This window comes from Coptis chinensis, chromosome 7 (assembly GCF_015680905.1).
Source record: "Coptis chinensis isolate HL-2020 chromosome 7, ASM1568090v1, whole genome shotgun sequence".
Taxonomy (NCBI): domain Eukaryota; kingdom Viridiplantae; phylum Streptophyta; class Magnoliopsida; order Ranunculales; family Ranunculaceae; genus Coptis; species Coptis chinensis.
The window spans coordinates 40,516,711-40,660,889 of NC_141462.1; the positions used below are offsets into that span (position 1 = coordinate 40,516,711).

Sequence of the window (144,179 nt, forward strand, 5' to 3'; positions counted from 1 at the left end):
CCTGGAACTCGAGTTGGACCTGAGCGCGACCCGCGCCTTACCAAGGCAAAACTCGAGCGCCCCCCCCACTCTGAAATGCCTGGAACTCGAGTTGGACTTGAGCGCGACCCGCGCCCTACCTAGCCTAATTTTGAACGCGACCCGCGCCCTCTTCTGGAAAAGCCCAATTTTCACTGGTTAGTTCAAACTTCCATTACTTCAAGTTATTCAGTGTTTCTAACTTGTTACACACACTGAGCTTGCGTATACAAGACGCTATTCATAAGCGAAGCAATGATGCATTTAGGTACTTCTTTCTTCCACTCCTCGCATCTCCTGTTAGAGGTTTATACTAGCATATCAGGATTGTTTTGAGTGTTGTCGTGATTAGTTAAGATTGGTCTTAGCCTTGCATGAGATTAAGGTCAGGCAGAAGAAAAACACCTAACGTAATAAACCGGCAATGTCAACAAACACGCTTTTCTAGTATACCACTCACTATACCTCTAGCTAATATACCACACACTCCACCTAAAATAATGGCTGAAGAAAGAGAGTCTCCTCTCTCTGACTTTTACAAAGCCTTGAACGATAGCCCAAAATCTTGCATCGTTCTATCAGACCCAGTGGGGGATTTCCGAATCCCCCCAAATATATTTAATTTGTTGCCCGTTTTTCATGGGTTAGACCATGAAAAACCTTATCAGCACATGCGTAAGATTGACCAAGTCCTTACTACATTCCAGTATCCTATGGTTGGTGCTGAACAAATTAAATTGAGGGTGTTTCTTTTCACTTTAGCCGATAAGGCGGCGTCTTGGTTAACTGCCCAAGCGCCTAATTTTGTGGACTCGTGAGCCAAACTTGTTCAACTATTTATGGAACATTTTTACCCACCACTGAAGACAGATGAAATGCTTTCCAAGATTCATTTCTTTCGATAGAATCCTCATGAATCATTTTCAGAGGCTTGGAATCGTTTCACCGATCTTCTTATAGAGTGTCCACACCATAACCTCACGAAAGACACATTAGTTTGTGCCTTTTTCAAAGGACTGTTGCACCACCACAAAGAGGTGCTTGACATAATGAATGGAGGTAGTTTCCTTAGTAAAGGAGCCTCAGAGGCTTATAAATTTTTAGAAGATCAAACAAAGCGTAATAATAACTGGGGGGGTAGTGACGATATCTCCCGTTCCGCTAGTTTTTCTACAACAGTTAAGGTTGCCGGCATGTTTGAGACTAAACTCAATCTTGAACTAAAAACTTTAATCGAATCTCTCACTAAAAAGGTAGAGGCTATTTCCGTTCAACAAAAGCATATCCCCGTCATGAATATCAACTTAAATCCATGTAATTTCTGTTTGAGTCTTGAGCATGCATCTCGACTCCTATTGTCCCCTCGCATAAACAACAAACATCACAACAAGATAACGTTTGCTCAATTAATAGTTATCATATTCCTAACGCCCCTTGGAGACAACATCCCAACTTCAGTTGGAGAAATAATCAACAAGTAACACCTCCAGGATTTAATAACCAAAATGTCAGGCAAGCAAACAACTATAATCAAGCTCCACCACGACAAGGACAAGGTCAGGGTAATTATAATAATTATAATACTAATAGAGGTATCGTTCCCGTAAATAATAACTATCATAACCCACCCATTAATAATCAACGTGACATGGTTCCTGTCACACAACCTATAGCTAACACTCCTCCACAACGGGATCGTTTCGACGCCTTTATGCAAACCCAACAACAGATTTTATAAGCTATCCAACTTTCCTTACAGTAGTTAGCACAAGAGAAAGTACAACACAAAAATATGTTTCCAGGTCAAGCGATACCTAATCCTAAAATAACAAACACAGCCTTTGAGGTAAACGGTAATACTAGTACGGAAAATGCAAATGTAGGTGAGTTAAATGCCATCACCACTCTCCATTCTAGCAAAGTGGTTGATAACGCCATAAATATGCCTTTAGTTACCCCACCAGTAGCTAGTCCCTACACCGGATATTGAACTAGATACCGAAATAGAAACTGAAGATCCTACCACTGTAGAGGTACCAGTTAAACCACAGCTTAAGAAACAGAAAGCCAAGGTTAGACATCTTGTTGATCCATACGCTAAATATAGAGAGAAACCACCGTTTCCCCAGAGATTAGCAATGCTAAACAATGATACAAATTTTGAGGAGATTACGGAAGTTTTTAAAAATCTAATGATAAACCTACCTTTTCTCGAAGCGATTAAAAAATTACCTCACCATGCTAAGTTTCTCAAAGAGTTGTGCACTACTAGGCGTAAGACAAATATTCCTAAAGACGCCTTGTTAACTAAACAATTTCCAACTTTATCATAACATAATGGAATCGTTAAGTAAAAGGACCATGGTCGTCCTACTGTACAATGCACCTTAGGAGATTCTCACACAACGACTGCTTTACTAGACCTGGGGGCGAGTGTTAACTTACTCCCGTATTATCTATACAAACAAATAGGTCTACAAGAGATGCAACCTACTAAAATGACGTTGCAATTAGCAGATCGATCTATTAAATACCCTAAGGGTGTGGTTGAAAATGTGCTTGTTAAGGTCCAGGATTTCTACTATCCTATGGATTTTGTTATCCTCGATACAGAAGTCGCTAACAACTCTGTTCCGATCATTTTAGGGCGTCCTTTCTTGGCAACTGCCAATACGCTCATAAACTGCCACGATGGTTCGATGTCCTTGTCTTTTGGCCATCTTTCTGTTGAAGTAAATATTTTTAAAATGATGAATCAGTTACCAGATTCGTCTGTAGATGAGGAGGTTAGCATGATCGAGAGCTTAGCTCAAGATTATTTTAATAACACGTTTCTAGAAAACCAGATACATAAATTCCTTTCTTTTGAAAGTCCAGATTTTGCCGATGACTCCTACTTAGAGGAAGTCAACACCATCTTCGAGTCTACACCTATCGTAGACCCTTCTGTTGCTCCATCTACTGAGTTTGAAGACCTGCTGCCTAAGCAAGTATTCATTACTCAAGATGAGGACCTTCCAGAAGCATTTATCGACATTTCTTCCACCCCGGTGCTTAAACTTCTTCTTTCTGAATTAAAATATATTCAACTTGATCCGGATGGTAGTCATCCGATAATTATATCGTCTTTGTTATCTAAGAAGGAAGATGCACGTTTGATTAGGGTGATTAGGGAACATCGTTCTGCGATTGGTTAGTCCCTAGCCGACATTAAGGGAATTGGCCCTAATGTTTGCACTCATCGTATCCATTTGGAGGATAACGCAAAAACTTCTTGCAAACCTCAGCGTCGCTTGAACCCTACCATGAAAGAGGTAGTTAGGGAAGAAGTCTTACGGTTACTCGATGCTGGTATCATATACCCAATCTCTGATAGCGAATGGGTAAGTCCCATTCATGTAGTTCCTAAAAAATCAGGGATTACCATGGTACGTAATGCCAAGGGTGAATATGTTTCCACGCATGGTCTTATGAAATGGAGAATCTGTATCGATTATAGAAGATTAAATGCCATGACACGAAAGGATCATTTTCCTTTGCCCTTTATAGATCAGATGCTCGAACTTCTAGCTGGTCATGCTTTTTACTATTTTTTGGATGGCTACTCTGGCTATTTTCAAATTATTATTGATATTGATGACCAAGAAAAAACTACCTTCACATGTCCTTTTGGAATATACGCCTATAAATGAATGCCTTTTGGCTTTTGTAACGCTCCTGGTACCTTCCAGCGGTGTATGCTTCATATATTTAGTGACATGGTAGAACACTTCATGGATGATTTTTCTATCTATGGAGACTCTTTCACTGACTGCCTATCTAACCTATCTAAGGTTTTGACACGGTGTGAAGAGTCTGGTTTTAAATTGGGAAAAATGTCATTTCATGGTGAAAAAAGGAATAGTGCTAGGGCACATTATATCTAGTGATGGCATCGAAGTAGATAAGGCCAAACTAGATAAGATAGTGACTCTACCTATACCACGGACTGTCCGTGATATTAGAGCCTTTCTAGGCCATGCAGGTTTTTATAGGCGCTTTATCAAAGATTTTTCAAAAATAGCTAGGCCTTTAACTAATATGCTTTTAAAGGATGCCATCTTTGATTTTAATTTTATCTGTAAACAGGCTTTTGAAACTTTAAAAGCTACCTTAACCTTTGCACCCATTATACAGCCTCCCGATTGGTCTAAACCTTTCGAACTCATGTGTGATGCTAGTGATTATGCTGTTGGTGCTATCTTGGGATAGAAACTAGATAATAAGTCCAATGTTATTTATTATGCTAATAACACTCTAAACGATGCTCAAAGGAATTATACAACTACTGAAAAAGAATTCTTAGTTGTCGTTTGTGCTTTAGATAAGTTTCGTCCTTCTTTGGTTGGTTCTAAGACTCTAGTTTACACGGACCATGCAGCCCTTAGATACCTTCTCGCAAAGAAGGATGCTAAGCAGAGATGAATCCGATGGATTCTTCTCCTGCAAGAGTTCACATTAGAAAGAAAGGACAAAAGAGGGGTCGAAAATGTTGTTGCTAACCACTTATCTAGACTTACAAATGACGATGATAGTGATTTTGAGTCCATATCGGACTCTTTTCTTGATGAGCATCTGTATGCTATTTTTTCTGCACCATGGTATCCTGACATTGTGAATTATTTAGCGTCTGATATTATTCTTGATGATTGGTCAAGAAATGAACGTAAGAAGTTCTTGGCCAGAGTTAAGCTATACTACTGGGATGAGCCCTACCTCTTTAAGTATTGTGCGGATCAGATTATTCGTCGTTGTATTCCCCAGAGGGAATATAATGAGGTTCTCTCATTCTGCCATGACAAAGAGTGTGGTGGCCATTTTAGTGGTATAAAAACAACTTCTAAAATTCTTCAATGTGGGTTTTATTGGCCTACTTTTTTTAAAGATGCCCAAGTGCATTGTAAGACGTGTGTTCATTGCCAACAACTTGGGCGAATCACGAAGCGGTAATATGATGCCATTAAATCCAATCATTGTGGTAGAAGTTTTTGACGTATGGGGCATTTATTTCATAGGGTCCTTTTCCTGTTTCCCACGGTTTCATTTATATCTTAGTTGTCGTGGACTACGTGTCTAAATGGATAGAGGTCATGGCTTGTCGTAACAATGACCATAAGACAGTGGTGTTTTTTGTTAAAGAGTACATTTTCTGTCGTTTTGGCATTCCTAAAGCCATCATTAGTGATGGTGGAACACATTTTTGCAACAGAGTTATTGCGTCCTTAGTAAAAAAAGTATGGAGTTACACATAAGATAGCAACTCCGCATCATCTACAAACTAGCGGACAAGTAGAAGTTTTTAATAGGGAAATCAAAAAAATCTAAGAAACAACTGTAAATCCTGATAGGAAAGATTGGTCGGCGTCGCCTAACTCCGATGCCTTATGGGCGTATAGGACTGCTTTCAAAACTCCTATAAGTATGTCGCCCTTTAGACTTGTATTTGGGAAACCTTGTCATTTGCCCGTTGAATTAGAGCACCGTGCTATGTGGGATATACAAAGCCTTAACTTCAATTTTGATGAGGCGGGTGTCAAGCGCAAGTTGCAATTGAATGAGCTTGAAAAAATCCGTAGCAATTCTTATGATCTCGCAAAGGATTATAAAGCTAACATGAAACGTGTTCATGATAAGCAAATCTTGCATAAAGAGTTTGTGGAAGGTCAAAAGGTCTTACTTTACAACTCCCGTCTACATATTTTCCCCGAGAAATTAAAAACTCGTTGGTCTGGTCTTTTTCTGGTTACTAAAGTCGGGGCATCACCTTGGTAAATCCCAAGGACAATAGTACCTTTCAAGTCAATGGCCAAAGGTTAAAACATTTCCACGAGTTAATATCCCCTAATGTGGAGAAAGTCCTTTTACAGGACCCTGTCTATGAGGACTGACCTTTGTTATTTGTGTACTTCTTTTCACTTCCATATAGTGATAAGTGCATCATTCAGGTAATCGGGCCCTCCCTATGGAGTGTGTGGTTGTAAGTACCGGATCCTAAGTCTACGTTTAACATAATTCACGTATTCCACTCTAGCATGTTTTCTCGGTTTTTTAGTAATGTTCCTTTATGGTGTGAATTGTGTATTTATTGCTTTATTGTTTTTCTTATATTAAATTTTATTCATAAAAAGAAAAAAATATCAAATCCATAAAAATAGTAATCTAGGAAGTTTTGGGAATCTGACTTTAAAAGACCCACGTTTAAAACAAATTTCCTAATCTTCGTTGCCAAAAATTTGTTTAGGGGTGGGGTGTTGGTTTTCCGTCCTTGATTGCTAAACTTTCCATTTTTGTTACTTAGGCCGTTTACTCGTATTTTGATTCGGGTTGACATTATCTATGAATTTAGATTTCATTCATTCACATAACTTACGTCACACACGCACTTTGAGGTGTTTTCCATCTTCTTATATGTCACCCACGGTTAGAATAGAGTATTTTATGGATCATTGGATTGAAAATTCTCTCCTGATCGTTTCCATATCTCATTCGCAAAAATCGGACCAGTAACAAATCGGCAATTTTAGTTTGAAGTTGCGCGAAAAAATCAGAAAATTTCGGAAATCGAATTGAGCTTGGGCCCAAATCTCACACGCACGTGCCACGCACGTACGTCCCCTTCCTCCAAACAAAACAGTCGCGAGTTTTGTTTCCACTTCCACCATTAACAACTCAAAACCCTAACATAAAAAAATAAAAAATAAAAAAATAAAATAAAAAATAAAAAAAAACGAAAACCTAGATACTACCACGCCAATTAGGATTCCCCCACTCCAAAACCTTCCCCACAACATCCCCACCACCATCTCCAACAATTTCAACCACCAAAACAGTAAAAATTTTGAAAAAAAAAACTCGAACCACCACGCCACCGCCCAAACTTTAAGTGAGTTTGATTCAAACTTCATCCCCACATTGCATTTAAACCCTCAAATCGTTTCAAAACTTTAATGGCGCTAAGACGAAGAATTTTGGCGAAACAAGCTTTTACGGCCGACTGCTTCGCACCGTTTTACAGTGACGAGATGATTAGGAGGGATTGAAATAGGTTGTGGTATTCAATAGATGATTTCTACCACTCCGATTTGGTGGAACAATTCTATAAGAATAGGGAGTTGGATGGGAATAGAATTTCTGTTAAGGTGGCTGGGACGAGGAGAGAAGTATCTAGGGAGTTATTGGATGAGATTTTAGGCATTCCGCCTAGACGCCATCTTGAAGCCACATTGCAAGAATCCCAATTTGGTGGGATCGAGCCCTTGATGAAAGAGACGGTTCTGGAGGGAAACTACTATGCGAGCTCGCATTGTGTTCGCCAGTCGTCTCTACGAACCAACTAGCTAGCTGTAGCTCAGTGGATAGGTAGGAATGTCACTGGAAAAGAGAAGGTCAGTGACATCAGTCTGAACTGTCTTCACGTTCTATGGATACTCTAGGAGCGAAAGTATGAATTTGTATTCTCGAGTTTTTGATTAATATGATTAGGAGAGTTGGGAAGAGTATTACACCTCTCCCTGTTTTGATAACAAAGATCATGATGAGTTTGAGAGCAACTCCGAAAACTGAGCGTACTATGATTAAGTTGCATATGAATGTCATAGTGTATACAGACTGTGTTCAGAAGGTTTGGAGGTTACCTGGAGAGAGGGTAGTGGAAGAGATTGAGTCGGATGATGAGGAGGACACGACATGTTTTGATGTCGATGCCTTGGAGAGATGTAATTCTGATTTAGAACGCATGTCAGTGATTCATCGTGGCATGCGTTCTCTTAATACTATTTGTGAAGATCTCCGGATTCGGCATACTACCATACATATAACTATGAGAGTCGTGCCCAGTGTGACGATGAGCGTTGGGAAGAGATGAAGGCAGAGATGGAAGCACAACACAAGTTCCAAGAAGAAATGCTTGAACGCTTCCCACCCCACGGGGGTTCTTCTGAGGAGGAAGCATCTGTGAGGCATGAGTGTCGTTGCCGAAGGACGGATGGCTCAGGCCCATCGGGAGCTCAAGACCCATCTTCATCTCATGTTCCATCGTCAAACAGTAGCGGATGGTTTAGGGAATTTATTGATTGTTGTTGTTTTTTTTATTGTTTTTATTAGTTCGAATGTTAAGTTGTTGAATTTAGTAGTTAAATTTTGAATTCGGTAGTTAATTGTATTTTAATTTGAATTTGAATTTAATTTGGTTCTTTTCAAATTATGCATTGATTTTATTGTTAATCCCACCTTCCCGAATTATTTGGGGGTGGTATTATTTCTTCTAGCATGATTTTTATATGATCTACAATTTTAGAAGTAGTTTTGCGGTAATTGTTGGGAATATTGCCGATATTGGCATGCCTATGATTAGATGTTGTGATAGAATGAAATTTCAAAGAGTTAAGAAGTTACTATTCCAAATTCAATCTAAAAGATACTAGGTTTGTTATAGAATAATGAATATGGGTTGTTTCCATTTTAAGTTTTGAAAATATTTTGTTTCCGGCAATTGCCTTAAAGCTTTTTGGCAACTTACTAATCCGTTTTAGAAACCAAAACCCTATATATACTTCCTTCATTCTACAATCACAACCCACACTACAAACCTTGCACTCTCACTTTTTATCTCTTTTCTTCTTCACTTCAGCACCCAGACTACCCGAAGCGCACCCTGCGCCTTAGTGGAGCGCACCCTGCGCCTCAATGGAGCGCACCCTACACTTGACCTATCTGTTACTCAACTTAGACCAAAGCGCACCCTACGCCCTCACAAGAACAAATCCGAGCGCACCCCGCGCTCAAAACACTGGAACTTGCCCAAGCCACGAACGCACCCTGCGCCCATCCCAGGCTAAAAGTGAGCGCACCCTGCGCCCAAGTGCCTGGACCTCGACCATAGCCAGAGCGCACCCCGCGCTCTGACCTCCGTAGGCACGAAAAATTCCGATTTTTGTGAGTTGTTCCAAGATCGTTTGCAGCTGTTCTAGAGAGTAGTTTTGTGATGACATCTCCTACAGTCATACCTGAGCAGTCGTTCGAAGACTTGTTGGGAAGCGAGACTTATGGAGGTTAGTTCCGCGATAAGATCTTGCAGTTAGGATGGCAACATCTACTGGTAAGTGACGACAACTCATATTCACCTTAGCTTACTGCATTTTTCTACAATAATATTACTTTCTATTGTAACCAAGATAGAGAACAAAAAATTTCCCTTGCAATTGAAGACACGACAATGGAATTCAATAAGTCTTTGGTAGCGTTAGTTTCGGGATTACCCTTGCCTGATCCTATGCACACGTGGGGATATATGACTGATAATGCATACCTCTATGACTATACATATTTTCATGACTATTATGGGGGAGGGGTATTTCGTATAATTGACCAAGGGCGATATAACATAGCCCTTGGTAGCATGTCCCTGAATGTAAGCACCACCATGTTATTCATCATGATGAATATTTTAGGGGAGTGGCAGTTTACTTCTGCAAATAATATCGCTGGTAACATTTTTCTTGCTTTAGCTGAGGGATGTCGGCGATATGACATTCCCAAAGTATTAGTGGCTAGTCTAAAGAGAGCCCAAAGCATGAAGCATAAGTATCTTCTTATGCCTGTTTTGGTTTGCCGCATCATGTGCGGTTGTTTACCTGAATTTTGTACCCAGTTCACGGATTGGAAAAGGGTTGAAGTCATGAGACCCACCAATTGGGTGGTTCGTTCATTTCGAGTTATAACTTGGCTGGGTTGGCAGATGCAACCTCATTTGGTTGCTCCTTACACCCCATCAGACCAAGTGACACTCGACAGGTTAGCACGGGTTGATGACACACGGCGACGGGCTTGGCAAGTTATCATGGCATGGCAGGACGCGAAGAAACCTCATTTCTTTGAAGAGAATGAGGATGATGCTTAAACGCGGGAGATAAGGTAAGTTTTTAGTTTCAGTTAGTGTCTTCTTATGTCCCAAGCAATTTAATTCTTGTTAACCCCATAACGGGTGGAACTCCTATAGAGTTGCGTCTATTTTTCTTTTTCTATACTAGTATGTTTTAACCTTGTTTTGCAGATATTCCTAAATTTCACGCGTTTCCATGGTATTTTTCTACCCTTTTTATTTTAATACTTTGAGGACAAAGCATGCTTCTTGTTTGGGGGTGGCATAGAAACACATGTAATTAAGGCCTCTATTAGAATATAGATAGTACAATATGCACTTGTTTTCTAGATAAAAATTCAAAATTTTCAAAAATATAAATAAAAAGTTTATGTTATACACTTAGGAATATTGATATTCTTTTCTTTCTCTATGCTCTCAATAATCTAGAAGTCTCACGTAGCAGTTGCATTAGAATAGTTTTTAGAAACTTAGGTTAATATGTATATAATAATCTTTGCATCTTTCTATAATATATTGCATGAATATCTATGATTGTTTGGCAGTAAGTTTCTAAAATCTAGGCTAGAGTACTTATTCTACAAATCCTGTGAGAATATAGCCTAAAGCCTTATATGAGTGAAACATTTGAGAAATGACACAAGGGAGAAGTAAAATCCGGATAGAGAAATCACACGTCCACTTGCTTGATCACTATACCATATCCTAAGAGAGAATTTAGGCCCTCTTTGGATCGATATAGCTATAAATTCAAACCTATGAATTATTTTCCGCTAGTCACCCCTTTGAGCTTTTTTTTAGCCTTTTATAAACCGCAAATCATTTACCCTATTACAAAAACAAAACAAAATAAAAAATCAACCTACCCATTATAAAATGAGTCTAAGAATAGGATGAGTGAAGAAAAGAGAAAGAAAAAACATATGTGTAAACAAAAATTAGTTAGTTGCTTCAGAAAATAAAAAGAAAATAAGTTTCCATCCAAAGAAAAGAAAATAGAAATAGAAACAAAATAAAAACTCCAAAAATAGAATAAAATGAGTCAAAAAGCCGAAATAAAAAAACTAAGGATGGAAACAAAATGTAGAAGCAAAAGAACAAGGGTTTCTCTAGTTATGTAATACGAAGACCCTATTATCTCAGACTTGTCTTTTTTGAATATCCATTTCCTTCCTTCTTAAACCATCTCTTAATCCCCGCAACGCCTAATAAAAACCTCTAGCTCAATTAGGAATAGGTTAGTGTGATAGTAAGTGGCACATGTGTTTGATCGAATCCAACTTTCTTGTGTGTCATTGAGATTGTAAGGTAAAGTGTGCCCACTGTGCACTGGAGTAGCGAAACTTGAGCGGAAAAATCAGAGTGGTTTTTGTCTTTACATTTATGTGAGGACCTACTTAAGGACGCTATTCCGAGTTTTCATAAACGGACCTGCTAGTGCATTTCATAGTATTACTCATTGTATATATGTTTATTCGTAGATGATTGATTATTATACATATATTAGCTTAGGTTTCAACTTGATTATTCTGTATTCATTGCTAGTGAGATGTATAGATAATTGAGACATAAAGAAGGAAATAATAGTTTTATTTCTTAGTCGTTGTAGTATAAATGAAGTTTGTGAGTACCTTCACTGGAAAACTCTCACGAGACTATAACTCATCCACTAGGGAATTCCTAGTGGTTTAAGGCCTTGTTGCATATGGTCAATGCAATCGCACTCGGCGAAACGAGAATAGTTAGAACTCCATTTTTGTCACTTATTATAATTTCTCATATTTGCCTAAGGACAAGCAAAATGCTGTTTCGGGGTGGTTTGATAAAAGCCCAAAACTATAGTTTTAACCCCTTAAGAATAATACTTTTAGACCAATTATGCGAGTAATAAATAAGAGTTAATACTAATTACGTGTTTTTATATATTTCAGGCATTGGAGTCAATTATGTGCAGAAATATGTCACTTTAGCGAGATAAAGGAGTAAGGGTTGGTTGCTAAGAAGTTCTGTGATTAAAGGCCAAGATTTAAGGAGAAAACCCCATTTTAAAGCCCGGTCAAAGCTGAAAAGTCAAAGTCAACGCGGGCAGAAACAACGCAAAAAAGTCAGCAGAACTTCCGAAGACCGTATCTTTGGACTCAAACCTCGGAATTGGGCTTACCTTACGTCAAAACGACCGACTCGGAAAGAGCTTTCCAATGGTTTAAGTCTTGACCCAATCAGAGGAGAAAAAGTGGACAAAAAAATCTGCTGAAGTAAAATCTAGCTGAGAAGGCCTCTATGGACTGAAGAAATTGGGTTTTGGGCTCGATTTTTCGGCCCAAAACATGGCTCCTCAGCCCATGCACGAAAAAGTGGATCTTGTATCCTCCATTTCAAGACATAAGACTTAGCTCTTAAGCAAATGTAATTTTTAGGTAGCCATTAGCCAATAATTTTAGATCTAGTTTTAGACTCCATTAATTAGTTTCAATAGCTTGTTTTAGATCTAGTTTTTACCTTTCAATTAATTAGTTTTAGAACAAAAGTAGATTATTATTTAGAATCACTATTAGTTTTATAATAAAGTATTAGTTTTCATCTCAATTTAGTTATTTGATTAAATTCTTATTTAGTTTTAATTGTTTTAAATTCATAAATTAGGTTGTCTTCATTTGATAATTAGTTAAATTATAATTATAGTTCAAATTAGTAAATTTACAATCTTTATATCATGTCTTGCTTAAATTCGTATAGAAATGAAAGTTTAATAACTTAGTTTCAATAGCTTGTTTTAGATCTAGTTTTTACCTTTCAATTAATTAGTTTTAGAACAAAAGTAGATTATTATTTAGAATCACTATTAGTTTTATAATAAAGTATTAGTTTTCATCTCAATTTAGTTATTTGATTAAATTCTTATTTAGTTTTAATTGTTTTAAATTCATAAATTAGGTTGTCTTCATTTGATAATTAGTTAAATTATAATTATAGTTCAAATTAGTAAATTTACAATCTTTATATCATGTCTTGCTTAAATTCGTATAGAAATGAAAGTTTAATAACTTAAAGCTAAACCTCCATTAGAGGGGTTTGAGGAAGCCTTGATGAAAACTTGATTTTGTTAGTTTAGAAATCGTCATGATAATCTATTTAATTTTAGAAAGTAATTAGTTCACCATGAGAATGGGTTTGATTGCTTCACATGCTAGTTATTATTTGGTAGAGATTGTCATGAATAATTAGGGATTAGAAATACCATTTTGTTATGCGAAACCATTAAAATTTGGATCACTTAATTTAATCTTAAGCTAGTTAATTAAGTCGAGTTAAGGTGGAATCAATCCCCCCTAATTCCTTATCATATAGTCAAATTAGAAATTCCGTAGTTTGAATTATCGTATCTTGTTAGTATAATTCACATCGTAGTATAATTTCCATCATACTCTCATTAACTTTGGATAGACCCATAATCTTAGAAAACATTGAATTCTAAAGAACTAGGAGTGGAACGAATTCTCTACTCCAACTCTATTGCGATAGCATCAAGAGTAGAAAACTTTGATAAGTAGAACAGAAAATAGCTTTAGTTTTACTTGCGTTTGAGTCTCGTTACTTATTCGTAGGTAAAACTATCATTTTACATTTATTAGAATGTTAAGGTCCATTTTGACTTGTAAATGAAGTGTCTATTTTTTTATTATCTAGTAATTGCAGATTTAGTGTGTAGATGTAGACTAATTCCAGAAAATGGTGACTATTTCAATTCAATTAAACTGTTTAGATGGACCACTCAAAATCACTAATGGTTGTGGCTTTGATGGGCATTACTTTTTTTTTTAAGCAAGTAGAGGTTGTAGGAAACTTATTCCAAAAATATACTTATTGTTAAGTAAACAAGAAATCAAATTGATATGAACAAACCTTTAATATCAACAAACAAACAAACATTTTAGTTCAACAAATGAACCTAATTTACCAACGATCCGAGCCTAGTGATGATCACTATGTCCTTAAGACAAATTTTTCCCCTCACAGTGCTTGAAGGTTTATGGGAAACTGTCTCCCAAGATAGAACGGATTTCCTTCTATAGAAAACTAACACTTCAATTCTATAGAATTAGCGAACACAACATAGTATTTGACTATAAACAGAGAGAGAAGAGAAATATCAGAACTCTGTGTGATCTCGTGTGTCTTTCTCTCCAAATTCATCCACTATTTATAGGTGAGTGGTGCCTCTTCGAAACAACACAGTGACTCTTGGGAAAAAGTAAACAACTCTTTGAAAAATCACATGTTTCGAAAAGACACACCATTTCGGCATAAAGTACTGTTTCGAACCAGTGCTATTTCGAAAGGTCACACCTTTTCGGCATGATGCATTGTTTCGAACCAGTGCACATTTCGAAAGGTCACACATTTTCGGCATAATGCACTGTTTCGAACTAGTGCATTCTTTTGAAAAGGTTTTTCTCACTTTTCGTACTGTTTCAAGAGAAACCCATTTCATCTCAAGTGGGGTAACTTGGGAGACAAATTACTCATTCATATCTCAATGCATTTGTGCAAACCAAATCCATTTTTCTAACAATCCCCCACATGAATGAAAATTTGGCTTCTTCTATCATAAAAATCTAATTTCTGTTCTTTTACAAATGAAAAGACACCGCATCAGGTCAAGTAGCATGGGAGGCCTTGAACTTGCCTTAGTGAAAGACGATCGGATTTAATTGGACAATCAGTAGACTTCAATTAATGTCTTTGAACTGTCAGCCGTTTGTATAAATCTAGACAATCATCTTCTCGCAATACCTTCTCGAATACTGTTGGTTCTCACATTTGTGTTCATTTTGGCCTTGAACACTTCTTGGTTTCAGAGAGTGCTTTTGAGACATTTGCCTTAAAATTCTCATAGAAGCGGCCCCACTTCACACTCACATAGGTGATTTCTATAAAGAGTATCCTGCAATACTCCACTTGGATAACATAACTTTCCAAGATATAGTAAATCATTAAAAGCTTGACTTATCCTGGTTCTCGTGGCAGATATGCACTGTCTTATATAGGAATAGGTTAGAGTATAATATTACTCTCCAATGCTAACTGAGTCACAAACATAATTCAGTTGGCCCATTGAACCTAGATCTTGGGATCTCTAGTCAACTAGGTTGGTTTTTCCATTATGAGGACTCTTGGTTGATTATCTCAAAAGCTTTAAGCCCATTCCTCTCGATAATCTTTCCACTTGCTCTCTTGTTAAACCTTTTGTAAGCGGATCCGCAATGTTATCTTTTGACCTTACATAGTCGATTGAGATAACTCCATTTGAGAGCAATTGTTTAACGGTGTTATGTCTACGACGTATATGTCGAGACTTCCCGTTATACATGTTACTCTGTGCTCTACCAATAGCAAATTGGCTGTCACAATGTATACACACTACTGCTGGCACAAGTTCAGCTTATTTTGGAATATCTTCTAAGAAATTTCAAAGTCACTCAGCTTCTTCTTCTCCAGCCTCGTCCAACACTATGAATTATGATTCTATAGTGGACCTTGCTATACACGTTTGCTATGAGGATTTCTTTGAAACTTATGCATCTCTCCTAGAGCAAAACACCACATTTGATGTCTTTTGAGTAATGCTTCAACAAATTTCCAATTTTGAATTGATTAATTCAAGGAGATACATAATCCCCCACATTTTCGAATTTCTCATGACAAAGTCAATAAATTGGAAAACCATTTAGATATATGTTTTTCAAGTAAGGCGTCTTGTTAAAGAATGTCACATATCATTCATATAGTGTAGAAAACACTTCTAAGATCTCAATTTTGCTTAGAAGTATGCTTACAAAACAATATCTTAAGCAATCTTCTTTATTGGCACTCTTTGGCGCAATAGTAAAACACATGCATCTTACAAATAATAAAATAATTTTAGAACCCTTTTAGCACCCGCCATTCCTAACATCTGGAATGAGATAAGGATTCTCAGAATCTTAGATCATAATCCCCCCCAAGTGTGGCATTACCACCACCTTGTTTGCTTTCAAGAAGTCCATTCCAAGAATGACTTGAAAATGGTCTAAGCTAGCTATCATCAGGTCCACCTTTCCCCGCCAGTTGTTCATTTTAATGTCAACTTCTTTCCAAAGTGAGCCCTTTCACCGGTTCGGCTTCTTGGTTCAAGCCTCTCATAAAGCCTTTACATTCTGCGAGTTTCAATCCAATAACCTCGGATACATACTCAGAAATTAACATATGAGTTGAACCAGTATCCACCATTGCTAGTAGACACCCGTAGTTGTTGAGTTCCAACTCTACGAACATATATGGTCGTCATCGGGGACCAAAATGTTCATATCATTCAACGAACTAGTAGGTCTAGCAAATGAAATAGGAACAGCATGAATAGGATAACCTGGTGGTGTTGTCATTTCTATTCTGAAATAGAAAGACACTTTGTTATTCTTTAAAACCAAAAAAAGAAAGCATAAACAAATTATGTTCAGTAAAGAATATACACTCACAAACTAATATGTGAACTTGCTTCTGTTTGAGAGAGAAAGAATGGGCATCTAAAGTACCTTCTTTTTAGTAAGCAACAAATAGTGCATGAGATGTCCTTTTCAGAAGGTTCAAAATTAGAAGGTGTGAAAAGTACCTTGTTGTTTCTAATTTCCTTTACTGGTTATCAAACCATGAGATTTTATCGTTCTCAGTAAGAGACAAAGACCATGTTTTTTCTTTTTTAACTCTCTAGCACCAACAGTTGCCTTGTAAAGGTTTCAACCGTCTCTTAAAAGAAGTTTGACCCAGAGTCAAGAAGACTTCAAGTCTTGAACCGTACCTTACTAACAGGTGGCTCTCTTCCATATTTCAAATAGAAAACACAAATATTGAATGGAATAATTTCCATCCCATCTGTTGCCGCTCTTGTTCAAAGTCCAGGTAGAAATGGCGCTAAGCACCAACTTCTCTTCCACTCACAAAGCTTGATACGTTGGCATCATCATTCTAAGGAATTTAATATTTGCACAAGTAAAACTTTGTCTTCTTAATGCGTGTTACTGAAACAATGCATTTGCATACATCCATGCTAGTGAACATGACTGTTGTTTAAGTCTTAATCTAATGACACATATACATCATTATTTAGATCAAACAAATTAGATGAATGTATTGCATGCAAGCAGCGGTCACAACCCATCCATAACCAAGTAACCAGGCAAATAGTTTTGTCTGTTGGACATGTATAAAAACATTGAAACGGTGCCTTCCTCACTTTTGACACTTAACTAATTAGTTGTTTCCAAAAGAAAGCAATTGATATCCAGGAAAACTGCACATGGTCCCAATTAAAACATACCTGATTTTTGGAACAATACATTTCCGTGTGTTACTTCAACATGCTGCAAATCCAATATCTACGGTGAGAAAACTTTCTGCCACATTACAATCTTTTCCGCTAACGCCTTTTACCAATAAAGCAAAAACGAAATCCGCTTCAAAATTGTTAGTGCATTTGAACTTAACAATAAATATAAACCGGAAAGGAGAGATCTGGCTTAAGTTTATAGGAAACTTATTCTAAAAATATACTTATTGTTAAGTAAACAAGAAATCAAATTGATATGAACAAACCTTTAATATAAACAAACAAACAAACTTTTTAGTTCAACGAATGAACCTAATTTACCAATGATTAAATCCGAGCCTAGTGATGATCACTATGTCCTTAAGACAGATTTTCCCCTTCACGGTGCTAGAAGGTTGATGGAAAACTATCTCCCAAGATAGAACGGATTTCCTTCTATAGAAAGCTAGCACTTCAATTCTATAGAATCAGCGAACACAACATAGTATTTGACTAAGAACAGAGGGAGAAGAGAAAGATCAGAACTCTGTGTGATCTCGTGTGTCTTTCTCTCTAAATTTATCCACTATTTATAGGTGAGTGGTGCCTCTTCAAAACAACACAATGACTCTTGGGAAAAAGTAAACAACTCTTTGAAAAGTCACATGTTTCGAAAAGACACACCATTTCGGCATAAAGCATTGTTTCAAACCAGTGCCTATTTCGAAAGGTCACACCTTTTCGGCATGATACACTGTTTTGAACCAGTGCACATTTCGAAAGGTCGCACCTTTTTGTCATAATGCACTGTTTCAAACTAGTGCATCCTTTTGAAAAGGTTTTTCTCACTTTACATACTGTTTCAAGAGAAACCCATTTCATCTCAAGTGGGGTAACTTGGGAGACAAATTACTCATTCATATATCAATGTATTTGTGCAGAACAAATCTACTTTTCTAACAGAGGTTTGGCAAACATCAACCTTTATCAAGTAAATTAGGCTCTCAAGTACATTTTTCCTTGCACATCCTCCTTATAATTTTAGCGAGGGTGTCATCAACTGGAGGCAAGAAATACATTACATAATCATCAAAAGAGTTACACAGCCTAGACAAGTAGTCAGCTACTTGATTGGTTTCCCTGTAAACATGTTTGAAATCAACGAATTCAAATTGTTATTTCAAGGAGTTTATGAAGCAATAGTGCTTAGGCAGTAGTACCAAGGGGGCTCATCCTTGCCATTGATGGCACCAACAGCACACAGAGTCTGACCCAATAGTAATTCTTTTAGCGCCAATTCTCAATGCACCCTTCATACCAGCTTCAATCGCCAGTAGTTCCTGTGACATGACCGGCCAGCAGGTGAACTTCCCCGTAGGCAATCTTAACTTCTCCTGTTACATCCTTGATAGCACCACCAAACCATTAGTGTCTTCGCTTTCTACGAGAACCATCGATATTTACCATGAACTCACCTGGTAGAGTTTTGAGCCAAGTACACCAGTTAGGGGCTTTGCGAGTGAAGGAAACTTGAATGCCAATCCTTTTGATAAGTATTTTAGCTGCCACAGTCTCAGGTACTTCTCTTAACACTGTTTGCAGGTACATTTTCATCTCCTTCATGAGCTTACTGCATACATGGTCCTCAGAGTGTATTTTTTGCTGGAACCTCCTCGAGTTTCTTTCTATCCATATGGCATAAAAAGTACCGCAAACAATGGCTTTGATAATTTCAGCTTCCATTGTAGTGGATCTGCTTAACCTCATTATGTTGTACCTTTCTAGAGTAGAAGGTTGAAAATAATTACTCAGACCCATCCATCCCTTCATTTTAGACCAGATTTTTTTTGTATAGTGGTAATAAAAAAAGAGATGTTTTGAATGCTCCCTTGAAGAGTTACAAAAGCAGCAACTGGAATGATTTAACACCTTTTTTTTCACTAGTCTGTCTTGAGTGGGAAGACAATTTGCAAATAATTCCCAACCTATAAAGGAATGCTTAGGTAAAACCAACTTACCCCAGATAAGTCTGTGCCATTTGACCTTGTTTCGTATCTGTTTGAGCGCCATGTAAGCTTATTTTCCAGTGAATCTTCCCGAGATAGTTTGAGTCCAGATGACTTGGTCTTGTGGTAGAAGAGGGTTCAACTCTGTACCCACAATCTTTCTTTTGAGCTCACTTTCAGGCAAAGAAGATATAGAGTGGTTCCATCTCCCATCAAGGATGAGGTCACTTACCAGGGCATCAACTGGGATTTGTAAAGGTTGTACTACTTCAGGCCATTGAAGAAGTGGTGTGTCATGGCACCAAGGATCATGTCATACATATGTTTGCTCTCCCTTAGCTATATGATGCCTTACAAATCTTTATGCGACTTCTCGATGCTTTAAGACATTCTTCCAAACCCATGAACAGTCGGTACGGGTTTTCATAGTCCAAAAATGTTGATTTCGCACATGATGTTCAACTGACCACTTAACCCATAGAAAGTCTTCGTAGCTTGCAATCTTGAATACAAGGCCACAGTAGGCAGCCTTATTCCATGTCTTGGGATCAGCAATGCCCAAACCACCTTGATTCTTGCCAAGTCTTAGAGTGGAGTGACTTGCATGATGCATTTTTGGAGTCATATCTGGACCAGACCAAAGGAATCTATTGTAGATTTTTTCTATGTCATTCAAAGTTCTTTTGGGTAGAATAAAGGTTCTAGCCCAATAAACATGAAAAGAGGATAAGACAGATTGAATCAACTAAAGACGGCCAGCATGAGTGAGAGACTTGTTCTTCCAATTTGATATCCTCTTGGTGATCATTTCTATCAAAGGTAAGCATTCTTTGATACCCATTCTTGTAGCTAAAAGCAGGAGGGATGCCTAAGTAAGTAACTGGAGGTTGCACAAGCTTAACTTCTATGATATCAACTAGGTCTTGTGCTTCATGTCGACTCATACTTTCAGCAAGCAAAGTAGTTTTCTGACTATTCAACTTTAGACCCGTATAGGCAAAGAACTCTATTAGAGTGTTCTTAATAGTTTGAATAGTCATAGTATCACCTTTACAGAACAACAAAATGTCATCGACAAAGCTTATGTGAGTAATATTTGGCTTTTTGCATTTGGAATGGTAAGAAAAGTCCTTTGTTGACACATTTCGATTCAACATGCCTCCAAGTATCTCCATGACTAAGATAAAAAGATAGGGAGAAATGGGGTTGCCTTGTCGAAGCCCTCTATGACCAGCAAAATAACCTTGAGGTGTGCCATTGACTAAAATGGAGAAATATGGTGTAGTGTAGCACATTTTGGTCCACTCAATGAACTTATTTGGGAACCTAAACTTTGCCATTACCATATCAATAGATTGCCAACTAACCATATCAAAATCTTTGGTGATATCTATTTTGATAGAGCATCTTTTACTACCATGGGCTCTAGTATAGACCCTCACCAATTCATGAGCAAGAAGGAGATTATCCTGTATGGATCTGTCCGGAATGAATGTTGATTGCTGCAAAGAAATAAGATTAGGCATGAAGGGTTTCATTCTATTGGTGAGTAGTTTGGAAACACACTTATAGATAACATTGCAGCATGCAATAGGCATGAACTCTTCAACTCTTGATGGGGATGCACATTTGGAAATGAGACACAGATGAGTAGAATTAACTCCTCGATGCACTAAATTCAAAGAGAAGATAGAAAGAATAGCTTGGACAAACTCATCTTTAACCCATTACCAATTCTTTTTGAAGAAGAAGGCATTATAACCATCAGGGCCTGGAGCACTACTATCCTCCATATCAAACAATACTTGTTGAATCTCTGCCTCATTAAAGTCTTGTACCATATAATCCGCTTTAGATGCAGTAAGAACCCTCGGGAAGTGAAGACTCTCAAGAAAAGCAGGGTCACAGTAAGCTAAAGAAGGTTACCCCAATAGGCCTTTGTAGTAATCAAGAAATGCCTCTGATACTTCTTCTTGTCCTTCCCTTCTAACACCAGCAGAGTCATTCAAAGCCCAAATAAGATTTCTGCTCTTTCTCTCTTTGATCATCTTGTGGCAGAATTTATTGCATTTGTCCCCATACTTCATCCAATCACATCTGGTTCTATGCCTGAGGTCCTCACCTTCCATAATAATAAGTTGACAAAGAGTATTCCTGGCTTCCTTTTCTCTATGGCATAGGAGTATATCCGTTGGGTTACTCTGCTGGTCTTTCTAAATATATTTAAGCTCTTTCCTTGCAGCCTCTGTCTGCTTGGTTATGTCTGAGCAAAAGAATTTTGCCCAACTTCTCAGTTTGTTCTTCAAAAGTTTTAGCTTTTGAGTCAAGATGAACATAGAACTGCCATACACTTGCAGATTCTAGCAAGACATGAAAGTTGCCAAGAAATCAGGGTGAAGAATCCAAAAGTTACTGAACATGTAAGGGGAACTAGCAACGACTTTATTCAAAATAGTAATGACAAGGGGAGAGTGATCAGAAGTACCAAAAGGCATGAATTCAACAAATGAGTAAGAGAATGTAGAGCTCCAATGGAAATTGACTAAGCAGCGATCAATTTTAGACCATTTTCTCACAAAGTTGGTCCATGTAAAGAAAGCTCCAGTTGCTTTAAGATCATAAAGCTCAGATGTGACAAGACAGTCAGAGAAAGGAGTAGTCTCCTTAGGATGCACTGCTTCTCCTCCAATGTGTTCAAAAGAATATAGCACATTGTTAAAGTCCCCTGCTACACACCACTCCCCTTGTATGCCATTGTGAATGTTGCATATATCATTCCATAGACCAAGCCTAGCAGCATTCAATGTGAATAATATAACACCATTTGTTGAAATATATGACATTTGTTGCCGTAGTTGGTATTATATTACTGATCTATAACACCATGAAGACTTCAAAGCTTAATTAAGCTATATGTACAGAACGAATAATATAAAAACTTATATTATTGATAAAGACTATGATCAGATCATTTTTGATATTTTTATGTCAAATACTGATATTGAAATAAGTTCTAGGATACTCTTGCATGCCATTTCAAATCACTTCGATTTAATAAGTGGAACATTACGTTCTTTAGATACTATTTCGCCAACAATTGGTTGGAGATTTTGTGAATTTTGGCTGGGTGGAAAGTTTAAAGTGAGTGTAGATGTGTGGGTTTCTACCTACGACCTGATGTTGAGGTTGAGGGGGAATGGCTGCACTCTTGCTTGGGATAAGAGTTGCCTACATATCAAGTTTCTTGGGTGAACTTGAATCAAGCCTTACATAGTTCATCTCTCTCTACCTATAGATGTTTGGTCTGACTTTCCTTATTTGCTTTAGGTCGTTGTCAAGTGTAGATCCATATTTTGTGCTCTCTTGATAATTCGTCATTAATTACTCCTGCTGTTACAAAGCAAATGTCTCTTTCATTGGTGCGTTAACTAAGCTTCAGGATCGTGGTAGATCATTTGTTTCCATGTATGGCTATATTTGATATTTGGGACGACCTGAGTTTGGGTCGTGGTTACGTCCTAGTGGCGTGGTACGACCTAGTGATATACGAGCTGTGAAGATACGACCTGATGTGTGGACACATGTGTTGTAGTGATTGGTTTGAGAACGGAGGGTACTTACACAACCCCCTTTATTTTATTTTTTTGGATAGCGCTGATGTGAAAAGAAAAGATAAAATAAAGCTCTTTACACGTGTCATACAGCTGGTTTATTTGAAAGAAATGAACAGTTTTGGAAAATGTGCGGGAACTATTTGGATTTTATCTATGGGGCCAACTCACGACGGGTTTTGTGGGCAAGGTAAGTTAGTTATGATTGTGTTTTGTAGGGAAGGTAAAATGTTTTGGTTGTTTCGAGATTTGTGCGGCTAAAGGGTTATTATGTCTGAAGATCATTCGTCTCCTAATTTTATCAAAGCAAAGGAAGAAAAGCAGAAAGAGAAAAACAAAAAATGTCCAACCTTTCGTCTCCAAGTGCGTTTCTTTTTTATAGAAAAAATTAGATCTTTTTGTTTCCTTTTTGTTTTTGTGTTGTCATGTCGATTACTAGTGGTTGTGTGAGTGGGGAAGTGGCATTGAATTAGTCGAAGGAGACAATTGTGAGTGATGGAGATGGTGGTGTTAGGGCGCGTAGTGGAGATGAGGCGTCATCGTCTTTCTCATTGGAGATGATGGCTGAGGAGGCAATACCTACGTCGGTAGGTAATACTGTTGATTTGATGGGGGAGTTTGGTTTGGAGAACTCCGACCTGGAAATATATTACCTGAGTGGAGAGAGGAACGTATTTGGCTTGGATTACGTTCCTCGGGATGGGGGTGTTATGGTTTGTTATGGACAATTGAAGGCTGGGCTAAGGTTACCGTTCTCACGTCTTGCTGTGGAGTTTTTGAATTTTTATGGGGAAGCCCCTTGTCATTTCGTGGGGAATAGTTGGAGAGTTTTACATGTGTTAGATTTGTTGAATGAGCGGGATTATAACATCTGTTTATCGAATGTGCTTAAGCATTTTTTTGGTGAAGAGGTCGTTTACTATGAATTTTAGTTTGCAGGTGTTGAAGGGTAAATCTCCCGTGATTGTGGGTGTAAGTAAGGAGGATTAGGGGTGTAGGCCTTTACTGGTCGCGGGTAATTATTATCCTTCTCACTAGGAGTTGGCGAATCGTACTATAAAATGGGATGGTAGGTCGTTATGTGATAAATCATAGTATATGTAGGTTAGTTGATATTACAATGTTCTGATAATTTTATTTCATTTTGCAGAAGTTGCGATTCGTGGACGTACGAACACCGGAGCTATAAAAGAGTTTGCTTGTTTGAGTTGGGAGGAGAAACGATCTATTTTGGGAGAGATTGCACATTACTTCAATAAGCGTGGAGGTGAGAAGATCAACCGGAAAAAGGTTGAGCAAAAGAAGAGGGCCCGAAAGTTAATCTTTGAGATCTCTGATTCTAGCTCGAACACTGAGATGGAAAAAGTAGATCAAATGAGGGGGTCTGTTTCTGGGTCAAGGACTATCGGAGGAGGCTCTGGTAGCCGTCCTATGTCTAGACGACCTGCGGAGGGGGGTGAAAATGATAGGGGAGGACGTGGAGGTGGGAGTGCTGGGGGAGGTGGTGATGCTCCCGCTCCATTTCGTAGGCCTCATTTGAAAAGGCGAACTAAAGGTGTCGAGCCTAAGGGGGCTAAGAGGACGCGACCTGAGTCTGAGGAATGACCTGTTATGGGGGAATGTCGTACTTCATCAAGTCGGGCTCCTTTGAAAAGGATGAATCTGAAGGAGCTGGCAGTTGATGTCGGTGTTGCTGATGCTAGGGGCAAGAAGAAGGCTAGTGACATGGCTGGTGATGAGGGTCTGACAGTACGTTCCAAGGTGATGAGGCTGGTAAGTCTAACGTTCTGGATATGACGGTCACCTATTAAGATCCAGTGAGTGGGCTAACGCGGTTGGTAAAGAATAAAGACTGTAGTTTCAAGTCTTCACTGGTTGCGAATGGACTGCTGGAGAGTATTGTCGTCCTTGATAGGGACAGGAACACGCTGGAGACTAAAAAGAATCTGGAGGCAAATCTAAAAGACATGGATCGCTCGATCAATTTTGTAAGTATCTTTCCGATCTGAGCTTTGTTTTGTGTTTTGTGTTATTGATTTTTTACTTATTTTGTTGGTTTGTCAGGTTTTGGCTATGTATAGGAAGTTGAGAGAGATGGCGGTTATTTTTGACTTGTACAATGAGTTGGAGGTTGCCAAGGAGGCTTATGACAAATTGGTAGCTGTGCAAAAAGTTGAACGAGCTAAAGTGGTGGGGCTGAGGGCTTAGGTCGGTGATTTCACTGGGAAGGTGGCCTTATTACAGCCATCTCTTGACTCTTCAAGGGTGGAGGTAGCACATTGGATTGTTGAGAGCAAACAATCGCAGGCCATTGCTGAATGAGCTCAGAAGGAGTACAACGACCTGGTTGATCTGGTAAAGAGTGGTGATGTCTACGTTCTAGTGGATGATTATATGGAGCTAGAACGTAAGTACAAAACCTTGAAAAGGTCTGTTGAAAGTGGGGCTGCAGTAGTAACTGTAGAAAGTACTATTGTAGATGCTAGTAGACGATCTGATCTACCTACCGACTTGAGTGCTACCCCAGCTGCTGAACCGATTGAGGATGCTGCTACTGAAGTGATTACTACAAGTGGAGATCCGGCTGGTGGCTTTGTTGGTGAAGAGGGCAGCAATCTAGACCCCTTGAATGTGGAGAATATGTCTCGTGTCAACTAATTTGTTCTTCTTATGATATGTTTGATGTGGGTGAATTTATTGAACTATTTTTGTTGTTGATACTAATAACTTCAAATTTTTATGGGGATACTGAGGTCATTTTCCCAGGATAACTTGGGGGCCTCTAGTGTCTAACCGACTTTGTAGTACGTAAAGCAGTTGATTTACTTACTTGTTTTGAAATGAGATTATCTGTGAATTTGGTATACATGTGATTGCTTCCCTTGCATCTTGTTTTGTTATTTGACGACCTGTTATGCATAGCAGTAATTTCGACGACTTGTTGCATTTTGGTAGATCGTCTGATGCTTGTAGGTCGTAAGTATTTGCGCACAACCTGATATATGCGCCTAGTTGACACCTAGGTTTCTTCGTGTCCTTAGGTGTGTGTAGATTAATTGAGTGGTTCCTTTTGGGAGAACTTCTTATTGATTTTTTATTGATAATTAGCCTTTGAGTAGTAATTATAGTTGAGTCAAACTTAACCCTTTCAAAGGCCTTAAGTTGACTTGTGGTCCTTTTGGAGGTACCTTAGATTGGATTTGACTGATAATTAACCTTTGCATGGCAATTATAGTTGAATCGTGCTTAACCCTGGGGTTGGTGTTAAGTTGATTTGTGATCCTTTTATGGGACCTTGGATTGGATTTGATTAATAATTAGCATTTGCGTGGTACTCATGTAATGCAAAGAGAACACTTATACGTGAAATGTTATGAAATTTTATTCATATTGATTGATACATCTGGAGAAAAATTACTGGTAAAAGCGCTTGAGTAGAGTTGTATTCTAAGGTCAGGGAAGCACATCACCGAGCTGAGTTTTTATCCAGTAAGCTCCATTTCCAATGACTCTATGAAATATATATGGGCCTTCCCAAGTTGGGTCAAGCTTGGCTGGTGCTAAGGTCCTTTTGAGAACTAGGTCGTCAGCTTGGAAAGATCTTGGGACGACCTTCTTGTTGTAAGATCGTTGGATGGTTTGGTGGTACTGAGCTAGGGATATTGCAATAGTTTCCCTACACTTTTCTAGGAGGTCGACTTCTTTGGATAAGATGTTGTCGTTTTCTCCTGATTCGACGATGTCAGAACGTGTAGTTGTGATTGTAAGTTCTGATGGTATTACTGCTTCTGTTCCGAAGCAAAGTATGAAAGGAGACTCGTTGGTACTAGCTCGGGCTGTTGTTCTGTATGCCCCTAAAATGTTCTCGAGTTGTTATGGCCATTGGCTTTTCTTACTCTCCAACTTCTTTTGGAGATTCTCTTTGATGGATTTGTTTGTGGCATCTGCCTGGCCATTGCTTTGCGTGTATCTAGGTGTAAAAAATGCTTGAATGATGCGCCACTTTTATAGGAATGCCTTGACTTGTGTGCCGGCAAATTGGGTTCCGTTGTCCATGATGAGGGTGTGGGGTAGACCAAATCTTGACTTGATATTGGTCCATATAAAGTTGATGATGTGGACTTACTTGACTTGAACAAGTGGGATTGCCTCAACCCATTTGGTAAAGTAATCTGTGGCTGCAAGGACGTATTTGAGTCATGTTTTCTTTTGTGGGATAAATGGTCCCATGATGTCTAGCCCCCACATATAAAAAGGCCACGGGCTAGCTATGTTGATCAACTCCCGTGCTGGACTTAGATGGTTGTGACCAAATGTTTGACATTGGTGGCATTTGATAACATACTTCTTTGCCTCAATATGCATGCCTGGCCAATAATACCCTTGGGCGATTGCTTTACGAGCAAGAGATCTTGCTCCTGCATGGTTGCCACATTTGCCTTTGTGAATTTTGTCGAAGATGAATTAGCCTTCGCGTGGAGTTATGCACCTTAGGTGGGGTCCTCCTACATATTTACAGAATAATGGTGTATCTAGGAGCGCAAAATTGTATGGCACGAGCATTCCTTGCCTCTGCTGGGAGCTCGTCATGTAAGATAAATTTTAGAAATGGGCCTATCTAAGATTGGGTGATCACTTTTTTGGATGAGGGCTGGAAGTCTGTGAGGCTGTTGACACTTTCATGTTGGTAGGCTCTCTAGGATGTCAATGTAAACTATTTTGGGACATGCGTCTTGGGTTTTTAGGCTATGAAAGCCAAGCTGTCTGCATGTCTATTATCTTCTCGGGGAAGTGTTCCAAGGAGAATGTTGAAAACGAGCTGATGATGTCATTGACGACCTAAGCATACTTGGCTAAGTTTGCTCTATTTATCACATACTCTTTGGTGATCTGTTTGACGATTAGTTGTGAGTCACTGTAAGCTTTGAGCTTTCAGACTTGTAATTGTTGTGTCATGTAGAGGCCTATGATTAATATTAACGGTTCATATTCCGCTTCGTTGTTGGATGTTGCAAAATCGATCTTTATTGACTTTTGTAGCTGGGTTCCTTCTGGTGAAGTTAACACAGCCCCCAGTCTACTACTGCTATTGTTGCAAGCTCTATCTACGTAGAGGTGCCTTGTATCTAGGGTGGTTGGCTGATGAAGTGAAGTAATGAGCTCGGGTTCCCAGTTGATATCTTCGACGGGGAAGTCAGCAAGAAAATCGGCAACGACCTGACCTTTGCGAGACGTAATGGGAAAAAATTTGATGTGATGTTCTCCGAGTTCTTCAGCCCATTTGCCCATGCGAGCTGTTTTGTTGGTGGAACTCAAGACCTGCTTGATGGGTATGTTAAGACATTGATGTCGTGAGCCTAGAAGTATGGTTGAAACTTGCGAGAAGAGTATAACAAAGATAACATTGTTTTCTCAATTGGAGAGTAATTCTTTTCTGAATCTGCCAATGTCTTGCTGGTGAAATAGACTAGTTTTTCGATTCCCTCGATCGCTTTCGCGAAAGAGGACCGAGCTGATGAAAAAATTGGTAGTCGCAAGGTAAAGCCCCAGTGTTTCTCCTTCATTTGGTTTAGATAGGATGGGCGGAGTTAATAGGTAAGCTTTCAGGTAGTTGAAAGCTTTGTGGCATTCGTCTGTCCATGTGAATGTTACGCTTTTCCTTAGTATTTCCAGGAACGGTCTACATTTGTCAGATACACGTGAGATGAATCGGTTGAGGGCTGAAACCATGCCAAATAGCTTGTGTATTTGTTATTTGGAAGTTGGTTTTGGCAATTCAAGGAAAGCTCGTATTTGTTCTGAATTTGCTTTAATGCGTCCTTGTGAGACGAGGTATCCTAAGAATTTCCCTGAGGCTACCCCAAATACACATTTTGCTGGGTTGAGCTTCATCTTGTTGTGGCGCAATCTTCAAAAGGTTTCTTGTAGGTGATAAATGTGGTCGCCCGCAATGGTGCTTTTGACTACCACGTCGTCTATGTAGACTTCTATAGTGTCACCCAGCATGTCTTTGAACATTTTTGTGGCAAGTCTCTGGTAGGTCACGCCGGCGTTCTTCAAGCCGAATGGTAAGACGTTGTAGCAGAACATTCCTTGTTCAGTTATGAATGACGTCTTTTCCTGGTCCTCTTCTACAAGTGGTATCTGATTGTATCCGCTATATGCGTCCATAAATGATAAAATTTCATGATCGCAAGTTTGGTCTACCAGTATGTCAATCCTAGGTAGGGAGAAGCTGTCTTTTGGGCAATACTTGTTAACGTTTGTGAAGTCAATGCAGAGTCGTACCTTGCCATTTTTCTTAGGAATGGCTACAATGTTAGCTAACTAGGTGGGGTATTCTGCCTCTCTGATGAATCCAACCTTTTTGAGCTCTTTTCTATCTCTTCATTGATGGCTTTTTGAAATTTAAGTGCTAGTTTCCTAGGTCGTTGTTTGATAGGCTTTATAGTTGGATCTACATTTAATTTGTGGCAAGCAACCTGAGGGTCGATTCCTAGCATATCGATATACGACCAAGCAAACACATCTTTATTGAGAGATAAAAAAAAATTAATAAGTTGCTCCTTGAGCTTGGGGTCTAAATCAGCCACCTACATAAACAAATTTTGGGTCATCATCTGTGCCCAAATTGACTTTCTCTCCTGGCTCGACTTGTGCTTATTTTTCCTTTGAGTTTGTCTATTGTTGATGCTGGAGGGCTGGAAGCTTGAGGATTTTGCAGTTTTGGGATGTCGTGTGCTTGCTTTAGTTGGAACAATGAGTCCAAGTCGGCTTGTTTCTTCCTATTGTGGACGAATTCTGCTACGAATGTTTCGGCCAGCTTGTCGAAGTTATGGATTGAATTAGGTGCTAGCGTATAGAACCAGTCTAATGCTCTGTCCTTTAGGCTGGCTGGAAAAAATCTGCATCTAAAGTAGTCGAAGGAAGGTATTTGTAAGCGTCGGGATCTGGATCCGAACCGAGCTAGGTCTTGACACGGACCGACAGCACCATCGTTACATTGGAAACTTTGGTTGGATGAAATAATTGGGAGGCTGCTTGTCCCGGATTTCAGTGGTGAATGGTGACGCTCTGTAAGATTGGAGCATCTTTTGGACTATCTGTGTTGCGCTGGCCTTTTCGCTTGATTTTTCCAAGCGCTGGGCGAAGTCGTCAAGGTGTTGATTTGTGGTGGTTGTAAGTGCTGCGACACCGTTGTTATCAATGGCGTCGGGATCCATGTTGTTGGTGTTAGATGTTGTTTGTTCGCGAAGATTTTGATTCTCTTGTTGAAGGGCTATAAAAGAATCTTGGAGAGTCTTCATTTGATCTGCTAAAGCTTTGAGTTGTCCTTTCATGGTGGTTTCCATGTATGGTTGTATTTGATATTTGGGACGATCTGAATTTGGGTCGTGGTTACGTCCTGGTGGCGTAGTACAACATGGTGATATACGAGTTGTGAAGATACGACCTGATGTGTGGACACGTGTGCTGTAATGATTGGTTTGAGAACGGAGGGTACTTACAGTGAGTTAGGTTGATTCTTGTTGCATTGGTTCCTAAGGTACCGAGAGAAATATATTGCTGGTTCGATCAATACGCTGAATTCATGAGCATAAGTTGGCCGGTTAATGTCTTAGTCCCGGAAACAAATGGTCTTTCATCAGTATTTCTAGGTTTGACTGCTGGTTGCACTGTACCGAACAATTAAACAAAAGTCAATTGCAGCCTAATTATACAACTACACAGTACATATATACTATACCATAATAAACCTTTTACCCTAAAAATAAAAAAAATAAATAATAATAGGGCCCATAATAATATTATGAACATAATCGAAACATGGCCCTAAAACATTTAGTCCCGTTCGGCGTTCACTCTCTTGAACGGGGATTATTCAAATATATATATAAATGTATATCATTCCAATTATACAAATTTTTTCCTTTGGATGGATGGTTTACATCTTCATTTTTCATGCATCCTAAGATGACCACGAACATACAAAATTTAAATCACATTAACACACGTTACACGCACGTACAATATACTATTAGCTAAGAAGTGCGTATGGTACGTACTATTCAATACATCAAGGCTTGCAAGGTTCTCCATTACAGTCACACATGGTTGAGCCAAGGGCATGATAGTTAGCATAATGACTAGGTGCTGAAGAATGCCGAACTCCTTTTGGCAGACAGTTCTCAACCACTCGACCTCCAAAATGAACTTTTTGCTTGCTATTTGATTCTTCTGGGTTCATGGTTGCATAATCCTGAGACGACTCTGATCTTAAGAGTCTCGTTGCTTCTGCCACCTTAGTCGACGAACTGAACCCGACCAATGCATTATCTGCAGGAGACAAGAATAAAAAGAGCAAGAACAAGGACATGTAGGTAACTGTTTTAGCATACATTTTTGTTTGGATTGGTTTGTCTTTTGGGATGTTGTTTGTTGGTTTGTTTTTAAGAGGTGCTGGGATCTTGGAGAGTTAAGAGTATTTATACAGGAGGTTTTGAGAAGCTTATTTGGATTAAAGTTGGAGAAGGCTATAAATGGGCTCGTGAGTTGAGATGAAATGCAGATGAGCCCAGCTCATAGCTAGTGAGCAAGCGTACTTAAGTTGTTGGGTGGATGGATTTAGTTGTGGGAGGGAGAGCCTTTTGACTATGCAACTGAGAGCATGCCCGTGCTCTTGACTCTACATTTCTTGCTCGTCAAAACATACTTTTCTACCAAACTAAGACTGCTGTATTTTTTTTTTTGGTTCTGTTTTTTTTCGTCACCACATCAACTTGATTCCAAGAGGCCAAGACCAACCTGTTCCACTCTACCAACTGATCAATGGACTTGTGGTTAATTAAGACTATCATGTATGACACATTTTATTGTGGCAAAATGAGCATATATATTGTGATTAATTTATATGCTTTTAATGCTTTTGAGTGCAGAGAAAGTTTTGAATGGAGAAGAATGTGTATGAACTAAATTTCTATGCAATCAACCCCAACCCAATTCACTGTTGTTGTAAGCATGTTAAATCTAACGGACCCAAATTAAAGCCAACATTGTTATTTTGTTACGGTAGATTTATTCATGTTTCTTAATTAGGGTCTAGTGTAAGTCCTTTACGTAAGAGCATTAATAAACTAATAAAGCCATTATTGTTCTAGGGTACCCGTTGTTCTAACTTCTAAGAAATTTACTTAAGCTGGGATTACAAAGCGCTCTAGGACACTTGGAAGCATTGTGTCACGTGGTAAAAATATCCAACTGATTGATCGTACATTTAACTGTTTTGCCTGACATTCCATCTGCATCAAAAAAAATTCTCCAATCAGATCGCCACGGCTTAGATTTTTAGGTACCAATAAGATCGTATTTAGATTCTGCCACGTCGTAAGATCCTCGTACATGGAGGTCTATGAGGGAATCTCAAGATGCATACACGCGTTAGATCTAGATCTGCCACGACTTTCATATTTTATGGTTTTGTAGTAGATGCTCAAGGGGAACAACAATATTGAGTTTTAATTTTGGTTTTAGTTAGGATCGGCATATAATTATGGCTCAAGTACAGTTTTTATTCAAATAATACTTCTGCCTTCCAATTTATGATTTTGGACAAAAATGTCTCTATTTTGTTGGACCGTTTTTCTCTTTTCTTTCTTTATTCATTTCCTTCCACCAATTTTTGGAAATCAGATTTAATTATAGAGAATGAGCGATTCAGATATTAGCAACAAATTTATATGCAAAGGGGTGTATGCATGTTTTAATACACATGCACAATACTATTTGCATGTATGTTATACACATGCATAATGGTGTGTGTATGTGTGATATATACATGCATAGTAGTGTTTGCATGCGTGTTACACACATGCATAATAATGTTTGCATGTCTGTTATACAAATTCATAATGGTGTGTGCATGTTGGTATACACATGCATAGTGGTGTTTGTATGTATATCGGACTACTACTCAGTGCCGGCCCTAACATTTTCGTGGCCCAAAGCGCTGCACTAAAATGTGACCCTATATGCAGTAAAAAAAAAACAAGACAAAACAAAATACTTATATTATTCAACTTTCATCTGCCAATATAATCCGAGAGGGGGGCAAAAAAAAACCTATAACTTAAAAATCATTCTTCTCGCATTTTTAGATGCGAATTCACTAATTACACTTGAATAGTCAGCCTTTTCAACAATAACTTTTTCAATAGATAACATCGCTAATCCATTCAATCTTTCTTGTGACATGGTCGAGCGAAGATAAAACTTGATCAACTTTAACTTGGAAAAACTTTTTTCACCAGAAGCAAATGTAACAAGTATAGTCAATAATATCCTATAAGCAACCCAAGCATTCGGAAAACAATGATCTCTTAATCTCAAATAATTCACCACATCAATCGCCTTCTTTGTCTCCTTCAGCAAAATTTCTCTTAAGATTCTTAATTCTGAAAATAAATCTTCTCCATCAATATCATAAATATCTTCGTGTTTTAGAAACACTTCAAGGTGTTTACAAGAAACCTTCAAATAAACTGTTAGCATCTACAGAGTTTAACTTTTCCACATTAAATAAAAACCCAAATAATCCTTCATATACTTGGAATTGTTCAAACCTGCTTCTCAATAAGGAAAAAGCTTGGTCCAAAATAAATACTGTTGAAGTATGTAGTGTCGGTCTCACACATTCTATAAGTGTGAGATCGTACCTTATTTAGCTTATTGCTATTTAGGTTATTCCATCTCTAGTATAAATATATGTATTGTAGGTTAGGGTAAATATACTCTAAACCCTACCTTCTTCTTGTGCCTCCATCCTTTCTTCTTCTTCTACACACTCAATCCCTTTAACCTAACAAGCTAACCACCATATGTATCTCCTAGCATAAATAACATGGTATTGGAGCCGACTCTGTTTAGAGAATGCTAGGAGAGAGATCCTCAGTTTCAAGGTTCCAGTTTTAATATTAGTTGGTGTCTTAGTATTGTTTCGCTTCTGCAATCTCTTGGTATTGATAAAGAGGAGACGTCTGTCTCGCAGTTTTGCAGTTTCGTATTCCTTTTCATCAAGTGAGTTTTTCTTCTCTTTACAATGACTGATGTTGTTCCAAAATCTGATGAATTCGATAATCGTCCCTTTTTTCTCTGTTGGTATGACCTCTGTCAAATTGGAGGGTATTGCCAATTACCTTCAATGGGCAGAGGCAGTTATTGTTTATCTTACTGGAAAAGGTAAGGAAAATCATCTAACAGATCCCCCAGATGATAAAGGAAAGACAACCTGGACAAAAGATGACGCCTTGGTTAAGAATTTCCTGTGGAATACTATGGAGAAATATGTTTGTAATATCGTATGTTTTTAAAACCTCGAAGGAGATTTGGGAGTATCTACAAGAATCATACTCTCAATCTCAGAATACTTCTCGTATCTTTCAGTTGTATGAGAACATCTTTGATCTCACTCAAGGAGATATGTCTATCTCTGAATATTACAATTCTCTTTGTAGCAAGTGGGAAGAACTGAATATATATCACCCACTTACTACAGACATAAATCAGTTGAAGAAACAAAGAGAGGAATTTCGAGTCTCCAAATTCCTATCTGGGCTACGTCCCGAGTTTGCTAATGTGAAAGCCCAAGTTCAAGCTGAATCTAATCTCCCTACTCTGTCTGAGGCTTACTCTCGTTTGTCTCGTATTACTGCACCTCCTCCAAGGCACAATGATAGTGCGGCTTTATTGATCCCTCCAAGCAGTAATAACAACCCCTCTTCTGGTCGTGGTAATGGCAGTAGAGGAGGTAGAGGGGGTCATGGTCGTGGTATTGGCAGTTTTGAGCCTTGTGAGCATTGTGGGCGCACAAATCATAGTGCTGATTTTTGTTGGGATATAACAGGACGCCCACCTTTGCACAAAGCCAACAATGCCACAGTAGTTTATCAGAAAGTGACTGATTTTCAACGAGTTCAAGAAGACTTTGCAGCCCTGATGAAGCGGATACAAGTTATTCCCAGTTCATCGAGTTTGTCCGACTACCCTACTGCGACCCTAGCCGATTCAGGTAAAACATGTCTTCATACAAGTGGTAACAACTCTTGGGTTATTGACTCAGGAGCTTCTGATCATGTGACAGGTAATCCCCAGTTGTTTTCTAGTCTTGCGTATACTCACACACCATCATATGTCACATTAGCAAATGGGGCTAAGGCTAGTATTCTTGGTCGGGGTACTATTCAATTAACTCGTAATATATCACTTGTCTCAGTCTTGCTTATTCGAAATTTCCCCTTTAATCTATTGTCTGTTTATCATCTCACCCAATCTCTTCACTGTAATGTCATGTTTTCTTCCACTCATGTTGTGTTTCAGGATCTACAGACAAAGACACTAGTTGGTGGGGGGTATGAGCACGGGGGCATCTATTACTTTCAAGATGATTATGGGCACTCTCACCAGAAGCAGGCTCTTATAGTCTCAGTCTCTCCTGTTCAGTGGCATAGACGTCTTGGTCATCTTCCTCTGGCTAGTTTGCGAAGTTTAGTTCCCAGTATTTCTTCTAGTATTCAGTCTTTAGGTTGTGAGGTTTGTGAGTTAGCTAAACATCGCCGTGCTACTTACAAAAATAGGTTAAATAAGTGTTCTAGTGCTCCTTTTCAGTTAGTCCATTCAGATGTCTGGGGTCCTTGTAGAACCACTAGACTTTTTGGAGCCAAATATTTTATTACATTTATAGATGATTTTTCTCGTGTTTGTTGGGTCTATATTATGGAAAATCGTTCGCAAGTATTCTCTATTTTTCAAAAATTCTATGCTGAGATTACTAATCGGTATTCTGCACACATGCATATTTTTCGAACTGATAATGCCAAAGACTATACCTCTACAATATTCCAGAGTTTTTTAGATGACCATGGCATTACACATCAAATCTCCTGTGTGGATGCACCTCAACAAAATGGAGTTGCTGAGAGAAAGAACAGACCCATTCTTGAAGTCGCCCGATGCTTAATGTTTCAAACAAATCTCCCAAAGTTTTATTGGGCAGAGGCAGTCCTTACTGCCACATACTTGATTAATCGTATGCCCTCTTCAGTATTAGGAGGCAAAACACCACACTCTGTTCTTTTTCCTGGTCAATCTTCTTTCCATCTTCCCCCTCGGATTTTTGGTTGTGTTTGCTTTGTTCATAATCTTAAGCTAGGTCATGATAAGTTAGACTCTCGTGCTATTAAGTGTGTTTTCCTTGGGTATTCACGTACACAGAAAGGGTACAAATGTTATAGTCCTCATCTGTGCAAATCATTTGTCTGTGCTGATGTTACCTTTTTTGAAGATGTCCCGTTTTACTCTTCAGAAGGGAAGATGTCCTCTGAACCATTTGAGGATTGTGTTATGCCATCTGGTGGTGCTGGATATGATCTTGGTGAAAATGAGGGAGCGAGTGAAGAAGGAGCGCTACCTGCGCCCACTGATAGCCTTCTAGAGCGCGACCTGCGCTCCCTTGATGGTCAAGTTCCAGGCGATCGAGCGAGACCTGCGCCCACTGATAGCCTTCCAGGAGCGCGGGCGAACCCAGCACCTTCAATTGCCATTCCAGAGTTTGAGGCCGAAAGTTCAACTGCTCCGCTGCCCTCACCTCTTCCCACTGTGTCTGTGGATCCTATTGCCATTCCATCTGACCTTGATGTTCCGATTGCACTCCGAAAACTTGAGCGTCCACCTGCCAGTATGCGTCTTCTTAGTAAGTATGCTCAGTATTATATTTCTAAGTATGTTTCCACTGATCATTTACCACCATCTGTCAAGTCTTTTGCTACGTCCTTGTTGTCTGTCTATGTCCCATCTAACTACAGGGATGCACTATCTCATCCTGGCTAGAAGCAAGCAATGGACAAGGAGTTGAGTACCTTGTATTCAAATGACACTTGGGTTCTTACAGATCTTCCTTCTGGGAAGAAAGCAGTTGCTTGTAAGTGGGTTTTCACTATTAAGCATAATCCGGATGGTACTATTTCTTGTTTAAAGGCTCGTCTGGTTGCAAAAGGCTTTACCCAAACATATGGTATTGATTACTCCGAGACGTTTTCTCCGGTTGCAAAGCTCGCCTCTGTGCGTATTGTGATTTCTCTTGCCGTTCATCATCACTGGCCTCTGTTTCAGTTGGATGTTAAGAATGCATTTTTACATGGCGATCTTCTGGAGGAAATCTATATGGTTCAACCTCCTGGTTTTGTTGCTCAAGGGGGGAAAGTCTATCGATTAAAGAAGTCTCTTTATGGGCTCAAGCAGTCTCCTAGAGCTTGGTTTGCAAAGTTTAGTCAGGTTTTGATGGCTAATGGAATGACTAGGTGTGAATATGATCATTCCGTGTTTTACCGAAAGACCCAGCAAAGGATTATTGTCTTAGTTGTGTATGTTGATGATATCATTGTCACGTACAGGGTCTGACAAACAGGGTATTGATCGACTTAAAGTTAATCTCTCAAGACAGTTCCAGACCAAAGATCTAGGAGAACTGAAGTATTTCTTAGGCATTGAAGTTACCAGGTTCCCTGGTGAAATTCATCTCTCACAGAGAAAGTATGTATTAGACCTGCTCAGTGAGACAGGTAATTTAGGAGCTCGCCCAGTAGAGACTCCTATAGATTCGAACGACAAACTCCAGTCGGATGTTGGAGAGATGTATGCCGATATTGAGGGATACCGTAGATTGGTGGGAAAGCTAATCTATGCTACTATTACTCTCCCTGATATCTCCTTTGCAGTCAGTGTAGTATCTCAGTATATGCATGCACCACGGATTCCTCACTACCAGGCAGTTATTCGTATTCTAAGGTATTTGAAAGGTTCTCCTGGTCATGGATTGGTCTATCGTTCTAATGGAAATTTTGATGTTGTTGGATATTCAGATGCTGATTATGCAGGATCAGTTTCAAATAGAAGTTCCACCACTGGGTATTGTACTTTCCTTTGTGGAAATTTGGTGACATGGAAGAGTAAAAAGCAAACAGTTGTGTCAAAGTCTAGTGTAGAGGCTGAGTATAGAGCTATGGCTCAAGGGACTGGTGAGTTCATGTGGATTCATAATCTGCTACATGAGTTAGGTTTCGAGGTACAGCTACCGATCCCTCTTCATTATGACAATCAAGCAGCCATTCATATCGCTTCTAATCCAGTATTTCATGAGAGAACTAAGCACATAGAGGTAGATTGTCATTATTTCAGACATAAGGTTGAAACAAAGGAGATAAGTACTCCTTATGTGGCTTCTCGAGATCAGTTAGCTGATATCTTCACCAAACCAGTGATTCGTCCAGTTCTGAGTTATATTGGTAACAAGCTGAGCATGAGCGATATCTATGCTCCAGCTTGAAAGGGGGTGTTGAAGTATGTAGTGTCGGTCTCACACATTCTATAAGTGTGAGACCGTACCTTATTTAGCTTGTTGCTATTTAGGTTATTCCATCTCTAGTATAAATATATGTATTGTAGGTTAGGGTAAATATACTCTAAACCCTACCTTCTTCTTGTGCCTCCATCCTTTCTTCTTCTTCTTCTACACACTCAATCCCTTTAACCTAACAAACTAACCACCATATGTATCTCCTAGCATAAATAACAAATACAAAATAATGGACTCTAAATTATTCCTCAGCTGATAGTGGCGCCTCCTCGACAGCATTTTCATCAAACTGCCTCTTTCTACGAATAATACGCTTCTCACAGAAAATAGGTTCAATTTGCATAGAAATTGCAACATCTTTAGCTTCAGCCTTGGCCTCCTCAAATCCAACTTCTCTATACTTTTCAAATGCAGAAATAAGTTCCTTCAATTGATCTATGGCAACATCAATGTGCATATCTTCAGCTTGCATTGTTTTACTAACAGAGTTCACAGCAAATAACAAATGATGCCAGATAACCATACCAAGCAAGAACTTAAAATTTTCCATCTCATGTGTTACTAGGGACTCAGCTTTACTCTTTGTTTTAGGGTCATCATTAGCATCTGCCAAGAAAATTAAAGCATCCCTTATCTTTGGCGCTTGATATCTTATTGCTTTAACACTTGCCACACGACTTTCCCAGCGAGTTTGAGACAATGACTTAACACTTAGACCTTTCTTACCTTTCTTTTCTTTGTATTTTACATGATCTTTGAAGACCTTCCACAGCTTTGTAGAAGAAGAAAACAACAAATATATGCGTTGTACCACTCCAAAAAAAGAGACAGCTTTAGAACAAGAGTTAGTCATATCACATAGAGCAAGGTTGAGACTGTGGCAACCACAAGGTGTGTACATTAATCTTGAATTTATTTCAAGCAACCTCTTTTGCACACCTTTGTGTTTCCCTTTCATGTTAGATCCATTATCATATCCTTGTCCTCTTAGATCACCGATTTCTAACTGAAGAGAGTTTAGTGCATCTTTGAGTGTGTTAAAAAGTCCTAATCCCGAAGTGTCGTCCACCTGTAGAAACCCTAAAAAGAATTATTTTACCTTTACCGGACTTGTAGAAACATCAACACACCGTATAACAATTGACATTTGTTCTTCATGGCTTATATCTGGGGTGCAATCAAGTATCACAAAAAAATATTTTGCTTCTTGGATCTTCATTACAATGATACCTTTGGTCTCCTCTGCTAGCAAATGTATTAACTCATTCTGTATCTTGTGACTAAGATAATGGTAATGAATTTCTTTTCTTTGAATACGCCGAATATGTTCTTGCATTACAGGATCAAATTCGGCAATCATCTGAATTATGCCTAAGAAAATACCATTGTTCTCTTGATAAATCTTCTTTTTTGTCCCACGAAATGCTAAATTATTTCTAGCAAGAGCTTTCACAACAGAGAATATCCTCAGTAATATGTGACCCCAACGTTTTTCTCTTTATTGATCTATTCTTGCACACGTTTATCAATCGTTTCATTCTTTTTCAATCTTATCTCTAATTCAATCCAACTGCTCATGCAACTGATGTGCCTACTACTTTTTTCATGACTTTTAAGCTTCTGTAAAAGATTTCTCCAATTTTTAAATCCATTATTCGCCATCTGAATATTGTTTTCGTCGTGCTTGAACAACTTGCAACAAAAGCAAAATACCCTATCCAAAGCATTGGAATATACAAGCCATCTTCTATCTTGTTTCTTTCCATTTGATAAGTGTCGAACATAATGAGTAGAAAAAAAATGCCTACAAAGATCATCTTTAGGAAAATTGACAGTGTTATCTCTTTTATGGCATCTTTCCACTAATAAATCTTTGTAATTTTGATCCATCTTATCCCAATTTCGAGGGTCATCAATGTTTACTGGCCCAAATAAGTCAGCCACATTTGTTTGTTGATTAAGTTCTTCATCAACCAAATCCTTATCATCTTCATCCACCAAATCTTCATTGTTTGCAGCCACCAAATTTTCATTGTCTTCAACTACCAAGTCTTCATGTGTGTCATTCATCATATGATCCTCATTATCATTGGCAATTGTATGTTCCTCATCTACCAAATCTTCATGTGGTGCATCCGCCAAATTTTCATGTTCTTCATTCACTACCATCAGAACTATCTTTTTCCTTGCCACTAGAAAAATACTTATGAATAGCTCCTGTTTGAGATTGAATAAGTTGTTCTGTTTTTTGCTTTTTTTTTCTTTTGCTACTACCAGATGCATGCATTCTAATTCTAGGAGGCATGATTGTAAACAACAAACACTCCAATCTAATTATCTAAATATTTAATACCAAAAACCAGGTAGAGTGAGTGGAGTTTTGTACCTTTACGTCTTTACTTCTTGAACAGGCGAACAACGACTGAGTTTATCTCTCTTTATTTTTGGGTAGAAGTTTGGTTTTGGAACAGGCGAACAGCGACGGGTTTTTTTTTTATGTTTCCGTAGGTGGCTTTTTGAGAAAACGTAATAAACTTCCCTTTTGTGGGCGAGTATAATGTGGCCCTTAAATTTGATACTGACTTGGTGGCCCAAAGCGGCGGCTTGGCTCGCTTTGCATCAGGGCCTACACTGCTACTACTTTTAAGTCCCAACTTAAAAATATCATGGACGACAACAAATATTGAAATCGAGATAAATCACATGATTGATTAACATATATAAGATTCAAACATTTGAAGAGCAAATTCAATTGTTGTTCAATTGTTTGTCGAACTAGTGTCGAAATTGACCCAATTATTCTTCAATCAACAATAACCTAGAATTATACCTTTGGGTGATGATACCAGAGGAGTGGAGTTTTGTACCTTTACGTCTTTACTTCTTGAACAGGCGAACAACGACTAAGTTTATCTCTCTTTTTTTTTGGGTAGAAGTTTGGTTTTGGAACAGGCGAACAGCGACTGGGTTTTTTTTTTTATGTTTCCGTAGGTGGCTTTTTGAGAAAACGTAATAAACTTCCCTTTTGTGGGCGAGTATAATGTGGCCCTTAAATTTGATATCTTGACTTGGTGGCCCAAAGCGGCGGCTTGGCTCGCTTTGCATCAGGGCCTGCACTGCTACTACTTTTAAGTCCCAACTTAAAAATATCATGGACGACAACAAATATTGAAATCGAGATAAATCACATGATTGATTAACATATATAAGATTCGAACATTTGAAGAGCAAATTCAATTGTTGTTCAATTGTTTGTCGAACTAGTGTCGAAATTGACCCAATTATTCTTCAATCAACAATAACCTAGAATTATACCTTTGGGTGATGATACCAGAGGCATGGGGTTCAAACCCCGCTACACACTATTGAGTTACTAATCAATCTCTTAAAAAACAGGCTTGCCCACACATTTTACCGACTAAAAAAAAACAATAACCTAGAATTGAAAAATGAAAAAATAGATTGCAAAATGAGAAAAATGTTTGTCATAAGAGAATAAGATGTTTTCTCACATCTTAAATCATTAATCACAACATACAAATCAACTAGCTTAAATATGGAAACAACTAGATCTCAAAAAAAAATTACAAGTTTATAGTTGAAGTGTTTTTTTTTAGATGGAGAAGAAGGTAGATGTTTGTCATGAGAGAATAAAGTGTTTGTTATGAGAGAATAAGGAATTGATTGATAGAAGTGGAATAGAGATTTGAAGAATAAGAGTTTGCTCACATGAAAATTGGGTTGAGTCCAAAAAATTTCAATTTCAATTATGTTAGGAAAAGAAGGTTATTATTGGAAAAAAAAATAAGACAAAAATAGAAATTTTTGTCCTAGAACCATAATCACTAACGCTGCCCTATTAATTTGTCCTGGAACCATAAATAAGGGGGCCGGTATTGACACCCCACTTTATGGAATTGGCACCCCTTTGGCAAAAAGTAAAACAATAATGGTTATTTCTTATATACCCTTTTACACCCCACATGCCCGATAGTTATACGGCATTGGGTTACCGCGAGATCCCATATCCCACGGTAGGCAGTTGCCACGAGATCCTATATCACAGGGCAGGGAGTTGCTGCGGAGGATTTGTTTGTGTTTTTTGTTTTTTTTAACTTCAAATTTTGTGTATTGAACACATACAACAAATGGATATCTCATTTTCTTCTTTAGAGCTTCTTTATACACTCCAGGAACAACACCAAAATCATTAAAAAAAAAAATGTACAATCGATGCATAATTTTGCTATCTTGCGGCAAATATTTTCATATGCTATAAGAAAAACTTGTGATCAAATTAATGAAGAAAAGTTTTGATAATTAACACAGGCAAAGACTTCATTTAGTGAACACAATCATCTCGCGGCAACTAACTTTTTTTTACTGTGGCTATAAAAAAAAAATTAAAACAAAAAAAAAAAACCCCCACAGTAACAACCTTCCGTGGGATATGGGATCTCGTGGCAACCCGATGTCGTGGATTATGTGATCTCGCAGCAACTTCTTATCATTGGTATTTTTTTATGTGATTAATGGAGGGGTGCCAATACCTTGGAATTGGTCAAAGAGGTGTCAATCTCATAAAGTAGGGTGTCAATACCGCAACCCTAAATGAAAGTAACTCGGTACTACAACCATAATTATTCTTCAATTTGTGGGATTGGGCCTAATTTTGTGTAGATGCTTTCTGTAAAGGCCCAATTCATAATATCCCAACTTGGGTTTCAGCCCACAATACTGAAGAAACCACTATAAGGCTTTGGTAAATATACATCCATACATAGACCACTCTTAAAAAACAAATTAGGAACTAAGTTCACTTTATATTCATAGTGACAAAATTCTCCCATTTTTTAAAAGAGACTTGAGATTTTTTTAAAGCGATTGGGAAGTTGTCGTACTCACGAATTAACTCACTAATGATATAACCAATCTATATATTTTATATAACAAATTAGGGTGGTGTCGGACCAACCACCCCAATCCCTAACCTTTGGATTTTGTATATGACGTGGAGCATCCAAGAGTGCTAATGGGGTCCTAATGGGGGGTGTGCTGATTGATAGTGGTCAACAAGTGCGGCTGGGTTTTTTTGGGACTGGGTTTCAGTTGCAATTCATATGGGTTTTTGCTAGGCTTTTGTGGGACTGGGCTTTAATTGCATTTTTTTTTTTAAATCAACGGCATATGGACTGGGCTTTTCCTTGCCGTACGGCGAGGGCAATATACTAGTATTTAACATGTTATAGCACATTAAATATAACATTAAATATTTTAAGATAAACATCATAAAATGTTTCTTACACTTTTTATAACTTAGTTAGTTTAACTTTTCAAAATTTATTCCGTATTAATATGAATTATAAGAATTGAGCCTTGTAAAAACTATAAATTAAATAAATATTTATTTAAGCAAGTTATAGAATTACATAGGGCTCACATATCCATCTAAATAAGGAGAGAACATGACACGGGACTCTTAACTATTCAATGTGGGACTAAATACCCACTATATAATACTACTAAGACTAACACTTAGACACAATAAAATACACCTAACAGGCTAACACTTAACATTCTCAACACTCTCCCTCAAGCCGAAATATACATATTTCAGGTTTGCAATTAAAATAAGCAACCATTAGATTAGATACACACACTTTTTGAGCATGTATAGAGATATCACATAAAGTATCATTTCCAAATACAAAAATATAAACCTCTAAGCTCCAGCCACAAACATCATTCTCGAACAAGTACCCACACCCGTAATAACATCAACAAACAAAAACAAAGGCTTTGGACTCTTTGGACCCGGTAGCTCCAAAATGATCCAGGAACATGCCAAGGAATTGAAGCTCGACCTAATAACAATTTCTCCTCATGTAGAGAGGTAGTTTAACAACTAGTTGAATCGAATAATGGAATAGCATGACCAACAAGAACAAAGGCTCAGTTGGATCCAAGAATCAATAATAAGATCGACCAATCATAGCATTAGGGGTGATGTATCCAAACAACTAGGGGAGATGCAACCAATTAACCAACTATAAAAAATACTCCAAATCCAAAAGCCAATATAACAATCTCATCCTTGAACACCTTATACCAAAACGTCCAACATGGTAGATAATGCGATAAATACTACCCCCTCCATTGAGAGACATATAATGTATAAAGTTATAAACATCTTGTCGTAGGAAAAAAAAAAAAAAAAAAACAAACAAGTAGTAAAAGTTTATGAATTGAAACACCATAATACTCAGCACCACTGCGGTATAAAAGGAAATCAAAACCAGAAAAGCTAAACCATCAATGACATTAGCATATGATAAGCCCCTCAATAAGAGGGCTAAAACAAAAGAGTCGGTAAAACACCATTAAACTCGGCATTATGACATAAAAGGGAGTCAAACACCTGCAAGTTGAACCATAAAAAGGAGCCAAACCGTTACAAACGAAAGTGTTTATCAACCAACAAATAAATTAAATAATTAGGGAGTCGTCATACCAACTCGTGCAAGTTGAGAGGAGGAGAAACTTTGACCCATATCTCTCAACCAAAAACATATCAAATGAGTCAAGAGATTGAGAGCTCACCAACAAAACTAAAGAAATAAAACAAACAATAATATTAACACTACTAGACCGTAGTGAATAGTACCTTGGTGAATAGTACCATGAACGTGAGCAGTAACCAGTGAACATTAAAACCAAGAGCGTAAAAAAAACTTTAAGTCGCATAAACAATACCACCAAAAAGAATAAAATAATCTAACAAATTGACCTATAAATAAAAATTAATAATAATAATAAACTGGAATCCGACCAATAGCTGGTCACCGATTGCTAGATTTCGACCAGCAGTAACCAAAAAACGTGAAGCCGTAGGTCTAAACCCTAAAGCTCTGATACCATAAAAACTATAAAGAAATATTTAAGCTAGGTAAACAATTACATAGGGATCACACACCTAAATAAGGAAAGAACATGACACAAGTCTCTTAACTATTCAATATATATGGGACTAAATACCCACTACATAGTAGTATAATACCAAGTCACAAAAATCTCCGATTTTTTCAAAAAAAACATAAAAAGTTTCTGAATTGATAGGTTACCGAATTTCAAAATGAATAAACAATAAAAACGATAAAAGTCTCCTAATTCTTGATGTTTACCGATTTTTAAAGATTTTTTTTTTATGATGGATAGTTTTCTATTAATTTTTTTAATATTTTATTTTCTAAATTGCAATTATTTGGAGGATACCGTAAGATATAACAAGACTTTACATATATATATTTGTAAATTTTGAATTTGATATATGCTCGAAGTAACCCTGACATGATGCACAATCACACACTGCATACTATTTTATGTTTTAATTATTTGTGGTTTTCTCGAATTTTTTAACGAATGTGTACAAATTAACAATTTCTTCTTTGCCGAATTGATGCCGAATTCCAAAATTGTGAATATGCATAATACTACTAAGACTAAGACTTCGACATAATAAAAGAGACCTAACCCTTAACATTCCCAACAAGCCTCACCGAATTAATACCAATCTGATTTTGTTACTAAGGTTCACTTTAGACGTTTAAGTCATTGGAGAAAAAAGTGTTTGGATCCTATTTATTTATTGCCAAAAAGTGTTTATTAGTGAAAAAATATTTTTTGAAAAAATAAATGTGTTTGGTTTCTATTTTTTTTAAAAAAATAGTTTTTCATCCAAAAAACACTTTTTGGTCTCAAAAACTTGTTTTTATGATAATTAGGTAAAACTTGTTTTTCAAGTTAAAAAACTATTTTTCTTTGAAGGAAACACTTTGGGTGCTAAAAGCAAATGAACTCCCCGGATGTTTAAGACTTTAGTGATTTATGCCACGATATGCCAAAATATATCGAGAAACATAGTGCGAAATTTGATTTTATAAAATAGCTTTTAAGAAAAATCACAACCAAACATGTTTATTGAAAAACTGTTTTTAAAATAAATACTTTTTTATAAAAATATTTTTTTTTAAAAAATGAATTTTTGAAAAAATGAGAACCAAACACCCACTTAATATGATTTTTTGTACTTTTATATGATCCTAAAATCTCCAAATGTATAAAGTCCACACTCCACAACAAACAAGGTAGATGTCCATTTTTCATTTCATAATTTAGCGGAGTCAACTTATTCGGCCATACCGTGGGAAATAATTGAGCATCTCTCAATATCAAAATCAAAATTGAAGTCGATCCACGCAATTAAAAAATCTCCAATTTTGGAAAACCTGACCAAGTAGAACTAATGACCAAATGACTGGTATATTCTACTTTATAGTTGTTTAAACGTAAAACAAGTATCAAGAAAAAGGTTAGCAATGTTAATAATCATATAAGAGATTCCAACTTTTGTTATTGCAGAATCTTTCATCTGGAATTCTGGATATGGATACCATAAGATAATACAAGCTCATAGATGTAGCAAAATAGCAGAACACATGTATATATGTTCCCATTGAAAATGGCAAACGTAAACAATTACACTTATGAAAAAAAAAATGGGAAACTTCCATTTCCAATTTCTTCCTCATTCATTCTCAGCTCAACCCCGTGGCGTAACGCATTCGAGATCAACTTTTATATATTTATATAACAAAGTTAACAGATAAACATATAATTTATCTTGATAAATAAACCGGGCCCTTATGGTTGTAGGTTATGCTTCAAGGCTCTAGACATGACTAGGTGAAGTTTCTGGTGGGGTTGGTGCAGAGGCCACACGCCTTCCACGTTCGGATTTGCTGTTTTCGGCGAACTTAATACTGTTTTGGTGCAACCCCTTCTGCTTCTCTTCTTCTGTCCATTCGGATCCATAGTAGTTATGTTCATCGAATTTAACATCTTTGGAGGCAGGCAAGAACATGCTTCCCCATTGGGGGAAATGCACTAACGCCACAGGAAGAGTACAAGCTACTATCATGATCCCCATAAGACTGATACCTGAGGCTGTAGAATTTCTCCCGCTTGTAAAGAACAGTAATTGAGTAAGCCCTGAACCAAAGTTTCCACCTGCACCAGCTAAGCCTGATATTATTCCCAATGATCTTCGCGAAATAAATGGGATGATGCCAAATGTAGCTCCACATGCAGCTTGAGCGCATACTGAGAAAAGAATCATTGCGAAAACAGAGATAGGAAGAGAACTGGCGCGGCCAAGCCAGATGCAGAAGACCCCTCCCAGAGTTTGGAGTATCCAAAGGTTCCATAGCCTTGCTCGCATTCCAAAACGACGTGCACCAAAATCAGACATCCATCCACCAAAGGGTCGGGCAACAATGTTGGCCATACCAAAGCAAGCGGCAATGGTTCCCGCTGTGTGGAGCTTCAGATCGAACCTATTACACAAGAAAAGAAAAGAAAAGTAAATTGTACATTAGACAGTCAATCTCTCTATGAACTTGATCTTTTAAGAAACAATGTATCGAATTGATTGTTAGACAAACCTGTCAAAGAAATATTCGGCGATTACGTTATCGGTAGTTAGTTCTACACCCATGGAGTAACCATAGAGAAGAACAAAGATCCATGTCCTATAGTTTGTGACGGCATTCCGTAACACCTGAACAAGAAAGGGTCCCATGGTAAAACACAAATTAGAAACATGGTATTGTGGGGGTTATTTTTCCTTCATTGATAAGAAGTAAGACTAGCTAGGAGAAGAAAAGCAATTGCAATCAGATAAAAAAGGTATAATGCTGAAGACCTTACCTTTGAGAACTTGTCTTTTGAAACATTTCCCTTCTTTTGTAAGCTACTCAGGTTCCCATCGGGCAAATCTTGTCCTAGTGTAAGGACTAGGATCCCGGTGACGATATGCATACATCCAGGAATAAAGAAAGCAATACGCCATGCAGTGAATGGAGTTGAACCAGCTTTACGGATTAGCTCATAAAGCAATGGCATCAGCAGTTGAGTTGCCCCACCTCCCATGTTTCCCCAACCAGCGGCAGTACCATTTACAAGTCCAATTATCTTTCCATTGAACATGGTGCTCATCCAGTATTGGCAGGAAACAAATGTGGCAAGTGAGAACCCAATCATGAATCGAACAGCAATATATCCTCCAGCTGACGACACAAGTGACATGGAGAATACAGTTGGTGCAGAGAGCATCATGAGGAATGCACAACCATATCTGGGGCCTAGTAGATCGCATACAGCGCCCATTACAAGCCTAGAGAAGATACTTCCTGAAACAGATGCAATTCCAGCATTGCCTATGTCGCCTTTTGTGAGATTAAGGTTATTTCGAATAATTGGAACAAGGGGTGCTGCGGCGAATGTAGATATAAAACAAGTGAAGAAGGACATCCAAGAGAGGTGGAATGTTCGCATGTGTGGATTGGCAAATGAGAAGAGCTTAAAGACCTTGGCCTTATGCTCAGAATCGACGGGTAAGTCAAATTTTGCAGTTGTATCAGTTGGGACTGTTGGGGAAGCGACAGAGAAGGCGAACGTCTGTTCTCTGCCTGTCACTCCATGCATTGAGCTTCCTGGGTCTCCCTCTATATCAGCCATTTCTTCTAAAAACTCGAAAGATTAGGATTCAGAGTTTTAGAAGAATGCAAAGTAGGTATGTAGTGCTGTATTGAAAGGAAGGAGGAGAGTGTATTTATAGCACTATACAAGTCGTTGACATTGTTAAAGGGGCTACTGGAGATTCCCAACGGTTGCAGTAATATTGTATGTTGTAGTCAATTTTGAATAAGAATCCTTGGCTCCGCATCTCACTTACAAACATAAGGTCTTATGAATATCCCAAAAGATCATTTTGCCTATGTGCTAGCAACAACTAAGAAGATCCATCGCTTAATGTCTCACCTATTTAGTATCTAATGATTTTTAATACACTAATTGGTGCAATCATCTAGTTAGTCCTGCTTTTAGAGTTAAATAAGGTAAAAAAATGTTGGACTGGGCAGAAGTGAACAATCCCTTAGCTTACCCGAAAAATTATTTATGAAATTACATACACAATCTTAGAGGTTCACTTTGGCTCAGACGAAATGGAAACAGGTTTTACTTTCCTCTCATGTAACTCTATAGTCCTGAGAAAAAACGTTGTACGGGTTATTAGAAACTTTTAACGTATTTTTAGTGAAAAGTACTTGTATTAATGTTTTGACAGATCTCTTACTAAGGCCAATTAAATAATGCATTTTGAGCCTTTCTAATGCAAAACCTTGAAATGCTATCATACTAATCATAGTGAGTGGTTTCGAATTCAAAATTTTAGAGTTATCTAATAATAGGCCGGCGCCTCTAACGCACTCACCCAGTCACCACCCTCCCCCTTTTCAAGTATTATTGATGTTTTTCAATTCAACGATGGATATATACATGAGTCCGCAACTATTTCTTGGGTCAACTAGGACACAGTGTTTGTTCCTTTACATGAATTGTAGCCGTACCATGACCATTTTGATTGAGACATAAACCAATTTTCATATGAATCTCCTTACCCTTTGCCTTATTTTGAAAGTTTTTTAGCTGACACACTACACATGGTGACTTGTTTTAGTGTTGGGATATGGTGTCGATGAAGAGGAATTGTTCTAAAGGGTCTTTAAAATTCCTTAGAAACCTACAATTATTGAAACTCTTACATGTTTCGATTAGATTGATTAGTAGGAAAAGAGATAGATACAACGAAGTAGTAGGATTGATCATAGCATGGAAATTTTATAATACTGTTTGAAAACAGTTTCCTGATTCTTCCATTTAACATTGTAAATCTGACGTTATTTATTTTCACAGATTATGGTTTTAGTCGCATTTGCTTGCTGGTGAAGTTTGGTATTGCACTTGGAAATGTGTCCCTGCCCCATAAGCGCCTTCGTGTCCTCGCCAATTCCCATTGATACCGTATGAGGCGTCTATGAAATTGGAAAATAAAGTATTTGAAAACAAAATAATAACTTTAATGACTTCTTCATGCTCTTTTGACCATCTAACTGCACTTTTCTTCAGTTGTTCTCACCCTGCCTAATTAAACTAATCATATATTAGGAGCCTCTACTCCAGAAAACTTAATTCATTTTTTTTTTTCGCTAACAACTTAACTTATTCGTTTTCACATATAGGTTGATGGTGATAATCCATATTGAACTCTTCCTCCTCACCCTTTCGCGTGGGCTGGGAGCTTTTTTACGTTGTTCCGTCAAAATGATTTTCAATACATTACATAATGACTTGGATTATTGCTAGGATTAGATGTTTATATGTAATAAACAAAGGAAAGAAGACAACTAGCACAGTGTGGAATTTGTACAGTGTGATTGATGATGTATGTTGGATCGTTAGTATCATCGATCATATATTAATCAAACGTATGCAGACAGGCTCTTATCTTTTCGGCTTTATAAGCAGACATTCTTATAAAACCTATTTCTGTTCGGTATGACAAGTTTTTTTTTTTTCGGTAATCTTCGGTATGACAAGTTGGTGACCACTTGTCCTCACTCCTTGGACACTTCTCTCTTTGTTGCTATAATTTACACAAAATCTACTACAGATGGGACTTACCAAATCCAGTTGTTATCCCCCAAAATCTTTGGTATCTAGATAGTGCTTCGTATAATTGTTAACAGAAAAAATCAGCTTGGATGTATAGAAATAAAGTTGAAGCAATGCCAGAAGAGAGGTAGGGGAGGAATACAGGTAAATTTTGAATGAATCATATAATAATATTAATAATAGTAACAGTAATAAATAATCAATCCCCATATATTTTAACCCTGTCTCCGGAGCTTATCACTCCCCGTTCACCACAATTATCTATTTAGTTTTATCTAATTTGGAACAGAGAGGATCTTGTAGATCAATAACAAGCAGAATAAATGAACTGAAGAAGTCATGGAAGGTAAGCATGCTGAGAACAGAATATCAAACATACATCCTCAATAGGGATCACAAATCCAATCCAGCAAGCCAATGATGTCAATGGAATATCCTTACACCCGTTCTGGAAATCTACTCTCTTACAACAGACAGAAAAACAAGTATGAAATAATCAGGTGATCTCTAACGCACAATAAATGAAACTACAGTTCATTTGCAGCACTGCAATAAACTTCACAGTTAATTCTCATGCAGGTCTATAAATATCTTCCTATCATTACAAACTGTCAATGCCTAAACAAACTAAACACCTCTAGTTTCTACCACTATTACCAACCCTTCTTTGAATTGGTTTATAAAGAACAACTGTAACAAATTTAGAGCGAAAGCGATGAGTGATCCCAAGGGCCACTACCGATCGCGGGCTCTCTCTATTCTCAATGTAGAGATGGTTCAGAATCACATTTTGGGGTGGCGGAACTATGCCAGATGCATCTCGACCAGTAGGGATGCTCAGCAAAGTTTGCTGCAATTGAACAGGGACAATAGGAGGTTCTCTTGCTTCATCTTCCGTGCCAGGATATGGATTGTTGTAACTTGAATCTGGTGATGTTGGAACTTCAAAGCCCACGACATTAACTCCGTCCTGCATAGATATTCTGCTGAGTATCAATTGATTTAGGTAATTTCAGAAAACAACAGACTTGAAAAAAAAATAATAACAAAGGCTTTGCAGCTTACTTGATCTTCTCCATACATGTTATCCATATCAATAAGGAGATGAGCCTGAGATGTATCTGCATTGAGTAATTGAAATCAACAACGACAGTGGATCACAAGGAAAGAAAATTTATTGTACTGTGAAAGCCAAAAAAAAAAAAAGGAAATTTGCATTTGGACAGATACCCACCACTTAAATGAACTCGGAAAACAATAATATAAAAAATAATAATAGCATTAACAATACCATTAACAACAATAATAATAGTAATAGCCATAGTAAATATTATTATTCAGAATCCTATTGTTCTTGGCTTCTTGTGCCGAACTCGTCTCAAGGACCCTATTATTCAAAATCCATGTCAGACACAGAGTCACAGACACATGGACACTCCACACTCGTGTCCGCCACATGGACACTTTGTACTTACTATTTGTTACAACTCCACATATGCCACTTTCATAGTTATTTATTTGTAAGGAGGTGTCTTCATAAGGTCTTGAGCCCAAGAATTAGTTGTGTAACCAAAGAATTGCAATGGTTTTCTTTTCCATTAGTTTTCTGTGTCTTAGTTCACACAGGTTGTCATTTCGGACACTCTGTATACGTGTCAATGTCAATTAGAATAATATTAAGGGTGAACTAGTATTACCCCCCCACTAGATGGGAAATTAGGGTCTCCCCCCTAAATACACACAAAAAAAATTCGGTCAACCCATTTTGACTTTTTTTTTGTGTGTATTTGGGGGGGAGACCCTAATTTCCCATCTAGTGGGGGGGAAATCCTAATTGGCTCATCTAGTGGGGGGGTAATACTAGTTAACCCTAATATTAATAACAACAATTATGATGAATTTATATACACCTAAACTACCCAAAATACTGTTATATTACTTGTTACCAGTATGTAGAAGGAGACTAAGTTTCAGAGAATTAAATTACTTTACTGTATTGTTCATAAAACACTACAAGCCAAATATGGCAATGTACAAGAAATAAACATGTATATCTGTGAAAATTTTAGAAAGCAACAATGGAACAACTATGATTTTATTCTACATCAAACTTCATGGTGTGTGATTGGACAATTTTGGGGTGTAAAAGTTGAAATTGATGCTCCTGAAAACACTCTAGAAATGGGCAAAAATCCTAACCAACAAACCTATGAGTAGCAGGGTCAGGGTGACGTGACGCATGTCTAACACATAAACTGCTCAAGAAATCTTATTTAGCAAAACTACTAAACAGTTAAAGCTACAGAAGCTATGTAGCTAACCAAGATGTTTGAAACAGTTAAACAAAGTACTGGAGATAGCATTATGTAAAATATTATTGATGCCTCCAGGAAAAATATTAAGCCTAAAGAATCTAGTAGTACTGTCTGCTCTAACTACCCTAACTAAGATGTAAAAAAGGGATATTATCAGTACTGAGTGCTAGGAATCTTTTACAACAACCAAGCACAAAACAAGGTGCAAGGCTAACATGAGGCGTTTCAAACATAGAGTACAAGGTTAGGTCACAGTAATGAAGCAGAAAAAGAACTGAGGAAGTAAATTAAAGTGCAAGTTGTTATAATACAATGTTATGTAAACAAAAACAAAACCAGATGCAGGTCTTTAAAATCTAAAAAGCAGAAGAGATAGCTGTTTCAAAATATTAAAAAAGAGTTGATAACAGTTCACAAAAATTAATGAAGTGGAAATGGTATGATAAAGAAAACATAAGTGGCTTGGACATAATCAAGGTTTCAGCATGGTTAAACTATGAAGGGAAGTTATCAAAAGCTTATATAGAGTGGAAAATTTGTGCTGGTACACCAAACCCGTCAGTTCCTTCTATGGATCTGCACTAGGCATCATCAGTCACAAAGGAAACTCTTTTGCCAAGAACATCCACTTCCAGCTTGGAGATGAAGAAATGAAGTACCATTTTGGATGGACACATTTGGTGGGCAACCTGTCAAGAGTCAACATTGAGTTCAAAGTCATCTACAGTATGCCACTAAGAAATGCTGAGTTACAGCAATGGAGAACTCTCTTGGGACTTGGCTTGCACCTTCTATTTAATGATTGGAAACTTCAGCTTTAGCCTGGGTTGACTCATCAACTTGACGAAGTATCTTTTAAAGAGGTTGAGAATAGTTGAATGTGGGGCTGAAGTAAGAGTACTACGAATGCATATGCTATATGGGGTGCAAAATTCTAAACCACAAAATCACGACCCAATGCACATGCTATCCCCCATGCAAAAAAAGCTTGTGCTATACTGCTATGTATACGGTTATAGTTGTGCTATGTACACTAGAAAGAAACACATTGCAGATTTTCTCGAGTCTATTGGAAGGCAGAAATTGTGTCATCCTTAACTTAAAATACATTACTTGTAGTATCTTGTATAAACTTAATTTTAGGCCAAACAGTCCATAACTCAATTGCATAATCCTAAATTCAGGAAAAAGAAAAACACAATAACTTGATTGTGTAGTCTTAATTTTTAGATTTTTAGAATGAAAACCCAAAACTTAATTGCGCAATCTTAATTTCAGGACAAAAAACCTCTAAAACTCAATCTTCAAATGTATATTGTCGCATACTTCATTTTAGGACCAAAAAGATCCAACTTCAATCTTGAATCAATTAAAGACACTGACCTATTGGTTGAAACTGTTGAGGACTCTACTATTTTATTTTATTTTTTATTTTGATTGGCAAGCCTGTTTTAAATGAAACCAGTAAAATGATGCTGGTGGGGTGGGTTCGATCCCAAACCTCTTGTATCATCACTAAGGTTTTACCAACTTTGCTAGTTGGCACCTGCAGACTCTCAACTATTAGTTAGGCATGTTGGTGGAATTGACTATGACTCCTTCCTATTGACTGTTTTGTGCATATTGTAGGTAACAAATGACACAATTTTGCAGTCTATACACGGACGATAGAAGCCGTCCTTTAGATGTTACATCCAACACTTCTGATCCTTAGTTGGATTGGCAAATTGCTTCTGTTTATTGCCTAACATTAGTTAGTTGGAAAGTGAGATCCATGAATTCAGCCACTCCATTCGTCTCTCCGTATACATGTAAGAAAAACACAAACACTAAGGAAGAACTTAAACAGGTTTAAACAGTATGACAGGGACTCCTCAGTCTTGTTCAAAACTTGAACTTCCCTTAGAGAAATCAGAGTATGTGCAACAGTTGTAGGTCCACACATTTGTTCTGTCTTACCTAAATCACTTTCAAATATTTGAAAAGTGCTGTAGCCCCACCACTAGGACCCTCTCAAATTCATCTCTAATTATTGCACCATGTCCAGCACTCTGGATTCGTTACTCCATCTGTATTAAGTTTAATATGCTCCAATTCAGGTGGACTTGCAGTAGTTTGGTTCCTTGTTCTTGATCTGTAATTGCAACCACGATTTCTAAATAGATCTTCTAGTCACCATACACGTCAGTGACTTCAGTTATTTGGCTTTTAAGTATAGGCCACCACAAGTCCATAACACACAGAGCAGTTTGTTTTCCAGGGCATAAGTGGCTTAAAACATCACCTGAAGGTTCTCGCAATCCTCTCCGTACATAGAAAATCTACAGTTGCACATACGAAGGGCTTGCCGATTTTAAAGCACTCGGTTTTTCTATAAAGCCTTAGTGCAGAGGACATCTCCTATTGGCATTCCTTGTGTCGGTGGTTATAACTATAAAGTGCTTCCTTCCATAAAAAAGACTTCTCTCAAGTGAGCGCTAAGAAAAAGGTCTTCGGAGTTCTCTCTTCTTTGGACAGCAAAGAGACTGAACTAGTATTTCTTTTGCAACAATCTAAATTGGGAAATGATAGACTATTTAAGAAGACCTGCCAACATGTAAAAGAGTATCTAGGGATAACCAATTTTTCCAAACTAATCTATATCACCTTGTCTTTGCAAACGGCACAGTGCCTTGTAGACACTCTTCGAAGTGAATTTTTTAGTCTCTAGACAATTAAGTCATCTCACTAAATGTATAATGTCGATAATCTCAGTAAATTGTCTCCTATTTTCTAGACATGGTATCAAAGAGGATCAGATCCATCTCTGCCTTTTCTGCTCCCCAAAATATAGGTGATTACCTAGATGAGATAAAATTTGTTCCTGGGCTCATTGCCCAATACTAACATAACATGTGAAGTCTTAATCTCCAATAAAATTTTGTCTCCTGTGTTCAACTCTCTTTGATTGTTGAAGTATCAAAGGCCCATGTATAAGAACTTTGGTTTAAGTACCTAACATGTACGCATAAAATTGACATACAGACACCGAAACAGGACATGGACAAGCCCCGACACGGGTACGCAAATATGACACTTTTCAAACAGTAGGATACGGACACATGAAGGACACGTTAACAGTTAAAGAATATATTTACACAATTGAAAATTAACATTCTCCATCAGATTCAATCTAATCGTCTAGTTCAAAGCATGTCCAATTCTAACAGATTAAGCAATAAGCAGCATAACTTCAGTTGGGTCCAATTCGGCCTACTGTTTTGTTTTAAACGAGTGAACCCCTATTCCCAGTGAAAAAAATTCAAAAAACGAACAAAAAAACACAAATAGTGCCCTGTGCATGTCACAGGCATGTCCTCAGTGTGTCCCAAGCGTTCCCAAAGTTGTAAAAATATTCAAAGATCGGATACTTCAACTGGAGTATCGGACACATGTAGGAGGCGTATTGATATCCAATACGTGTCGGACACAGATAGTTTGCCTCTGAAGAAGTAGCTGTGCTTCATAGTGCAAAAGTAGCACACATATTGGTGACAGAGACACCAAGTAGAATGCTTCCATTACCAAGAACAGAAACCATGGTGGCTGTATTCTGGAACCAAAAAGACAGAGTGGAACAGCTTGTGATCTTTGGGGTCAATGTTTGTCCCAGTAGAATGCTCCTTGCCCAATAAACATCTTTGTTGCTCTGCCTAGGTTTGTATCTCTCTCAACTATGATGCGTCACAAGCATAGAAGAATATCTCTTTTTTTCTCCACGAGTCAAATAAATTTATTACATTAATATCACCAAGTTTGGTTCTTTGTGGTTTGTACATATTACTCCTCAAAATCCCAACTGTAAAAACTGATTACTTAACCTAGGATCTGAACACTCCACCAAGATTCCAATGCCCATGTAGGCACAGTGGACACTGACCCGATACTCGTCGTCTTGACCAACTTATCAGTATTCATTTTAGTTCCCTGTCTAAATGAGTCAAACCTCTTACACCAAATCTTAGGAAAGCTGTCAAGGAGCGGAAAGCTAATTGCTTAACCTACTAATATCATAACAGTAGCCATAAAACCTTAAAAAAAAAGGCAACATGTAGTGGAAAATATCCTCAGATTGCATTAGGAATTTCCAGTGGTTACTATTTGTTTCATTTATTATTATGTACAAAATTGAAAATTCCAAAACCTCATAAACAAAATTTGACTTGAATAAAAGAAGAAAACTTGAAACACTTACTATTCTTTCTCGGAAGGAATCGCGTATTCTTCTTCTACAAAAATTCTGTTGTTGGAGAAATGGAAAACGTTTGGAGTGAGAGTGAATAATAATTATTGCAGGCGGGATTAAACACAAACACATGCATTTTTTTTTTTTTAATTTTTCTTTTCACTTTTTCACTACTACGTGGCATGCCTGCCTGAATGACCCAAAACCTTTTCCATCTATAATATATATGCCAATACTATCCTCCCATTTTCTTCTTTTGGACTGTTTTGACTTTTGAGACCATACCTTAATTTATGTATTTTTCATTGTTAGGCAAACAAACTGCGATGCCGAACTTGCCTTGTACAATAATTTCTCATACAATTGTGTTTCCTTTGCCAAGGAGGGTAAAGAGTATGTAAGACTCTAATATTGGAATACATGCTTTTACAAAACATAAAAAGGTCCAAAATACGATTAGAATATGCTTGTGCCCATGAGCCTTAGTTTGAAAAAAGCTCCGTATCTGTCCCACCATGCAACAGTGCCATATCCTTCAGCGTTCAGCAATCAGAAATTCTTCTTTTGCCCAAATGCATTCCCTCTCGAACAGAGCTTCATAGCCAAAGTACCAGGAAATAAAATGACCACTTCAAAAAAGCTAATATTAAATTAATGATCTAAACATTACCAAAGTTTACTCAGTTACTGAGTTGCTCCAGTTCACTGACAGCTTGGCTGATTGCCTGAAGAATCATTTTCTTCACCTAAACCCAAAAAACAGATGTAATCATGTAAGATAACTGTCACAGTAACAAATGTCAACTATGAACCAGTACCAATAACAAATTAACAATAAATATGTATGAGCAGACTAGGAAACAGAAAACTGTTGCATTCAAACTTGAGGGAGAACAGCGAAAGACCTCATCGTGTATCAGCATTTGAGGTACAACGAATTCCGAAGGCAACGGTCATAATGGACATCATTAAATTTCATGAAAGTCTGACTCACATAAACAAACTCCAGAAAGACACTTCAGTGACATCAGGCATAAACCATCTAAGAGAAAGTATCTTAAGTACATTGATACACTAAGAGCATCCCATAGAAGCAATATATACCTAATTGCCCTTCAACGAGGTACTTGTGTTACAGAAGAAATGTGGTTTGTGGTCAACACGAAGGTAACTAGAAGACGGAAGTATCCCAAAAAAAGAGGAAAGACAGACGAAAGAAACCACGAGTGAAGATCTACGTATGGAACTATGGAAGATATCTGGAACAAGTTTACAAGAGCACAATATGATGGACTCTATAGGAATCAAATACCGTAAGAGTACAACTTTTTACCGGTATCCAAAGTACATCAAAATTCTAATTAGAGATAAACTAGATTTTTACCTCCAGTTTGTCTTCCTTTGCGATGTGATCCTGCGGAAGTTCACGAAATTCCTGAGCCAAATGGATGCATTCATTGACATTTTCAGGAGAAACAAATTCAATTGCAACCTCCAAACATGACTGCAAGACAGTAAAGAGTAACACTTTAATACAAGATCTCCATAAACAAATATGCAGAATAAGATATCAGAATAGCATTTCTTTAGTCACCTCTTCATTCATACATGCTTCCCTTGAGGAGGGGATGGAGGGTGTTCCAAGATTCATACGGTAAACAGGATAGATAACTTCTTTGATGCATCTAGGGTTGATTTTAGTTAAATATTGGTTCATATGCTATTTCTAATTACGTTTAGGTGCTATTTTGATGTTTTTAGAATAGGTTATTTTTGGGAATATGTTTAATTTCGAAATTGGAATTAACAGTTTTCAAGTTTGTAGCTTCTATATTCATAGTTTCTTACTTTCATTAGCTATATATTGAGTTGTAGGCAATTGACCCTAGTGAGAGTTGATAAAGAATAAGGTTTTGTGAGTTTAAAGAAAGGTTTTCTCAGTTGAATTCTTGTGTGAGAGTTCGTGTTCTTCGCGACATACAAGGTTGTCGAACCCTAAAATCGACATAGCCTTTGGAATTTGGTTTCAAAGTCATATCTTGGTCATACGTGGCCATCACTCTTCCATTAAACATAGGTCCTTGAGTGTTGAAATGTGTCTCTTACAAATGAACCTTTTTCGCTAAGTGGTTGTAGCAGTGTGGTGAAGAATAACATCTTTGGTATAAGGTGATCAGGGGCTCAAGGGCTAAATAAGAACATTGTTAACGAAAACATTTCCATGAGAAACTACTGGTGATGTAAGCTGATATTAATATGTCCATGCATAGCCAATATTTGATGGAAGCCAACCAAAACAGAGAGCATACCTTCATATTTCGATATTGGTAAGGACATCCAGCCGGAATGAAGACTGCTTCTCCAAGTTTTTGCACAAATGTCCATGGTTCAATTCCTGAAAACAACCAACTAAATATATGTCATACCACCAACAAGAGAATGTAGATATCCGGCCCCCGTCCAGGTCCTATAATTATTGTGAGTGGGAAGAAGACTATACAGTGGGGAGAGAAAGTACAACAGTATGACCAAGTCATCAAGAGAGTAGAGATTGTATCACTTGACATGAAACTGATGTCTTTGGAAGTAAACCTAAAGTATGTGAATGGCAAATTAATAGGCAACAAAATGTAACATGTACTAGCTCATGATATAAAGGCTTGGCACGCTTCTGGTGCACCCAAGAAGGCCTTCCGCACAATTCAAAGTGACTCCGACACGACCCTGAAACACGAATAGTGACGCTTTTGTTTTTCGAAATTTGGTATTCATCACTGGTCCCATTTGAAAGGTATGTAGTGCTCATAAAATCTTAAATCTTTCCAAAAAATGTCATACAGATCGAAGTTTATATCACTTTTACTTTCTTACGTCTCTCTTATCTTGCCCTTTCACTGTATTTCAGACCATACCTTTCCCAACCCAAGCCAACATCAACAATTAACTTATTTCTAGAAAAGCAAACTTAATTAGTGTTTGATGAATAGATTGTGGTGTTCGCAAAGTTTGGGTCACGAAGAGGCCATGAGTATGTACCTGAAAGATATTGTTGGTTTTTGTTTTCAAATTTTAAAATGACATAACTAAAAGTCATCTTTTAATAAAATTTGTTTTGAAAAGCACAAACAGGGATCTTTAAAAATGGACCAACAATCACCCGATGACTCCGATGAGCACAACATTCTATATATAAGCCCATTCAAGGCAAGTAATGCCACAAATACTCCCTCAATGCATACAGAACTATGTAGAAGGATTAAGATATGTTTCGAAGAATACAAGTAGGTATGCAGACACGTGTTAGTGGCATAAAGAATAAAATAAGCATAAATTTGCAAGTAAATAAAACTTTCGCCATATTGCCTGCAGGGTACTTGAAGAGTGTAAAAGCACATTCAACTACTGGTGTGCATTTGTAATCAAAATATAAAAGTATAACTAAAACAAGAGTGAGAACTGCATGAAGACCAACCAAGCTCTGCTGTAAACTAACCAAATTCCTTTTTAAGGTTCTTTTTATGCTCTGAAGTCAAGTAGAAAGTCTGGTCATGTATGGGATGAATTACCTGTATCAATAAAGGAAAGTGAATGAAAATATGATGATGACTGAGGAAAAAAAAAACTATAAATACAATCAAGGAATGAGAATAACAGAAAAAGGGACCATAAGCCAATAGTTTATTATAGTTTCAAGAATGAAACATTTTTGATGTACCATACTTTTTCAAATACAACAAATTAAGGTTCTGTATGGGCGTACGGCACCACCAATTTTGATTTTTACAAAAAAAGGGATACAACCTAGACTAACATCGTTATATAATTTTATATCCATTACAAGCTCTATTAGACTTCTCGTCTTTTTCAGGACTAATCAACATTAAAATTGAAGAGTTTATCAATCCATCGACCTATTAGGGCCAGATTCTTTAACAATTTGTCATTAAAGACGCTATTACATTATCCTAGAATAAACGCGTAATGTTATCATCTTTTAATGCTTCTTGGCCAGGTTCTGATTCTGAAAGTCTTGGCTGTTCCTTGCTTCCCATGTCGTTGACTCCCTTTACAAGTTTGTAGGATGCTATTATTTTAATGTTTCACACTTAGTTGTTTTTTGTATTAAGCTTCATTCGTTCCTAAGTTTGAGTAGGATTAATAAAGAGTTCAGAGATCATTCATCAACAGTTCTTGCGAAAAACTGTTATGGAAGCTGATCTTAAATCCTAAATTTGCTTGTTTGAGTTACAGCTTTATTGAAGCTTCCAACATCAACTATGTATTAGAGTCAAGACTTTTTTGGTTCATAATATTCAGAGTATATTTTCATGGATCTAAAATTATTCAAATCATTATACCAAAAATAAATACTTTACCTGCTCCACAGGAGAACAGTATGTGTGCATGAACTCCCCAGAATGCTTTATAAGATACTCCTTAAGCATAGTAACATCTTGTCTACGGAAAATATCCCAGAGGGCTCCTCCCTCTGCTGTTTGGGAACAATGCGTCTTGCTGGTGGAAGATGTCCCAACAGTTTCAGACAGACATTTTTCGTTAGATGGTGACAGGCATTCTGTCAGGACCTTTGAGAATTCACTAGTGGTACCAACGTGTTCTTTTCTATCTTGTTCATGGCATTTCACTTTCAACCTGTCTATACTCTCAACCTGCTGCGGCATAAGGTTCACTTCTGCAGTATGCATCAAAACATAGACCTGATAGAAGAAAAACGATAAAATAAGAGACGAAATGTTAGAGGAATTGTTGTTGAATTTGAACATCAAAACTTTAATTTATGCGACCATACAACTTGGTGTAGATGCACAATAACAATCCTTCTCACTTCTCAGTATAGATGGTTAAGAGGGGTTACAAGAAGGTATATAGGATTCCAAAGGCATAAAACACAATGTCAGACGTAAAAATCATTATTTCTCAGCACTTAGAGTCCAAGTGATACATATTGCTTTACCAGCATAGATACACAGTAGATGGAGTAAAAACTTAGATAAAGAATATAACCAACAACCAAGCCTAGCCTTAGTTGAGAAGAAGAGCAGCAAATAAGAAAAAAGAAACACATAGTAACAAGTATCAGAATTTTAAGCAGCAGCTCCCAGAGCCGATCACGACCGGTAAAAGTTAGAAAAGGGCAATGCATATGGTCCATGTAACTCAATTCACCAAAAATTGTGCTCAAGCCTAACACTTTTAATTTGATTAGTGTACTCAAACACTAATTATAATATCATATAAATCTCTGAAGACACCTTTCTGTTATCTTCAAACGGAAAACACACAATAAGCAAAAAAAAGGAATAAAAAATAAACAAAGAAAGAGAGTAAGGCACACATGGAACTGAAAATAAATTAGAAGGAAAAAAACAATGGGAATCAAGCATACAGCACCAGACATATCACAATGAAGCTTGGTTACAGAATCTCCACGGCCAAGCTCTTCAGCAGTTCCATAGGCAATATATGCTTTTGGCCCCAAGTCAGGCTTCAGAGATGCCTTTGGAAGCTTTACAGCAAGATTAAGATATCCATAGTTGGGATTTGTGTACTCCTGAAAGGGCAAGGAACTAATGAACTCCCCACCATGGCATGGCAAATGCTCCTCAAAGAAATTAGATGGAGGCCAGTCTTTTAGTTTGAGCATCATAGGCCACAGGTCTTCATGTGCCATACCATCTACATACCCTTTGAAAATTTGAAAAATATTGATTTCAACCTGTATCGTGCAATAAGATTAAATGTCAGTAGCTGAATAGTCAAATACACAAGCGACAGGCGTGACTTTAAGTGACACGAAAAGAGAACATAATGAAGAGACAAATATTGATAACCATAAAATAATGAGCATCCTCTAAATAGAACTAACCTCACACCACCTAAGGCAATCAATAGCTATAACTTCCAGATGGGACAAACCATTGGAAGTTTTCATCTTTCGACTTAAGTCTCTTGAATTTTTCTTCTCTCGCAATGCACGGCACGTAACCATCGGCTCCCAGCTCAATCCAGATGTCAATTTTAGTACATCATGGACTATAATTGGCTGACCATTAATCCAGTGCTTCTGGAAATGATTAATGTCATTCTGTTGGATATCTTTAGCAGATTGACAATATAAATAGTTGTCATTAGAATATTCTCGACAAGCGGCTTTGATTAAGTTCTTGTTGCCCCAATCAATCTCACCAACAGAGTTGAAACAGGTGCACCATCGTGTAGAAGTTCCATGATCAGTAAGTGGTTTGTGTCTGGCAGCTATCTCCTCTGCTCTCGTTTTCATCTCTGAAACCCAATTCTCTGGGAATAGACACTTCAGCTCAAGAAAGCCAGAGCAACCACCTATTTCCTTTTGAGGACAAGAAATTCTACCATTTCCTTCCACCTTCCACTCAGATTTTTCCCTGGAGACATTTTCAGAACTAGGGTCAGGACGGGATTCCATATGTTGTTCCTGAGCCATTCCACCATGGTGATACTTACTCCCTCTGTAGGAGTATTCAACTGTTACTTTCTCTCCAGCTCCTGGATTACAAGCATTACAAATCTCCCAACAACAAGTAAGACATAGATCATAAGAACAACTCACACAATTTCTGTGGAAGTCAAAAATAGAAGTTCTGCAGTTGTCACTGCACACAAAGACCCAAAAAAAAACGAGAGGGAGTTTCGCATCAGCCTGTATATGAATTAGAGTAAACAGACATGAAAGGATACTCAAGGGAGTTTCTACCAGTATACGTGCTCATAACTCGCACAATCTGACTGTTGCAACTTTATCTCAGAAACCGCGACTCCTATAAATGAAACTCCAAGTTAGCGTATAGCTATATAATGAAAATGAAGGGGCGCGTATGTGGCTTTCCACTGTATGATTATACGTAATTGTCATAATGTACTTCAACTAAAAGCAATTAAGAAATAGAAGTTGGCAAAAAACTGGATGGATGCATGACACCATACATCTACCGACAAAAAAGTGGGGGAAATACCTACTTCAGAAAAAATTGTGTTCTATCTTATATCGTTCCTTAGGACAGGTATAATATCAAAAAACAAAAACAAAAAGTAAAGCATTACTGGTTGAACTAAGGTCTTGGTACAAAACAAACAATTGGTGAAGTTTGGTAGTATCTGTTACAATTTTGAACAAGGACATCTACACTGAGGACTATCAAAAAGGTTGCAATCCCACGAATATCAAATAAGTTAGCATTATAGTGTTTCATTAGGTGGCCTGTTGTCTGCCATGGCCATCCTGCAGAACTGATGCAGGGCAGAATGGCCATCATAGTTCAGCAAAAAGTAACAATCCAAACAGATGCAGAAAATTAAGCAAATTACCTCGAATCTTAGCTTCTACCTCTTTTTCTCTCGTCTGGTCTTTATCAATTTCTTTCAATATGGGAAGGAGTGAATGCAGCATATATGTGGAATAGTTAACTTTATCATCTTTAGAGATATCCATAGCTGAGTTATATTTCTCCTAAAAGAAATGGATAGGGTACATAACATTAAAAAAGTGTGGAGAAGAAATGAGTGGCATAGATTAAGACGAATGTGCTAGCTATACTAAAACAAACCTTAGATATTTCGTTCTTCCGCAAGCATGCTTTGCAATTGCAATTTCCACGGCAAACTGGGCAAGACTCTGCAATTTCCTCATGTGACATTTGTGGATACCTATGATCCAAAAAATGTCAAGAACAGAAAGCAACAAACAAGAAACTATTTGTTAACAGAAAATTCAGGATATATGTTGACATAGAAAACCAATATAAGAACATAATCTATGAAAGTAGTAGTAAAATTCAGGATATGGAATAGAGACAATATTTTCCATATGTTAACAGAATACAAGTAGCGCCACATGCAAGAGTTACTACTAGACACCAAATAAATAAAAAGCTTCAGTCACGTGGAAGACAAGAAGAATATTTACCACTAAAGCTCCGCAACCACCCATACCACATTCATGCATTCCAATTTCACAGATGAGCAAGCAAGCACTATAAATAATGATTCAGCTACAATACCTATTACGCTGAAGTACATAGTTTGCAATAACATACCATCTAAGAGAAGAAGTCTGCCCTTCGAAATGAGGATGTTGAAGATTTCTTCACATCGTTATTCGAGCAAGGATTGATCGAGCTTCCCAAACCTAAGAGACCTGATGAGGTGGGACAAGTAGGAGATCCCAAATACTGCTAATCTAAGTTACATTGACACAGGCAAGTGTATCCGTCTCAGACACGGATACAAAGTGCCCAACACGACGAAAAATCAAAAATTAAGGTATATCACAAACAAGAAGTGCATGTGTCGTATCCGATATGGACACATCGACACGTTTCCCACACAGATTATTTCTGAAAAATGTTGTGTACATGTTACATGGCATACAATATGCACGTTGTCCAATTCATCAAGCATGCATATCTCCAGAATGATACCAAGAAAACTTTGAAATGGCATCACCCCTTTGATTTATGATGAGCATTTAACAGTCACAATAAGATATTAGAAATTTGACGTAAGTTTTTACCATTTTTCTATGCAGGGGAAGCAATATCTTTTTGATCCACATTCCATGCAGCGAACAACCTTCCCTTTATCGTTCCTCTGACATTGGTGGCACATTGATGATTGGTGACAACCCAACGAAGTCACTTTCTTTTTCTGTTCATCCCAAGATATAAATAATCTGCTAGATGGTTAATTAATCTTACTTCCAATACCAAAAGGAAACTTTGAAATTAAATGAGGAAGAAACAAAGTCTGGATTAGGAATACACTTACATGTGCAGTTCTCCTCTTGGCACGTCCCATAGAACTAGGAATGGTGACAGACGTATCCTTTATGACATTACTGTTTTCCTCCTCATTACTGCCAGATTTCTCCAAAAACTCACTTTTCACCTTCAGTACCTCCGCTGCTACGTTGTTCTTGGTCTCCATAGTAACCTGATTGTCCAAAACCTCATGATTTCTCTTCTTCTTCCTCATATTCTCCTTGTCTGAAAAATGTTTAACAATATACAAACTTATCTCGTTTGTCGTGATATCATTACAAGACCAGTCAGAGTGCAATGACCATTTCAGATATAAGTTAGACATCTCAAAATGCACATTAATATAAAGTAATGCTAGGCAAAAATTTGGGAGGGAAGAGTTAATACCTTCAACTTGTCAAATTCCACTTGAAAATATAAAGTAATGCTAGGCAAAAATTTGGGAGGGAAGAGTTAATACCTTCAACTTGTCAAATTCCACTTGAAGAACGGGGATTAAACTCAAAGACGGGAAACTCGGGAACAAAGTCATTACTGTTGGAACGGTTCTCGTTAATTTCCAAATTGTAGGACCAAACACCATTAACTCCTTCACTAGTTTCAATTCGAATTTCGTTTTGCTCAGTTTCTTCTTTCTTCCTTCTTTTGTTAAAAACTTCATTCCTTGCTTCCAATTCCAGATAAGCCTTATTCTTGTGAACTCTCAACTCTTCTTCCGATTTCAAATAAGCCTTATTCTTGTGAACTCTCAACTCTTCTTCCGATTTCAAATAAGCCTTATCCTTGTGAACTCTCAACTCCTCTTCCACTTCCGCATAAGCTAATTCCTTGTAAACTCTCAACTCCTATGTGAATTCCAAATAATCCTTATCCTTGTTAACTTTCAACTCCTCTTTGAATTCCAAATAAGTCTTATCCCTGTTAACTCTCAACTCTTCTTCCAATTCCGAATAAACCTTATATTTGTAAACTTTAAACTCTTCTTCTAGTTCCAAATAATACTTATCCTTGTAAACTCTCAACTCCTTTTTGAATTCTGAATAAGTCTTATCCTTGTAAACTCTCAACTCCTCATCCAATTCGGAATAAGCCTTAACCTTGTAATCTCTCAACTCCTCTTCGAATTCGGAATAAGCATTAACCTTGTAAACTCTCAACTCCTCTTCGAATTTGGAATAAGCTTTAACCTTGTAAACTCTCAACTCCTCTTCCAGTTCCGAGTAAGCCTTATCCTTGTAAACTCTCAACTCTTCTTTCAATTCCAAATAAGCCTTGTCCTTGTAAACTCTCACTTCTTCCTTCAATTCTTTCACACGTAACGTCGTACGATTTAATTGCTTATGTTCTTCTTCCTTCTTAAATATCAACTTTTCCTCCCTGGAAATCAAAATCTGCCCAATTTTCTCAAAATACTCAAGTACACCATCAGCTCCAAAATGCTCAAACTCTCTAGCTCCGAAAGATCAGAACCCCTAATTTCATCCACATAAAGAAGAATAAAAACAAAACACATCAGTTCATCAATTCGCCTTAACAATAAAATACTCTAAAAACGGCCATTACATTAACCTTTTTTTCTAGACAAGATCATTTCCTTTTACAATCCATGCAAATTAACGAGTCGACATTTTTCACCTGTTACACCAAACAATAACAAAACTGATACTTATAACTCGAATTTAACAAATAACGACACATAATTTTATTACACTTACTGCTGCATGTTTCTTTCCGCCACGTCGTTTCACAGACCTTAAAGAATATGAAGACACTTCCACCTCGCCTTTCCTTTCATTATTACAAGTTTGAGAGTTGTTTCGAACAACTGATAAGTCAGGAAGTGGATCAAGGAAACCGGGTGGTAATTTAACCATGTTACCCTTGGTACAAAAATCTGAGTCACTACTACTATTACTACTACTACTACTACTACTAATGAATCTTGAATCGTCCATAGTTTGAGAGAGAGAGAGAGAGAGATGAGGGGAAGCAAATAAAAAAAACCAGAGTGGGAAATGAAGAGAAGGCAGAGAGCCGGGGTTGATTTTTGTACAAGTTTCTACTAAATGATTGTGTACGCCCAGATGTTGCGTTTCTCAACTCATGACCGGCAGGGAATTTTATTGTGTTATACTGTCATCATGTCATGTGACTTGTACAAAATGCCAATCTAATTTCGACATTTCGTGTGGCAGTGATCTGTGCGTGGAGATTGTGCAATAATTCAGACACTGAAAATTGACACATTCACCCGACACAGTGATGTGGCGAATGATATATGGCATGTATCACCCTCTTACACAATGATACATGACGTGTAACATGATGATACAAGACATGTATCATCTGCCATATCACTATGTCAAATAAATGTGTCAATTTTCTGTGCCAGTGTAGCTACACTTCGGAGATTGTGATTTCCTTTTGAAAATGAAATTTGTAATATAATAATGGCTTAATTTTATTTTATTTTTATTGGTAAGCTTGTTTTAAATTAGATTAGTAACTCTTTGATGATGTCATGTCCTGGTATCATCAAGATGGAGCCAGGAAATTGGGTGAGGGTGAGCCACAACTAGTCACTATATAAAAACTAAAATAAGATAACACCCAATTTGTCGAATTTTTGTTTTCCCTTGCATATTTTTTAAAAGTAAAAAAGAAAAAAACACAATTCGAATCCCATCACAAAAGATATGTAAATTTTGGAATTACAAAAGACTAGATTGCTTAATAGATCGATTTAGGAGAAAAAAAAATTACACGGACATTTAGCTTTAGAAAATTAGGAACTTAAGAAGAAAGTGCCTACAAATATATGCTTCTTACAAATATATATGCTTATGGAAACCACTTTAAAATTCCACAAATGAAAAAAACAATGAATTCTTTAGAACTGTAAGGAAAATAGTCCAAAAGGCATTGGGAAAAAAAATAAACACATAGGCGCAATAAAAAATATTATACAATGTTTAGACATTTTTTTTTTTTGGCTAAAGGGTAATTAATATTAATAACAAAAAATGGTGTTACAGACTTACAAAGCGTTTACAAATTCTGGATTGGGAACATAATTCTTATGTTTAATTTTCAAACTAGCTTGTTATTTAACATGGTTTATTATCCCACCATTGTTTTAAACTATACATGTTTAGACACCAAGACATTTTTTTGTGGTCACTTTAGCATTTATTTTAATTGTTTTCATTTTCGTTTTCATTTAATCCCAAAATTCCAATCAATGCTTTAAGTAGATTCAAAAGTAAATTTACTACAATTTTATGCAACAAATTAAAATTGTAATGGACTCAAGTAATCGATGGATTGAATTCATTACGTACAAAATTGAATTATAACTAATAAAATTTATTATAAAAAAACTAAAAAAATAAGAGTTTGGGGAATTAAGGTTTAGAAAACATACCAATAAACATACATATGAATTATTGGGACTGAGATTTGAGAATGTTATTACTCTTTTTTTCTCTTTCATCTTTTTTGTTTTTCCAAACAAGGAAAAACACTTGCCAAAAGTGTTGTTTCTCAAAATACATAAAATTAGAAATGGAGAGCTTTCTTATGTTAGTTAAGGGAAGGAGGTTTTTATTTTTGGTCAGTTACAGTAAGGGTTTAGTAACAAAATCATTTTCATATATATAGTAGTCATTTTTTTGGAAGAAATTGAGGGTGAGCCAGGGCGTACCCTGGGCCCCCCCTGGCTCCGCCACTGGGTATCATCACTCAAAGGTTTTACCAACTTTGCTAGTTGGCATCTGCTAATGCATGGGGCATGAATTTATGGAACAGCATGTCAGCATGACAAACTCATGTTTTTTTTATAAACATCTTCTTAAATATCTACTCACTTTTCCACGAATCCTAATTCATCTCAACCAAACACAAGCTGTAATGTAAGGATTATTAAGGAATATGTAACGACTAAGGAATTTGTATTACCCAACCAGTTCACTTTATCAGGGCTTCTCCAATGAGGGGTGTAATTTTATATATATTTTTTTAATATAAAAGCATAAGTTGAAGAATCTAGTGAAAACTCAAATTCCCCATATCAATAAAATCAAGTAAAAGTGTAAATGTCTAAATTTACACCAAGGTAAATTACACTAAGGAGCTCTTATCTTGGTGTAAATTTAGACAATTAATTTACAAAAAGCAATTAAAAAGCATATCTTGTAGCATATTTAAAGCTTAAAACACCTTTAAGCAAGTAAAGAAATGAAAGAAGCAGAAAGAAGGGGAAAAGAAGAGATATGGAAAGGCTAGTAAAGAAAGGTGCAGTAGAGAAAGTGAATAAAAAATAAGACTAACACGTTTTAGAGACTAAGAGAAGAACCCATTTCTCTTTTGCAACTTCTGGAGTTGGGTCAAACGTCACTTTAATTGGTGTCCAAAATCTTTTTTGTTCATACATTGCTTTGAGTGTCGCTCGAGCATTTTAGCTACTAATAGCCGGATGGGAAATTCCCCACCCCCTCTATTAACTAATACTATATTACCTATGGTATACCACCCCCATTGAAAAGAGTTTTTTGACACCTAGGGTGTAAACTCTACACTATATATTGTTTACACCCCCATTAGAGATGTTCTTATAATTGATCGAGGATGCATTGATGGTTTCAGTTTGATGGGCATGTTTGTTTTTAAGAAGTTTATTGCCACTAATTATAACTAGCTTGGAAGTGGTGGACCATCGTTTTCTATGTGTTCATGTTTTTTTAGCTATATAAGTGGTAGACTCTTTAGTTTGCTAAAAGCTGACTTAAGTCTACAACATCTAATAGTTGGAAGAACTGTCACACTTCGAATTTCGACAGAATTCAGAAAAACAATATTTGTTCCCGACTCTTCGATTTTCAAGGTGTGATACACTCTCAACTCCCAAAAACCCATAATCAGTTTAAATACACGGATAATTAAAAACCAATAAAAATTTAAGATAAACAAAAGTCCTCTTCATTACAAAAATTCACAAATAAGATTAGGTTACAAATCTCCTTTCAATAACTCTTTAATTAAAATTATAAATGAAAATATAAATAACATTATCTCAACTGAAAATCTATTTTACCTCAAGGGAAAACAAAATCTATCCTGAAATGCGACGCTAACGCAAACCACAAACAGCAACCAACCTTCTTCAACACTAAACCTGTCAAGACTTATCAACTATGTTCATTTAATGAACACACCCGATAAGCAAACATGCAAATTGGGTCAGTATTATAAACAATGCTGGTGTGAGTAGCCCTAAAATACAAATCATACTAATACATATATATACCCAATAAATAAGGCAGTTAGTTCCTCCACCAAGGCACCTTAACTTCTAACAACTAATACAATATTCTTAATTATAATAATTAAGGCAGGTAGTTCCTCCACTGGGGCGCCTTAACTTCCCACCAACCACACAACAAACCATACACATAATAAATAAGGCATGTAGTTCCTCCATTGAGGCGTCTTAGGTTATAACTAAACTAATAACCAGCCCAGCATATTTTATACTTACCGCATTTCATGCTCAATTATAGAGTGGGTCGTCTCTGCACAAGTAATTAGTTTGACTCACCCTTTTACAAAACCATATACAATCATATATTTAAAAATATATCATTAACCAATATATTACCATAATTATATTATTAAAGGCTTTCTTTGCGTGTCCTTAAAATCACGTCGTATCTATGTCTTACCTAGTTTCCCTGGCTACCACAATCGCTACCCAACGCTGAACATATACATCCACATGCCTCCCCTCACATAATGAACCACTCCGTGCGTAGCTACCCTAAGCGGGATATCACATACCAAGTAACCCTCACACGAAAACCATTATGTGAGTACTACCACTATTCGGCATAAAAATATCGCGCGTCTCGTTCTAAATTTGCAAACGGAATAATCAAGTCACTATTCGGCTAAGCCATAAGGGCCAATCAAATTACTTACGCTAGAAGGGCCAATCATATCACATACGCCCATCACAAAGGCCAAATCACATGAGTTGTGGTAACTAGGTTCTAGGATTTTCATTACGTAATTTATTAAGGTGTCATACATTCATGTCTCATAGTAATTCTTGTTCTATCTCATGCCAGTATACTTAATTGTACTGAAGCTCAATGTTTCCCATTATAATACAATCCACATTATCACGTGTCAATACTATTCATTGCACGATATCCAAGCATCTCTATATCAAATCTTAAAATTTATTATTTCACATGCCAATCCTATATTACACTACACCATATGGAATATCTCAAGCCTTCATAAATACTACAATTTATTTAAGTAGCAACTCATAATAGTAATCAATCATGTAATGTATTCATTCAATATATTTATGTGAACTCAATTCACCATCAAAAGCACGCATTATTTCCATTTGTGCACAATATAAATAGGAAATAAATAATCAAAATATATATCCATTCTACCAATGTCAAAATGAAACGACTTTTAAAAAAAAAACAACTCAAGTCCAAATATCACGCATAATTATTCAAGTACAAATCACAAGTCAAGTCAAACTGATCAACTGTCAAAAGCCCAATACTAAAGTCCATGAATCTGAGTCCATGTGTAGTTTAATTATCATAAAAATGTATATATCTAAGTCTTATAAGAATTCCCCTCTTGTTACGTGCCAATATTTATATTCTTTACACACCACTCACGTCAAATCTTAATTAGATAATGACAAACAAGGGTATACCATTTTCGACAATATTTTATTATTACAATTGTCCATAAAATTAAATATGTGAAAATCTAGAAAAAGTCAACATTCCGCAGTTAATGGTCAATGGTCGATGGTCGATGGTCAACGGTCAATATCAAAGTCAACATGTCATTTCCATGTTCAACAGGTTCAGGGTCATAGTCATGGTTCATGGCTAAGGTCAAGGTGCATGGCTCATGGGCTCATGACTAAGGTAATGGTTCGGACCCAACTAGCCAAACCCAAATCCAAACCTCGGCCCCAAAAGTCTAAACTGGCCTAGTGAATCAACCTGACCCACTTTAAAACATATGGACCAAGCCCAAAACAAAAAATAGAAAAACCGATCCAAAGAAAACTAATGTGAGCCGGCCTAACAACAAAATTAGATTTCGGCCCAGCAACTAAACCATCTAAGGCCCAAGCCCCAAGCCCAACTAAGAATAGAACCAGGTCGTCTCCTCCTCCTTCTTCCTCACAGCAGCTCTTCCACCAGCCACCACTAACCACCCACCAGCACTCCAACCTAACCGAAACGGTTCGGTTTTGAACCCCCAGAAAAACCCCATCTTTTGATACCCTCAAAACTCGATTCCCCCACTTTTCAAAATTCGTAGTCGGCGCCATTAGCGAACCATTTGGGAGCTTCAACAGTACCCTTAACACCCTTCAAAAGCTCTTCACGGCACTTTCCCCACTCTCCAGCACTCAATCACTCGCTACCACCAACCATACCACAAAAAAACGAGTTCAAACAATAATCCAGACGATTTCTGGCGACGCCATTAACGGCCTTTCAAGCTCCAACAGCCCACCCATTCAAACCTCAATAGCCAAACATAAAACCCTTACTCCCCCCTGACATCAATCCTCCTTTAGAAATCAACCAAAAACCACAACAATAACAGTTCACGTAACTTACTGGGCGATTTCTTTATCTCAGGCTCGCGACCCCATTAACGAGCCCATTAAGCTTCAACACTCTATTTTTCAGAGTTCCCCAGTTCACAGTTGCAAAACAATATGCTAACAATATTTACTACAATTCGGCAGGGTGAAAGTATCTACAGTAAGCAGAACAATAAAAATGTATACTGAGAGGAAACAAAACTCTGATAATAAAGCTTTTTCCGTAGATTAGGTAAAATAAATTTAAAATATAACTACTCACATTAATTAACAGCTCCCCGAATCCCTCATAGTTCGAATCATCAAGCTCCAACACTCTAGCAAGCGACCTTTTATCTCCGCCTCCATTTTTATTTTATTTTTATCTAAAAACCCTATTCTCTAGAAAAATATGTATATATACCTGGGTTTAAAACCTAAGCCCAACACAGACTCAGGCCCAGAAATAAGGCCCACGTATCCTAAATCCAATCCAACAAATTTTAAATAAATAAATAAATATTTTAAATGCGGGCGTTACAGATCATATGTACAAAAAGTTAGCCAAATCTAAAACTTAGAAATGTCGTAACAAACATGAGTTTGTTTACGTATTTTTTTAATATATGCCCCTAGAACCGAGGGGTGACTTCAGATCGGGTCGGATAAAGGGCTTTCGGAAAAATTTCCAATTTTTTTTGGATGACAATTTTTTTTCCGAATTTGGAAAGTTCGGAAAATCGAAAAAATTTAAAAAATTTCAAAATCCGCAAAATACGGAAGTAAATCGGAAATTTGAATTATATAATTGGATTCTCTTTTAGGATAACCATTTTTTTTATCCAGTTAATACATTCATTTAGCAATCATTTTGAAATGTATTAATTCAGTAAACAACTTTGATCTTTTAGCACGTTCATTCAGCAAGTTTTTAATTTCTTCATGTTAATGCATTAATTCAGTAAATAGAAAGATGGGAGAAATCGAGACATGTACTAGAATGACAATATTGATTTCTTGAAGTTGTGAGAGAGACAATGTTCTACTTCTCTAGGGTTTTTATTTGGTTTGTAAACTATCTACAGTTTTAATTTAGTAACTATATGAAATTGACCGCAATATGTTAAAAATTCAGAAATTAATCGGAAATCGGATCGGATCGGATTTTGAAAACACATCCAATTCCGATCCAATTATTTTTCGGAAAAATTGGATATCAGAATTTCGGATATCGGAACACAAATATTATTGCCAAATTCAGAAAAATATCAGATCGGAATTCAGAAAAATTGGGTTTTCGGAAAAGAATGGCACCCCTACTAGAACCCCTCCCTTTTCTGTTATATGAACATGATATTTATTTGTACTAGCAAATGAGGTTTCTTTGCCGCGAGTATGCAATATAAGGTTTGAGTTTTTGGCAAAACCTAACATACGAAAAAGACACACACGAGTCAGAGAAAACCCAATTTTGAGAGCAATCAAGATTGAGAGAAAACCCTACATCCAGAAAAGCTTGTAAGGAGAGAGGAGTTATCTAGTAAGGTGAGAGACTGAAAGGAGTGATTGTAATCTTCATTCCCACTTTATAAAAGGATTAGCTCTTATGGAAGTAGGCACCATTGGCCGAACCACAGTACATCTTTGTGTTGTGGTATGCTTGTTCTTCTTTTTACATTATTATTTGGTTGTTGATAGTTGTTTAGAGAGTTTGGCATGCTAGGTTGGTTATAGTGGATATTTTGAATTTGTCTGGAGTTGTAGTATTTCATATTACAAGATATCTGTGTAGTGGGGATCGATTGGTATCGGTATTAACCCCAACAAGTGGTATCAGAGCTAGGTTAGATTAACCTAGGTTGTTATCCAAATCTTGCTCGGAAGGTATTTGTCGAAATTCATGAAAGAAGATTTGAGTTTAAATAACTTGGAGAGATGGACCATTCTATGAACACTCGCATGATTAGTCTGAATCGAGCAAACTACACTATTTGGAAAGCCAAGATGGAAGACTTGCTATACTGCAAGGACTTGGGACAACCCATTGAGAATGGGGGAGAAAAACCGGAAATGATTCCTTTGGCTGAGTGGAGCAAGCTTGACAGAAAAGCAATAGGGTACATTAGACAGTCGATTGACGACAGTGTCTTTCACCATGTATCCTAAGAGACTACTGCTTTTGGCTTATGGAAGAAAATCGAAGACCTCTATGAGAGGAAGTCGGCCGGAAACAAAGTGCTGCTCATTAAGAAGTTTGCCAACACGAAGTACAAATAAGGTTCTTCAATGTCTGAGCATCTTAATGAACTACATAATATCATCAATCAGTTGCATTTGATGAAGATTAATATGGGTGACGAAGTTGAGGCTTTGTTCATATTAACCTCTCTACCCGACAATTGGGAGACGTTAGCAGTTTCTCTTAACAGAGCCGCTGAGGATGGAGTTATTTCCATGGAGATGGCTACTGGGGCATTGTTAAATGAGGAGACAAGAAGGGGTTCAAGAAGCAGCTCCTCTCACTCAGAGATCCTTGTCATAGTGAAGCGGGGGAGAGGTAAGAGCAAAAAACCATCTCATTCTAGAGGTGATGACAGAAGCAAATATAGGGGTAAAGCTAGAACTCCTAAGGCAGAGAGACAATATTATTATTGTGCCACCAAAGGTCACTTCAGGTATGAGTACAGAACACTAAAGAGGGATGAGAAAAATAACTGTGTATATGAAGACATGGTACAGAGGAACAGAAACACAGGGTAAAGATACTACCGCACTAGTCAACGATGGTCTAGTGGGAATTGTGTCAGAATATAGTGTAATAATATTGTCATAGTGAAGCGGGGGAGAGGTAAGAGCAGAAAACCATCTCATTCTAGAGGTGATGACAGAAGCAAATCTAGGGGTAAAGCTATAACTCCTAAGGCAGAGAGACAATATTATTATTGTGCCACCAAAGGTCACTTCAGGTATGAGTGCAGAACACTAAAGAGGGATGAGAAAAATAACTGTGTATATGAAGACATGGTACAGAGGAATGAAAACACAGGGTAAAGATACTACCGCACTAGTCAACGATGGTCTAGTGGGAATTGTGTCAGAATATGGTGTGTGCTGTCTTAGTACCTCATGCCAGGATACAGAGTGGGTGATAGATACAGAAGTATCCTATCATGTCACACCGCACAGGGGGATTCTTTACTATCTATAGTTGTGGTGAGTTTGGTGAAGTAAAGATGGATAATAGTGAAGTCTCAAATATTGTAGGCATTGGGGATGTTCATATAGAAACAAATGTCGGTTACACCTTGTCACTCAAGGATGTAAGGCATGTCCCTGACATTCGACTAAGCCTAATTTCCATTGGGAAGTTAGATGATGATAGCTTTCTAAACTCGTTTGGTAACGGGGTATGGAAACTGAGAAGAGGTTCCATTGTACCAGCCAAAGGGAATAAACTTGCTCTCTTTACAAGACACAGGCGAAAAAAAGAATATCGCATAAGAGCAGAAGTAAATGTGGCAGAAGAAGAAGCTTCCTCCGAGCTATGGCATAAGAGACTATGCCATATGGGCGAAAAAGGCTTGGAAGTCTTTGCCAAGCAAAAGACTTTGCCAGACATTAAAGGTATGCATTTAAATAGATGCACTCACTGTTTGGTAGGAAAGCAACACAGGGTGTCTTTCCAAAGATTCTCATCTCACAAAAAGGACAATGTCCTTGAGCTAGTTCACGCTGACTTATGTGGTCCTATGAAAGTAAAGTCCCACGGGGGAGCTTTGTACTTCTTGACTTTCATTGATGATGCGTCAAGAAAGATATGGGCATATAGTCTGAAGACCAAGGATGAAGTACTTGGCGTGTTCAAGATTTTCTATAACATGGTGGAAAGAGAGACAGGGAAGCCTTTGAAGTGTATTCACTCAGATAATGGGGGTGAGTACATTGGGCCGTTTGAAGAGTATTGCCAGAGTCATGGGATTCGTCATGAGTAGACCGTTCCGAAGATTCCACAACGCAATGGTATAGCCGAGAGGATGAATCGTACCATTGTAGAGAGGATGAGATGCATGGTGTCTCACTCTAAGTTACTTAGAAGTTACTGGATAGAATCAATGCGTACAACCATGCATGTGATCAATCTATCGCCATTAAAGCCTTTAAATAATGATTATCCAGAGAGAGTATGATCAGGCAGAGATGTTGATTATGGATACTTGAGGGTATTTGGGTGCAGGGCATTTGTTCATATTCCCAAGGATGAGAGATCCAAGCTTGATGACAAAGTCAAGCAGTGCATTTCTCTGGGTTATGGGGATGAGAAGTTTGGCTACAAACTCTATGATCCGATTAACAAAAAGGTAATCTGAAGTCGAGATGTTGTGTTCTTGGAAGACCAAACCATAGCAGACTTTGAGAATGGTGAGAAACTACAAGCTTTCACTAATGATCTTGTTGATTCAGAACCAGAAGTTCCTACTGTAGAACGTGCAGAAGGCATTGAGAATGCAGAGAACCATGGGTTTGAAGCTCATGATGATGATCCTATTGCTCATGATGGGATAGAACCTATTGATATAGAAGATGCAAATGAAGTGCATGAACCACCACCTGAGCAAGCAGAAGTGCATCCTCCTGAGCTACAAGCAGATGGGGTAAGGAGGTCAGACAGAGAGAGACAAACTTCAACTAGGTATCCACCACATACGTATGTTTTACTATCTGATGGTGGAAAACCTATGTACTATCAAGAGGCTCTTAAAGGTACAGACAAAGAGAAGTGGTTGAAGTCCATGCATGATGAGATGGATTCTTTGCATAAGAATCACACTTATGACTTAGTTGAGAAACTGAAATGAAGAAAAATTCTCAAGAATAAGTGGATCTACAAAATCAAGCATGAGGGGAACAATTCACACCCAAGGCACAAAGTTCACCTTGTTGTGAAGGGATTTGATCAAAGGAAAGAGATTGACATTGATGAAATTTTCTCTCCTGTAGTAAAGATGACTTCTATCCGAGTGGTATTAGGTCTAACCGCAAGTATAAACCTGGAGGTTGAGCAGCTAGATGTTAAGACAACTTTTCTTCATGGAAACCTTGAAGAAGATATTTACATAGATCAGCCATAGGGGTTTGAGGTCAAAGGCAAGGAGCACCTAGTATGCAAGCTGATAAAGAGCTTGTATGGGTTGAAGCAGGCACCGAGACAGTGGTACATAAAGTTTGATTCCTTTATGGCGAAGCAAGGATACAAGAAGTCTGCTTCTGATCATTGTGTGTTTGTTCAGAAATTTCCATATGGGGATTTCATAGTGCTCTTGTTGTATGTGGATGATATATTGATAGTTGGCTCGAACATCAACAAGATATCCAAGCTGAAGAAAGACTTAAGTAAGTCCTTTGAGATGAAAGATTTGGGTAAAGCAAAGCAGATACTTGGGATGCGGATCACTCGTGACAGAAAGAGTGTGAAGTTGTGGTTTTTTCAAAAAAGCTACATTGAGAAGGTGTTGAAGAGATTCAACATGGATCAAACGAAGCCAGTCAGCTGTCCGCTTGGTAGCCAGTTCCGCATGACCACCAAAGAGATATGTCCAAAGAGTGAGCATGAGCAGAGTCAGATGGAAAAGATTTCTTATGCATCCGCAGTGGGCAGCTTGATGTATGCAATGGTGTGTACAAGACTGGATATTGCTTTTGTCGTTGGTGTTGTGAGCCGATTTCTGTCAAATCCAGGTAAAGAGTATTGGGAAGGTGTTAAGTGGATATTGAGATATTTTAAGGGCACTTCCAAATCATGTTTATGTTTTGGTGGGAGTAAGCCTTTACTTGAAGGCTAAACTGATGCAGACATGGCAGGTGATGTAGACTCGATGAAGTCCACCTCTGGCTTTCTGGTTACTTTTGCAGGGGGAGCAGTTTCTTGGCAATCTAAGTTACAAAAGTGTGTTGCCCTCTCTACTACAGAAGCCGAGTATATTGCAGCCACTGAGTGTTGCAAAGAGATGATATGGATGAAGAGGTTATTCGATGAATTAAGGCTAAAGTAGAAACAGTTTGTAGTTCTATGTGACAGTCAGAGCGCTATCCATTTGAGCAAGAATCCGAGTTTTTATTCTAGATCCAAGCACATACTTGTGCGTTATCATTGGATTAGAGAAGTACTCGAAGACAAACATTTATGTATTGAGAATATTCATACCGACAAGAACGGGTCGAATATGATGACCAAAGTCTTACCAAAAGGTAAGTTTGATGTTTGTTATGCTACCACCGGAATGGTAGCAGACTCCTCCTGTTGATTTGGAAATTACATGGAGGTATCCCCCCTTACTGTTCGGGAGGGGAAGATTGTTGGAGTTATCCCTCACATGAGGAAGAGGAGAGAAATCAGCAATGTTCTCATGAAGAGGTCTGAGCGCGTGCGCGCTTAGATTGGTCTAGCTTGAGGTGCGCTCGCGCCCAAGTTGTTAGTGCATCGAACAGGTTGTTGAGGGCACGCGCGCTCGGATTTGGCCTTGCCAAGAGCGCGCCCACGCCCATGTCTATTTTTTTCGCAAGTTTCTATTTTTGCAAAACCGCGAGTTTGCAATATAAGGTTTGATTTTTTTGGCAAAACCTACCACACGAAAAAGACAACACAAGTCAGAGAAAACCCAATTTTGAAAGCAATCAAGATTAAGAGAAAACCCTTGCATCCAGAAAAACTTGTAAGGAGATAGGAGTGATTTAGTAAGGTGAGAGACTGAAATGAGTGATTGTAATCTTCCTTCCCACTTTATAAAAGGATTAGCTCTTGTAAAAGTAGGCACCATTGGCCGAACCACGGTACATCTTTGTGTTGTGGTATGCTTGTTCTTTTTTTTATATTATTATTTATTGTTAATAGTTGTTTAGAGAGTTGGACATGCTATGTTGGTTATAGTGGATATTTAGAATTTGTCTAGAGTTGTAGTATGTCATATTACAAGTTATTTCATATTATAAGTTATCTGTGTAGTGGGGATTGATTGGTATCGGTATTAACCCCAACAAAAAGCCACACAACTATAGGACTAGATATTCCATAACACTTGGAATAGTCTCCAACATCACAAAGTCTCTGAAATATTAAATCATTATTGTACAGGACGTACTATAAGTACAATGTGATATAGACTTAGCCACATTAAGTTAACAAAACATGTACTATTTGTTTCTTATTTAAATATCAATGTGACTTATACAATTATAATTCAAAATCTCTCATTCTCTTCATATTGATTTTGGTAGGAGGGCTTCGAAATCAATCTTGATGAGAGTTTGATCGAGAGGCAGTGTATTAAGACTTAGAGTTTTACACAGTCACTCTGGTTCTGATTTCTCCGCGCTCTATACAGTAATGTCTCGACCATCTTGACCTGCCAAGGTTTACAGGGTGAGTTCTACCCATGGGTTTAGAGCTCCAGACTCCAAACTTAGTCGATCACTGTCATTTTTGAGATAGAATGTAAAATAAACATATGTGTCCTAAGCAATGATTTAGGCCTCCTAAAACGGAGCCTGATCTTCACATGAACGTCATTAACCCTCCACCAGAGAGGGTTTTAGCTCATGTTCCTAATTTTGTGAATTCTAATTAGAATTATAAGAGTAGAGATAGAAGAGAAGAATGAGAAAACTCCTACTTTCACAAAAAGATTTTATTTGGATTGCTAGTATGAAAACTAGTACAAAGTTTTTATTACAAACAAAAAACTAGAAAAATGGAAACTTGGAAAGAAAGTGAAAACTTGTCTAATGGAGTAAAAAAAAAAAAAAAAAAACTAACTACAAAGTAAAGTGTAAGTGCCTTGAAGACTCTCTCTTTTTAAGCATAAGGGAATGCTTCATTTTCCTTCCTCCATGTGAATCAACCACATCATTAAACCAACCATCTAATTAGTTGTTTTATTTGATTTTCTTGATCAAAACTTTTGCTTGCCACTTAATCAATACTTTTAATTTCCACCTAATTAAGACTTAGGTGAGCACAAAAGTCTTAGGTGGGAGTTAAGTGTGCACAAAAGTCTTAAGTGATAAATAATGAATATTTGACTTTGAGAGCTTGATTTGATAATGAAGCTTGACTTTGAGAGCTTGATTCACGTGGGCATATATTATGATAGCTTGACGTGTGAGCTTGATCAATAATGAGCAACCAAATTCTGTGGGTCTGCATATTGGGCCCATGTACTCTGACCAGTGGCGGGTTCGACAGTTGATTTTCTGCAAAATCTGGCATTGGATAGAGCTTGTCGCACTGATCATTATGATGGTTCACTTGCTAAAATTGGAGTTCAGGTTCAGAAGATATGTTAGTTTGTCGGAAGTTTGATGTTTTTTGACACGTTAACCCTGTTCTGACCTGAAAATGTCATATTTAAGTCCCAGGCTTTGGTCAGGCTTCATGGAGCTTCACATGGGCTAAATCAGAATACTTCGTGTAGACACACTGTTCCACGTTTAAATACTGGCTTTATCCTCTTTTTTACGTTCATTGCAAAAACCTGTAAAAGCACGAAAATACAATTAATTCATTATTATTACACACATAATTAACCAAGATGCTATGTCTCTACGGGGTTTCATATTGCAGTTTTTGGTGCTTATCAGTTCTTTTACATTAATATTTTATATGCACATACTTAATTTGCAAATGTTATAGGCATGAGAGAGCGTGCAATACGTATAAGTAATGCCAATTTATAGATACTATATTTCTCAGTGAGCAATTGTAGACGAGAGTTTACATTTCAACCGTTTTAATTGGTACGTTGTACATTTTGATTGACGCACCCTTAAAAACAACAATTCCATAATAAAATGTTAGAGGAAGCCAAATGTTCAATATACAATTCCTTTCTCCTTGTTCTTATATATACAACTCGTTGTTTTGTTTTTTTTTTTGAAGTGTGTATGTATTTGTTTTCACTTCGGATGGTCCATGAAGATATCATCAAATGGTGAGGTTGTCACTACCACATTTATCCATTTCACTCACACGTGAAAGCAATAAAAATGATGTAATGTGACAAAATCAAAGATAATAACTTTTGATAACATCCCATGCATGACTTGCTAAAGATTTACAAATAATCATATTGCACTACGTTCGATCTTCGTAGTCTACAAGAGATGGAGGCCTGATGTCATACTGGCCTAAAGATATAAAAATTTTGTTTTATTCAATGAGTTGGCAATAAAAAAGCCTCTTTTGTAACTTTACTAGCTAGTATTTGCTCGTGCCAGGGCCGGCCCTAAGATTTGAGAGGCCCTAGGGGAGCTCTCAAAGCGGGGCCTTAAGCTTTAAAAAAAAAAATAAAGAAAAAAATTATATAGGCAAAAAAAAAAAAATTTGTTATTTATTTTGAAAGTAAGGGAAATGAAATCTAACCCCACCAAATCACGAACTAATTACATCAAGTAAAGTATCATCGGAAATTTTCCCGTCTCACAGTTTTAGCTGCAAAATCAGTTATTACATTTGCATAGTCAAGCTCATCTGCCAAAGCTTTTTCAATAGATAGCATATCTAATCCATTTAATCTATCTTGTGACATGGTCGATCGAAGGTAAGACTTAATCATCTTCAACTTTGAAAAGCTCCTCTTCGCAGAAGCAACTGTAACGGGTATAGTTAATAATATTCTGTAAGCAATCCACGACATTTGGAAAGCAACTAGCCCTTAAGTTCAAATGGTTTAGTACTTCAATTGTCTTCTTTGCGTCATCTGGTAAAACTTCTTTCAAGAGTTGCAATTCCAAAAATAATTATGTCTCGTCAATATCAGAAATATTGTCATGTTTCAGAAACTCTGCTTAGTTGCCACAAGAAGCCTTTAAACTATCTCTGTCTATAGACTTCAACTTCTCCAAATTAAACAAGAACCCAAAATGTTTCTCATATACTTGAAATTGTTCAAACCTACTCTTAAGATAAGAAAGAGCTTGGTCAACAGTAAAAATGAAGTAGTTGACTCTAAATGATTCTTTAGCTGACTGTGGCACCTCTTTGTCCGTGTTTTCATCAAATTGTTTCTTTCTACGAATGATACGTTTTTCACATAAAATAGGCTCAATTTGCATAGCACTTGCAACTTCTTTAGCTTTTATCATTGCTTCTTCAAATCCGGTTTCTCTATACTTTTCAAAAAAGGAAATCAACCTTTACAGTTCACTAATAGTGACATCAATATGCATATCTTCAGTTTGTAAGAGTTTGCTAACAACATTAACATCATTCAATATTGTGTGCTAAACAATCATACCAATCAAGAACTCAAAATTCTCAATATCATGTGTGGCTAGGGACTCAGCTTCACTCTTAGTCTTCGGATCATCACTAGTATCCATTAATTCAACTAAAGCATCTCTTATCTGTGGAGCTTGACTTCTAATCGCTTTAACACTTTCCACATGACTTTCCCAACGTGTTTGTGACAATGCCTTCAAAGTAAGATTGGGACCTCTTTTAACATGTTCTTTAAAAAATTTCCACTATTTTGTAGAAGAAGAAAACAATGTATATACACGTTGCAGCACTCCGAAAAAGGACACAACTTTAGAGCAAGAGTTAGTCGTATCACACAATGCAAGATTTAGACTATGGCAACCACATGGCGTATAAAAAGCTCTAAGATTTATTTCGAACAATCTTTTTTGTACGCTTTTGTGTTTGCCTTTCATATTAGATCCATTGTCATAGCCTTGTCCCCTTACATCATTAATATCAAGTTAAAGAGTGCTCAATACAACTTTCAGCTCATTAAAGAGTCCCAAACCCGATGTATCGCCCACCTTCATAAATTCTAAAAAGAACTTTTCAATCTTAACTAGATTTGTTGAGACATCCACACATCGTCTCACCAGCGACATTTGTTCTTCATAGCTTACATCTGGAGTGCAATCAAGAATAACTGAAAATTACTTAGCCGCTTGAATTTTCTTAAGAATTGCATTTTTCACCTCATTTACAAAAAAAATTATGATACCTCTTATAGTAATAGAATGTCACGGATTATCTACCCAAAAGAAAATACATTAATAACGTCACCTGCTAACATCTGAATTAGTTCATTCTGAATGTTGTGGCCAAGATAATGATAGTGAATTTCATGACATTCAATATGTTGGATGTGCTCTTGCAATATTGGATCAAATTCTGCAATCATTTCAACCACGCTAAAAAAAATACCGTTGTTTTCTTCCTTAATCTTCTCATTGTCCCCGCGAAATGTCTAGCAAGAGCTTTCACAAGAGCAAGTATCCTCAATAATATTTGTCTCCAATGTTCTTTTTCTTGATTGATTTGTTGCTGCACACTCTTATCGATTGTTTCATTCTTTCCTAACCTATTTTCTAACTCACACCAACTATTCAAGTGTCTTTTGTGCTCAGTACTTTGTTCACGTTTTTGAAGCTTTTTACCAAGATTTTTCCAATTTAAACATCCTTCACTATTCAATTGAGAAAGCCTTCCTCGTTGCTTGAACAACTTACAACAAAAACAAAATACCCTGTCCACCGAATGAGAATAAACAAGCCACTTTCGATCCTACTTCAAACCATTATCCATACGTTGCGCGTAGTGAAAGGTTGAAAAATGTCTACCTTCATCATCTCTAGGAAAATCAGTAACATTGTCTCTTATTGGACCTTTTTCGACCAATAAATCCCTATATTTATGATCAATCTTATCCCAATTTGTCGGATCAAAATAGTTTGTCGGTCCATATTCTCCATTCTCATTTATAGCTTCATTAAGTTCTTATTGACTTTCAATATTCATTGTCTCTTCATCTTCAACATTTACTCTCTCTTCTAATTCAACATTATTCATCTCCTCTTCAGCTTCAACATTTGATCTCTCTTCAAATTCATCATTCCCCCTCTCGTCATGTTCCATATTCACTATATTTTCAAACTCCTCATGCGCAACATCTTCATTAGATGTCTCTGTTTGTCCACTAATAGAAAGAAATTTAAGAATACTTCCTGCCTGAGATTGAGCGAGTTATTCTTGTTTTTGCTTATTTTTTCTCTTAGCACTACCCGATAGATATTTTCTAGCGCTACTCATGATACTAACCACTCAACATAATTTCTGAACAACAAAGACTAGCAAGTCAGACAACTAGCTCATAACACTTTTCAAACTTTTGAGTCATTCAAAATATAACATACATAAAACGAAAAATTCAATCAAATTCATATAAGCAGATTATTGCTATGAAAAATTCAATCAAATTCATATAAGATTAATGCTACAAAAAATTCAATCAAATTCATCTAATTTAAAAAGAAAAAACAATAAATAGAGAATTGAGAAGGGTTAAGGGAACATACAAAACATGTATATTGGGAGCACCTCTGGTAGCGTAGCAGTTTTGTTTGCAACTCCTCAAAGACTAGTGGTTCTCTCTACTATTTGTATTGGCTGGGCTTAAATCAGTTGGGTCAATCTAACATTTGGGCTTTTATTGCTTTGATATGTATTTTGGATATGGGCTTTATTAGATAGTGGGTGGAGAATTGGGGGCTTTTTTTTTGTCAACAAATGGGGGCCCTAGGCGGTCGCCTAGTTGGCCTTGCCCAGAGTGAGTCTCCGTGCTTCAGTCTGATAAAAATATCGCGCCGCCAGTATGGAAAGTGATGATGATGGCGGTAGGGATGAGGCAAGAGAGTGATGGAGCATCTCGTTAGTTTGTTTGGAGAAGAAAACTGAAAACAAAAGAGAGGATCCTATGGGCCTGTTTGAGGTCACAAAAACATTATACCACAAAAAAACCCTACATTTATCCACGTCATAAGCCCAGAAAATAGAATTAGAGGCTTAGGGTCGTAGGATGGAGACCCTGCAGGCCCCACTTTCCTTCTTTGTTATATAGATTTTCAAGGTTTGGTCTAATTCTTGTGTGTTCACTTTGTTTAATTTTCAAACTAGCCTATAACGGTAATTCTCATCCCTTTAAAACCATAGGCTTATTTATGAAACAAAAGCCCAAACACAACATCTTTTAGTAGCTTAAATACTTTCATTCCTAAAAAATCTCCACTCAACCTCTTCAATCCATCTCTCCAAAATGCCAATCCAAAATTCCAAACCCATCAAATTAATCAAAAACATTAAAATTCCAAAACCAAAAACCCATATCTTCAATCCAATATCGCAGAATGTTTTTCAAAAACCCTAATAACCTCACCATAAAAATCACTCCAAACCCTCACTTCCTCTTTTTTTTTTTCAAATCTCAATTCTGAAATAATCCGCACTGTTCTTTCCAACCCACGTCTCAAAATCCAAATTTGCTTAGACTTCTTCAATTTTCTCAACAAAACAGAACACAAACATGATATTTACACCCATTTAGTATTAATTTGAAGAGTATTTAAAGCTAGAAAGTTTGTATTACCTAAAGATTTACTTAAATATATTGATGTTAATGAAATTGGGCAATTCAATTTTAGTTTCTTTAGTTAGAAAATGTTGTGAAAATGATTGGGATTTATCAAAAAAAATTGATATGTTGTTTCGAGTTTATTCGGAATTGAAAATGTTTGATAAGTGTTTTTTTTTTTTTTTCCGATAACCTTTGATAAGTGTTTTGAGGTGTTTGAGTATATGAAAACTAAATGGTATTGAGATCATAGTACAAAATATCAGGATGTGTATTTATCGATATTCAATTTCTGGATATGTATCGTGGATATATCCCTCTCTTTGGGGATATTTGACATTGTTTTACATGCAAATATCGTGGATATATATAAAATATCGATAAATATCTTGGATATTGTGGATATTTTTTGATATATCATGATATATTATTTATATTTATTTGAAATATAATGGTAAATATTAAATAAAATTGTTATATACACAAAATATCACCAAATATCTCAAATATCGTCGAAATATCTTCGATATTTGCAGTCGTACATATCTCTGAATATATCCTGATATTTATATATCTTTTTCTGAAATCTAAATAAATATCCCCAAATATCGTAATATATCTAGATATCAAAAACCATTAATACTGAGTAGTTGAGAATGCTCCCAGTGACCCACGTCAGCCCCCCTTTTTTCTCTCGACCGTGCATCGATTTTACCTAAAAAAATGAATTCTACGCTTTCTTTTGGTGATTTCAATTGTTCGTAGCCCAAAATACATAAAAACCCAAAATGGATAAGTAGATAAAAACCTCTTTCTTAAATCTTATCTCCATTCTTAAATCTTATCTCCATTCTCTTCTTCCAATTCACCTGTATTTGAAAATGAACCAAAATCTTTCTACTAAATACCTTTTTGACTATTGGCTCAATCTTCCTTGCTGAGTTAGGAATTGCGTTCCCAATGGCTTGAGAAACTCGATTGTTGTTGGGATTCGCAGTGAACACAAAAAAAAAAAAAACAAAAGTAACCCATCAATTATCTGGCTATGGCTTTTACGGGGGACTGACTTTTGGCTATGGGTTTTACGGGGGACTGACTTAAAAGTGAATGAACGAATTCTGATTTATTGATTGGTTCAAGAATATGTCCAACAACAACGACAGGAACAGGAAAGTTGATCATTGAGTCAGTGCCCTTTTTATGTGAGAAGATATTGGAGACTGATCCGAGTAGTTTTGCTGACTTCACCACTAAAGATGACTCAACCTTTCATCGTCTTTTTATTTCATTCCATGCCTCCTTGCACGGCTTTGAGCTAGGTTGTCATCCCCTCCTTTTCCTTGATAGCGTATCTCTAAAGTCTAAATATCAGGCGACTTTATTAGCTGCGATAGCAGTCGATGGGGATGATGGTGTTTTCCAGTTGCCTTTGCTGTTGTAGATTCGGAGACTGTCGATAACTGGCATTGGTTTTTAATGTAACTGAAAACTGCAGTTTCAACTTCTCAACCCATAACATTTGTGGCAGATGTCGACAAGGGCTTGAGAGAATCAATATCTCAGGTATTTGAAAATGGTTTCCATGCTTATTGTCTGAGGTACCTTTCAGAGAGCTTCAGGAGAGATCTACCGACACAGTTTTCTCAAGAGGTGAAACGTATGTTAGTCTCCTGAAGCTTACGAGTGGATGGTGCATGGTAAGCCTGAACATTGGGCAAATGCGTTATTTGGCGGTGCGAGGTATAGTTCAGAGGCATACGAGTTACCAATAACACAATTAGTTTATACCTTACGTGATAAGATAATGGAGTTGATTTATAGATGTTGAGTTGGCCGTTGAGTGGTCTCCCGATGAGCAGGCTGTTTTGGAGGATGGCCTTTTCAAGTACTATTATTTCCTTTCTTATTAATTAATTACCCGATTTTGTATGCTCCTTCCATCTTCCCTCCTTACAAATAATAATCCAAATCCATTCTTACTGTTGTTACTTCTTTTCATCACTACCTTTCCACAAGTGCAATATGATCTGAAAAATGCCAGAAAAAGAAGAAAGGTATGATTTATGAACTAATGAGGAGAAGATTTCTAAATACTCAGAGATAAGATTGTAACCTCAATTTTTTTAGATGAGAAACGATTTGAACAGTCTGTAGTTTGAAGACTACAGTTGGTCAAACAAGGTATGCGAAAACCTAACTCAATTCTAACACTTTTCTATTTAAATTACTGATTTACATTTGAAAACACGATGCACAACTCTTTTTCTCTCTTTGCCAACTATATAAGCTCACACCTGTATAATAGTTTGATGTGCATTGACACAAGATGTTTGTGGAATACAATTCTGTGGCATACGCATAGCCTTAAGCCCTTAACATGACTGATTCAATTGTATTGGTGCTTTCCAGACTTGGTGACCGATGTAATAAGGATACTCCATTTTCTAGATTCAGTGTTGACATGCCCACATGCTTTAGTAGTATATTTCTATCTGCTTTGTGACACTTTATATTTCTATAGGAGATAGAGATATACACATGTATCCGTCTCACATTTTAACAACAATAAGTCAACATAAAACCTGTTAGCTAATTGGGTACATTTTTTTTTTGTTACATATTTTTTCTTAGAATTTCTCAACATATTGTCCATGACTCAATTGCTTTGTTATGGGTGCATAAGGTTATTTAAGGTTCGGTAAGACTTACCAGTATGTCAGAAGATTTTACATTTGGTACACTGTAATAGATAGCATGAAGCTGCTTTTATGTAGCACAAATAATAGTAATGAGGTAGAGATAAATGTCGAGAGGATAGAGGTACAATCTTTGAATAGTGTTTTTAAAAAGCAAAAGAAATATCTTGTTGAAATCCCAGTTCTTGGGGTAGGTAATTTCCTTAGCCTTTTTTTTTTCTTAGTCCCCTAGCCTTAAATAAATTAGTATTGTGTGTTTATTTGTTCATAGGATACTAAAAGTGTAATTCCGCATCACATTCTTCCATATTTATTTCAATGAAAGTGCTTTGAATAAAATAGATTTTATATGTTCACTATCCCAAGTAGTGGATACATGGGGAATGCTACCCACGTCATCCCCCTTTTTTTCTCTCAGACTGACACATCAAATTTTACCTAAAAAAATGAATTCTACGCCTTTTTTTGGCGATTTCAATTGTTTGTAGCCCAAAATACATAAAAACCCAAAATGGATAAGTGGATAAAAACCTCTTTCTTAAATCTTATCTCCATTCTTAAATCTTATCTCCATTCTTAAACAAAAGGAAACCTGAAAAGTGAGAGCTAAGTAGTAACTAAGGAAACCCTAACTTACTGCAAGGATAGATTTTTGGCTGCAGACATTAGGTACAAACTTGAATTCATGACTCAAGATGAAATGAGGAATATATAAATCTGCAGACATTTGAATCTCTCTCTCTCTAGAATATATACTATTAAAATTTGGAGGATCTGATCCTAGGGGGATACTATTTATTCATGCTCAAGCTTCATAGTTTTCACAAGTAATGTCGATATCGATTTATTGTTTGTTAATGCATTGAGCTTCCTCGGCTGATCTTGGTGGTCTCTATGCCATAAGTTTTACCATTTTCTTTTACTTTTTTGATGCAAGTTATTCCCCTTAACTTGCTATCCTTTTTAACCTACATTTGTCATTTTTCTTACATTTTAATTTGAGTGATCTTGTGAAGGTTACAAGGTCGACTTCTACTTCTTTAGATGTGAAGAATCTTACTTTAGGAGGAGGCACCCGACAATATGTAGTGTCTCTAACTAGGGGTATAGATGGATTGGATCCCAATGGTTAAATTCATTGGAAGCATGGGACTAGACCCGAGAAGATCTTTGACATATCCATTATGAGAATGTGGAGCGTCGTTGAAGAATATATCCGGCCGACCAGTGAACTTTGTTAAGGTTTCCTTGGTCCACTTGTGTGGTCCGATCCAACCATTCATCGTCATGCTATTGCAACCACGAGGTATGCTCATTTTGCGATAATTGATCGAGGTGGGCGTGGTGTTATATGCTAATGTTACTAACGAATAAACTAATCTCCCATAATCGGCTCTCTTTGCCGCAACTGCGATGTGGAACACAATCGACCTATTTCGGATTTAAATTGTGCTCGAGCATCTGAGGTGAAGTTTTCAATTATTTTGGTTTTTTCTTCCTTTTGTTCTTTTCACTTCAACAACATTTGTTTGTGAATGTAAGTAAATTTGTGCAATGCGTTTCAAGCTTATGACTAATTTGATTAATTCTTTGGTGACTACGATTTTGCTTTTATCGATTTTCAAAACGAAAAATATCCAGTCCTTGGCGAAAGCGAGCCAAGAGAAGCATCTTGGAAACCGAGCTTAGAGGGGCCAAGAGAAGTGTTTATGAAGTTTTGAAGACATGAAAGAGGGGCCTTGTTTCCATGTGAAGAAACTCGATAGTGTACCACGTCCATAGAGGGAGAGGTTTTGACATGTCCATAAGTACCTAACCAACGCGCATTTTATTTTTTTTTGAATTTATATTGTTTTTTTATTCATTTTGGGGTTTAAACTATTTTATGAATGATTTTTATTTGTTAATGGACATTTTATTCATGTTTTGTTGAATTTGAGTGATTTTATTGTAGGAATGCAAGTGTTTTATTTATTAATTTAAGATGAATTATTTATTCCATATCTTTGAAACAACGGAATTACATATCTTTGAAACGACCGAATTACATATCTTTGTCGATCCTATATATGTATTTCAACACGACTTTTCCACGTATGTTAAATCAAACATGGCTGACTTCACTAACACGACTTCTTGCCTCTTAGTGTTCCTCATTTCCTTTGTCTTGGTTAGATATATCTTTAAAATAAGAGCGAACCGTTACAATAGCATCCGGAGTCCACCAGCTTTACCGATCATCGGACACCTTCACTTCCTAGGCCCAATCTTGCATAGGTCCTTCCAAAATTTATCACGACGATTCGGTCCACTTATACTTCTGATGGACATACTCTCATTTCTTTAGCCCCCAACCTCTTTGGCTCTGCCATCATAAGGCCTCCTCTAGCACTAAACTTTTTTTTTTGTCATGGAGCCTCATTTCTGTTTTGGTTCAATCTTCATCGTTTAGATTCAATCTATGCTAGATGATTGCTTTTTAGTTTGACATCATCTATGCTCAAGAGGGCCTCATATTGATAAACTTCAACCACTATCACCATTTTTCATCATTTAATTTCAAATATTAAGGTCAAATTCTTCCCTAATGTTTTTACTCTTTCTAAGTGCGAGTACGAGTTTCAAGCTCGCCATGAAGATAGTGTGTTGCAAAACATTAGAAGTCGAAAGAAAGCTAAAAAATGTTGGGATAAGGTGCTTATTTTTACTTATAAATTAATAGTGAAACTTTGCTGTTTATTAAACCAATTTTTTTTTTTTTTTTTATTGTACTTATTATATGTTTGTGTGACAGATCTTTGAGTCATCATGGTTTTCACCTCTGGACCTGCAACTTTTGGTTCTGGGAAAGTTGTAGAGACAGATCTCAGTAAGTCTATTCAAACACACAGAGATCTTATAAGTGGCGAAGCTCCATTCTACAACAAATCTTGCAACTTCTACAAACAAATGGCGCAGAGACTATCGGATGCATCTATAGTTCTTGATGTGTTTTCATGTTCTCTGGACCAGGTTGGAGTTGCAGAATTGAAAGTACCAGTTGAGCGCTCAGGTGGCTTCCTGATGCTAGGGGAGTCATTTGAGTCTGAACAGTTCAGAAAATGTTTGCGGCATATTTTCATGCGTGATGGGGATGGACACCTCAACATGTACTTTGATGTGACATCGAAGGATGTAAAGATATGTGGGATTCTTGGTCTGTGTATCTTTTGGGAAACAGAACAGTTCAGTTAGTGAGAATGAGATTGGTCAAGGTGGTACCTGTTGTGGAAGTTGGGCACACTCACAAACAAGACATGCATTGCCTTAATCTTTGAGTTGGATGATGAGCAGAAAATCCAACCTGGCTCTGCATTCTTCATACAGTTTATAACACGATACCGACATGGGAATGGTAGTTTTCGGCAGGGAGTGACTACTGCAACAAGAAGGTAGGTAAGTTGATAATTTGTCCCACATTAACTTGCTTAACTAATAGAGATCCAACTTGGTCGCTATAACAGTTACCTATAGCACACCTGTATGAGATAAGGACCATGAAATGCATGTGGAGTTAAAATAAGAAAGCAGAAAATTAGAGTTCAAAAGCTTTAGTTCATTTCAAGCATTTTAATTCATGGAAGGATGCAACATTTAGAAATAGAAATTGCTAGGGTCCAACGAAAAGGTGCAATCACAAAAGATATAAGAGCCAGAAGTGGATGAACAAACATTCCCAGCCCACTAATCAAGCTAGCTATGATTTGGATATCCAAAGTGTCGGAGTTAAAGAAGTGAAGAAAACAACATAGATTAAGGCTAATACCAAGATTGAGGAGCCAAGCGATCAGTTGAAATCAACTTCTGAGCCAAGTAGCTCAACTTCATCTCTTCCTTTAAATGCTACCAAACAATAAGGAGGGTTTCAGTAAAGAAAAATAGGTAGTTACATGACAAAATAAAAACCATATACCATTATTGACAACATAATTAGTATGTATGATAGTCAAATAAAATCAATCGGAATATGGGGATTTGAGGGCTTAGGCGAAAGGTTGTAAAGTTGAAAAGAAAAAATGAAACTGAAACTGAAACAAAAAAAAAACATAGACATTAATAAAGCAGGTCCAAACTCCAAAACCTCCCACTGGTAACACAAACTAACCATCTTAGCAAACTAAATTAGAAAAGTCCATTGGAAAGGATCTTAACCTGTTATTTGAACAGAACATACCTCTTGAATATAAGATTAAGATATATTCTGCACTGCTAAACAAAGTTAAACAAAAGAGAAGCTTACATAAAGAACTGTCGAGTATATATATCCATTCCATCTAAACTATAAGGGGATGCACAGCATGATTAGCTTCTAAATAATCTACCAGCTCAAAATAAGCTTTCCCAACCTGAAATCGACATGCAAAATTTTGTAAACAAAGCAGTGGCAGAGAAATCTACAAAAAAATCGTATGAAAATATTACATTGAAACAGTAATGACTCCAAATTCATGAAATTAACGGCTCCAAAGGCAGATTTATAAAAAAGGAGCAAAAAGGCTGTCCTCAACAGCATAAGAATATTTGCTTGGTGATTTTCACATAATTATGATGCTCCAAACACATAATATCTCTCTCCAAAAAATTATATTTTTTTTGGATAAGTTCTCCAAAAAGTTCTAATGTCCCCCTCCCAATAATAAACATTCTTATCTAGGTACCCTATTGGTAGGAAAATACATTATACATTCTTTGCGGAACTTCTGCTATGCAATCAAGTACAGTTTTTGGAAATTTTGGTTTGATATAACCAAGTACCCAACACATAATGAAATAAGAAAAATTCTCAATACATACATCTTCTCTTATATAAAATTGGTAAAAGGCACAGTTATATATATATATATATTCAAGTGAACTTTAAGCTTTTGAGTTATTAGGTATCTATGTAGCAAGTCCGGCCATAGGCCGGGCCAAATGGCTAATTTTGTACTATGATTGAGATTGCACCTGAAAGAAAATATGCATATGACCCAAGTCGTTCTTTTCGATCTCCATCCCTTTGACATGTGGCGTTCTTTTCAATCTCCGTCTTTTGTAAGGGTGCAAAAGATTCTATTCTCTTATTCAGGCATGATTTTCTGGAACAGATTGGAGTAATTGTTGCCTAAATTAGAGTAATTGGAGTAACAACTGTAAAATTCTAAAATCTAGATTACTCAACCACTCCACTTTACACTAATAACCTGGGAAAACAAAAGAGAATGCATAATCGTTAATGTGAATGTCACAATAACGCATTAATGGTTTAAGATTTAGAGCACAATTGTATTTCAACTACTTATGGCATCTCGAGGAATGTAAAATTACACTTCCAGATAGGCTCCATAATTGTATTACATACGAATTTATAGACTATATATATCAACATTCTATAGTTTTCAATGGAATAAAACAGATTGGATTAAAAATTCAAACACCGGATGAACAAGGGAAACAAAAAAGATAACAAAACAGTTCGAATTTGTTCACTATCACTTTTGCTGGTAGAATCTACCGGCCCCTAGTGGCCCACTTGCCCACCAAACAGTTACTAATAATTTCTTTTTTCTCTTTTTATTTTAACAAATCTATTAGTTAGTTAATAAAAACTGAAATAAAAAGAATATCAAAATTTCCCAAGATTCTCTCCACAATAACCCTGCCGTTCCCTCCAACTCTTAATTTAACGCCAAATAACCCAAAAAAAAAAAAAAATCAAGCTCTAAGGATTACAACTATAACAAATTATTTTTCAGCTATAGGATGTCCTGAACCAAGCTCATTTGAGACGCGTATGCTGCACAAACGATATACAATTCAACATCAACAATAAAACGGGAAAAAGATGCACACCGATTTCCAAGAAATGTCATCAACAATGCGGCGGATTACCATGGTAACAGTACCATCCGCCAATGATTTAAGCTTAGCCCCACTAATGAGTACGGGGGTTGGGGGAGCTCCACCAGGTATATAGAAAACTTCTTAGAAGTCGTGGATTTCACCCTTCCATAACCCTTGTTAATTTTGGCTTGTCTTATAGAATGTATGTAGTTGACTGTGTTTACCTTATGACTACATATATTCCGATGATAACATTGCCTCCCATCCATTGTTATTCATTGTAAAACGAAAACCAAACGAAAACCAAAAAAATACAAAAAATCATTTGCATTTGAATCATGTTCAAATTCAAACATAACTAGTTTCTGTTTATCTGACAGAAAATGATTTTTAAGATTACTTTCATAATAATCTTGTAGCAGGCAAAGTATTAATCGAATGAATAACTCTTAAAAAATGATTAAATTGATCCAGACAAAGTGCTAGAGTTATTGCTCAACTCAACTCGACAAAGTACGCGTCCCAAATGAGCTTGTAATCCTAAAGCTTGATATGTAAATTATTTATGTTATATATATAACCCTATTGGAGATTGCTATTGTACGTACAGAGTGTAAGCTGATGATATATTTCATTGAAAATTAACTGTGACTAATCGACAAATTAAATGATTTGTGACATTTGAACACCATGGAAGTTATAACATTGATCATAACTACCCAGGATGTCCGATCAAACTATCCTTGAATACTTGCTGATTTCGTACATTATTGAAGCTATTGAGACTAAATCTGTATTTAGGCTATGTTTGATAGGAGCTGTGGCAAATGCAAATTTTGTCACCATTTGCCACTAGCAAATTTGCTATGTGACAATTACGGCCACTAGCAAATTTTGTCACCATCAACCCATCTCTCCACGCTGTCCAACCATCACTCGGAGTCATGGTTATCCCCACATCATCGCCTACTTCTCCATTTCCTTCCTCTTCAATAGTCGCTCTTTCTTCTTCCCATATATCATCATTATTATCGAGCAAAAAGTTATGCAACCCACAACATGCACAAATTATCTTTGCTTGTGTCTCAACATCATGGTGTGGAGCGTGCCTAAGATACGCAAATCTTTTCTTCAACACACCAATTGTCCTTTCAACAACATTCCGCAAAGATGAATGACGGAAGTTATACATTTCTTTTGCATTAAGGCACCGTTGTATCTAGAGTTACGTTGTTGGTCACTAAGATGATATCTTCTGACCGCGATATATGGTGTAAGAAAGTGTGGAACTAGCGGGAACCCAGCATCGGCGAGATAATACTTACCTATGTGAAAAAATTAATTAGGATGATTGATGAATTTTAATAATACTCCAAAACAGTTGGGATTTGAAATGTTTTAAGGATAATGCACCATGTGGTACGCTTAGTTTGTGCCCCGGCCGACTCAATCGCACATCTTAGCAAACGACCATCATGGGCGGAACCCTCCCAACCGATAGTAAATGCGGGTGAATCTCATACCAAAATGTACATGCCACTAAGACATTCGAGTAACCCGCCCTTTTCGATTCACGATACCTAACTTGATCTTGAGGTGGTATCGTAAGCTTCAAAGTGGGTGCCATCAATTGCACCCACAAAGATCCTAATTAATATAGCATCATCGCGAAAAATTACTAATTAACATTATGTACATTAGATATATAGCTAACAAACCCGGAAAAAAATGGTGTCAAGATTTAGGTGTTCCACCACCGGTCGGTGGAGAGTTTTCTATGGTGGCGTGTCGTTTCGCCGTCTCTATGTAGCCTAAGCAGTGCATTTAAGACTCGGTGGAAGTACCGGTTAATTGTTTCTGTTGATCTAAAAAATTGAAGCTCAAAAGTCCGATTCCTTAAATCGTGCCCAACTGTGTGTAAGAAAATGGCTACTTGTTCTTCAACCTTAACGGACCGACTATCAACTAACCCATAACCCCGCAATCGAGTGCATAGACGTTCAAATGTAAATATCCTCATTCTCAACTGTTCGTAGCATATACGGTCACTACACCTGAACATTCGCGTGAAAACAATGTTTCTCTGAGCATCCCAATTTCTAATGAGGGCCCTAGGAACTATAACCCTTCGCTTATTTCTCCTATACCATTGGTACTACATCATAGCCTGCATGATTGTTAGCATCATGGTAACTGCAACTAATTTACGTTCTTCTTCAGTTGGCATTCTACTTAATTAAATGGACAATCATGCATGAGACGAAATAAGACAAAGCAAAAACATAGAATGAGCAAAGAATATATGACAACAATTTAATTTACCAGTAAAGAAACCAAATTCATAACTCAATCAAAAGCATGTCAACTAGATTACTAACACAAGCGACAAAAAAATAGATTTATACCAAATGCAACTACAATGAATCCAAATCGATGAATTATCCAATTACTTATTAAATTGAACAAAAAGGCAAGAAAAAATATTATTTGGGCATTCAATATTTGACTTTGTACATGAATTAATTATCAAAGTTATTAATTCCCATAGTTCAACCCTTCATCTTATTTCGAAATCACAATTCATAGTGTTCAAGTAGTTCACAAGAACATTGTATACAAAATAAATCCAGCATATTTTACGATCTATTTTTCATTTCTTTTTCGGAATAAATACAAACAGAGCCAAATACTCAACAATCATGCACTAAATTAACAATCTAAATAAACAAAATTTTTTTTTTTTTTGAAATCATTATATATACTTGAACCCTAACCCTAACATAAAATAATGAGAGAATGAAAATTAACATGCACACACATGAGAGAGATTGAGAGAGAGAAAGAGATGAACAAACCTCCTCCGTCAAGTTGTGCAAGTCGATGATTATGTTGTTTGTCTCCAAATCAATACACAACTCTCCAAATCAATACACAACTGTATGAGGAGAGAAATTAATGAGAGTGTGAGAGAAGAAGAAGTTAATGGCAAATAGGAGAGAAACTAATGAGAGTAGAAAGAGGGATTGAGAGAAAATGGGAAGAAGACGAACCTGGATGAGCGCTCTAGTGAGAGATTTTTTTTGGGTCGGGCTCTTTTTTTTGGTGGCAAATCCACTTATTTTGGTGGCAAATTTGTGTCGTGGTAAAATTTACTCAGCTCCCCCCAGAGTAAATTTTGCAACCAAAATCATGGCAAATGACAACTTGTGGCAAATCCAAAAAAAATTTGCCATGACACAAAAAACACATCAAACAGTACCAAACAAGTGAATAGTGCCATTTATTTGCATTTGTCATGACAAATGGGGCTATCAAACACGCCCTTAGTGTAGAGCAACTTAGCCAGATATCTGCCTGATACAATCTGAAAGCCTGGTGTAGTAAAGCATGATTGGGTGAATGCACCTCTTAAGATTTCCATACCACAGAGAAAGTTATTAAAGATGTCATTGACTGAATAGTGTTCTTGCACAAGATTTTCCACCTCAGTAGCACTTAAAAGCTTATCTGAGCCAAAACTGTATCAGATATGAATTGGTAATTTCTAATAATATGGATGTCACTTGTTTCCAATACTTACAAGATTTTAAGTGCTACTGAGGTGGAAAATCTTGTCAAGAAAATAATTTAGTGAGTGTACGATGGACACGTGGGCCACTAGTGGGTGCTGGTTGATTCTACAAAAGTGGTGGTGAGCAAATTCGGACTCAGAACGCAAAAATGCCTCCGACTCCAAAGAGAAACGACGATGGTCCCACCGACACCACCAAGCGGAGCTCCAAAAAACCCAAATGTCAGTTCTCTCTCGACATTTCTTATTCCTCCCGTTAACAAAAATGTTAAAAAAATTTAATAAAGATCATTAATTTAATATATTTTTCCCTTTTAACAAAAAACGTATATTGTTGAGTCTGTTCAATTTTAGTTGACGTTTGATAAATAAATATTTTGTTGTAGATTCAAGGTTTACACAGCAAGAGCTTCCTGCTTGCAAACCAATTCTAACACCAGGATGGGTAACTTTATATATGCTTCTATTTACTCATGCATGTTTTTTACATTGTATATATTATTTTCTTTGATATTTCAGGTTATTACAACGTTCATCTTTGTTGCCATTATATTCATTCCAATTGGTCTTGCTTCCTTGTTTGCCTCACAACAAGTAATTAATACATACTCTTTTATCTATATCGTTCGTTCTACTGCTTTACCATTGTTGCTAATTCATTACTACTTCTGTAGGTGGTGGAAATTGTGGAACGCTATGATTCAGATTGTATTTCTTCCACTTTTACTGATAAAGAAGATTTCATAAAAAGAAGTGATACTAACAAGACCTGTATCAAGAACTTGTTAGTGAGTTCATCCTTTAATTTTTTCTTGAAACTAGTCTTAGACTGATTCCTCACCAGTGGTTTTATTAAAATGCATTAGCCGTATCATTTCAGGTTCACAAGCACATGAAAAGCCCTGTGTATGTTTATTATCAGATTGACCACTTGTATCAGAATCATCGTCGGTGAGTTGAACTTTTGTTTTATTGATTTATTTTGATTTTGTGAATGGATTTGTTTAGAGCTTTCACTTCTCTAATATTAAAGAGGTGGTCTGTTCTCACCACCAAAAAATCTGAAGATGATGCTTTTGGAACAGCAGCAAATCATCCCGAAAGGGGTGTTATTTACAGGCCTGTTGGCTGCCAAGAACGTGAAAATATGATCCTCTTTACTTCTAACTCTAGTGAACCATTTAATCTAACACTACATACCTATGTTTTATTACTATTTAACAGTTACTAATGTTGGAATGGACCAGATTTCGACAATTGATGAACCGACATCTTAACACATACTTCATGGGCCTAGGAAGTAAAAGTTAGGAGGATGGCCTGAACTAAATCAACATCACAAAATTATGTATTTTCAATGTACTAATTAAGACGTTGCTATCATTATTTTTTTCTCAGTTTTCTGGAAAGGGGTCCTTTCTTGCTCCTTGCTAAAAGCTTATTTACTATGTCCATACTGCTTCCAGATATGTTAAAAGCAGAAGTGACAAACAGTTGCGTAGTAAAGGTTATGAAGATCAGACGGCTACATGTGAACCTGAAGCCAAAACAAACAATGGTCTAATAGTCCCTTGCGGTCTCATTGCATGGAGTTTATTCAACGACACATATGGGTTTTCAGTAAAGAACACGGTTTTAGAAGTCAGCAAGAAGAACATAGCCTGGAAAAGTGATAAGGAAAGTAAGTTTGGATCCAACGTCTATCCTAAAAATTTCCAAAGCAGTGGCGTGATTGGTGGTGCCAAACTCAATGCCAGCAAGCCTGTGAGTGCTATCACCATTTTCCATTCTCCTTTGCTTTCTTATTGGAGTCTTCTCATTTCTCTTGCTTTTGCTATTTTTTAACTGCTTCTGATTAGTTCTTCATACTGCACATCACAGTTGAGTGAGCAAGATGATCTTATTGTTTGGATGCGAACAGCAGCACTGCCAACTTTCAGAAAGCTCTATGGACTGATAGAAGTAGACCTTGAAGCTAATGAGACAATAACAGTGGTAATACAGAACAATTATAACACATACAGTTTTGGGGGCAAAAAGAAGCTGGTCCTTTCAACTACAAGTTGGATTGGAGGGAAAAATGATTTCTTAGGAATAGCTTATCTTACAGTTGGTGGATTGTGCCTCTTCTTAGCAGTAAGCTTCATAATTGTTTATGTAGCCAAGCCGAGGTGAGTGATTGGCGTTCAACTTCTTTATTCTGCATTACTCTGTCTAAATTATGCTGTCTGCATCAAACATGAATCTAGTCATACCATTATCAAGGAGTTTGGAGAATTAATATTTTATAAATCAACACATCATGTGTAATGATTTTCTAGTGTTGAGCCTTACATTTTTATAAGCAGTAAAGCTGGTTTATCTTTTGCATCGCAAAATGTTTGTATCCTAATTACATATACATTAGTCAATCATTTCTGTTAAAAGATCCTGGAAGTAACTGAGAATGTTTTTTTTTGCAGGCCTCTAGGGGATCCATCCTTCTTGTCATGGAACATAAATCCAGCTGGACATTTTAATTAGGATGGTGGAAGCGCACTAAAAGGTTGTGTTTCTTTGCACTCAACAGGTGGCTATAGTACCTTGGAATAAGTTCCCCCTCCATGAAGGCATGAACTATCTAGTTGAGGTTTGTTATCAGTTACGCTCAAGATCTACCATACACATATATAGGGCTTTCCCCTGTTCTAGACTTGATTTGGAACTTGTGAACGTTGGCGGTATGTGATTCATCTATGTGGGCTAGTCAACTTGGAGCATACTGAGCTTTTGAACTTTAGTTGCATGTATTAGTATGTCTCTCGTGCATGTAATTGAAAGTCGTAATTAAAATTATAAGTGCTCTTGCTTCAATCCTGTTATTTGTGATACTAATTTGTTGCATGAAAGTACTTGGTTCTGCTTTTGATCTTAAGTGCGGTTGCTCCAGTTTTTAGTTTGATGCGTCTTCGGAGAGTTCAAACTTCGAATCCTTAGGCGCGGTTGTTCAAATTTATAACTTTGCTCAATTTATAAAGGTTTGGTTTTTTATCCACAGCACTCAGCGTCAACAACAGAAGAGCATCGCTTTTGTTTAAGATACTAAGAATACAGATGTAATTGCCAATAATTCTCGAGTCAAGGTAACAAGAGAAATGACGTCGAGGATATAAGTTTCAGAAATGAAAAAAATGTTGCTGAAACATTGATTACTGGCCAAAATCTGTTATAAAATCTTTGGCCAATATCAAAATTAAAGTTGCATAATTCCGGTTTTCTGGGAGTGAAATGGCAGAATAAGGTTTTACTACCCTTCACATGGGCCAGGCCCCAGGCTCGATGCCCATGTCAATTATGAAAACGAAACGCACGGGTTAAGTCGGATCAGATTCAGTTATACTGTTGAACTTGAAAAACTATTAACTTCTTCAGAGCGTCCTATGGCTGGGGCTGTTATTTTAAAGGTTTTGATTTTGGATCACTAAGAGCATTTGCAATGCAGGTGATAGAGAGGGGGTAGTGAAAACTATCACCTACTTGGGTCCAAAACTGCTGTGCAATGCAGGGTGATAATGAAGGTGATAATTTTCCCCAGTTCAAAACAAGGTGAAACCTTCCACCGAGTTTTTCACTGACTTGTTAACTTCGGACGGGATGTTGGATTCCGTCTGGATTACAAAAATCACCAGACGGAATCCAACATCCCGTCCGGAGTCCTAACGGCTAGTTTACCAACGGTCAAAAAGTCAGAACGGTCAAAAACGGTCAAAATAAAAAACTTTGGTATATATACAACATTTGTTTCATTTCAACTCACACTTCCAACAATCATATATCATATTTCTTCTTTTTAAAATCAGTTCTTAAAAACCAAATATCAAATGGCATCAACTCAAGCATCTCAAGCAAGTGGTAGCACTCAAGCAAAAGCTTAGAGCTCACTTTAGCATGTCCGATGATCAAGCTCTATGTCTTGCTTGGATAAAAATTAGTGAAGACTCTATTGTTGGTGCTTTCCAAAATGCAAAAGGATTTTGGAATCGTGGTAACAAACGAAGTTCAATCAAGCACGGGTCGGATAGGTCTCCGATTCAATTAGCGGAAGGTGGAAATATATTTAAAAAATGATGAACAAATTTGTTGCAATTGTGAATGCGTGGAGGCTCGACATGCAAGTGGTACAACAATACAAAGCCGGGTAATTACAACGTTGTCAATTTGGAATTTATTGATTATCTTAGTCTTAGTCTAATTATTTCCGCCTTCGCCTAATTATCTTAGTGTATTTATTATTTCCATTTTAGTCTTAGTCTAATTATTATCTTAGTCTAATTATTATTGCAGTTTAATTATCTTAGTCCTAGTGATTATTTTAGTCTAATTACCACCATTTTTTTTTTAGTTGCCCGAGGCAAGGATGACGCATCAACTACAAGAAAAATCGGCTTTTTCACTTGATCATTGTTACGCTATACTCAAGGATAATCCAAAGTGGAGTAACGCTTTTTGAGGCAAGGTCAAGCCGCCCCACAAAGGGAAAAGGTCGCAAAATGATGGTGAAGATTCAACTTCTAATTCACCAAGTGTTGGTGGAGTTGAATTGAGGGTTCTCAAGAAATAGAGCATCCAAAAGAAATGGAGCGCCCTCTTGGATCGAAGAAAGCCAAGTCCAAAAGGAACCAAGAAAAATCAATTGGTATGTTGGAGGGTTACTTTACATCGCTTAGAGGATACATTTTCACAGGATGCAAATGAAACACAAAAATGCTTAGAACTTAGGGAAAGGGAACTTGCATATGGTCAAAGAACCGTGATGGCAAGAGAAGAAAAAAAAATCGGATTCAAGCAGAAAAAATCAGGTTCAATTGGAAAAAAATCGGCTTCAAAAGATGCAATATGAAGCTAAGATTTTAGCGATCGATACAAGTGTCCTCCATCTCGATACCGCTTTTATAATCGAAAGCAACAACAAGTCAAATACGCTTTGAATGGGAAGGGCTAGAGGTGGTTCTAGCTCTAACTAAGCTTATGTATTTTAATTATCTAGTATTTTATTTTAATTAAAGCACTATGTATTTTAATTAATGCACTATGTATTTTAATTTCAATTGCCTTTTTAATTAATGCACTATGTATTTTAATTTCATTGTATTTTTAATTAATGAACTATGTATTTTTATCTAACTGTTTTTTTTTAATTAATGCACTATGTATGTTCTCATCCAATATAATTATTTTCATAGAAATACAATTACCAATAAAATTAAAATACATTGTAATATAGTTCATTAAAATACAACCGATTAAATACGTTGGAACTACATAGGAAATACATTAGAAATACATAGGAAATACGTTGGAACTTAATAGTTCACGTTAGGAAATACATAGGAAATACATTTTCATTTCCATTTTAATTTTCGCCTCCTTCTCCCTCATCCGATCCGACCAATTTGGATCATAAATTGGTACCGGATCTGCTGTTTCTTCAATGCCACCAATTAAAACATGTTCAACTAAGTCCTTTTGAAGATTAGTATGTGTAACTTCATTTCGATCTTATTTCTTGCTTCAATCATCCGATAGACAAAATGAAAACCATCATCTTCCCGAAAAGAGCACGGTATTGTTTCTTTCCTCTCGACCTTTCCAATTCCAAACTCCACTTTCACGCTCATTCTCAACAATCATATTATGCATTATAATGCATGCCTTCATTATACCTCCAAGAACAACAACACTATGACAACGCTGCTAGAAGCCTTAACAATATGCCATCGTGGCTCGCAAAACTCCAAACGCCCTTTCAACATCCTTTCTTGCAGCCTTCTTGACGCTGAGTAAAGATCTTTTCATGCTTATTTCTTGGATAACGAATGGCTTGAACAAATGTGCCCCATTTTGGGTAAATACCATCGCCAGATAATATCCCATATCATAGTCATTACCATTCACATTAAATGCAACAAAGAGAGCCTCACCTTGCTCTAATGATTCAAAACATGAGAACGATGAAGCACGCAATGTCATTATGCTAACCTGGTAGGCCAAGAAGCAATGCCGGATCCAACAATGTTTGTCCGCAACGGCTTCAAGTATCAAAGTTGGTTCCTTCTTGTACCCTACATGTGTTCCAGCCCATCCACTTGGGCAATTCTTCCACACCCAAAGGCATACAAATCGATTGATCCAAGCATTCCCCGAAAACCCTTGCCGATTTTTCAGCTAATATCCTAGCAATTAATCGCGCCTCACTTGGTCGCCTCAAGTACTCTTCCCTCAAACGCCGTGATAATTGCCTTTGCACCAACGCTTCATAGATACATTTGCTGGTGGAATCTCCAATTTGTAAATACTCATCCGTTGAATCGAAGAACAACCAGTTGCTAATTGTGCAACCGCAGCTAGTCCCTTTTGTAACCCGTAAATTGCTTGCCGAATCCAATCCATCCACCTTGTCTTTAAAGTAATCGTCGAATGATGCAACAAAGATGCAACATATACATAAAAAGCTCTCTTGTCATCCCGTACCTTCGCCTAAACTTATGAGGAGGCCACCTACAAGGTGTTGTGAAGTAATCCTCATTATCTTTTGTTTATCAAATCACCACCATCTCTAAACGTGTACTTTCTCGCCTTCACAGATCCACCGCTTGTCCAGATCCACATCTTCAATTTCAATGGTCGCTTTGAGTCATTAATGCCCCAAAGAAATGATAATAACTGCAACCTCCTCCTCCTCCTCCTTCAGCCATCATATCATTATGCTCATCTCTTACTTTTCCATGTAGTCATCTTCAGCAGAAGTACCGTAAGATCTAATTGAAACCGTAAGACTAACTATTACTACTAGATCCTCCCCATAACCTTTGGTTATATGCAATTCTTTATTCTCTAGACATTTTTCCTATTTTTAGCTTGGTTGTGGGGAAGAAGATGGTGTGTTGTTTGTTTGATCTAAAAAGAAAGAAGAGTAAAACGAAATATGAAAGGTAAGGTCACATATGATAAGGTCACATGTGATACTTCGATTTTGGTCCACTTACCAATTGACAACACATTTTATTAGATTTTTGTTCACTCTCCAAGTGACAACACATTGTATCCAAATGTCTATCCAAATGTACCCTCAATAATTCCAAATGGGCCACTATCCCCATCCATAATTGCATTGTTTGGAATAGTAAAATGTGCAGGGAGGAGGACTTAAAAACCAGACGGGATGTTACATTCCGTCTCGGTCTATAAAAACCAGACGGGATGTTACATTCCGTCTCGGTATCCCCATACACTATTCCCTCGGCTTTAACCCAACCGTAACCAAACCATCTCGCAAAAATGAGTGATATTCCAAACTAAAAATTTTCGTTTCAACAAAGACAGAAATGAGTGAAACAAATGTGAAACGAATGTGAAACGAAAAAAACGAATGTTCCATTTTTGGAAACATACTGAACTTATAAATTTTAATTTTTTTTTTGGCCATAACCTCATTTGTTTTATTGACATATTCATATCAAAACCTGCTAATATACTTTGAAAATAATAAATAAGACAAACAACAATCATGAACAACACCCAAGTCTAACACGTAAACTCGTAAAAAAACTAACTTATAATTTCTAAAAATTGACATAACCTCCTTTGTTTAATGACATATTCATATCCAAAACTCATCAAAGAAAAACCGCTAATCAAAAATTCATTACAAACAACAATCCCAAACGCCATAAGACAAGTAATGGCGCACGTTATTACAAACTACAAAAAATATCTATCGAGACCTCCTCCCCCTACGAAAGGCTCGATTAGAAGAGCTTCTCCCCCCTACGTCGTTGTCGCCTCTCGGTTGAGCTTGAGCTTGAGGTACTCCACTTCCAAAGATTTCTCCAACTCTTGCACACGCCTCTCGGCCGCAGTTCGATTCACGTTCTTCTTGTAAGTACTCAAAACTACGACGAGAGGACTCCATGAAGGACTCACGATGGCATAACCGGAGAGTCAGTAGTTAAGGAGCTCGACCTTACTTCATCCCGTTTAACAAAACAAATGCAAGTTAGGGGTTATAGTGAATACTAATAATAACAAATCATAAATAAATTCAAATCATACTAACCTCGCTAACCGCCGAATCAGATCGACAAATCTGCTACCATCATGGCATCTACCGGTGGAATAGGTATTCTCATATCTTGCCCCCGAAAGTAATCATGCTCCAATGCCAAAGGTCATCATCATCAAATATCCGTGGGAGTTCTTTCATGCATCCGAATATCATGAAACACCCCGGGTCGTGGATGGTAACTCCACTCCACTCCTCCCGAAATGAATGTCGGGCCTCAATGCTCCGTAAGTAACCCTTCAAAATTGGTGCCCCGGTATAACGCACCTAGCAAGAGACCTCGACCAACCCTCTTCCAATATAAGTCATAGTCGCCCGTAAAACTGAAAGCTGATGCGTCTGGCCACTCATTTGGGTTTGCTCTATAGTGTGAAAGAACAGCAGGAAGAATATCAGAGGCTGTCATATCTATAGGTGGTGGGTAAGGTATAACAATCTCTCCAGATACTTGCCGCCAACATCTGTCCCCAAGGTACCATGCAGTGACTGACCCTATAAGTATCATTCGCCGCTGAGAAAGAAACCTTGCTCTATGACACATATATGATAGTCTACGGTACTCAGTGTTCTCTGGAACATCTGGAATATCCGCATAAGGGGTCTGAAAGATGAAGGACTCGGCCCAGGGTTGCCACTCAATTCGACTAGCTCCTAAAAGCTCAATCTGCTGACGAGTGTTATGAATATTATGCGATAGGTCCCCATACCCCCTCTGCCTACGATGAAGCCCCCATGCTTGAATACGGGAATCGGTCATGAGTCTCATCCTCTTCCAACCTCTTCAACACAGGGATGCATCACACCTAAAATGCTCGTACCACCAATACTGTCATCAATAGATAAAATACAATATCAATATATATATAAACATGTCAACATTAATAATTAGATAAATAAATGAAATGAAACAATAACTTAATAAATAAGACTTACCGGTATAATCCAAACAAAGCCGCACAAATTGCCTTTTAGCGGCTTTCGCCTCAAATGCGGAGGGTATGCCAAGATGGATTGACCCGGTCCATAATCCCACATCCTCTCTACGTCCCGAGACGGCAAATGACCATCCACCCGATCGTAAATAACTATCGGATATCCAAATAATACCGCACCAACAAAGTAGAAGAGGAAGGCATGTACATACTTCGTGGATCGACTCTCACCAATATGATAGTCTTTCGGCTTCTCCTTGAGTCTATTCAAATATCTCAAGTAAACCAACTCATATTTATAGCTCCTCCTTAAACCGCTTTCACCGATAATCTCAAAACTCGCCTTGCTCATCATCTTCAACCAAATCAAAACCTTCAAAGAAACTCATCGCCGTAGTAAAAACCTCTAAAGTTTCATCAAAAGGAACGACATCTCCATAACCAATTGGGATACCCGTGAGCATTGTGAAATCAAGAGGGGTAATCCCAAGCTCACCCCATGGGAAATGGAATGTGTGGGTAGTTGGCTACCACCGCTCAACTATCCCAAACAACAACGCCTGATCATTTTGTCCCAAATTAGAATTCAAAAAACTCCCAAATGGTGTGGCGGATATAATATCGGTAACCGTGACAAAATTAGGATCCGTTTTTGATTTCATACAACGCCACCACGACACAACATTTGAAAGTGCACAACGCACTTTCCATAAGTGTACTTCCTACATTCAACAAACACGCAATACGATATAATTACAACTATTTTTTTTTTTAATAATCTGAAAATTCAAACTAATTACACAACAACAAACTTGGTATAAACTAACATAAATAATAATAATTAACATAAAAAAAAATCAAAACTTACTTGAGATTCCGCCACTCGATTTGCTACGGTCGGACCGATGTTGACGCTTAATGGTGGGTGTTCCTCGATTTCATTAACGCTGTGGAAAATTAAACCCAAGTTCAATTTAGTCCTCTTAAGCCCACATTACGCGTTCTCGACGACGATCCTTTTTGCCCATTTTTTTGGAAATTTTAACATTTCCAAACCATCTGAATGCTCTTCATGTGGTGAGGTTGGTGGGGATGGGTTGGGGGTGGAGAAGTCATTATGAATGGAAATTTGTGTTAAAAGGTTGTTAATGGAGGCTACAAAATCGAATTTTGGCTGAAATGAAGTGAAAATGGAGCCTTGTTAAGCGTCTGTTGATATTGAGCCATCGACGCGGGATGTTACATCCCGCCTCGTTATAAAATATCGAGACGGGATGTTACATTCCCTCTCGATCAAAACCTCTAGACGGAATCCAACATCCCGTCCGAAATATTTTTTATCACCTCTGCATTGCACAACTTCACCTTGTTTTTCACCGGGTTGGTGAAAAGGGGGGTGAAAAGTGATGAGGTGGCGGTGATAATAGAGGGGGGGAAAACTATCACTTGCATTGCAAATGCTCTAAAAGCAGAAGGTGTTGAGACAGCAATATAGAATCGTAACATGTAGATGATGATTGGTCAAGTTATGGGTGCTTCTGACCAATTAATAATAGAAGTAACTTCTTAGCTCATTCTGTATTATGCATATGAAATATTGACTATTGAGTACAGATTGAAACTTCTAAAGGCACTTGACATCCATTTGTCTGGAAACGTCTCTATTCTCTCCAATCTCTCATCTCTTCACCCAGACTCAAAAATCTCTCTCTCTCTCTCCTGTGCAGTCCTGGCAGGTAGTATTACTATACAAGCTTTTATATATGTAGAATTGTGTATAAAGCATGTGAACTGTGAATATGTGTTAGTTTTTTAAGTTTCCATTGTTAATGTTATTGCCTATTTTAGGGCTTTAATGTGGAATATTGATAGATTTATAAGATGAAAAGAATATAACATGTGTGCTTTGTTTTAGTAAATATACAATTAGCAGAAAGTTGCGTATGACACTGTAATGTATGGAAACACGATACATGTTGGGTACCAATCAGGCTATATATCTTATTTTGAAGGAAAGTTCAGTAAGTCAGACTTAGAAATGAAGTTTGTGTGTGAAATGGAATTTCTTTGCAATCAGTTTGATGAATTCTTTTTATTTTGTGCAAGCAGGCTTTCGTGTGGGCGAGGAGAATGTATTGAATGGTTTACTCTGTTTTCATTTTAGGTTTTAGCAGTACCAATGTTGGTGCCAAGATCTTACACAAGAGAGGATGTTGTGGAACTTCAGTGTCATGGGAATGATGTATGTCTGCACCGAGTTCTAAGAGCTTGCTTAGAAGCTGGGGCTGGGCTTGCAGAACCAGGTTGGTTTTGGTTTACACTTTGCTTTCAAAAGTTTGGAAATAGTTGTGATAGTTTGTTTTAATAAGAATAAGGAGAAATGTTATTACTTTTAAAACGGAAAAGTAAGCCAATCTACAAAAAGCTGCATTAGGTGTACCCAGGTCTTTTATATTTACATCTGCATTTAGGGAAGTTTGAGTAGAATTACATTGGGGTATGTTACTTATATCTAGCAAATCATCAGGACAATACTTGTGTACACCAAGACAATATTGACACCCCTTTTCCTGAGCTCAACTCAGCTCCTTCAAAAAAGAGTAATCATAGGAGTGATCTTGAATATAAGCTGAACTAGAGTTTTATTGTATATAGGTGTTTTCGGCAGATTTCTTCTGAGAAAGTTTTAAATTTGGATCTGTGATCTACTTAGTTGGAAATCTGGAACTATAAAGGAAGAAAAAAGAAAAATGATTGTGGTGATGTCCAGTAGGTTTTGATATGTATGAAGATTTATATTTGGATTCTCAAAAATAAAATTTCAAATCCCCAAACCAATGATAAAAAGTGGCCTACTTGGCAAACGTAATCCCTTAGGGAAAACAAATAGGATGTGAATGGAGATTTCTGCCACATCATAATAATAGATTGCACCATCACTCTGCCATGGAAACACTGGTAGAGGTATCAAAAGTTTATAACACTCCTGCTAATTCAGCAGCAGCTAACTTCCTTTGAGCGTATCTGCCACTTGTATGTTATAATCTATGTTACATGGACACACCATATTTCAAAAATAATCTGTGTCGGATCATTATCCACGGTCCGTGTCGGACACGCATGCACACATATGGTATGTGATATACCTCAATTTTTGATATTTCACCTTGTCGGACACTTCGTATCCGTGTCAATGTAACTTAGGTTATAATGTGTAACGAGCTAAAGATACTGACTGCTTTTCTTATTCAAAATTTGATGTTATCTGCTAGAAATGTTATATTCCCTATCACACCAATGTCTCTCTTTCTGTCAGGCGAGTTCACTCTCCGTGCTTTTCTAAATGGGTGTCTAGACCTCTCCCAAGCTGAAAACATCAAAAAACTTATTTCAGCAAAATCTGTGGCTGCTGCCGATGCAGCACTAGCCGGAATTCAGGTGTGCTATCTTTATACTCATATTCCAAAGAGACATTACGTTTTGGGGATAGATCATTTTCCTATATATGGAACCATTGGTGATCATTTTGGTTCGAAGATACTTAGTAAACTTCTAATACTGAGACTTAATTAATATATTTTCTTGAGCAGGGAGGGTTCTCTGCTTTAGTCAAATCATCAAGGAGGCAGTGCGTCGAGTTGCTAACAGAGATTGAAGCTCGTTTGGATTTTGATGACGAGATGCCTTCATTAGACTCCCACTCTTTGATGGATATGATACATGGCATGTGTCTAGATGTTGAAAAGGCCTTGGAGACTGCAAACTACGATAAGCTTCTACAGTCGGGATTACAGGTATGATATTGGATGTCTGAATGTTCTTGCTTTTGTTTTCTTAAGAGTTAAGGCCAGGAGATCACTTGCATTGAGACTAGGATGTATAAAGTCAATAATCTCTATTCTCTACCACTAAATTTTTTTTAAAAAAATGAAGATAATTTACTGTCTCCCTCTGAACATAATAAACTTCTATGTTGGCTTGACCATTTTATATATTTTTCTGAGGTATCTGTATATTGTCACTATCTGAGTACTTTGTTGTGGGTACTACAGTTACAAGGATTATTTTAGGTTTTAACTCAAGTCCAAGCATTTATGAGGAAGTTTCTTTTGCAGATAGCAATTGTTGGCCGGCCAAATGTTGGGAAGTCCAGCCTGCTCAATGCATGGAGCAAAGTAGGTTTAAGAATTTGATCTGCCATACTTATTTCCTGTGTTGGTATTTTATTCATGTGTGCTTGTTCATGATCAATGAGCTAATGCTGTACATAATATAGTCATGCTGACTAGCTTCACTATGCTTTGGTTCTTTCATTTGAATCCTGAATTGACAAAACTCAGTTTCAACATATAGGAAAGCAGTCTCAAGTATGTGGTGCTCCCCAAGGTCTTCATAGCAACACACTAGGAACATACCTAGGGACCTCAAGTGGCAAGCTCACATGTCAGAAAAAACCATTACAAGATATGGGAACCAAAGTACCCAAACGCCTAAGGACTGTTTTTTATATTTGTTAATTTAAAATGTAGACAAACACCTACTTAAAATTGAGTGTTTTCTTGTTGAAAACAGTGAGGGCAGTGGTGTCATTTTCAGTTGTCATGCATCTTAATCATGCTATGTTTCCTTTTAGCATGCAGAGTGAGAAAGCAATATTACTGAAATCGCAGGAACCACGAGGGATGTAGTTGAAGCCAGCATTAATGTTCATGGTATTCCTATCACTCTTCTTGATACTGCAGGTATCTGGGAAACTGAAGATATCGTTGAGAAGATAGGTAATGACTGTTCTGTGTTTGTAGATAAGTTATCTTATTATGAATGGCAGATCTTTTCTTAATGTTACGATTTTACTATGTTGTAGGTGTGGAGAGATCGGAAGCAATTGCAATTGGTGCTGATGTGATTATTATGGCAGTAAGTGCTATGGATGGGTGAACTTCTGATGATGCTGAACTTCTTGAGCGCATTGAAGTTAATCAGGTTCGTGGAAATCACCTGTCCTCTCTTTGCCTACCTAGTTTGCTTGTTTATTTTTATTGAATAAATTTAGCTACCTTTATATATTGATTGAATAAATTATATTGATGGAGCCTGGAGTAATGGACACTACCAAATAAAGCTATACACATCATCTCTTTCTTGTTTGTGTTTCCCTTACATATTACTTGATTCAGATATGAAATAGAATATGCATCTTGTTACTCTGCTTTTAAATAACTGGCGATATATATGAATGAATTGGTAATCTGCACATGTTGATTTGGTTCTTTCTTAAAATGCAGGAAATTACAGGTTCTTCTGCACTAACGATTCTTGTAATTAACAAGATACACTGTACGTGCTCCATCTGAGTCGGTTGAAACGCTTAAAAGGGTTGTCAATAAGCATGTCTTAACATGTGCTGTCAATGGTCAGGGTATACCTGATGTGGAGTCTGCACTAGTAGAGATTGCAGGACTTGACCGCATTCCAGCAGGAGGGCGTCGTTGGGCTGTAAAGCAGGTTATTCCATATCCATACGTGTTAAGCTTTTTCTGTATTTTTCATTAGTTTGGCTAAGTATTCATTTTAATTGTGGGAACAGTTGGAACCCCCTAGCTACCAATTTGGTGTACATTAGGAATACGCCTGTGTCACAACGGAAAGGGCGATGGATATATGTGAATAATACAGGAAATTACTAACCATGCACATAATCACGTAAGGGGATGTAGTATGTCTCTGTCACACAAACTACATCCCTACATGATCTCAACCGACATTGGTATTTCCTGTGCTAAAACATTTTTCTGTATTATAATAGATGTAGTAGTAAATGGACCATGAAGGGATACCACATGTCCATATGTCAATATAGGGACACAGCCAGCATCACCCTATTACTACAGTCTGCAGAGTACAGACTGAAGAAATGCCCTAGATGATTTGCATCTGTTACTTTTCTTCTACTTGTACACCTGGAATATATACTGAACTGACTTTTGAGCTAATGTTTGAAGCTTATACTGATTTGCGTAATTGTGTTGTGGGACAGAGACAATTTGAGCAGCTCGGAAGCTCTTATTAATGAGGTTGAAGTCATCTATAGATTTTTGGAGTATCGATTTGAGGGAAGCTGCCGGAGAAGTCTTGTCCAACATCTTTAGTGAAATTTGTATTGGAAAATAGCTTATTAGCTTTGACATTATCCGTAGTATCTTTTCTCTTGATTTTGGCTGTGCTATAAATTAACTGAAGGTGGGCATACTCCTTAATTCTTTTTGCCATAAGTTAATAATAAAATTATTATCTGTACATTTCCACATGGCCATTTGATATCTCAGTGATATATCGATCGAGACTGACATGACAAATAGAGGGTAAAACAGTCCCAACTCTTTCTTCTCTTCGTCTCCAATATTCTCTCTTCTCCATCTCCAATTAACCTTTATTAATCTTAAAAGGAGGCCCCATATATATATATTGATTCTTCACTATCATAAAAAAAAGGTGCAAAAGAAAGACACAGAGAAAGAGAGATGGAGATGCCAAAGAAGAAACAAGTACTACTATTCTACTGTGTTGAGTCTGAAGATCTTGCTCGTAAAATTGCTACACTATCTGACTCTATTCAGCTTCAGTCTATAAACTGGAGGTTTTCACTATCTTTTTATACATTATTTTCTTCATGTTTTTTCATTACCAACTTAACCATTTCTTTACGAGTGGCCTTTTAGTTTTATGTCTTGCCCATTCTTTATCTGTTCAAGCTTTCTTGTTTTTAATCAAGTTTTCATCTTTTAGCTTACATGTTATCTTGTACTTCATCATATATTTTTTCCATTTTTGTCTTATCATGGAATGGAATAGATATATTCTTTTTTGCTTTCAATGAGAAAAAATGTTGGGAAATTCTTTGTTACAGTGTACTTGTTTCACTGAGACAAGTTTAAGGTATTGTATTGAGTGGGGATAATGAGTTGGTTTAAAGAGACTGACATATCTGTGGCAATAGAGTCTTGGAAATTTGTTGATGAGCACAAGCTTATTTAGGTGATAAACCGATTGGGAATTGAATTGGTCTTAGTGGCAGAGGAAGTTTAACGAATGGCTTCAGTATAAACCAAAAATCACAGGAAAAATTAGGTGAATTGTGTTCATGAAGTCATGGATTGATGAATATGAGTTGTAGTTTTGTGGATGAATTATGTTTAGATATAGTAGGTGTGTTTCATAATTTATGGATTTTTTTGTATCATAGAGTCCATACATATTCTATAAGATTACTGGTGGGGGCTTGTTGTGTCATAGGAACAAGGGTTCTTCTGTTTATGAAAAAATTGTTGTTTTATTAAGAGGAGAAATGATACATTTCCTTTTTTTGTATATTTCAGGAGCTTCGATGATGGATTCCCAAACCTTTTTATCAACAATGCACAAGATATTCGGGGCCGTCATGTTGCCTTTTGGCTTCCTTCAGTTCACCATGTGTCATCTTTGAACAATTGTCTGTCATATTTGCCCTCCCAAGGCTATTTGTTGCTTCCTTTACATTGGTATTGCCATTCTTTCCAACTGGCTCTTTTGAGCATGGAAGAGGAAGGGGATGTAGCAACTCGCGTTTACCATGGCAAGAATATTGTCTAATATACCCATATCACGGGCGTCCAACTAGTTTAGTCATCTATGACATACATGCTTTGCAGGTTGGTTTTACTGCCATGATGCTGGTACATATTTGAATGGTTTGCAGATGTCATATTTCTGATCCGTTTTGTAAATAATGTAGTTCTTCAAGCTTTTCACTCTATTCACTTTCTTACATTGTGTGCCATTACTGCTCTCAAACATTTAAGAGCTAGATCCTAATCTTGCATATCATATATAGGAAAGATTTTATTTTGGGGATCATGTTCTACCATGTTTTGAGACTGGGATCCCTTTGTTGAAACAACGCCTCCACCAGCTTCCTGATGCTGACAATGTGAGTAATTTCGTTCAACATAGTTTTTCTTTAGAAGTTCTGCTATGGAAGTATACCCATAATAATTTTCTGTACAACAAATGAAGATAGTTTACCCTTCTTAGCCCTCTTTCTTTGTTTGTTTGACCATAAGTTTTTCCTTAAAAAGTTCTATTACTCAGTGTAACTATATTATCTTCCAGATTAGCATTGCATTTCCTGATGATGGAGCATGGAAAAGATTTTACAAGCAATTGCAGCATTTTCCAATGGTTTGGTTATTGCTCTGAATGTGTTTGTTTTCTTTGTTGTACAAAACCTTAAGATACCCTTCCTTTCTTCTTTTTTTTTTGGTACAGGTTGTGTGCACGAAGGTTCGTGAAGGTGATAAGAGATTTGTTCGCCTCAAAGAGGGGAGTGCTGCTGGTCATATGTTGTCATCGTAGATGATTTGGTTCAGTCAGGAGGAACCCTTATTGAGTGTCAGGTATGGACTATCTACAATGGAAAGGGCGGTTCATGGTCTTGTGATGTAAATGACAGTTTAGTATTTTATCGATAGCTTATAAACTAATTGAAAATATTATTGTACTGTCCCATCAAACAGAACACAAAGTTTTGATTTAGTTTCTTGGTTGAAACTAGTTAAAAGCATATTCTGAAATCTGCTCACTTCTAGTTTAACCTGTGGACTAAGTTCTGACTTCTGACCATCTTCCACTCACTAGATTGTCTTCAGAGCCCCCAGCTTCTGCATGCATAAGAGCTTCATGAATTTGGATTGACCTAATCTATATAGAATTCTACAAAATTAGGGATAGACTAAATTGTTTTCATCTTTCTGGTTATCAGAAAGTGTTGGCTGCTCATGGTGCTACTAAGGTTAGTGCTTATGTCACCCATGGTGTGTTTCCTAAGCAATCGTGGGAGCGATTTCTGCACAAAACGAAGGTAGTTCTTGTACTTATCGTGCTCAGTTTCTTTTTCTTCAAAGCTAACGTATTTTATTTAATTTTCTTTTCTTTCAGAGGGATCCGAGAAGGCATTTGCTAATTTTTGGATCACAGATTCCTGTTCCCGTACAGCCAAAGCCATAGCAAACAGGGCTCCGTTTGAAATTATAAGCCTTGCAGGATCAATTGCAGATGCCCTTCAAATCTGAGCGAGGGGAGGGGATTCAGTTTGGATTAAGCCTTAAGGTGTTCTGATGAGACGACGAATGCTTCAGCATAAGCTTATCACCACCAGTCTTTCTATATAAAGAGAAAAAAAATATATGGAGTTAAGAAGTTTTTGTCAGGATTCAGTGTTTCAAACTTTCAACATAATCTGAAGTTTTTGCCAGGATACATTGTTTTACATAATCCTAGACCACTGCCTATATATACAATTTGCTTCCCTCGGCATATAATATGTAGTACTTGGATACTGCGGAGTAGTTATCACCTTCCGACTCTCCCTGGCTAGGTATCAAGTACGCATCTTCCATGATATGATTGGTGGAGAAACGTCTAGCTTCAAACAATCGTGAGTCGGTGTTCTGCGTGGAAACAAGATTTGCACCCTGTTTGACAAATTCGTGTTCTTTGATTCTCTTCTTTCAACTAATACTTATTCTTAAGTCGGATTTCATACAAATGAAAGTACCATTACTGTAAATCATATGTTAAATGAACTATAACTGTCTTGGACAATATACTTGGCATATCCCTTCAATTCTTCTATTATTTTACCGTGATTTTGTTTTACAAACTTTACCTTTCAATTATAAATACCCTCAATGGCAGTTATAACATCTTTCAGAGTTCATTTCCTATACATAATATGTTTAATCCCTTCCAAATATACTTTGACTCATCCAAAATCATGACTGCAACTGGCAGTGATATATATAAATTACGGAAAATGCCTGGATAATGTCTACCACCCATAATACCTTTCCAAATATTAGTTATTTTATTTGAAAAAATGAAATTAACATAATAGGATTTTACATATAAATCCTTGAACATCTCCCACCCTCTAGTCACCTCTCTTATATCAGAAGTTTTTCTCTTTCTCCTATTCCTACCCAAACTGGAAGTCTTTTCTTCTCTCTCAACAACATTCACTCCTGAGTACACAGTCTTCAATAAAAACTTCATTTCTTCCCTCCCAATTTCCTTCCCCTTTTTTCCCCTCCATTTCTACTCGATAAGATACTTTTACCTTTCATTCTAGAGTTCTTCATCTAAGAAAATCAGTTGGAGCAAAGATTGCGCGAATGTGCTTGTTGATAATAGGCTAAAATTAATTGTTTACATTTAAGTTGATTATTCGGCTTATAATGTTTCTCATTACATTCGAAGTTAAATGTCGGTTTAATAACAACATCCTAAATGTCCCAAGTCACTTTGATCATTGGATTCTTTCCACATGTTATAAAAGTAAAAGCAAAAATTGGGATGAAAACCATATTAACCATGTATTTTCAAAGTTATCCAAATTTGAATTTTATAGCACTATATATTGTTGTACATTTGAGATAAGATGTCTTACTATGATCACATTCATTTCAGTTAAATTGTAGTACAGCTCTCTAAAGTGAACTTATATAGTGGAGTACATATGAGATAAGATGTCTTAATATGATCATGTTCCAGGGTAAATTGTAGTAAACTCCCAAAAGTGAACCCGATATAGTGTTGTACTTGGGAGATAAGATATCTTAATATGATCATGTTGATTCGGGTAATTTGTAGTAATAATCGCCTAAAGTGGGCATATATAGGATTACAGACTTTGTGGGGTCCTGGTGTTGAGGTTTTTGATGCCTACAAGCAGCAATCTTTTACATTGAGGGCTGTACTAATGTGGACAATTAATGATTTTCCCGCGTTAGGAAATTTAGCTGGTTGTAGCGTCAAGGGGTATTTTGCTTGTCCAGTTTTGCGGAAGAAACAGATTCCATTAGATTGAAACATTCGGTAAAACATATATCAAGCACATCGAAAGTGGCTTCCAAAACCATCGGTTTAGGAAGCAAAGAAAGAGGTTTAATGGGCGAAGAAAGAATGTCGATCAAGTCCAGAGCATTAACTGGGAAGAAGATTTTGGGAAGGTCAAGGGATCTGAGTCAAATGGGGAAAAAAATTTTGGTGATTCCGAGCCAAAAGCATCAAAAGGAAGTCAAAGGCATCCAATGAAAAGTCAGATACACGAAAGAGGAAGCGGCTTGCCTCGACTAATGAAAGCGAAAGTAGAACTTGTTGGAAGAAGAAGTCCATATTTTTTGAGCTCAAATATTGGGAATTTCTGCTTGTACGGTACAATTTGGATGTTATGCATATTGAGAAGAATGTTTGTGATAGTATTATAAAACGAAGGATGACCTTAAAAGTCGTCTTGACCTTGTTGAGATGAATATTAGGAAGGAACTGGCACCAGAAACAAGAGGAAATCGAACTTACCTTCCACCAGCATGTCATACATTAACTAGAGAGGAGAAAGCAAAAGTCTGCAATACTTTGCTTGAGCTGAAAGTGCCAGATGGATATTGTTCGAATTTCCGGCATCGCGTGTCAGTGCAAGATTTGAAATTGTACGGTCTCAAGTCTCATGACTGTCATATATTGATGCAACGACTTCTTCCAGTGGCTATACGATCAGTGTTGCCAAAACATGTGAGATATGCCATCATTAGGCTGTGTTTCTTCTTCAGTTCTCTTTGTGCCAAAGTGGTGGATGTGTCTAAGTTGCAGGAAATCCAAGACAATTTGGCGGTTACATTGTGTTTGCTGGAAATGTACTTTCCACCATCATTTTTTGACATTATGGTGCATCTCACAATTCATCTTGTACATGAGGTCGAGCTTTGTGGTCCAAGATTCTTCCGTGGATGTATCCATTTGAGAGGCAAGTACAAGCTAATTTCTTATATTTTTCAATAATTCAACGAAAGCTTCCCCTTTTCTCTAACTCTTATATGTATTAAATTTTAGATTCATGAAGATATTGAAGGGGATCGTTGAAATCGAAATCGTCCAGAAGGATGCATTGCAGAGAATTATCTTGTTGAGGAAGTTGTAGAGTTTCTTACTGAGTACTTATCAGGTCTGCAAACCGTGGGAGTTCCTTTAGGAAGAAACATGGATACCAACAACAAAGAAAAAAAAGATACAATATCCAACGGGAAGCCTCTTGGTGGTACAAAGGTTGTTGGAGTGGAACAATACTCTTGGGAGCAAGCGCATCAGTGTGTTTTGCAAAACACAGATGACGTACAACTTTATATTGAGTAAGTCGGCATTAATTATACCTAACAATGTCGTCTACAAGAAACTATGAAAGTTTCTTGCTTAATTTGGACAGTTTGATAGTTACTGTATTTTCCTAATTATGTCTTTGTAGGAAGCATATGGAGCACCTAAGACGTAGTAATCCCCTTAGGTCAGCGAAATGGCTACAAGATGAGCACCACCGCACCTTTATTTACATTTAATACCATATTATAAATGTGAACTTGGTATAACTAATTGAACTGATTGAACTGATTGAACTTCGTAAAACGGTATACTAATTGAACTTGCATCACATTTAATACCATATTATAAATGTGACTAACAAGTTCCCAAAACCCAAAAAAGCGTGGTTGAGGAAGAGGAAATGATTCCCCTGAACGATCTCTCAGACATCTTGAAAGTTGTAGCTCAAGGACCTCGTCGAGACGTTATAAAATGCTCTGGCTATGTTATTGGGGGTTTAAGCTTTCATACAAAGGCTCATGAAGCATCACTAGTAAAACCGTAATAGTGGTGTAAGCTTAGTGGCTTCAACAAGGCAAATTGCTAGTGCCAAGGATAAAACCCAGTCATTTCGAGATGTGTTATTCAAGAAATATGGTTGCTTGACTATATGACGCTTAAAAGTCCCAGATTCAAGTGTGATTGGGTTGACAGCAGAAATGGCGTCAAAGTGGATGAATTGGGTTTCACATCCGCCGATCTTGGTAGAATAGGCCATAAATCAGACTCTTTTGTTATGGCCTCCCAAGCCAAGCAAGTATTTTATGTACCCGACCAGCTCGACCCAAGATGGTCAATAACATTGAGGGGGCTCCCGGAGAGACTACCATGAGGAGGAGAATGAGGATGAGATCAACGTTGGTTGCTCTATTGACCATACAAACAGTAAAAGTTTGCCAGAAGTTGACTCTTTGGGTTCTTATGCTCGTGCAAATTGTGAGGGGATATGGGTCAATTCGACCTAAAACATATTTTCTTTCATTCCAAAGGAGTTGGTTTATCTTGTACCAGATATTTTATCATTTTAGTTTATCACTAGAAAAGTTTGTTTCGTTAATTTTTGATAAGAGCCCAAAACTGTAGTTTTAACCCCTTAATAATCATACTGTTAGACCAATTATGTGAATAATAAGTAAGAGTTAATACTGATTACGTGTTTTTATGCATTTCAGGCTTCAAAGTCCATTATGTGTAGAAATGTGCCATTTTAGCGAGATAAAGGAGCAAAAAGTCAAGAACTTCCAAATGCCATATCTTTAGACTCAGACCTCTGAATGAGGTCTACCTTATGTCAAAACGACCGGCTCGAAAGAGCTTTGCAATGGTCCAAGCCTTGACCCAATCAGAGGAGCAGAAGTGGACGAAAAGTCTGTGGAAGCCAACTGCAGCTGAAGAGGCCTTTTGATTTGAAAGAATTGGGTTTGGGCCTAATTCTCTTGGCCCCAAAACATGGCTCCAAGCCCATGCACGATTTTGGATCTGGATGTATAAAACAAAAGCTTGACTCAGTGTTAATGGCAGTCGTAGCCAGTAGTTAGAAAATAGTAGATAGCTTAGAATAGAAAGTAGCCATTAAAATAGCTTCTAGATCTAGTTTTATTAAATTGTTTTTGATTAAGTATAGTTTCAAATCTTATTCATTTTATTAGATTAAACCTTGAATCTTGTTCTTCATTTGATTAGATCAATAAAGTAGTATTCTTTATCCATTTCGATTTTTGTCATTTCCAATTCTAGATCTAATTTCAATTCCTCGTCCTTATTTCAATTTAGTCATTAAATTAGATTTCATTATTGTTAAATTAAGTAAATTTCAATGCTTTATATTATGTTTAGTTTTAATCTGAATGGAAATGATTATGAATGATTCAAGGCTAAACCTCCATTAGAGGGGTTGTGAAGCCTTGATGAAAGCTTGATTCCGATTATCGTAGAGTCGTATTTTTCTATTCCACTCTAGAAATGATTAGTTCACCATGAGAATGGGTTTAATTGTTCACATGCTAGTTATGAATTGGTAGAAATGCCATGTATAATTAGGGATTAGGAATAACCAATTGTTCTCATGGGCAGTTCAATTCGATTCACAACGATTAAGTCGTTAGTGGATTAAGTTGAGTTAAGGTGGAATCAATCCCCCTCTAACTCCTTATCATAGAATCAACGAAGCATTCCCTTAGTATTCTCGATAACCCACTAGTTGCATCTTGTGGGTAGTTGCATCGTAGTATAATTCCCTTCGTGAAAACTCTCATAGACTTAAAAAACGACTAGTTAGATTAGAAAACATCCATGCTAGAGCACTAGGAGTGGAACGAACTTCTACTCCACTATATCTCATTGCATTGAGAGTAGAAGCTTTGATAATCAAACACGTAAAAGAATAGTTCTAGTTTACTTACGTTGTGAATTCATAGTTCATTTCGTAGGTGGACTATTCATTTTATAGTTATCAATTTTTTTCCTCAATAAAATTTATTTGGGTTTATTTTGATTTGTTATCTTCTGCTTAAGTAAAATTGTGTAATCATTTTAGAAGTTATAGTTGTTATCTTATTTGGCTTCATGTGCTTTTATTCATGTCTACACTCTACAGGAATTTAACATGGATCCAGAAGAAAACTTCAATCCTAACACGGAAGTTGACGAGACTCTTGACTCAGACATGGATCCAGAAGAAAACTTCAATTCTAACACGGAAGTTGACGAGACTCCTGACTCAAACATGGAAGAAAATGTGACACAACGTCTTTGGAGAAAAAGAAAGGTAGAGGAGCAGTTATATGCTCACGCCTTACAAAGATGAAAGAGAATGAACGCGGATGATGTTGTATTCAATCAAAATGGTCAACGTATTGGTGAAGGTGGGAAAGATTTGGCTAGCTACTCAGGTTTGTTTGGGCTTTTCGAGTTTCCATTGCTACTTATGGCAATTGGCATGATGTCAAAGGAGAAGCGAGACAGATTATGGAAATTTATAAAGGTAAAAGTTCGAAAATAAAATTACTTAATTAGATAGTCTTAATTCTTTGCTAGTTTCAAAATCTCTTGTATGTGTTTAAGGGAAATTCAACTTGGAAGACCACGAAAATGAAAGGTACTTTGCAAGATATCGGTGAGAAATGGAGAGAATTCAAGAGCAGTGACCGGGTTCTACATCACACCATTTAAAGACCAACTCGGTTGCTTAGAAAACCTCCCAGAATATCACGAAAAATATATCAGCCAAGAAGATTGGGACAAGTTTGTTAAATCGAGATTGACCGATGAATTTCGTATACTATTTTAACACCTAATTTAGCTTTTTTAGTTTTTTTTTTTTTCTTTCTTTCTCTACTTGCATGAATACCATTTGGTTGTATATGAGTGTGGAAATTGGAGTCACTACATAAGAATACATGATGCTCTGCATCAAGCTAGGATGAGTTGTTTCATTTAAGTCATAGAAGAGAAATGATGGGCTTATCTGCTTTTGATCTAGGCGGAGTGTCGGCTTTTGAACTGGAGGGAATGCCAAGTGCTTTATAACGATATTACTTAGGAAGTCTAACTGGGGCAGGATCAGCCCCAACGAGAATAGAAGCGACTCGCTTCCGGCTGGCTTGTAGTCGTAGTCTTTTAGTTTCTGTAGTCGGCATTCCCATAGAAGATCTACAATGTTCCCTGACAGCTGTAGTTGTGTCAGAAAACATAGTAACATAGAAAACTTGGAAGGGTGGACAATTAGCTATAGCACCCGCTTCTCTCTGGGCTTTTTCTTTCAGAGGGTCTTGCTCTCCTGCTCTTCCCCAGCTCTTATTCCTTAGCTGGCTTCGTTCAGCTGACCTTTACCTTACAGGCTTTCTTTCTAATGAAAGGGCAGAAGAAGGCGTCGTGGGTCACATCAATTTAGTTTGGTCTTAGCTTATCGTTAGGGCACTAAAATAAAAGGCTTGAAAGCCGCTAGCTCGCGACTTGAAATGTGCCATGCTTCTATAACAAGGGCATTACGAGATTGAGAGGAAGTGGTATGATAAGGCCTGCAAGAAGGCCCCGAGCCACGATCTATCAGCGCTAAAAATCACTGGAACGGAGCGGAGTTGAAGAGCAGTACTCCTTCTCTTGAAAACTCACTTCTTCTTAAGGTTAGGAGATGCTCGCCCGCCTACCGGATTGGAGAAAGAGAAGATCTCGACTAGGACTGAGAGGAATCTCTAGCGGATCTTTTCTAAGCCGAAGATGCCTCTGCTGAAGTATTGGGGTTTCAAACTGAGATTTTACTTTTCTAGTAGGTTTACCGGATCGAAAAGAATCCCAGGAGTGCTTTTTCTATGTGTAATAGTTGTAGAGAAAAGTACCGAAATTGATATTAAGGGAGGAGCAATACGGGATTGCTTCAGCTGGCGTTAATGGGACATGGAGGGCTAAAGGTTTAGCTAAATCTCTGTTGTTGCCATTAAGGGAGGAGTCCGAATTCGATTCTAGAAGACAGTTAGGGGATGATCGTTTTGAGCAGATTATGACGGAAATATATTCAGATGAAGAGAAGGTTGCTAACAATACCGTAAAATTAGTAGAAAGGATGACAATGAATCACTCCTTGTCCGATTTATTTAGTGCTCACGCGACTAATGCCGATGGATAGAGCATCTAGAATAGGTCTGTAATTTGTTTTCTCGATCGTCATAGTTGGTGAATACCTCATTGTATTCAACAATGTTCTTTTCATTTTATTTTTGAGGACTCGATGAAATGGTTAAGAGCGCCCGGTCCCACTTCATTGTTTTGATTTAGCATGAGGTGGCTCATCATCCAACTTAAACATGCCTCTGTTATGTTGACAATTTTGAGTTTTGTGTGGCTATCTCAGGTACAATCCCTGACCCCAACCATCCAAATGTCAGTTACAACAATCTCATCGAATGAAAAAAAGGTGGCTAACAAGTATTCTAACTCACACTCTGATTGAAATAGGATGACTCTTTACATCTAAACAACGAAAACAACAAGTGAAGTTGTGTTAGAATTCTATGCGCCACCAATCAAATAAATATCTATGCGCCACAGAGTACAATTCTACAGTCTCATGAAACAGAACAAGTTCCTGTCCATCAGGAACTTCTTATTGATCAAGGATACGTGCCAATATCTCATAAGTACAAGTGTAGGAGAGTCGAGGAGTTCGTATCTTAGGTGCATTGTGTTATCTATTTATCTAACACAGAGTACAATTCTACAGTCTCATGAAACAGAACAAGTTCCTGTCCATCAGGAACTTCTTATTGATCAAGGATACGTGTATGGTTGGTGATAGGCTGTACGTGCTTAGTGAAATATCGAGATTAATATGTGTGTACTCATGGGCTATATAAGGCTACAGGTTGTATAACTGAACGACTGAGCTGACAGCCAGGGAGCTCATAATTGCTCCAGGTGGGTTTCTTAGTCTATATTCTTGTTCAAACCGAGCCTTTAGGATTACCTTTAACTAGGCAGTGTACCCGGTTGGTGCGGGTAGTAGATAAAGGTAATTTGAACCATCTTTTGATAGACACTTGCATGGGGTAAGGATTTACTATATTCCCTTTTCCTGTTCACGACTTGATTTCTGAGTAAGAACAACCTGAACCTTTGTTTTTGAAGGTCCATCTAGGGATGTCCTGTTGTGATTTATGTTGGGGTAGCTCAGTGCAACTCTAAAGTGTTGCTTCAGAGTGTTTTAATTGTTAATTGGAATGTGTGGTAACCCGATTATCACTAAAACTATAGATTTCTATATTAGGAAATTTAGAATAGATTTTCAAACTTACTAGTCTGTCACAATTATTTCCATTCAACAACTTGCTAGAATGCTAGCTAACATAATGGAGTTTAACCTTTAGGTATGGTTTATAGTTATACGAAATTGAATTCATTGGCTGATGAATATCACACCGCCTGAACATGAAATTTTGTCTCCCCAAGATGTACATGCTACTTACTTATGAACCTGTTTTATTGTAATCTGTCTTCTGATTTTCATTTCACTCTAATTCTAGTGGTCGATAGATGTGAGAACTAGGTATATTACATTTTTTTGGGGTCATATTATCAGTATTTTGAGTTTTTCAATTGGCTTATAAGGTTTCGTAATCACAAGAATCAACCCGTGTTAGTAAGTTGGTGTAAGCTCAGTATGACCTATTTTATGTTGGGATTCACTTTTTGCATAAGAATGTAATATTGTAATTAGAGTTTGATCCCAAGAAAATGTGTAGACTGAAGAGTATGTATGCAACTCACAACGTGAGTTTTTTCTTTAGCATTTCTCAAAATATGGTATTCATAGAAAATACTTAATATTTCGCTATCAATTTTACTGTGCAGCTATATGTGTCCCTTTTCCTTTCTAAATACATCACTAATTCACTTGGACAATAGGATGTTGCGCTGCTCTCTTTCTTGAGGGCCTTTCTAAAGAAACACGCAGGCACCAATAATGTAATAAGGTGGGTTTGGCTAGACTATTACCAGTCCATAAAACTAACATCCAAGTAGCTTAGAATGAAATTTTGTTATCATTCTCATCATATAACCCTGTTGAATACTATGAAATCAATAGCTCTAAGCCTCTAACTGATTGATGTTTTTCTTTTTATAATGAAAGAATTAAAAGAACTTCAGGACATTAGAGTTAGCATAATTTTAGTGCGGTTAGCACATTAGAGTAGCATAAGAGTGCTAAGAGTAGCATAAGAGCAACTTGTTTTTCAGCACATTAGAGTAGCATAAGAGTGCTAAGAGTAGCTTGTTTTTCAGCACATTAGAGTAGCATAATTTCAGCACTCTTATTCTACTGTTTTATTTTTTCCATCTAGATGATACTGTTGATAGATGATTCGAGTCTAGTTGCGTGTGGGGATTGTATTGTCAGTTTTAGCAGGCTTTTGTCCTCACCCAAATGAGATGATAAGTGTAGAATTGTTTTGCAGGAAATTAGCAAGCTCAATTCACAAATGGGGCAAAAAAATATAACCACCGTGACGGAAAGATGAGTTTGGCTAATCTTGGTGAAAATTTAGTACGTGCATTGTTAACATTTGTCTAGATTCCACAGACACGCATACACCATGCAAATATGTTCCGACTAAGTTGTTTGCATGATTATTGTTTAACCATAGAAAAAGAGTTGGGACCAGCTTTTGATCCATCCGATAGGACTATAATATGGAAAAGATCGCACCAAATCCAAAAAAGGAACATACAAAGACGATGTCGCTAAAGAAGTAGATGAAAAAAATCGTTAAGATCAACTTTTTGTCAATACTTTTTTATGGTCCTTATCAATGCTTATGTTCTAATATATTCCAATTCCTTTTTATTTGAAAAATATATATTAAGGATGTGCTGAAAAAGCAAGTTGCAGAGGGGAAGGTATCTACTCAAGGAAGCAAAGACGCCTTTAACTTTAGCATTAGGCACACCAACATTACGTCGTCGTGAGATCTCCGGGGAAGGGGTTATACCCACCACGCACTTCAGCCTCTCATGAAACGTGGCTCACGTAAACACATCGCTAACCTTGAGTCAACAATTCAAGAGGACCAAGAAAGAATACAAGAATTACAGACCCAAAATTTGTTCGAACAAAACCGAACTCGGGACTTCAAAAAAGAATTAAGGATGGTGTTAGAAAGAGTCCAAAGGTTGGAGAATGGAGGCTCAAAAGATCTCTTCAAACAAATAAGCATTACTAGTGTCATAGAGATCATATGGTACAGCTCTTCTACTAAACATCAAGGGCATAAAGTAGTGAGAAAATTTCAGCAAGTAAGTATTTTTTGTTTATCATGATCCACAACTTTCTTTTTTGTTCCATGCGTAATAATTTGTTTTTTTGACATGTAGTCCAAAGACAAGGCCAAAACAACCCAACCGCCATCAAAGCTGAAACCTAGTCATGTAAAGAGAGTATATAAGAAAGGAACAGGTCAATCACCTTCTTTGGGTCCCAAATCTGGTCTAGGGAAGGTAAATTTTAATTAACTTTTGCAATATAGAAATAATTTGCTTTGGTTCCAATATGATTTGCTTGGTCGGTTACAGAGCAAGAGTGTAGTTTAGCTGTGAATTCTAGAACAAATATTGTTGCTAAAGGATTGGTCTATGAGGAGTGTGGACCAAACGATAAAATTCACGGTCATCTTTTGGGATCCGGGAATTTTCGTGGTGGCGGTTAAGTCACTTGTTTCTAAGGATGTTTGGTCGCTACCATCTTCCTATACAAGTGAATGATGAGATCATGTATGTGGAAGATGCAGTTGGCACAAAGTTCCGTGGGCCAAAAGACTTTGTTCTCCTTTTAAGGACATTCGAGGTAAATTAAGAGAGCCTTTTATATGCAATTATTCATTTTTCCATGCATAATAATTTTTTTTTTTTACATGTAGTCCAAAGGCAAGGCCAAAACAACACAACCATCATCAAAGCTGAAATCTGATCATGTAAAGAGAGTAAATAAGAAAGGAACAGGCCAATCACCTTCTTTGGGTCCCAAATCTGGTCTAGGGAAGGTAAATTTTAATTAACTTTTGCAATATAGAAATAATTTGCTTTGGTTCCAATATGATTTGCTTGGCCGGTTACAGGAGCAAGAGTGTAGTTTAGCTGTGAATTCTAGAACAAATATTGTTGCTAAAGGATTGGTCTACGAGGAGTGTGGACCAAACGATAAAGTTCACGGTCATCTTTTGGGATCTGGGAATTTTCGCGGTGGCGGTTAAGTCACTTGTTTCTAAGGATGCCGGTCGTTACTATCTTCCTATACAAGTGAATTACGAGTTCGCATGTGGAAGATGCAGTTGGCACACAAGTTCCATGGCCAAAAGACCTTGTTCTTTTTAAGGACGACATTGAGGTAAAAGAGCCTTTTATATGCAATTTTTTAATTTCCGATTCGCTATGATTTTAACGCCTGGTTGGTTTGAATTTTCAATAATTTAGGAAGAGACAAGTAAAAGTAGTGCTAGTCGTCATCAAGGTCCAATTGATTCTTTCAAGGGACTGCTCAATATCATGCTTCCCGGAACCCATGGTGTGGTATTTTTTCCAGTTGGAAAAGAGTTGTTTGGAGAAGATACAGAAAAATTTGTTATCGAGAAATGTGATTTGTTGGATGTGTGTAATATGGATAGCTTAGAAGCTGTTTGTTTAATTGCATACATGAGGTAAGCATATCTTGAAGGTTTTATTATTGGTGATTTTAATCAAATATTAGTTATTTAAATTTATTTATGACAGTGATTTTTTCCTTTTAGAATCCTTTACAGTGAATTTGTGAGCTGCTTGCCGTGACATCGTTGGATTTGTTAATCCTTTATCTTTTACAAGAGCAGATGGAACTGCTAAAACTGAAATCATTGTAGAAACATTGCGGAATGCAAGTGGAAAGAAAATTGTTCTCATTCCTTACAATCCAGGGTAAGGACATAAACGATCCTATCACAGTGTATTGTTTAAATTGATAAAACTATCAATTGTACTGATTGTTTTCCATTCTTTTTTTTCCCCCTTTTCTTTCATAGCGGCCATTGGGTTTTAATTGTCATTGATCTATCACGTATGTCTTTCATTTGGTTGGATTCGAAGCATGGTGAACCAAGCTCAGATATAGCAATATATTTTAGGAGGTGAGCATAGCTATATTTTTTGACATATCTTAACATTTTGAGGTACTACCATAGTGAAGGTACATAAATGATTGAATTAAATGAAGTACTAAAAACGTATCCAATTAGACTTCCCACTAGCGATTGTGAATTAAATGTTTTGCATTTATCTTTGTGAAGTCACGGTCCTCACATTGCAAAGGGTTGATGGGAAACGAAGTTCACTGTGGGACAAGATCAAGGTAAACAAATCCTACACATTATTGTCTTTTTTCTTTGAAAAGTATATGTTTACATATGTTGTGAGTCTATATGTTAGGGGCCCATATCAACCAGGTGGCACAGAGTGTGGGTATTATACAATGAAGTTTATGAGGGAAATAGTAGAAGCTTGTTCAACCGGATCATTTGAAAATAAGGTATTCGAAAGTTTTGACAAACACTTTATTTGGCTCAATTCAACGACTTCACCTTTATTCTTATATAGTAACTCTACATGTTGTGCTTTGACTCATCCAGATAACAAATTTAGAACTGAAGGAGACATACACGCAAGATGAACTTGACGGTGTTCGCCTCGATATTATTCATTCATCCAGAAAATGGGGTGTTTCAAATGGGCGAATGAGGATGAGTTTTAGCTATGTTCGGACCCTCCAGTTTAATTTATGAGTCTTACCTTTTAATTTATGTTTGATAGTTTATTGTACATTTGGAATTTGTTGGGAAGATGGAAAAAAAATTAATGGAAGTTTTTTTATTATTATCTTTTTTTGCAATGTTTGATAGTTTATTGTATATTTTGGAATTTGTTGGGAAGATGGAAATGTTGTATGTAGGCCGGCGGTATGTAAATTTTGTTATGCAGTTCAGTTTTTGATTGTTATTAGTTTTATTATTAAAAAATAATATATATATATATATATATATATATATATATATATATATATACCACGGTTTGGCATAAACCGTAGTATTTAGTATAACTATATACCACGGTGTTATTACACATACACTAATATAAACCACGGTTTCAATAGCTTATATGCCACGGTTCTATTGACAACCGTGGTATATAATGGGCATACAAACCACGGTTCTTTGAAAACCGTGGTATCCGTTAAATATATATACCACAGTTTTGCTATTATTATATACCACACCATCTATTGTCACGGTTGTATAACGATTGGTAAATATATTTATACCACACTTAAAAACAAAGGGTATAAGTGTTATTCTAGTAGTGTTCCTTCGCATCTTGCCACGCCATGGTAATTTGCCGGGCTTCACGCCATTTATCGCCTCTACTATAGCTAACTCATCAAAGCCCACTTGGTCGGATAGGGTGTAAAGCGCGAACCCGATGAGGTTGTATCCTCCACCCTTGCCATTGTGATTGCGAACGATCGAATAATCGAATAATACAATTGGTGGGTCTCACAATGTCGACCCCAACCCAATCCGTGAAACATGCACAAAAAACAGGGAAGAAACATATCATTATACGGCAAATTAAAACAGGCATAAGAAGATACTCATGCCTCTTGCTATGGGCTCGGGCTAAACTTGACATTAGGGTCTGGGGAATATCATAGAGTGTATGTCCCCTAGCTAAAGCAAGGAAAATATCACAAGTTTCGTCATTCATAGAAGAATAACGCCATTCCCTTCTAATGTTTAGCATGATCCAAAACATAACAGTGCCCACGTTCATAGACAGGCTACCAAGGGCGACGTTATAATCCCCTTGGTCCTCTATCCTAAAGATTCCTGCTCCGTAATGCTCATGCAAATCATCATAGTTATACATGTACATATTATCTACCAAATAGGCCCATAAGTCTTGTATTTTGGCCGGCATAGCAAGTCCAAGCACAAAGGCTAGCAAGAACCTGGAAATTTCCATTGGTTCATCCCCGATGGTGATGGAGAACACTTGTTCTCCATCTGGTCTATCAAAGAACTTACAATTATTATAAAAATAAGATGTAAGTGCAGGAGAATAAAGTTCATCGAACTTACCAATAGTGGCTCCCCACCGCTAGAATGATCACTTCAAAACCACGCACCATAGGTGTCACTTTGGAACAAGTCTTCAAAAGATTGTTCCTAAGATGATCTGAGGAATGTCATCCCCAATAAACTCGCTGGAATAGCTGCAAAGAATCCTGGAACAACCCACAAAAATTGGATTTATTCGCGCCCATGGGATCGGGGGCGCTGGGTGCACTCTGAAGAATTTCGAGTTCCGTGCACTTGGCGAGGGTAGGCTTCACTTTTGCCCAGGATGGGTGCTGGGTCGCTTCGGGATGAAAACTGGAGTTCCAAGTTTTGGGGACAGTCGCTCGGCCACTCTGGCTTGGCGGTAGCTGGTCACGCCTCGATGAAATTCTCGACCGATTACAGCCTAGAGCGGTGGCGCCCACTAGGGCATGTGCACCCTCCGAAATGCTTGAGTTGCTAAAATGGAGAAGAAAAATGAGAAAAGTGGGAGTGACATTAAAAGAGATGAATGTTAGGTGTAGTGTGGGTTGTGAGTGAAGAATGAATGAAGTTTTTATAGGTTTTAAGTTGCTAAAATGAATTGGGAAGTTGCCAAAAAGCTTTAAGGCAATTGCTCTAAACAAAAACTCCAAAACCAAAACGAAAACAACTCATATTCTTGATTCTAAAACAACCCTAATATCTTTTAGATTGAATTTAGGATAGAAACTGCCTAACTCATCGAGATTTCATCTTACCACAATATCTATTCATAGTGATGCCCATATGTATTTGAATTGTTTGGGGGTGGTATTATTTACTCTAGCATGATTTGTTATATGATCCTCCATTTTATAAGTTGTTTTGGAGTGAGGATTAACAATTCGGGAAGGTGGGATTAACAATAAAGACAATGCACAATTTGAAAAGAACCATATTATATTAAAAATGAAATTCAAATACAATTAACTAGCGAATTTAAATTTAACTACGGAATTTAAAAAAAACTTAATATCCGAACTAATAAAAACAATAAAAACAACTAAATAACATCGAAACCACATATTTTTAGAAACCCTAGCCACGTGATGAAGATGGACCCTGAGATGGAAATTGGGCCTAGGATGAAGAAGGGCCCGAGCCATCCGTCCTTTGACGACGACGCTCATGCCTCTCAGACTCATCTGAAACAGAAACCTCCAGGGGTGGCATGCGTCGTAGAATCTCTACTCGGAACAGGCTCTGTGTTTCCATTTCTGCCTTCATCTCTGTATAATGCGCAACCTGACGCTGGAGGACTGTCTCCATGTTATAATGGAAATCCGACTGGCTCTTGTCGAGCATTTCAAAATTCGTCTGAAGGGTATTTTGTTTCATTCGAATTTTAATATGCCTATCTCGTATATCTTCACAAATAGCATAAATACAACGCACGCCAGTATGCAACACTGACATGCGTTATGAATCAGACGTACACCTTTCCAAGGCATCTTCATCCAAACATGTCATGTCCTCCCTTTCCTCATCCGAATCAACCATCCTGTCCTCCGGCAACATCCAAGTCTTTTGGATACACTCCGTATAAATTCTTTCGTTTGAATGTAATTTCAACATAGTCTGCTCAGTTCTTGGTTCCCCCCTCCCAAGACAACATTATCTTCGTAATTAAAGCAGGAAATGGTGAAATACTCTTCCCAACTCGTCTATTCATATTTATCAAAAACTCGAGGATACAGAATTTATACCTCTTCTCTTGCAATATTCAGATAATGTGCAGACATGTCAAACCAATGTCGCTCACTTTCTCCTTCCCAATGACGTTCTTACCAATCCACTGAGCTACAGCCAGTTGGTTGGTTCGCAGAGATGACTGTCGAGCATAATGAGAATTCGGATTGTATTGACCTTCCATGAGAGTGTCGTTCATCAATGCAGGAACTCCAGTATACTAGGATTCCTGCACGGTGGCGTCGAGGTGGCGTTCAGGCGTAATGCCTAGAATCTCAGCCAACTTCTCTCTTGATAATTCTTTCCTAACCCCAGCCACCTTCATGAAAACTTTTCGACCATCCAACTCTCTCTTCTTATAGAATTGTTCGACCAAATCAGAGTGGTAGAAATTATCTGTCGAGTACCACAACCTATTCCAATTCCTCCTAATCATCTCGTCACGAAAAAATGGCGCGAAGCGGTCAGCCGTAAAAGCTTGTTCCAGCAGAATACTTCATCTTAGAATCATTGAAAGTTTTGAACTGATTTGGGGGTTTGTATATGGTGTAGTAAACGATGTGAAACAACCCTACTTAATAATAAATAAATAAAAACGATGGTGGTGGGACAGCTGTTGTGCGACAGTTCAAATATTTTGTGGTTTTTTCCTAATTTTCGGTGGTTGCAAATGTTGGGGATGGTGGTGGGAGTGTTTTGGGTAAGGTTTTGAATTTGGGCGTGGTTGTATTTAGGTTTCTCTTTTTTATATTTTAGGTTATGGTTTTGAATTTGGTAATGGCAGAATTGGAAAGAATCATGATTCTGTTTTGTTTGGAAGAAGAAAATGCATGCGCGTCACACATGCGTACCTTGAGCCTAAGCCCAAATCGATTTCGAAATTCGTCGATTTTTCGCTCAACTTCAACCTAAAATTTCCGCTTCGTTACCGGTCTGATTTTTGCGAATGAGTTATGGAAATTATCAGGAGAGAATTTCCAATCCAATGATCCATAAAACACTCAATTCCGACTGTGGATGACATATAAGAAGATGAAAAATGTCTCAAATGTGCATGATGACGTAGTTATCTTGAAACGAATGAAATCTAAATTCATAGATAATGTCAACCCTAATTGAAATATGATTAAACAGCCTAAGGCAACACAAATGGAAAGTTGAACAATCCAGCACGGAAAAACGAACATCCCACCCCCAAACAAATTTTTGACAACAGAGTTTGAAAATTTGTTTTTAAAAGTGGGTCTTTTAAAGTCGATTCGAGACTTCCTAACTTACTATTTTATAATTTTAATAATTTTTATTTTTATGAATAAGATTTAATATAAGAAAAACAAGAAAGCAATAAATGCATAATTCACACCATAGAGGAATATGACTCAAAAATCGAGAAAACATGCAAGAGTGGAAAACGTGAATTATGTTAAACGTGGACTTAGGATCTAGTACTTACATCCACACACTCTTTAGGGAGGGCCCGGTTACTTGAGTGGTGCACTTACTAATATATGGAATTGTAAGGAAGTACACCAAACAACAAAATGAGTCGTTTATAGTCAGATACTAGAGACTTTAACAAATAACAGGATATATATATATATATATATATATATATATATATATATATATATATATATATATATATATATATATATATATATATATATATGCCCTTCGGTTTTCCATATATCAACAACCTAAAGAGTTGGGGGTCTTTCCATAAATAAATAACATAGAATGTACCCTCAAATAGAATCAAGTACCAAGATTTTCTACAACGCAACTTATTGAAATGAAAGCGAAGTCTGATGGATCTAGAATGTAACCGCTCATACACCTTCTTTTTCGCCTTTGAACGAGAGGGTGTCCAAGTAAATGATCATGAGAAAATGGATGTTTGTGGAAGATATGGTGGATATGGATGAATTTTAGACGTAAGGAATGGAAGAAATGAGAATGTAGGTTTGGCACAAAACTCATTCATGGTGTAGGTGGGAACTGTCTCAATTCTGAAAATGAAGGTATCAAGTGCCTTTCCCTTGGGAATTATATCTGTATTAAGAGGATTTAGAAAATCATTAAGTACAAAAGAAACAAAACGGTCAAGCGCAAACTCCAGGTTCCTTTGAAAAGGTGGAAGGTGGGGAATATTGGTGACGGAAGATGAATGAGTGTCAGCTAGAGCTCTCAGGTCTAGATCATTAGAAGCCTTGAGATATGCCAGACATTCCTCAATAGGTGGGTCAAAAGAATCACTGGGATAGAGGGTGAAAAATTTATCTTCCGTCATAGCGTCAAGGGATAAATGGATGTTGGCAGGGTGGGACTCGCGAGGTGGCAGGGAAGAGTTGCAAAAGAGTTGAAGGAAATCTTCCCGGTTTCCTCGCCCAAGGAGTATTTGTCGAAGTTGGAACTTCCAAAGGAAAGGAATTTGTGCATCTGGTCATTCGGAAACGTGGTTTTGAAATAATCATAAGCTAAGCTCTCGATCATGCTAACCTCTCCATCGATATTCGTATAAGCCAACTGTTTGATTGTTTTAAAAATGTTAACCGCAATGGAAAAATGGCCAAAGGACAAGGACATCGAACCATCGCGGCATTTTATAAGCACGTTGGCAGTTGCCAAGAAAAGGTGCCCTAAAATGATTGGAACAGAATCGTTAGTGACTTCTGTATCGAGGATAACAAAATCCGCAGGATAGTAGAAATCCTGAACCTTAACCAGCACATTTTCCACTACACCCTTAGGATACTTGATAGACCTATCAGCTAATTGCAACGTCATTGTTGTAGGTTGCATTTTCTGTAGACCTATTTGTTTATATAAATAATAAGGGAGTAAGTTAACACTCGCCCTGAGATCTAATAAAGCAGTGGTCGTGTGAGTATCCCCTAAGGTGCATTGTACAGTAGGACGACCAGGGTCCTTGTACTTAATGATTCCATTGTGTTCCATTAAAGTTGGAAACTGTTCAGTTAAAAAGGCGTCTTTAGGAATTTTTGTCTTACGCCTAGTAGTGCACAACTCTTTAAGAAACTTAGCATGGTGAGGTAACTTTTTAATCGCTTTAAGAAAAGGTAAGTTTATCGTTAGATTTTTAAAAACTTTTCTAATCTCATCAAAATTTGTATCCTTGTTTAACATAGCTAATTTCTGAGGAAACAATGGTTTCTCTCTATATTTAGCATATGGATCAACAGGATGGTTAACCTTGCTTTTCTCGTTTCTTAGGTTATGGTTTAACTGGTACCTCTACAGGGGTAGAATCTTCAGTTTCTATTTCAGTATCTAGTGTAATATCTTGTGTAGGGACTACTGGTGGGGTAGCTATAGACCTAGTTACTTTGTTATCCACCACTCTGCCTAAACGGAGAGTGGTGATGGAATTTATCTCACCTACGTTTGCATTTTTGTTACTAGTATTATCGTTTACCTCAAAGGCTGTGTTTGGTATTTTAGGATTAGGTATCGCTTGTCTTGGAAACACACTTTTGGGTTGTACTTTCTCTTGAGCTAACTGCTATAAGGAAAGTTGGATGGCTTGTAAAATCTGTTGTTGAGATTGTATAAAGGCATCAAAACGATCCGGTTGTGGAGTAGTATTTGCTACTGGTTATGTGACAGGAACTATGTCCCGTTAATTATTAATGGGTGGATTTTGGTAGGTATTATTTACCGGGACGATACATCTATTAGTATTACAATTATTATTGTTATAATTATTATAATTACCCTGACCTTGTCCTTGTCGTGGTTGAGCTTGGTTGTTATAATTATAATTACCCTGACCTTGTCCTTGCCTTGGTAGACCTTGGTTGTAATTGTTTGTTAGCCTAACATTTGGGTTAAACAACCTTGGAGGTTGTTGATTATTTCACCAACCGTTGGGGTTTTGTCGCCAAGCCGTGTTAGGTTCGCTATTAATGGAACAAATATTATCTTGTTGTGATTGTTGTTGTTCATAAGCAAGAGGACAATAGAGTCGGGATGCTCGACTCAAACAGAAATTACATAGATTAGTGTTGACATTCATGACAGGGGATAGGCGTTTGTTGAACGTAAATAGCCTCTACTTTTTAGTTAGAGATTCGATTAAATTTTAAGTTCCGGATCGGGTTTCATCTCAAACATACCGGCGCGCTTTAATCATTTGTAGAAGAACTAGCGGAACATGAGAAATCGTCACTACCACCCCCCCCCAGCCATTATTACGCTTTAGTTTGATCTTCTAAAAATTTATAAGCCTCGAGGCTCCCCTTACTTAGGAAACTACCCCCATTCATTATGTCAAGCACCTCCTTGTGGTGGTGTAACAGTCCCTTGAAAAAGGCACGAACTAACGTGTCTTTCACGAGGTTATGGTGTGGACACTCTATAAGTAGATCGGTGAAACGATTCCAAGCCTCTGAAAATAATTCATGAGAATTCTATCGAAAGAAATGAATCTTGGAAAGCATTTCATCGGTCTTCAGTGGTGGGTAAAAATGTTCCATAAACAGTTGAACAAGTTTAGTCCACGAGTCCACAGAATTTATCGCTTGGGCAGTTAACCAAGACGTCACCTTATCGGCTAAAGTGAAGGGAAATACCCTCAGTTTAATGTAGTAAGGACTTGGTCAATCCTACACATGTGTTGATAAGGCTTTTCATGGTCTAACCCATGAAAAACGGGTAACAAATTAAATATATTTGGGGGGATTCAGAAATCTCCCACTGGGTCTGATAGAACGATGTAAGATTTAGGGCTATCATTTAAGGCTTTGTAAAAGTCAAAGAGAGGAGACTCTCTTTCTTCAGCCATTACTTCAGGTGGTGTGTGTGGTATATTAGCTAGAGGTGTAGTGAATACTAGAAAGGCGTGTTTGTTGATGTTGTCGGTTGATTACGTTAGGCGTTTTTCTTCGGCCTGACCTTAATCTCATGCAAGGCTAAGCCAATCTTAACGAAATACAACAACACTCCAAACAATCCTGATATGCTAGTATGAACCTCTAACAAGAGATGCGAGGTATGGAAGAAAAGAGTACCTGAATGCCTCCTTGCTTCGCTTATGAATACCGTCTTGTTTACGCGTGCTCAATGTGTATAACAAGTTAAAACACTGAAAACTATGAAGAAATAGAAATTTGAAACAAACCTGTGGAAATCGGGTAGTTTCAGTAGAAGGCGCAGGTCACGCTCAGAATGGGCCTAGGTAGGGCGCCGGTTGTGCTCAGGTCAAGCTGGAGTTCCAGGCGTTTGGTCACGGTTGGCGCTCCAATTTAGCCTTGGTAGGGCGCGGGTCCCGCTCAGGGAAAAACTCAAGGTCCAGGTGCTTCAGCGCGGGGGGTGCTCGTGTTTTGCCTTGGCGGCGCTGGGTTGCTTCGACTAAAAAGTGGAGTTCCAGCGCCAGGCGGGTGGCTTTAATTTAGCTTTTTGCCCAAGGCGTGGTCGCTACTGTGTAATTCTTCAAGGAAAATTTTCAGTCTTTGAAACGGACAACCACAAAGGAGAATCAAACAAGGGTGGGTGGGTTATGGGACTTTGGAAAACTAACAATTCTAAAGAAACAATACTAAAGGGAACTAAGATGGCAACGGTGCCATTTTATAACCCGATAAAATTGAATATAACTCTACTTACGAATAAACGATGAAATTCAAATGCAAGTAAAACTAAAACTTTATCGTATACTATTTATCAAAGATTTCTACTCTCGATACTATTGAAGTAGAGTTGGAATAGAAGATTCGTTCCACTCCCAGTTCTTTAGCATTCAAGTTTTCTACGACTATCAATCCTACCAAAGTCAATGAGAGTTTTACAAATTATTCTATGATGCAATTTATACTAACAAGATAATGGGATTATAATGATTCAACTACAAAATCCTACGGAATACTAAAGTTTGAATCTAGAATAAGAATTAGGGGGGAATTGAATCCACCTTCAATCCAACTTAATAAACTAGCATATATTGTTGTAATCCAATCCTTACGTTCTTACAGTAAGAATTGGTTGTTCTAATCCCTAATTATACATGGCATCTCTACCAATTCATAACTAGCATGTGAAGAAGTCCAACCCATTCTCATGGTGAATCAACGACCTTCTAGAGTGGAATAGACTCTTACACGATTCTACACTACACAATCAAATTTTCATCAAGGTTTCATCAAACCCCTCTAATGGAGGTTTAGCCTTGATTCATCAAACTATCATTTCCATATGAATTAAAACTAGACATTCAAAAAAAGATTGGAACTTTGCTTATTTAAACTCGAATGGAAACTACTCATACAATAATTGATTTAAGCGAATAATGACAAATAAGTAAATCTAAGAATTGAAGCTAATAATTAATGGAAAACGAAATTAGATTATCAAGAACTAAATATTTTATTGATCTAACAACTAAATAACAATCATTCAATACTGAAATTAAAACAAGAATAACAACTAATTAATTAATTGAAAAACTAGATCTACAACTAAGCTTTAATGGCTACTTTCTATCCTAACCTAATTGATACTTAAGAGCTAAGTATTGTGTGTGGAAATAGAGGAGACCAGATCCATATTTTCGTGCATGGGCTGAGGGTCCATGTTTTGGGCCGAAAAATCGAGCCCAAAGCCCAATTTCTTCAGTCCACATGGCCCTTTTCAGCTGGCTTTGACTTCAACAGATGTTTTATCCACTTTTGCTCCTCTGATTGGATCAAGGTTTAGACCATTGGAAAGCTCTTTTCGAGCTGATCGTTTTGACATAAGGTACATCCAATTCCGAGGTCTGAGTCCAAAGATACGGTCTTCAAAAGTTCTGCTAACTTTTGTGTGTTGTTTCTGCCCGTCTTGGCCTTTAATCACAGAACTTCTTAGCAACCAACCCTTGCTCCTTTATATAGCCAAAGTGGCACATTTCTGCACATAATTGACTTCAATGCATGAAATACATAAAAGCACGTAATTAGCATTAACTCTTATTTATTACTCGCATAATTGGTCTAAAAATATTATTGTTAAGGGGTTAAAACTACAGTTTTGGGCTCTTATCAGTAAGGGCGCGGGCGCGCTCAGAATTGCCTATGGAAGAGGGCATGCGTGCTCAATTCTAACACTGCGATCCAAGACCTTGGGCGTGGGCGTGCTCTTTTATAAGGCAGAAGAGAGGGTGTGCGCACTCCGAGTGGTGTCTGTGGTATGAAGTGAGAGGTACGGTGTGAAGTTTATGGTGTGTCATGTATTTATAGAGCACTAGTTTCTTAAACAAAGGTCCCCAAGGTGCCCAAATTGGTAAGGAAAGAGATGGAATAAGAAAAGGCTTCTAAAAACCAAAATAGAAACAGCTAAGAGCACATACTCAGTAGCAATTCTAGATGGTTTTAACAACCTATCAAAATAACAATCTCAATTCCTTTATTCTTTTAGGTTGCACCAAACAACAATAGCTAATTCTAGCTATGCCACATTAGCAACATGCACACATAAACCATATTTCTAAAACCTTACAATATTAATTTCCAAAAACAAATGGATAGGGTAAAATACAATGCTAAACAAATAATGTCACCCCCAAACAAATCGGGAAGGTGGGATTCATGGAAAATAGATAGCATGCTCGGACAAAAATTAAACTAACATGAAATTTAAATAACAACCAAATACATAATCCAATATTAACTACTTGACTAAACAACTGGGAATCAAACAGGGAAATTCCCTAAACATAATACAACCAACGAACTAGCCACGAGATGAGGATGGGCTAGAGACATCTGTCCTACGTTGACGACGCTCATGCGTTCCAGAGTCAGCAGAAGAAGAACCATCATGAGGTGGCAGGTGTCGTAGAACTTCTACTTGAAAAGTGTGATGTTGCTCTATAAAAACATCAGTGGCTTCCCAACACTCATTATTACTCTGGACGAGAGTCTCCACGTTAGCTTGGAAGTTTGCTTGGCCACGGATAATAGAACCTTGCCTAATCTGAATAGCCTCACAGAGGTCACGCAGAGAACGTTGGTCTCTATGAATCATCTCATACTCGTTATGGAGAGTTCCCAGGCCACGACGAAGTAATGAGACACGGGCTACATCCGTAATAGCCCTTTCCAAAGCATCTGCATCAAAACATGTTGTGTCTTCCTCATCCGATACCATCTCATCACTCCTAACCTCAGACAAATGCCAAGACCTCTGAATACATTCCCAATAAATACATGCATTTTCATGCAACTTCAAATTAATTCTACCAGTCTTCGGAACACATCCCCAATACAACATAACCTTCATAATCAATGTAGGGAAGGCTGCGGTCAATTTACCAACTGCTCTAATCTCACTTAACAAAAAGTCAAGGATGCAAAACTCATACCTCTTGTTCTGAAGGATCCAGAGAATGTGCAGACAACTCAAATTGATGTTACTTATTTTTGTGGTGGCAATAATATTCCTACTAATCCACTGAGCCACAGCCAGCTGATTTCATCTCAGAGACGTCTGACGAACACAATGCGAGCTAGCATTGTAAAGTCCTTCCAATACAGTCTACATCATCAAAGGACCGATTCCACCAAACTGAGATTCCTGCTTGTGACTATGATGCCTCTTTGCTCAATGTTAGTAATCTCAGACAACACTGCTGTAGTCAATTCCTTCCAACTACCATTCACCCTTACAAAAATCCTACGACCATCAATCTCCCTCTTCTTATAAAAATCAAGCACCAAATCAGTGTGATAAAAATCATTCGTAGAATACCACAACCCATTCCACTTCCTAATACACATCTCGGTACCGAAAAAGGGTGAAAATTATGTTTGGTTAAAAACTTGTTCCGGAAGAATCTTTTGGGGTTTGAGGAGCCATTGAGTTTTGGAATTGGAAATTTTTGTGAATATAAAGTGGGGGATAGTGAGCAAAGCACTTGATTGAAATTTGAATAGGGTTTGTGTGGAGGTTAGGACGCGGGCGCGCTCAAGTTGGTCTAGAAACAAGGGCGTGCGCGCTCAAGGTTTTCTCGGTTCAGGCTTGTTTTTAAAAGGGGGTCACGTGCGGGGCACATGACCGCGTAGGGTTTAATTCGTTTGGGCCCAAGCCCAAAAAAAATCCTATAATACCCATCCTGTCATATGCCTCGTATAACTTAAAACTAAAATTCCCGATTCGTTAACGGTCCGATTTTTACGAATGAACTATGAAAAAGATCAGCAGAGAAAGTACAATCCAATGATTTATAAAAAAAAACTCAAATCTAACCATGGTTGATATATAAGAAAATAGAAAATGCCTCGAAATGCGTGAGTGACATAAGTTATGTGATCAAAAGAAATCTAAATTCATAGATAGTGTCAACCCGAATCAAAGTACAACTAAACGGCATAAACAACAAGAAAAGGAAGTTGAAGCGATCAAAATGGAAAGACCAAACACCCCACCTCCAAACAAATTTTTTGAAAATAAGGTTTAGAAAATTTCTTTTAAAACGTGGGTCTTTTAAAGTCAGATTCCCAAGACTTGCTAGACTACTATTTATAGGGTTTTAATATACATATATATAAAGAGGACTAAGGCACAACTCTAGAGAGAACCCATTAGATAATAAATTAGTATATATATATAAAGAAGAAAACTAATTTATTATCTAATGGGTTCTCTAAAGTGTGCCTTATTCCTCTTTTATATAGGAGAGGGCTAGGTTTACAATTTCATGCATGGGCTTTGGAGCTATATTTTGGGCCACTAAATCAATCCCAAAACCTAATTACTTAAGTCCAAAAGGGTTTCTCTAATATAAATTACTGCATTAGCCTTCTTGTCCATATTTACTCATCTGATTGGATCAAGGTCTAGACCATTAGAAATATCTTTCTGAGGCGGTCGTTTTGACATATGGTAGGCCTAATTCCGAGGTCTAAGTCCAAAGATACGGCTGCTTGGAGTTCTATTGACTTTTCTCAGCTCTATTTTACCCACGTTAACTTTGACTTTTCAGCTTTGACTGGCTTTTAAAAAGATTTTTTCTCCTTGAAACTTGGGCTTTAAACATAGAACTTTTTAGCAACCAACCTTTGCTATTTTCTCTTGCAAAAGTGACATATTTCTTCACATATTTGACTCCAATACCTGAAATACACAAACGTACGTAAACAGTACTAACTCTTATTTATTATAAGCATAATT

General features: G+C 37.3%; 7 protein-coding genes, 2 long non-coding RNA genes and 2 pseudogenes across 34 annotated transcripts; 5 read left to right on the forward strand and 6 right to left on the reverse strand.

Moving 5' to 3' along the window:
* Positions 1-21,645: 21,645 nt before the first annotated feature.
* On the reverse strand, positions 21,646-22,128 carry LOC147487529 (uncharacterized). The gene has a single exon (XM_086574057.1). The coding sequence runs from the start codon at positions 22,126-22,128 to the stop codon at positions 21,646-21,648; it is 483 nt and encodes a 160-aa protein (XP_086430183.1).
* A 16,415-nt stretch (positions 22,129-38,543) lies between these two features.
* Positions 38,544-40,471, reverse strand: LOC147487530 (uncharacterized; annotated as a pseudogene).
* Positions 40,472-46,778: 6,307 nt separating this feature from the next.
* LOC147487531 (high affinity nitrate transporter 2.4-like) lies at positions 46,779-48,947 on the reverse strand. Its single transcript, XM_086570842.1, has 3 exons — positions 48,068-48,947; positions 47,803-47,918; positions 46,779-47,694 (listed from the first exon to the last, which is right to left on the reverse strand). The coding sequence occupies exons 1-3, from the start codon at positions 48,875-48,877 to the stop codon at positions 47,031-47,033; spliced, it is 1,590 nt and encodes a 529-aa protein (XP_086426968.1). The 5' UTR covers positions 48,878-48,947; the 3' UTR covers positions 46,779-47,030.
* A 2,281-nt stretch (positions 48,948-51,228) lies between these two features.
* Positions 51,229-57,795, reverse strand: LOC147487532 (5'-AMP-activated protein kinase beta-2 subunit protein). 5 transcript variants are annotated; one of them, XM_086570039.1, is made up of 4 exons: positions 57,701-57,795; positions 57,425-57,469; positions 51,941-51,996; positions 51,229-51,858 (listed from the first exon to the last, which is right to left on the reverse strand). In XM_086570039.1, exons 3-4 carry the CDS (start codon positions 51,952-51,954, stop codon positions 51,513-51,515), a joined length of 360 nt encoding a protein of 119 aa, XP_086426165.1. In that variant the 5' UTR covers positions 51,955-51,996; positions 57,425-57,469; positions 57,701-57,795; the 3' UTR covers positions 51,229-51,512. The 5 variants fall into 5 exon arrangements, with proteins under 5 accessions (XP_086426165.1, XP_086426166.1, XP_086426164.1 ...); XM_086570040.1 differs by lacking the exon at positions 57,701-57,795 and adding an exon at positions 53,746-53,879 and having other exon boundaries at positions 57,425-57,679; XM_086570038.1 differs by lacking the exon at positions 57,701-57,795 and adding an exon at positions 53,746-53,879 and having other exon boundaries at positions 51,229-51,845; positions 57,425-57,677.
* LOC147487533 (lysine-specific demethylase JMJ26-like) lies at positions 57,698-68,321 on the reverse strand. 10 transcript variants are annotated; one of them, XM_086570029.1, is made up of 16 exons: positions 67,944-68,321; positions 67,798-67,863; positions 66,689-67,700; positions 66,236-66,453; positions 65,982-66,115; positions 65,017-65,116; positions 64,778-64,919; positions 64,167-64,230; positions 63,303-64,065; positions 62,823-63,152; positions 61,792-62,133; positions 60,909-60,981; positions 59,725-59,810; positions 58,800-58,919; positions 58,086-58,161; positions 57,698-58,009 (listed from the first exon to the last, which is right to left on the reverse strand). In XM_086570029.1, the coding sequence occupies exons 4-15, from the start codon at positions 66,440-66,442 to the stop codon at positions 58,096-58,098; spliced, it is 2,427 nt and encodes an 808-aa protein (XP_086426155.1). In that variant the 5' UTR covers positions 66,443-66,453; positions 66,689-67,700; positions 67,798-67,863; positions 67,944-68,321; the 3' UTR covers positions 57,698-58,009; positions 58,086-58,095. The 10 variants fall into 10 exon arrangements, 7 of the variants coding, with proteins under 7 accessions (XP_086426155.1, XP_086426156.1, XP_086426157.1 ...); XM_086570030.1 differs by lacking the exon at positions 67,798-67,863 and having other exon boundaries at positions 57,738-58,009; positions 67,944-68,292; XM_086570031.1 differs by lacking the exons at positions 67,798-67,863; positions 67,944-68,321 and having other exon boundaries at positions 57,738-58,009; positions 66,616-66,707.
* A 15,386-nt stretch (positions 68,322-83,707) lies between these two features.
* LOC147487534 (uncharacterized) lies at positions 83,708-85,793 on the reverse strand. The gene is made up of 3 exons (XM_086574058.1): positions 85,701-85,793; positions 84,149-84,334; positions 83,708-84,031 (listed from the first exon to the last, which is right to left on the reverse strand). Exons 1-3 carry the CDS (start codon positions 85,791-85,793, stop codon positions 83,708-83,710), a joined length of 603 nt encoding a protein of 200 aa, XP_086430184.1.
* Positions 85,794-92,609: 6,816 nt separating this feature from the next.
* On the forward strand, positions 92,610-93,568 carry LOC147487535 (uncharacterized). The gene is made up of 3 exons (XR_015202101.1): positions 92,610-92,675; positions 92,776-92,850; positions 92,994-93,568. It is a non-coding gene; the product is annotated as an uncharacterized LOC147487535 (long non-coding RNA).
* A 5,728-nt stretch (positions 93,569-99,296) lies between these two features.
* On the forward strand, positions 99,297-102,267 carry LOC147487536 (ALA-interacting subunit 3-like). 2 transcript variants are annotated; one of them, XM_086572384.1, is made up of 8 exons: positions 99,297-99,636; positions 99,801-99,859; positions 99,934-100,008; positions 100,089-100,202; positions 100,295-100,365; positions 100,881-101,178; positions 101,296-101,585; positions 101,877-102,267. In XM_086572384.1, the coding sequence occupies exons 1-8, from the start codon at positions 99,564-99,566 to the stop codon at positions 101,935-101,937; spliced, it is 1,041 nt and encodes a 346-aa protein (XP_086428510.1). In that variant the 5' UTR covers positions 99,297-99,563; the 3' UTR covers positions 101,938-102,267. The 2 variants fall into 2 exon arrangements, with proteins under 2 accessions (XP_086428510.1, XP_086428511.1); XM_086572385.1 differs by lacking the exon at positions 99,801-99,859 and having other exon boundaries at positions 99,312-99,636.
* A 7,558-nt stretch (positions 102,268-109,825) lies between these two features.
* Positions 109,826-114,746, forward strand: LOC147487537 (uncharacterized). 11 transcript variants are annotated; one of them, XM_086571395.1, is made up of 11 exons: positions 109,876-110,183; positions 110,557-110,750; positions 111,764-111,885; positions 112,038-112,241; positions 112,563-112,622; positions 112,801-112,925; positions 113,118-113,225; positions 113,312-113,430; positions 113,733-113,784; positions 113,866-113,952; positions 114,485-114,746. In XM_086571395.1, exons 2-6 carry the CDS (start codon positions 110,627-110,629, stop codon positions 112,852-112,854), a joined length of 564 nt encoding a protein of 187 aa, XP_086427521.1. In that variant the 5' UTR covers positions 109,876-110,183; positions 110,557-110,626; the 3' UTR covers positions 112,855-112,925; positions 113,118-113,225; positions 113,312-113,430; positions 113,733-113,784; positions 113,866-113,952; positions 114,485-114,746. The 11 variants fall into 11 exon arrangements, with proteins under 11 accessions (XP_086427519.1, XP_086427529.1, XP_086427525.1 ...); XM_086571393.1 differs by having other exon boundaries at positions 109,826-110,183; positions 110,612-110,750; positions 113,733-113,952; XM_086571392.1 differs by having other exon boundaries at positions 113,733-113,952.
* An 81-nt stretch (positions 114,747-114,827) lies between these two features.
* LOC147487538 (ribose-phosphate pyrophosphokinase 4-like) lies at positions 114,828-118,101 on the forward strand (annotated as a pseudogene). The gene is made up of 7 exons (XR_015201340.1): positions 114,828-115,084; positions 115,824-116,135; positions 116,318-116,413; positions 116,596-116,664; positions 116,752-116,879; positions 117,245-117,346; positions 117,423-118,101. The product of XR_015201340.1 is annotated as a ribose-phosphate pyrophosphokinase 4-like (transcript).
* An 11,380-nt stretch (positions 118,102-129,481) lies between these two features.
* LOC147487539 (uncharacterized) lies at positions 129,482-129,977 on the forward strand. The gene is made up of 3 exons (XR_015200735.1): positions 129,482-129,550; positions 129,637-129,860; positions 129,951-129,977. It is a non-coding gene; the product is annotated as an uncharacterized LOC147487539 (long non-coding RNA).
* Positions 129,978-144,179: the final 14,202 nt, after the last annotated feature.

Excerpts from the sequence above, each read along its gene's own strand:
- LOC147487536 (XM_086572384.1), top strand. The coding sequence starts at position 99,564 with ATGCCTCCGACTCCAAAGAGAAACGACGATGGTCCCACCGACACCACC. Across the intron at positions 100,203-100,294 it reads CCTGTATCAAGAACTTGTTA|GTTCACAAGCACATGAAAAG; the intron begins GTGAGTTCATCC and ends GTATCATTTCAG. Across the intron at positions 100,366-100,880 it reads TTGTATCAGAATCATCGTCG|ATATGTTAAAAGCAGAAGTG; the intron begins GTGAGTTGAACT and ends TACTGCTTCCAG.
- LOC147487531 (XM_086570842.1), bottom strand. The coding sequence starts at position 48,877 with ATGGCTGATATAGAGGGAGACCCAGGAAGCTCAATGCATGGAGTGACA. Across the intron at positions 47,919-48,067 it reads CAAAAGACAAGTTCTCAAAG|GTGTTACGGAATGCCGTCAC; the intron begins GTAAGGTCTTCA and ends TTTCTTGTTCAG. Across the intron at positions 47,695-47,802 it reads GCCGAATATTTCTTTGACAG|GTTCGATCTGAAGCTCCACA; the intron begins GTTTGTCTAACA and ends CTTGTGTAATAG.
- LOC147487529 (XM_086574057.1), bottom strand. The coding sequence starts at position 22,128 with ATGTCATATATTTCAACAAATGGTGTTATATTATTCACATTGAATGCT.
- LOC147487532 (XM_086570036.1), bottom strand. The coding sequence starts at position 57,547 with ATGTGTTTGTGTTTAATCCCGCCTGCAATAATTATTATTCACTCTCAC. Across the intron at positions 51,997-57,424 it reads ATTCCTTCCGAGAAAGAATA|ATACATCTCAGGCTCATCTC; the intron begins GTAAGTGTTTCA and ends TACTCAATGCAG. Across the intron at positions 51,859-51,940 it reads ACATGTATGGAGAAGATCAA|AATATCTATGCAGGACGGAG; the intron begins GTAAGCTGCAAA and ends GATACTCAGCAG.
- LOC147487533 (XM_086570029.1), bottom strand. The coding sequence starts at position 66,442 with ATGAGGAAGAAGAAGAGAAATCATGAGGTTTTGGACAATCAGGTTACT. Across the intron at positions 64,920-65,016 it reads GGAAGAACGAAATATCTAAG|GAGAAATATAACTCAGCTAT; the intron begins GTTTGTTTTAGT and ends CATTTCTTTTAG. Across the intron at positions 64,231-64,777 it reads GGTAGAAGCTAAGATTCGAG|GAGTCGCGGTTTCTGAGATA; the intron begins GTAATTTGCTTA and ends TTTCATTTATAG.
- LOC147487537 (XM_086571393.1), top strand. The coding sequence starts at position 110,627 with ATGTTGGTGCCAAGATCTTACACAAGAGAGGATGTTGTGGAACTTCAG. Across the intron at positions 110,751-111,763 it reads GGCTGGGCTTGCAGAACCAG|GCGAGTTCACTCTCCGTGCT; the intron begins GTTGGTTTTGGT and ends TCTTTCTGTCAG. Across the intron at positions 112,242-112,562 it reads TTCTACAGTCGGGATTACAG|ATAGCAATTGTTGGCCGGCC; the intron begins GTATGATATTGG and ends TTTCTTTTGCAG.
- LOC147487534 (XM_086574058.1), bottom strand. The coding sequence starts at position 85,793 with ATGGAACATGACGAGAGGGGGAATGATGAATTTGAAGAGAGATCAAAT. Across the intron at positions 84,335-85,700 it reads ATGTTGAATTAGAAGAGAGA|GCATTGTCACAAACACGTTG; the intron begins GTAAATGTTGAA and ends CTTACTTTGAAG. Across the intron at positions 84,032-84,148 it reads AGTTCTTGATTGGTATGATT|TATAGAGAAACCGGATTTGA; the intron begins GTTTAGCACACA and ends TTTTTTGAAAAG.